This window comes from Carcharodon carcharias, chromosome 24 (assembly GCF_017639515.1).
Source record: "Carcharodon carcharias isolate sCarCar2 chromosome 24, sCarCar2.pri, whole genome shotgun sequence".
Classification (NCBI taxonomy): domain Eukaryota; kingdom Metazoa; phylum Chordata; class Chondrichthyes; order Lamniformes; family Lamnidae; genus Carcharodon; species Carcharodon carcharias.
Window position 1 is genome coordinate 32017451 of NC_054490.1, and position 144179 is coordinate 32161629.

Consider the following 144179-nt stretch of genomic DNA (forward strand, 5'->3'; position numbering starts at 1 on the left):
AACAGATCAAATTCATCTCCGAGTTTGGAGTTTCTGATTTGAGAGGTTTAAAACTAACAATAATAAAAACAGAAAATGCTCAGCAGGCCTGACAGCGTCTGTGGAGAAAGTAACCGAGTTGACGTGTCAAGTCGGCATGACTTCTTCAAACTGCGAAAGGTGGGAATTGAATACGTATCAACTGCGTAGAAGACAGATGTCGTCCCCTGTAGACCACCAACGCTGATTTCAATGCGGAAAAAAAATGGCAAGGCATTTAGCAAGAGCGTTATCATTAAAAATAAAACGGACGGTTGCTATGCAGACATTCACAATCTCATCTGGACCATCCTTTGTTCTATTTTTACCAGGACCATTACAATTCTCTTCAGCTTTTGTACCATGAAACCTCTTCCCTCTTGCATCCCAACACCCCCAATCAAACACTTCACGCACCTCTTTTGTTATACCTGCTCCCTCCAATTGTTTAGAACCTGTTATCTTTCTACCTTTATCTTGATCTGATGAAAAGCCATCGAACTGAACAGTTCATTGCGTTTGTGTACACCGATGCTCTATGGCCTGCCGAACATGTTTGGATTTTTTGTGGTTTTTGTTTTTCACTGTTCCAGTATCAACAGCATTTTCCTTTTCAATTTGAAAGATTTGCGAAAAAGTTGCGAACGACATTTACATTCCTCTCTCTTGCTCCTTGCCGATCTTCCCGTTTTCTTCCTCCAGAACTCTGTCTCTGGAATTCCCATCCAACGCTCCTCAATTCCAAACACTAAACCACAGCCCAGTCCCTATGCTGAAGCCACTGACTGGCCCTGTAATGAAGTCCCCATTCCTCATTTGAGCAATGATTTGACACAAGCTTTCGGGATGTTAAGGGAAACAGATCAGTCAGTCGAAGGGCCTAATTCCATTGGCTGGTAATATTAAAACCAGAGATTCCAGCGTGGAAATTAGGAAATAATTCTACACACAAAATGTGCTAGAACTTCAGGGCTCCCTTCTGTACATGGAATCTACTGCTTGATTGATTGTTGTATTTTCAATCTGAGATTTATCGAGTGTTGTTAAAGGAGGGTATTAAGGAATATGAGGCAAAGGCGAGCAAATGAAGTTAGTCGCCAGCAGACACAACATCACTGAACATATTCCAAGGACTAAATATCCTCAGCAACAGCAAACTTTGAGGGAAACAACTCACCTTAGGGGGCTCTACAGCCTTCTGGACTCAACATTGAGTTCAACAAATTTAGATCACAACACCTGCCTCCATGTTGGTTCTTGCACCTATTTTTTTCTGGTTTGGTTTTGTCACAGTTCTTTATCCTTTATGTTACATTCAGACAGTTGCGGTGCTGTCATTCACAACCTCATCTGGACACATTTTCTAATTCTTTACGATATCCATGGAAATACATAAATGTTACAGCGCAGCAGAAGGTCATTCGGCCCATCATGTCTGCACCAGCTTTCTGAAAGAGACATCCCCTACCTTCTCCCCCTAGCCCAGCACATTCTTCCTTTTGAGATAACAGGCTAACTAACTTTTTTAATGTTTGAATTGAACCTGCCTCCACAAATCTCAGGCAATGCATCCCAGGCCAGAACCACTTTCAGGAAGAAACAATATTTTTCCTCATGTCACTTCAGCTCCTTTTACTAACTAGTTCCAACCTGTGCCCTCTTGATGTCAATCGTTTCACGGGTGGGAACACTTTCTCCCTATGTACACTAGCCAAACCCCTCATGGTTTTCAGTACCTCTATCAAATCAGTTCTCAATCTTCTCTCCTCCAAGGAAAACTGCTAACTTCCCCAATCTATCTTCATAAATGAAGTTGCTCTTCGTGAATCCTCTCTGCCTTCTTTCCAACATCCTCCACATCTTCACATTTTTCCTCAAGTGCAGCATCCAGACCCAGACGGGATACACCGACTGGGACTGAACTCGTGCCTCATCCAAATCTCATTGATCTCATACCCATTACAACACTCTTTGTGCCATGAAAAATGTTGTCTCTTGTCTTCACAGACAATCGCTTTCGAAGTGAACCCACAGACAATGGATCAGATATAAGCTCTGCAGACTTGCCATTTCGAGTCATGAATGGTGGTGGACAATTGTACAACTAAGTGGAAGGGGAAACTGCATGAATAAATGAAGGCTTGTTCGCACAGCATTCTAAATGCTTCCTCCCGAATTGCACATGCCTTACTTGGTTTGGGTGCATCAAAAGTTGGCATTGTACTTGGAATCTTTAAGCTTCATTGATCTACGAAGATCATTTCACACTTATGCCCACCCTTGAGTAGCTCTTTGATGCTATTTGTTTTGGGCTTGTCTAGCAGATCTTGCTAGAATGTTTATTTGCGATTAACAACTGAACAATTCTGTCGGTTTTTCCTGCACCTGAAAAATCATAGGATGGACCAAATTCCCTGCATCTGCTGTTGAAGTTGTCTGTGGATTCTCTCGGCTAATGTGGAAATGACATGACCTGTCGATGATGAGTACTGATTCTAAACCGATCTTTCAATGTAATCCATATCTTTGTGGATCATTTATCTCTTTTGCTGTTAATCCTGACACGTTCAGCCTGCGTAAACCTTCATTCACAATTGCTAGGCCAAATTTCATGGCTTGCTTGTGTGGCTCAGACACACCTGAATCAAGGAATCATAGCTCTGTTTAACCTTTTTGAATTCGGGTGGTAGATCAGCTGCATACGAATTCAATCTGGGGAATTTTGTGCCAATTTTGACAAAGTCCATTTGACCTTCCTTCTACTGTAGTACCAGGAATGAGTGACACTGTGGCTAGCTTTGCTGACTTTTCCGAAGTTTTGCCAATACAATCGCAGCCTTCTCTGGTCTGATTTTTATGCGGTTTATTTTAATTTTTCCTTTATTTGACTCTCCTTCCTTCGCAACCATTCTGGCCCCACATCCTGGTTACTCGACTTTCCTGACTAACCTAGATTGGTGCTGGTCATTTTGACACTCTCCCAATCCTAACTGAACTGACAGGCTATTCACTGTAATATAACCCTGAGAGATCCGTCTACTCCCCTGCTCTTTATTTGAACACGATCTGGGTTTGTCTTACCAGCTTTTCTGGACAGTCAGCACGCTGCCTTCTCAAAGCTCTCCGATCTGCGGCTTTCTTGCGGCCTGATCAAAACGTCAAGAGTGGCCTCATACCGTGTAGCACAACCTGATTTTGTTCACCCATCGTATCTGTAGTTAATCTTACTGCCAGCCTGTCTGACCACCGCTCAACAGCATCTTCTGGTGTTATAATATGGAGGCACCAAACACCATGCAGCTCTTGGCTAAATGCTTTGAGATATTTTGCCCGGTTCAAACCGTTGAAATTAGCAATGGTAGCGTAATGGTGAGCATAGCTGCTTTCCAAGCAGTTGACCTAGGTTCGATTCCTCGCTATCGTAGCTGGTTATTTTAGGTTCCTAAGCTCAGGAACATCAAGCAAGGAGTTGATTTTGATCTTCTGCGATGAGATTTTGCTCCGGAAACACACGGGGATGTAATTCAAGCAAAGCGATTTCCAAGCTACACTTATATAAGGGAGGAGCGACGCCATGGAGGGATTTGAAAGTGAGGATGATGATTTTATAATTGAGGCATTGCCGGGTCAGGAGCTAGTTTGCTAGGTCAACAAACACGGGGTTGATTGTTGCGATTTAATATATTTAGATTGGGGACATGGAAATGTTTATCCAGGGATAGAAAGCTTGAAGGCATCACAGCTGTGCCTTGTTCGGCTCACAGACAAGAGTGAAACTAAGACTAGATTGCACATTTCCCTTCTAGTGAGACATGCTGCTATTCCTTAAAGGCAGATTACAAAACCCATGTACATTTTACCATAGAATAAGCAGGATTTCAGTCTGATTTCTCAGGATATGATCTACATGACTTCAGATAAAACATAAACACGCAAGGAATTGAGCACAGTATCGAAAGTTTCACATGAAACATTGAGGTGGGAAAGAGATGAAATACTGAATGGATTAGTCTCAAAAAAAGGAAAAATGGCGGGAAAACTCCGCGACCTCTGACAGTTTCTTGTTCCCTGGCCTATTATTTAAACCTGAAATATTAATCTACCCTCCCTCTGTCGGAACTGATTGCAGCACCCTCATTTATTATTTCAGATTCCCAGCATGAGCAGTATGTTGCTTTCTGAACAATAAAATAATCTCTGTGCGGGAATCGATATTCAAATAAAGAAATGGGAAGCAGCAGAGCGAAAATGTTCAGATAATTCGTGAATCTTACTGAATCCGTGTAATCCTATCCCGGCTCCACAGTAAAGTTCAAGGAAAATCTTCATGATCAGCAATGAGGAACAAGCCTCATGGAAGATAAGTGGACGTTGTAAATCGTTTTATTTGAATTACACCTGCGTGTGTTTTCCGTGCAAGAGCTAGATTTTAAGGAGCTTCCTAAAGATGAGAGGGAGCTAGAGAAGGGGAGGGGTTTAGGGAGGGAGTCCAGAATTTTGACCAGGTCACTTGAATGCACGGTTGTCAATGCTGTAGAGAGTAAAACCCGGAGAGCACAAAGTGGCACAAGAACAGAAATCTGGAAGTTTTGTTGGGCTGGAGGAGGCTACAGAGAAATGGAGTGGTGAAGTCATGGAGAGATTTGAAAGTAAGGAAGAGGGTTTAAAATTGCCGGGGCAGGTGCCAGTGTCGGAGAAGTTCCAGGCAGCAGAATTTTGGACGAGCATAGGTATATGTAGGGTGGAAGGTGAGAGGCCGGCCAGGGGAACACTGAAATATTCAAGAATAGAGTGAACAGAGAAATGGATGAGGGTTCCAGCAGCAGATGAGTTGAGGCAAGGTCGGGGTTGGCCCATATTTGGAATGTGCAAGTACAGAGTGTGCTTCTGATAACATCCTGTCAGTCTGTCTAATATCATGCAGTTTTGTCAGAGATACTCGGGGTAAAATGGATACAGCGTCAGGCATTACAATTCAATTTTAGGATTGTTACTGTATCTATATCTCTGGAACATTATGTCAGTGCGGGACTTTTCATATTTCACTCTAATCGGAAGATGAACAAAATGTCCCAGACGGTGGCCAAGGACTGGAACCCTTTAAAGCTGAAAATTTCCCCTTTATGTAGCCCAATTGGGATCATTCACTGCAGGATAGTTGATGTCATGAACTATTAATGTCAATATCACGTGGCACTGGGTTCACAGAGAGGGATGAAGAGTCGGTGAACAGAGCGGAGTGTCACAGTTGTGCTGTTCCTGACTTTCAGATCCCGGTATTTTAGTAAGGACTCGGTCTCCCAGAGAGTGTGTTGACCCCAATCCCGCCCGATTCCCGTCTTTTAACACTGAGTGACCTGACACCTGTCAGTAACTCCAGTATCGGAATCCTTAAGAGATCATTGCTGTTCCCTGTTTAATCAGCACAATAACAAACAGGGTTTATAGAAAATATCGTAACTCAGATTCAGGAGTGGCTCAGGACACGGGGCAATGTGCGTTGTCTACCTTCTGATTCAGATTCCTGAACGTTACGGAAAAATATATATCTGTTGTATTTTTTTCTGTTGTGGTCATATGGCCTACTAGATTAGCCGTTTTACTTCCGGGTGTCTTGCAAGGTTATCAGAAGATTGTAGGTTGGAGTCCTGCAATGTGTCTTATGGTTGTTTCACACAGATAGGTTGCCGTGTACAAAAGTTCCAGCACACTTTATGTGTAGAATCCTTTTTCTAATTCCCGCGGTAAAATCTCTGGCTTTAATTCTTCAACGGTGGCATTGGGTCCTAGATTCCCAGTCAGCGGGAATAGTTTTGGCCTGATCTTACTTGTTCAAAGTTACAAAATAATGTATTGAATTCCTCCTGCAATCATGAGGAAGGACCTCGGTAAAGGGGCAGTCAGTGGGTTAAATGTAGGGCCTGAGTTGTGGTATGGTGACGGGAATTGAAGTGTGTTAGAAGGGAGTTCAAGAGCAAAAAAAGTTACAGAGGAAGAAAATTGAAAGATTGGCGAGGAGGAAGAGAGAGGGATATGAATGGCGTTCATCATATTTCAATTTTTATTCAATGAAAGACCAAAAGAGAAAATAATCTCTGGGGCAAGAAGCTGCTGATAATGCAGTGACCAAAAATAGAACTGAAATTAGGAGAATCATCGTGTTCACTGAGGAAGAGGCTGCGGGATAAGAAAAGTTACGAGGGGGGCGGAGATGAAAGGCATGAGCCTGAATAGCTGCTGTCCGAAAGCAAAGGAAATAAAGGGAAACAATACATTTTAAAAATGAACAAAATGATGGCAGAGATTATAATGTAAATTACTCTGTCATGTTACATCCATTGTCTGCGAGATGCACGTTTACTGTCAGATTATTCATGAATTCTGCCTCGTTAGTCATTACTAAATCGAGTATGGCCGGTGCCTCTCAGTTTTAAAATGCCTTCTTTCGGCAAACTGTCCTGGTTGCAAGCTAGCAATTCACTGATTTCACGGAAATTCCGATTTAGCCCAAAGAACAAAGAAAAGTACAGCACAGGAACAGGCCCATCGACCCTCCTAGCCTGCGCTGATCGTATTGCCTGTCAAACTAAAACATTTTGCACTTCCGGGGTCTGTATCCCTGTATCCCATCCTATTCATGTATTTGTCAAGCTGCCTCTTAAACACCACTATCGTACCTGCTTCCACCATGTCCTCTGACAGCGAATTACAGACACTCACTACCCTCTGCGTAAAAAAAAACTTGCCCCGCATATTTCATCCAAAGTTTTCTCCTCTTACTTTAAATCTATGCCCCCTAGTAATTGACTCTTCCATCCTGGGAAAAAGCTTCTGACTATCTACTCTGTCCATGCCACTCATAATTTTGTAAACTTCTATCAAGTCGCCCCTCAACTCCGTCGCTCTAGTGAGAACAATCCGAGTCTCCCAACTTCTCCTCATAGATAATACCCTCCAGACCAGGCAGCATCCTGGTAAACCACTTCTGCACCCTCTCCAACGCCTCCATATCCTTCTAGTAATGTGGCGACCAGAATTGCACGCAATATTCCAAGTGTGGCCTAACCAAGGTTCCTGCAGCTGCAGCATGACTTCCCAGCTTTTATACTCAATACCCCTGCTGATGAAGGCAAGCATGCCATATGCCTTTCTGACTATCTTATCCACCTGCGTTACCACTTTCAGTAACCTGTGGACCTGTACACCCAGATCCCTCTGCCCGTCGATGCACTTAAGGGTTCTGCCATTTACTGTATAATTCCTACCTGTATTAGACCTTCCAAAATGCATTACCTCGCATTTGTCCGGATTATATTCCATCTGCCATTTTTCCGCCAATCGATTTATATCCCGTTGTTTCCTCTGACAATCCTCTTCACTATCTTTGCATCAGCATTGGTGTTCGGACACATACAGAACACTCGCCTGGCTGTTGGTGTGAAGGGCCGTTCCTCTCAAGGAACTCTCATATTCTGGGATCTATAAAATCAGCCGCTTTTCCTGAATCTCCCTATCACTGATTCGAAATGTGTATCTGCACTCCTACATATAAATGTTAAAGTACATTTCCAAAATCGTGCATTCTATTTTAGAGATAATACAATTACGCCGACTCCCCGTCGGGGAATTGAATCCCGGTCTCCCGCGTGACAGGCGGGGATACTAACCACTATACTAACGAGGAGCTGCTGACATGAACGGCAGGATAAAGAGTCCTGGGGCTAACCTTACTCAGTAACAGATGAAAATGATGAGGTGGCACAATGTGGAACGGAGGGACTGACGGCTTCCTTCAGTTCTCTCAGAGACTAGGATGACCGGGTACCTTATCTGATTCAACTCGCTGTTCGTCAATCGCAATCAGGAATTTATGATGCTTAATAGCCCACAAATTCACAAATTTGTTGAATAAAAGAAATTGAATTGTCCTACGATCAGCACAATCATATCGTGAAACATTCCTCGTCAGGAGAGTGTCTCGATTTATCAATGAGAAAATGTGACCGCCAGTGAGATCTGCGGATGTAATACTTACACCAAACTTCCAGGAAAGTTGCTGATATCGGGAATTATCACTGAATACGCGGCACACGCCTATGTACAATAATGCGCACGACCAACGAAAATATGTAAATTCTGCACCTGTAGTCAAAGTCTAGGAGAGCTCGGAGACAATGCAAATGTCATCAATTCAGGTTATCTGTTTTGTGGCAAATCCTGGCAAAATAACACTTCTTCTGACTCCAATTTGGGACTTTTTAAAACGGATAGGGATTTATTTTTCCTCTTGAAATATTTCCCGGCCAGGAACCCAATGAGGAAAAAAATCAAATTTTAAAATGAAACGTGAATATATTTATAACAAAAACAGAATTACCTGGAAAAACTCAGCAGGTTTGGCAGCATCGGCGGAGAAGAAAAGAGTTGACGTTTCGAGTCCTCATGACCCTTCGACAGAACTTGAGTTCGAGTCCAAGAAAGAGCTGAAATATAAGCTGGTTTAAGGTGTGTGTGGGGGGCGGAGAGCTAGAGAGACAGAGAGGTGGGGGGGGGGGGGTGTGGTTGTAGGGACAAACAAGCAGTGATAGAAGCAGATCATCAAAAGATGTCAACGACAATAGTACAATAGAACATATAGGTGTTAAAGTTGGTGATATTATCTAAACGAATGTGCTAATTAAGAATGGATGGTAGGGCACTCAAGGTATAGCTCTAGTGGGGTTTTTTTTATTCTGGAAATAGGTGGGAAAAGGAAAATCTTTATAATTTATTGGAAAAAAAAAAGGGAAGGGGGAAACAGAAAGGGGGTGGGGATGGGGGAGGGAGCTCACGACCTAAAGTTGTTGAATTATAAATTATAAAGATTTTCCTTTTCCCACCTATTTCCATTATAAAAAAAAACCCACTAGAGCTATACCTTGAGTGCCCTACCATCCATTCTTAATTAGCACATTCGTTTAGATAATATCACCAACTTTAACTCTAACACCTATGTGTTCTATTGTACTATTGTCGTTGACATCTTTTGATGATCTGCTTCTATCACTGCTTGTTTGTCCCTACAACCACACCCACCCCCTCCACCTCTCTGTCTCTCTATCTCTCCGCCCCCCACACACACACCTTAAACCAGCTTATATTTCAACTCTTTCTTGGACTCGAACTCAAGTTCTGTCGAAGGGTCATGAGGACTCGAAACGTCAACTCTTTTCTTCTCCGCCGATGCTGCCAGACCTGCAGAGTTTTTCCAGGTAATTCTGTTTTTGTTTTGGATTTCCAGCATCCGCAGTTTTTTTGTTTTTATCTCTGTGAATATATTTATGTTCACCCTGCAGTGACGTGGGAATCCCCACTCTCATTATTGTTGTCCAGCCTCCTGCTGGGCCCGCGTCTTGCATTTGTGCAGCAACTGTTCATTATTAAGCTCTGTCTCTCCCGCCACTGACTCTCCATCCTGTCATTGTTGCTGCCTCTTGAAATCCGAGAAGGTAACCCATACGCTTATTAAAATCACAAGAGAGGGACTGTTTTACTGAAACATTTGGTCACAGACCGAGTGTTTAGTCCACAACCCAGTCGCCCCTGAGAATTATATGCAATACATTTACTTGCTATATAAATGTCTGGTTCCTGTTGATATATGCACTAACCCTTGTCAGCCCCAATGGCCTTCAAGGGTAAAGGCTTCCTCCCGTCTGCTGTAGAAGCAGACCGATTTTAAATTCGATCAGCTGCCATTGTTGGATTTGAAACTGTGTCTCCTGAGCATTAGCCTTTAAGCCTCTCTGGATTACTAATCTAGTGACATGACCAGAGAAAAACGCCAGTCCATTGGAGTAGACCCGGTTCTCTCTGATCCACTTCTTGTGGGTATATTGTCGAGAGAGCAAATCGCGAGGGGGCGTGCACAAATGGATTTAGCCACCCAATCGGCCAGGTTAGCCCACTCAGCTACTTCCTATGCTATGGCCAGAAGATTGATGAATTGATGGGAGATTGTTAGAATGGGTATGACGATAGTCACAGGAATTATGCTCTTATGGGCTATTGGACTCTGCTGCTACCATCGTAAAACCCGGAAAGGGACTCTCCAGGCACAGACAAACTAAAGGTGCACTTCAGTTTCCCGACCAATGCATACGTCAAAGAGGAAGACAGGAAAAGGGAAAGATATGCTATACAACCTGGCGGTTTAGGATTCCTCTGGTGGTCTGGATGACTGGCCAGCCGAAGGAACACAGGAGGGATTCTCAACTTAAGGTGTGGCCATCTTGGGCTTTGCCAAGGGCCAAAAGGGGGGACTGTTAGGGGAAAATTAAAAATGCTAAAAGAGAACACTGTAAGAATTTACTGAAAAACCCTAAAATCTCCAAGCAGACATGGCTGCTGAGCATATTAAGAGTTGAAGAATACCGGATGAACATTGCACAGCCTTGAGAGTCAGCTTGGAAGACACAAGCAGGACATAAATTAGATTAGGTGTAGTCCTCTCTCACATATGGAAGGGGCAGATGGTTTTAGCATAGATATGGGAGGACCTACGATAGACAAAGAGGGGGCTTTGATGAAACACAAATAGTCTTAAGTTGTGAGAACCAAGGTCTTTGTGTATGTTTTTTAATTTTGTTTGGATAATATAATTATGTTTTAAAATGTGTTTTTCTTCTTCCTATCACCTGTTCTTTCCAGGACATATGTAGCAATTATTCATTATGTGATTAATTTGACATTTCTGAGTTGCTATTTTTACACTAAACCATAGAGTCTTATTCTTCTGTCCTTTGATCTATCAGTCTGTGGCCCCAGGTAATATCTAATAACGCGTCATCTTTCTTGTATGAGCTTGTTGTTCTAAGCTGGTCATTGCGGATCACAAGTTATTGATTCCCATTCCTTGGGTTTTGAAGTCTGAGTCTGACGAATACGGTGAAACTTTGACATTTATTATACCAGATTGAGGAGAGAGTAAACAATAATGGAACATACAGCATGTCCATCAGCGTTTGAAAATTGTATCAATACAACAGAGTTACATCATAAAGAACCTGACCCAGAACATCAAACTATCTTCTCTCTGCTTAAATACAGAGGGTCCTGCTTTGAATTTAGACTACAATCCATGCATTAGGCCCACAGTGGTTCAGACTGGTGGGTCCCTACATGGATCCTGTACATTTACTGCAGTGTAGATTCCATTGGGTCACTCAACTTTCACAACTTGTTACTCTTTGAATGGGTGCATGAATTTACCAGGTTACCTTCTTTATTTGATGCACTCCAGTCCCATGTGTCATTCCAGCTGTTCAGAAAATCACCCCTCAGTGTGTAAATTACAGCCATATCAATAGGGCAGAGTCTGCATTCAAGACATTGTTTCAACAACTGTTGTTTTCTTACTTAGGGAAGACAGAAAAGCATTGATACTTTCAGTCCATTCCCCCGGTTACACAATCCAATCCTCCCCAACAGGATACTCTCCCTGGTTCATCCCATGCAGTGGGTGTTTGTCTCTTTTGGTCAGTGGAATCTATCCCAGCTCAACAGACCCTGTCCCCATCCTGAACCCACACAGGTTCACTTCCCAGCAGGGTCAATGGGCATTGATACTGAGCGGAAACCCTGGGTCCTTTAGCCCCAAGCCCAGGAATACTGAATGTAATTGTCAGTGTCCCACTGCAGCCCAGACTGATTCCTGCCCTGAGTCCTTCCTGTCCGTACATTTCCCCAGTGCCCCATTGGGGAGCATTCAGTCCCGGATATCCTGCAGAGGCAGCGCTGTGGGGTCGGGCGACTGAGTTTCGTGACTCCATTGCTGGGCCTCTGACATCACAATGGGAGATGACATTCACTCAGCTCGAGATGGAAACTCGGAAACGGCCAATAGGATTTAAACCTGGAGCACGGCCGATTAAAGGGGAGGGGCAGAAAATCAGATGAAAATGTTCATATAATGAGAGTAATAATGTTTATCAATTGAAATGTTCACACTGTTACACTCAGTCCAGATCTGGATTTTTGCAGTGATTTCAGGTGTCTCTTTCCATTTGGACTGAACCAATTCCCCTCCAGCCTGAAACAGATTAAAGAAAAAACAGGAAATAAACAGATTGAACAACAGTACAAAAAACAGGGAGACCGGAGTTAATTGTTATTGAAATATTACAGACAAATATTAGCTATAAATATGACTGAATACCAATTTATATTTTATTTATTACATTAAAAATGAACATAAACACTCACTCAATCTGCTCCATACACTTGCAGGTCAGTATGAAGTGACAGAGAGTGGGGACAGATTGGTCTGTGAAGGAGTTTGATTTCAGGTTCAGAAACAACAGTGATTTATTTGTACCAAGAGCGGAGGCGAGATCCTTGGTACAAGAATCTGTAAGACTATTTTTTTCAAGGCTGAGGATCAGGGAAAGAAATAACAGGAATCAGTAAATGCAGAGTGTTGATTAATAACTATATTCATACTAATGATAATTACCGTGTCAGACATCCAGGCCTGAATTTCTAAAAAAAACCCGCCAGCAGGGGAGTGAGGTAAGAGGGCGAGCGTGAAATAGAAGGAACGGCCTTCCCTCTGGGTTATGCCAGCCCTGACCTCACAACGATGTTATGCTGGGGCAGGCAAGACCTTGCACTGGGTGCCAGACCTTACCCCAATTCAGGCTGTTAAGTTGCCAATCATTGGCCACTTAAGGGCCCCTGCAGGGCCAACCTCAATTTTTAGGCAGGCAGGATGACTTCCCGGGTGTGGGAGAAGCCTGAAAAAGACCGGGCTTAGGCCTCGGGCAGAGAGGTAGGTGGGGTGGGCGCTTCCATCAGAGACCCCATTCCAACTGTGCCCCCCTCCCCTCCTTAAGGTCAGGTTGCCTCTGGATCTCTCTCCCCACCTCTGGCTTCTCCCACAACACCTCAAATCACCCACTTTTGCCTAGGCTTTCCCGTTCCTCCTGCCCTGGGTCCCCAAAAACCTACCTTTCCATCTTGTCCAGGGACTTGGGCTCTGTCATCTTCATGCTCTCCGTCTTCTGTCCACTGCAGCTCCTAATGCTGCTGGGACTGCAGAGCTACCGGTCAAGCTCTCTAAACCCTGCCATCCAAAATATTCTGGCCCACTTATTAGTAACACAGTCTGCTACTTACTCCAGTTTCTGTATTTTACAGTCCGGGTTTCTCAGAGCTGCAGACAGTATTTTCATTCCTGAATCTCTCAGCTCATTATTTTTCATGATCAAAAACACCAGTGACTGGTTCGTACTGAGAGTGGAGGCAAGATCCTTGGCACAAGAAGCTGTGAGATCATTATTATACAGCCTGAGAGTGTAGATAGAGGAAAATAACAGGAATCAGAGTAAATCCCCCAGTGTTTTAAAGAATATTATTAATGACAATAATAATGTACAGTGTAAGATATTCAAGAAAAACAACATAGAAGGAAAATACTATTAGCATTAGGTTGTGAGCATCGGATGGAGCTTCCAGAAGCTGTGTGCCTATAACTAAAGAATGGAGGAGTCTATCAGGCCATCAGTGCTGCCGTGTCTCTGGAGTGAGCATGCACGGCATCCTCCATCGAGAAAACAGCAACCTTCATGGAGAGCTGCATCCAGTATACCATACACAGGAGTTGTACACAGACCTGAATGTCATCGCAACCTCCATGAGTTCCATGAAGCAATGACTGGGAGAGAGGGGACCTGGAGTCACCGTCAGGTCTTTGGACTCCTCAGGTAAGCAGGGAGGGTTCAATGTGCCCTGAAAGGGATTAGGAGCAGCTGCCCGCAGCATTTGGGGGCGCTTTTCAAGGTGCTCCTGGTGTGGGCAGTGGGTCCTCCTCTGCTCTGACCGTGGCACCAGCACCTCAGGAAACCATGACGCCAGAGCTGAATCTGGCGTCTATGCAGGAGGCCCTCAGTATGCTGGGGTCCTCCAGACCTCAGGGAAGCAGAGGACAACCAACGCGGCCATCAAAATCCTCAGTGAAATGCCAGCATCCTGCCTCCACCTCAGCTGACAGGCAAGGGTTGGGGAGGGAGGGGTGCGGGGGGCACAACATAGTAGCCCCACAAGCACTTTCAAAAGTTCACCTAACTGTACTTGGGTTTCACAGGGTTATACTTTGTTATTACATCACCATGCTGTGTGTGTGTCTTCAATTAATTCTGAGATGGTGCACTACAGAAAAAAACCTTTTTTATATTTCTTTTACACATTACTGGGCCTTTAACAGTTCACTGGCTCCTTCAAAAGATGAGATGGGAAGAACAACACACTGAATGAGCCAATGCATTTCCAAAGTCTTTTCTTCATGTAATGACGGATCCAGAGAAATGTTAAGTACATCACACCACTAGACCTTTGCTGGGTACACTAACTCTAACCAGGCAGTGGAACCTCATCTTTTGAAGCCCTGTGTCCTGCTCAATAGTCGTTCAAAATGTCATGTTGCAGCTGTTGTATCTCTCTCTGCAACCACACTTGGGTTCCACACAGGAGCAAGTAGGCATCCCTTCAGTGGAAAGCACTAAATTGTTTTTATTCCTCATGGGATGTGGATGTCACTGACAAAGCCAACATTTATTGCTCATCCTTAATTGCCTTGCTGCCTTTTTTAACCGCTGCAGTCCGTGGTGTAGGTGCACCCAGTGCTATTAGGGAGGGAGTTCCAGAATTTTGACCCAGCAATAAGTGAAGGAAGAGTGACATATTTCCAAGTCAGGATGCTGAATGGCTTGGAGGGGAATTTGCAGATGGTGGTGTTCCCATCCATCTGCTGCCCTTGTCCTTCAAGATGGTGGAGGTCACGGGTTTAGAAGTTGCTGTCTAAGGAGATTTGCTGAATTGCTGTAGTGCTACTTGTATATAGTGTACAGTACTGTCACTTTGCATTTGGTGGTGGACAGAGTGAATTTTAAGTTGCTGGATTGGTGTTGATCAAGCAGGCTCCTTTGCCCCGGATGGTGTGAGCTTCTGGCATATTCTTGAAGCTGTACTCATCCAGCCAAAAGGAGAGTCTTCCATTCAACGCTCCTTACTTGTGCCTTGTAGATGGTGGACATGCTTTGGGACGTCAGGAGGAGAGTTACTCACCTACGAATTCCCCGTGTTCTAACCTACTCTTGTAGCCACAGTATTTATGTGGCCCATCCAGTTCAGTTTCTGGTTAATGGTAACCTTCAGGACATTGATCGTGGAGGATTCATTGGTGGTAATGCCATTGAATGTCAAGGGAAGGTGGTTAATTCTCTTTCGTTAGAGGTGGTCACTGCCAGGCACTAGTGTAGCACAAATGTGACTTGCCAATTATCAGCTCAAGCATGAATGTTGTTCTAAATCTTACTGCATATTAACACATGCTGCTTCAGTAACTGAGGACATGCAAATAGTGCTAAAAATTGTGCTAATCTGACCTTATGATGAAAGAAAAGATCATTGATGAAGCAGCCGAAGATGGTTGAGCTTATGATACTACCCTGAAGAACTACTGCAGTAGTGTTCCAGGACTCTGATAATTGATCTCCAACAACCAGGACCATTTTCCTTTGTGCTAGGTATGACTGCAACAAGTGGAGAGTTTTCTGCCTAGTTCTCATTGAGTACAATTTTTCCAGGGTTTATTGATGCCACACTCCATCCAATGCTGTCAGGAAGAAAAGGGCAATAACACTCAATTCCGCTCTTGAGTTCAGCTCTTTTGTTCATATTTTGACCAAGGTTCTAATGAGGTCAGGATCTGAATGGCCCGAGCAGAACCCAAACTCAGCAGTCAGGTTATTGCTGTGTAAGTGCCACATGACAACATTGTTGACGACACCTTCCATTACTTTACTGATGATTTAAAGGAGGGTGATGGGACAGTAATTGGAAATATTGGATTTCTCCTGCTTCTTATTGACAAGACTTAAACGGACAATTTTCCACATTGCCGGGTAGATACCAGTTTTATAGCTGTACTGGATCAATTGGCTAAAGGTGCAGCTAGTTCTGGAGCATAAGTCTTCAATGCTATTGTCGGGGATGCTGCCAGGGCGTACAGTCTATGCAGTATCAAGTTCCCTCAGCTGTTTCTTGATATCATGTGGAGTAAATCGAATTGGCTTAAGATTGACATCTGTGATGCTGGGGACCTGGGATCCACTCGGCACTTCTGATTGAAGATGGTTGCAAATGCTTCAGCTTGTCTTTTGCAATGATGTGCTTGGCACCCCCATCATTGAGAATTGGTATGTTGTGAAGCCTCCTTCTCCTTGTTCAATTATCCACCACAGTTCATGACTCCATATGGCAGGACTGCAGAGGCTTGGTCTTACCTAAAGGTTGGAGGAAATCACTTGACTCTGTCCATCACATGCTGCTTTTGCTGTTAGGGATGTAGTCCTGTGTTGTAAACTCACCAGGCTGGTACCTCTTTTTTAGGTACAACCATGTCTATATTGAGGCAAAACTAGCTGTTTCATGCTGTTCCTATGCAGTAGCAACACGGGTGGAATTCACCACGACAGGGTGCTACTGGCAAGTCAGAAAGAAATTCTGCCTGTCATAGAAATGAGCAAAGTGGTGTATGCATTTCAGTGCCTGTGTGATGCTGTATGTGTTGGTTGTACATCCAAAGACTGGCAGATCATTTCAAACAGAATGTCCCTTCCGCCGTTCGCAACGGGCAAAGTAAAGACCAAACCCAACCAGCCCGTGCTTACAAAACCTAAAACACAGTGCCAACATTAGATATGATTCCATGATTGGATAACATTTGTTAAATAATCCTAGGTGTCCTAAGAATTATACTGACAACCAATTTAAGATTGTCAGACAGGCTCGTAGTGTGGTATATTTGCATGCAGTGGAAGCTACATATATTAATACACAGTGCCCTGTTCTTCGCAGACAGAAAGAATGTGTAAACACACATTTCAGTTAAACAAAATAAATGACAGCCATTCGCTGGTTCATTCCTCAGGGGGCAATGTCTTGATCAATCAGAGTCAAGCTGCCTAGTTTAAATTTCAAACAATGCTTGGCAGTTAACTGTCATTCTTCACCATCAACTGGCGCATTCTCAATGGCAATGCCTCTACCAATCAGAGATCCCTTGCCAATCAATCAGCACACTCTTTTCATACAGAAAAAATTGTTGATTTCCCTTACATTGTCTTTCGAATGCCCTGATGAGTGCAAGACAAAACGCTTTGACAAAAAACTCAATACTCAAGTTCTGTATTACCAAGTGCATATTGTTCATATATATCAAGGAAAGTACTGGTACCATACTGAATGCTGGGGAACTGCACTGTTGCATCCATCATCTGAAAAACTACTGTTCACCTCTACTGTCTGTTTCCTGTCATGCAGCCAACTCTGCATCCATGCTGCCAATGTCCCTTTTATTTCATGGCCTTCAACTTTGCTGCCAAGTTAATTTTTTGCCTATTAATAACAGACAGTATTTTTAATAACACTATTGCTGATGCTAACAATAATGTACAGTGTTTATTAAGAATAGTACATACGGTGATGATTGCCTTTAACAGCTGTGCCTTGAGCACAAGGGCCGTAAGCTTGGAAATTCCCTTCCTAATCCTCTCTGCATCTTTACCTCTCTTTTCTCCTTTAAATGCTCCTTAAAACCTACCTCTTTGATTTAGCTTTTAGTCACTTGCCCGAATATTTTCCTTGAGTGCCCAAATCTATTGGATAACACGCCTGTGAAATGGCCTGGGTCATTTCATTATGTTAAGGGTGCTATATAAATGTGAGTTGTTATTAGTAACACTATGATTGATACCAATGTTACGGTACAGTGTTAGACATCACTATCATAAACTCACTCTCACATAGTCTCAGTATTTTATAGATTGGTTCCGCAGAGCCACAGACTCCGACAGCTTATTCACTATGATCATTTTTTAATTGCCGTACCAATATACTTATAGAAGTTTTGTATTTTTAATCAAATTGAGAAGCTTTCAAGTTTAAAGATCTATAATCTGGCTGAATGATTAAATTGACAATGTAATACAAAACCATATATGGTAATTGTGTAACATTTCATTGTTTTGTCTATCTTTTTATTTTGATTCATGTTTTTGAGAATAATTTTAGATGATTATTTAAAGATTTCACTCCTGAATCTGAGTTTATTGTAACTCAGGCTCATAGCCATTAATGGTTGGTTTGTACTGAGAGGGGAGGTGAGAATATGTGAGGATGTTACTATCTGGCCTGGACTTCAGAGAGAGAAGCATTTCAGGAATCAGGGTAATTCAGAGTGGTGTTTATTAATAACACTAATACTGATAGTAATAAGAATGTTCAGTGTTTATTAAGACAATAGTACTGATACTAATGACAATTTACAGTATCAGACATCCAGTTATTATAAACACAATCTCACAGAATCTGTTACTTACCCCAGTTCCTGTATTTTACAGCCTGGATTCCTCAGAGCCACAGACAGTCGTTTTACTCCTGAATCTCCCAGTTTATTATAACCCAGGTCCAGAGTTGTCAGTGAGTGATTTGTCCTGAGAGCAGAAGCAAGATCCTCGGCACAAGAAACTGTGAGATTGTTACGATCCAGCCTGAAGAACAGAGAGAGAGAGAGAGAGAAACAATAGAAACTGGGACAAAATATGGCAGGGGTGAACTTGAACATGGACGGGGTTAAAGAATAGGCATTACTGTATCTATCACCTGTGATGTGGGTATACTTGAATAAACATCAATATCAGGTGTCCCTACAACCATCAGCAAATGCGATTTCTGTTTTACATCCCTGCCCACGTCCATTTTCACCTCCACTGTGAAATGTTAATGCTATTATTGATACTCAAAATAGCGCAGTGTTTTTAGTAATACTATTCCTGACAACAATAAGTGTCAGACATCCAGTTATTATAAATATAAACTCACATACTCTGGTACATACCTCAGTTTCTGTATTCTACAGTCTGGATTCCTCAGAGCCACAGACAGTAGTTTCACTGCTGAATCTTCCAGATTATTATAACTCAGTCTAAACAGAGAGAGTGAGAAACAAATTAAAATGGGCTAAATTTTGATCATGGAGGTGAGAAACAGGAGCTGGATTTATTTTTGGGTCAGAAACCCACCACCATTGGGAAACTGATTAAAGTTATGATTTTCTCATGGGGACGCCATTAGTTGGTATGGAGACGGGTTTCCTGTTCACTTAGAGCCAGTGGCAGTGGAATGGAGGCAGGTCAGATGAAGTGTGGACTCATTTAGACTATCATGCTGCCATCATCGAGGCTGCTGATTGCCCTGAGGGAGAGATGTGCAGTTTGTGTCAGCAAAGGGAAGTGAAATGTCACAGGGAAGCCAGAGGCCTGGCACCCACTGCAGAACATCCCCTTACTTCATCGATGCTGAACTGGTGGCCGTGAGGGAGAGGGGGGAGTTCCTCTTCCCCGTGGGTGGCAGGAGGTCACCTCATCATGCAGCAGGGGCTCCACTTTGTTCAGCGTTATCTCTATTTCCTTTCTTTTGCCCCTCTTCTGTTACAGCCTGCTGTTCCCCTGAAGAGCTGTCTCCTTCCAGTGCCTCATTGTCCTCAAGGTCCACACCTCTCTGGAGAGTGCAGCAGACTTCCACACTGACAGGACACTTGCAAGAGGATATTGAAGGTCACCACCCGACTGGCTGAGACACTGGAATCATATCTTAAGAAGCCCGGTATCCTGTTCAATGGTTCTCCAATGAGCAGGTGGCATTGGTGCCATCAAAGAGGTGCCTCTTTCTGGAACTCCCACAGAGGGCTCAGTAACATCGCTTCAATGGATATCTGTTGTCCTCTAGCACACACTTACTTTCGAGGTTGAAGTGTCATGACAGCTGCCAAGAAAGCAGTTACACACATGGAGGAAGTTTTTGCTGTTGTCACAGAACAACTGGAAGTAGAGCAAGTGGAAGCCCTTGCTGTTGATGAATCTCACTGGGTGCCTTGATGGCCAATGGGTGCAATTGATGATACCCTCCACCTAGGAGAATCCAGCAATGGAGGAGAAACCTAGTGCCCTCTGTCCATGCAAGACTTACCTGTCACTAAATGAATGTGCTGTCTAGCTCTGGTGAAGAAGACATCTGTGACCTACGAGATGGAGTGGTATGCCGCTGCGTGTCGGCCCACAGCTGATCCTTGGAAGGAGCCAGAAGTGAAGAAGCTCAAGGCCACAATGATTGTGACAAGTGCTGCGAATTTTTCAGCAACGAGGGTACAGATGTCTGTGACCATTTGCCTGGAGTCACAATCTCCTACATCACTGGGTCTTGATCATGTCCAGGCAGATCCATCTTCAGTGATAGTTCCTGTGTTGAAGGTTTTGCCTCAGTCTTCTTCTCACTCTCTTTGTTTTCCAGTACCAATCTGATGCCTGGGGTTCTGTTTTTCCAGTGTTGCCCCTCATCCAACATCTAACAGCTGTGCCTTCTTTGCCCGCTAGAGCCTTCTTTCTGGGCAAGGGTCACACAATTATTCTTGTCAGCCTTACTCCCTGCTCTTCTGTTTCAGCAGTACCAGGGAATGCCAAACTGGTTCAACTCGCAGGCATAGTGTCCACTCTGCCACCTGCGCAGCACCAGGGGCAACCCCTAAGTGCCTGGCCCCCCTTTGTTCCACTGATCGTCTTTTGGGAGTAGGGTGATGCACTGAGGCAGACATGACTGGCTTCCCACTTTGTATTCACTTCCAAATTAAACGCAGATCAAAGGAAATTATCTCTGGATTGTTACCTGAGCCACATGCATCGGGTCCAGCAGATTAAAGCACGTGGCTCAAAGAGTTGTGTGGGAAGGAGGGGTTTTGATTTATGGGCACTGGCATCAGTACGCAGGGAAGAGTAGGCCAATCTATTGACATGAGCTTCACATAAACCAGGCAGGGACCAGTGTCCTGGCCAAATTGTATAACTAGGCTCTGGATAGGTCTTTAAACTAACAGGGCCGGGCTGGGCGGGGGGGGGGGGGGGGGGGGGGGGGGGGGGGGTGGTGGTGGTGGTAGGTGGGTGTTGGTGAGGATTCGGGTGAAGGGAGACATGGAAATCCAAAGAGAAAGATTAAGGCATTGGAACAGTTTGGCAATGTGGTTAAAGACAAGCAGAATGGGAAAGGAAAGGCCAGAGGGTTTTACAATAAGTGTACATCAGCGAACAAGGTCATTGAAGGGAATAGATTTAAAGAACCTTTCATTTATTTTTTTATCAGAACGCGTAAAGCATCAGCAATAAGATAGATCAACTAGTGGCACAAATAGAGGTAAATGACTTAGATTTACTCACTATTACCAAGGTTGGGAAATAAAAATTCCAGGGTCCACAATATTTTGGAAAGACAAAGAATGGCAATGGAGATGGTGTAGCCTTGATAGTAAAGGATGACACAAGGACATTCATGAGTCTGGCCTCAGGTGGACATGAAGTAGAATCCATATGGGTGGAAATTAGGAATAGCAAGAGTCAGAAAGCACCGGTGGGAGTAGTTTATAGCCCTCCCTAATCATAGTTATATAATTGGACAGAGCATTAATCAAAAAAGTATGGGTGCTTCTAACAAATGCAATGGAATAATAATAGACTTTAATCTTCATCTGGATTGGGACAATGAAATTGGCAAGAGTGGTCTTGGAGATGAATTTGTGACATGTTTTAATGACAGTTTCTTGGACAAATACTTTGTGGAACCGATGAGGGGTAAAACTATCTTAGATCTCGTATAGTGTAATGAAGCATGTTTAATTAGTAATGCCATAGTAAAAGATCCTCTGGGAAATAGTGATCATATCAATTAATTTCACATTAAATTTGAAAGTGACGTATTCTAATTGCAAACAAAAATCTTAAACTTAAAGCCAATTACATAGGTATGAGGGGAGAACTGGCTACGGTTAATTGGGTAAATAGAATAAAACATATTGCTATAAATTAACAGTGGGAACCATTTAAAGCAACGATTCAAAATATTCAACAAAAATACATTGCTGTGCAAAACAAATCTGCAGCAAGAAAGATCCATCCGTGGCTCAATCAAGGTTGCAAGGAGATTATTAGATTATTAGAAGAGGCTTAGAATGTACCAAAAAAAAATCCTCAACAAGTCTGAGGATTGGAAATGTTTTAGAAAACAGCATAGGGATTGCTCAAAAGGGAGAAATATAGAATGATAGTAAACTAGCCAGAAACATGAAAACATGTTATAAGAACGTTTATAAGTAAATAAAAAGGAAGAGAGTAGCTAAAGTAAATCTGTGTCCCTTAGAAGCAAAGACAGGGGAAATTATCATGGAGAATGAGGAAATAGCAGAGGCATCGAACAAATCTTGTATATTTGCTTTGACACTGGAAGACACAATCTTCGTACCAGAAATAGATGGTAACCTAGGGGTTAAAAAAGTGAGGAAATTAACATCAGCAGAGAAAAAATATTGGAGAAACCTGAGGGATGAATATTCATGAATTCTCCAGGATCTGATGGCTTACATTCTTGAGCTCTAAAAGAGATAGCTGTTTTAACTATGGTTTTCCAAAGTTCCACGGATTATTGAACAGCCCAATCCAAATGGAAGTTGCCAAATGTTACACCGCTTTTCAAGGGAGGAAGGGAGCAAAGAGTTAACTGCAGGCCAATTAGCCTATCATGAATCATTAGGCAAATGCTGGAATCTGCTATTAAGGAAGTCATAACAATGCACTTAGAAAAGCATAGTACGATTAGAAAAACGCAACATGGTTTTACTAAAGGGAAATCATGTTTGACACATTTATTGGAGTTTTTTGAGTATGTAGCTGCTAGGGGAGATAAAGGGGAACCAGGAGATGTAGTATACCTAGATTTCCAAAAGGCATTCAATAAGGTGACTCAGAAAAAGGTTAACAGGCAAGATAATTGCTCATGAAGTTGGGGGTAATATATTACATGGACAGAGGATGGGTTAACAGGCAGGAAGCAGAGAGAGAGTATAAACAGGATATCTTCATGTTAGCAGGCAGTTAATACTGGAGTGCCCAAAAAAATTAGTGATGGGTCCTCAGCTATTTGCAATCTATATTAATAAGGAAGTGGTGACATAGTGGTATTGTCACTGGACTGGTATTCCAGAGACCCAGGACAATGCTCCTGAGATCCAGGTTCAAATCGCACAGCAGATGGTGAAATTTGAATTCAATAAAAATTATGGAATTAAAAGTCTGATGATTGCTGCATAAAAACCCATCTGATTCACTAATGTCCTTTAGGTAAGGAAATCTGCCATCGTTACCTGGTCTGGCCAACATGTGACTCCAGACCCATATCAATGTGGCTAACTCTTAAATGCCCTCTGAACAAGGGCAATTAGGGATGGGCAATAAATGCTGGCCCAGGCTATGAATGAATTTTTAAAAAATGAAAAGGCAGAGAACATATCAAAATTTGCTGCTGATACCAAGCTAGGTAGAAAGGTAAGCTGTGGGAAGGACACAGAGACAGCAAAGAGATATATACAGGTTAAGTGCGTGGATAGCAACATGACAGATAGAGTATAAAGTAGAGAAGTGTGAAGTTATTCACTTAGCTCGTGAGAATAGAAAAGCAGAATTTCTAAAAGGTGTGAAACCGTGTGGATATCCAGAGAGACCTGGGTGTGTTCGTACAAGAAACACAAAGTTAGTATGCAGGTACAGCAAGCAATTACATAGGCAAATAGCATGTTGCAAGGGGATTGGAGTACAAGAATAAAGAGGTTTTGCTACAATTGTACAGGCTTTGGTGAGACCAAATCTGGAGAGCTGTGTGCAGTTTTGGAATTCATATTTAAGAAAGGATGTACTTGCACTGGAGGCAGTACAGCGAAGCTTCACTAAGTCGGTTGCTGGGATGAGGGAATTGTCCAATGATGAGAGGCTGAGTAATTTGGGCCTATATTGTCTGGAATTTAGAAGAATGAGAGGTGATCTCATTGAAACATAAGATTTCAAAGGGGCTTGAGAGGCTAGATGCCGGGAGATTGTATCTGCAGGTCAGGAAATCTAAAACACTGGGGCACAGTTTCAGGATAAGAAAGATGAGGAGAAATTATTTCACTCAACAGGCTATGAATCTTTGGAATTCTTTACCGCAGAGGATTGTGGATGCTCCATCGCTGAATACATTTAAGACAAATTTTTAATCTCTCCAAATTAAGGGATATAGGGAACAGGTGAAAAAATTGCAGTCTCTAAATGTCCCTCAGTTTGATCTCAATGCCTAATGATTAGAATTAGCATCCTGAAGCTTAGTGAATGGCTTTGCCAAGTTTTGAAAAATTTACCTCATTTCTGCTGTTTCTTAAGTCCAGAATTTTATGAGAATGGCATAATATTCAGAGAATGAAATGAAAAAGTGTCGATTTCCGACACTTGCTAACTCTGTACATTATATTAACGTGCAATTCCTCGGGGCATATACTGTGAAATTGTGCTAACTGCAGCTCTAAAATCCACCCCTGGATTTTATACAACAAGGAAGGTTTATTCTTACAAAGTTCAAATGTCTCTGTTCTCCTAGTTAAAAGGGAGGGGTGTGTACCACTTTATTCCCCATTAAACAGGCTCTACATTTACTGCACATTCGGCTATTGTTATGTTTCATGGGAATTTCCAGGAGTTTCTATTCCGCAAATCTGAGGTGGATTATTGGAAAATCCTTTTGTATACCACTGACAATTTAACCGGAAACTGTCTACGTACCTGTGATGTTTATGTTTAATGTTTATGTTTTTTTGTAAAAGGACATTTTAGTTAAAAAGAAATGCTATATAAAAAAGTCTGCCAGTAGGGGTGTGCTAAGTCCTGGGTGTATGTTCTCTGTCCTGGTACAGAGAAAAAATAATGGTACTTTCTGTTTATACACAGGAAGCCAGGCAGATACTTGTGTGCGTGCACTCGTTTGATAAATTGTTAAGAAATGACAAAACACTTCAAATGGTGATGAGGATGGGATTATCATTATTAAAGCCTTTTGATCCAGCTACTATAGATTTGTTGTTTATGTCAAGCAAATGGAACAGTTTTTCATTGTGAATGAGATTGAAGAGGAAAAAGTAGGACTCAGTTTCTTATAGTCATCGTAATGAAAGATTTCACTTTACTGAGAAATCTCATTGCTCCTGACAAGCCAGCAGATAAAAGCTTTAAAGAGCTTGTAGAGGTTTTGAAAAAGCATTTTGATCCCAGGCCAGCAATTATTGCCGAGATTTTCAAGTTTCACCGAAGAGAACAGCATAAGGGTGAGTCAGTTTCCCAGTCCCTGCCTGAGTTGAGAAAATTAGCAGAACATTGCAACTTTAAAGATTACCTGGAAGAAGCTTTGCATGATCGCTTGGTTTGTGGACCAAGAAATGAAAGAATTCAGCATAGATTGTTAGCAGAGCAAGATTTGACAACGAAGAAAGCTTTTGAGATTGCACAAAGCATAGAAATGCCAGAAAAAGGTGGAGATTTGAAAGCGCTATCTATCAATGCCGAAGTTAAAATAGTAAAGTCAGAGGATAGTCGCTTCCAAACATGTTACCGCTGTAATGGAATTGGGCATAATGCTGAAGCTTATAAGCGGAAAACTGGTGATTGTTGTTACTGTGGAAAAAATAGACACATATAGCATGCATGTGGATCAAAGGCTGATCACATTAAGCAGTACCGGCAAGAAAAGGGAGCACACAGACAAGTCATGCTTGAAAATAAACAGGCAATTTAAAAAGAAAACAAAATACAAAAGTAATCAGAGTCCAGACAAGACAAAGAGTAAAACTAACAGCGACAATGCAGAAGAGCAATTGTGTTGTATTCAATCTGATATGAAACTAGATGAAGGACTAAAAGTTGGCATTGCCTTAAATGGTAAAATGATTTAAATAGAGGTTGACACTAAAGCATCTGTTTCTATGGCTTTAGAGAAGACATGGGAGAAAATTTCCATTGCAGAAAACCTTCCTCCAGCTTAGCACCTACAATGGTGAGCCTGTGAATATACTTGGAAAAAAAAATGTCTGTTCAAGCCAAATATAGAGGTATAATAGCAAAGTTTCCACTTATCATTGTGAAAGGGGATCATCCATCGCTTATGGGCAGAAACTGGCTAAAAGAAATTTGGCTGGACTGGAATGAAATAAATAAATAAATAAATAAAGTGCATTACAACCCCATGTTGCAGTCGTTGTTAGACAAGCATACTGATGCTTTCAAAGGTCTTGGAGTTTTAAAGATATTGAAGCCAAACTTGCTGTGAAGACCGAAGCTTCTCCAAGGTTCTTCAAACTACATTCAGTTCCCTACTCAATGCAACAGAAAATCGAGCAGGAACGAGAAAGGCTTGAAAACTTTCAGATAATTGAGAAAGTTGATAATGCAGGGTGGGTATCTCCCAAAGTCCCAGCAGTGAAGGATGATGGGTCTATCAGAATATGTGGTGACTATAATATCACCATAAAGCTTTTCCTGGAAGCTATGCTGAAAACTGAGGATCTGTTTGCTGCTCTGAATGGAGGTGAATTATTCATTAAGCTTGACCTATCACAGGTATTTTTGCAAATGCATCTGAGTGACGATTCCAGAAGTATACAACCATCAGCTCAATTAGAGGTCTATTTCAGCATAAATGACTAACATTCAGAATTGCATAATCACTAGCCTTATTCCAGCAGGCCATGGACAAAACACTGCAGGGCCTCTCTGGTGTAATCTGCTTCCAAGCCAACATGCTCATCACCAGGAAAAACCTACCAATTCATTTAGAGAGCTTAGGCAGGGTCCTGCATAAACTGGAAAAATATGGCATCCGCTGTAAGAAATCTAAATGTTCATCCCTGGAGCCCTCAGTGGAGTGCCTGGGGCATGTGATCACAAAACTGGTCTCTCAACCTCACCCAGAAAGGAGGAAGCAGTGGTAAATGCACATCAGCCCAAAAATGTTAAAGAGCTTCATTTGTTTTTGGGGCTTGTGAATTACTATGGCAAGTTAATTTCCAGTTTGGCTACCATGGCAACATCACTGAATAATCTGAAGAAGAATACAAAATGGCACTGGCTACAAGCCTGTCAGGAACTTTCCAAAGAACTCAAGCAAGAACACACTCCTGCTAAAGTCCTGGCACATTTCAATGAAAAGTTGCCTGTCAGCCTGGCATGTGAAGCATCTGGATACGGTGTTGCAGATGTCATCTCCCACACATTTCCTGATGACAGTGAAAGGCCCATTGCATACACCTCATGAACCTTATCCAATGCAAAACAAAATTATGCCCAAATTGAGAAGGAAACTCTTGGACTAATCTATGGAGTCAAGAAGTTCCACCAATATTTGTATGGTGTAATTCATGTTAATTACCGACCACAAGCCTTTGACATGGTTGCTTAGCCTAAAGTCACAAACTCCAACACTTGCCGCTGTACACCTATAAAGGGAGGCACTGATCTTACCTGCTTGCCAGTACAAAATTACATTTTGCTCTACTGAGAATCATGGAAATGAGGACGCACTTTCCAGACTTCCGTTACACCACAGCTCCACAACCCGAAGTGAAATCGCTTCTTTCAATGTGAACCAGATAGACATGCTACCCGTTAAAGCAGATCAAATTTGACTTGAAATGCAGAGAATGCTGTGCTCTCCAAAGTTTATCTATACAAGAAGGTTGGCGTGCAACCTAAGAAGTGACTTCTGAGCTTAGACCTTGCTACATGCATAGGTTGAGCTGACTCTGCAAGACAATTGCTTATTATGGGGAATCAGAGTTGTTATTCCTCCAAAATTCCAAACAAGAGTGTTAGAAGAACTTCACCTCAGTCACATGGAAATCGTCAAAATGAAAGCATTGCTTCGTCTACAGGTTTGGAGGCCACACCTGGATAAAAACATCAAATGCCTTCTCCTGCACCTGCCCCATTACATCCATGGGCTTAGTCTGACCACCTATGGCAGAGACTTCATGTGGACTTTGCTGGACCACTTCTCGGACATACCTTCCTGATTGTGGTGGATGCCCACACAAAGTGGTCTCACGTTATTCCCCTGAAGTCGACTACTTCAACAAAGACCACTGATGCTCTCCGGAATGTGTACATTACTTTTGGATTGCCAAAGCAGATTGTGTCTGACAATGGCACACAGTTCACATCATGTGAATTTCAAACATTCCTGAAAAACAATGGAATCAAGCAGATTCTCATCTCGCCTTACCATCCATCCTCAAATGATGAAACGGAGCACCTTGTCCAGACATTCAAAGTGGCCATATTGAAGGGGAGGATGCAGGTTGCAAGCTGAAGCTGAAGAACTTATTGATGATGTATTGCAACACTCCACATTCAACAACAAGCATATCTCCTGCTGAGCTGATGCTTGGAAGTTGACTGCATTCCAGAATGGATTTTCTGTGGTCTGGACTTGAAATGAAAGTTTGGTTCAAAACAGCTTGATCAGAATAGGTCACATGACACAAGTAAACCAGCTCGAGAGTTTAATCTGGATCAGTCTGCTTGCAACCAAAATTGCTGTAGAACACCAAAGCGGCTCCTGGGAAGAATCATCAAGCGTCGAGGACCTATGATGTTGAATCTTCCCGGAAGAGACACACTGACCAGATTAGGGAAGACAAATCCAAGGAACCAAATTTCCAGGGATCTCCAGTAACAGTGGAAAATTCCTGGGAAACATCTGCTCCAGTTGGTGAAACCCGATTTGATTCAACTGATAAACCTGTAGCACCCGTAGCTACAATTGTTGAACCTGAACAAAGACAACTGGAACAGCAGAACCTTCCATTTCTAATTAAACAAACGTAAGCCAATAAGCCTCTCTAGACCAAAGCAAATCTGCAAATTACCTGACTGATTTGATCCTGGCTAAAGTGGGAGGAGATGTGATGTTTGTGTTTAACATTTATGCTTTTTTTGTAAAAGGACATTTTAGTTAAAAGGAAGTGCTATATAAGAAACCTGCCAGTAGGGTGTGCTAAGTCCTGGGTGAATTGCCCTCTGGGGTAGAAAAAGAATAAAGGTACCTTCCATTTTGTACACAGGAAGCCCATGTTCAGAAGCAGATACGTGTGCATGGGCGCTTGTTTTCTAAATTGTTAAGAAGTGACAAAACATTTCAGTACCATTGCCTGGTTCTTGCATAGATTCCTGGAAATTCCTCCTGGTTGCCCAGCATGTGTCTGCATCCTAGGTATAAACAGGTCATGGAGGAATTTGAGCCTTAAAACAGCAGGAAGCTTCTTCATTTAATGAACAGAATTGAGAGCAATTTTAAATTTTACATCTGAAGGGAATTCTATGTGTAAATTTCTAAATTTAAGATTTTTGCCCCTGATGATATATAGGACTTATGTTCCCTTGTCATTTTCATGCAGGTTACAATTGATTTGGTAAATTGTTACTGTTTTCATAAATATTTTTACCCACAGTGGTGTTTAATATGATTAACATATCTATATTCTGGTCTCCTTGTAAACTTTTTTTTTCAGCATAATTGTACAGTCAAACTCTTTGAATCACCACAAAGTATGCCAATATACTAACTTGTACATCATTATTTTACACCTTGGAATCATACACTCGTCTTATTTTGTCAAGATTTTCTGACTCTGCCTCTCTTCACTTGAACGGGAAGGTTTTTTTCTCTTTTATAACATAATAAATGTTTTTTCAACAATGAAAATATCAGCTGCACGACCAAACAAGCAGATACCTCAACTCCTGGCATTTGTGCAGAACATGTCCCAGCTGCCGGAGTCCTTCACACGAAATGAAGCAGAAATCCAGATCGAGGCATTTTATGGTATCACAGAATCCAATAATATGAGACAGGACTGTACAGTCAATCAGGGTCAGTTGCAGTTCACGAAATGTAAGTGTTTCCACAGATCCCACTATGGCCTGAGCCAGTGCTTTATTCTGAGACTCAAACAGGTAATGCAATATGTTCAGGAGGTTAATTTTACCAGCTTTGCTCTCTGTGTTTCCAATCTGTCCTTCAACCATTTCCTTCACCCAGTCAATCACTCGGCAGGTAGTTTGATAAAGAAATGGGCCAAGAAACTCCTGCAGGGGCCGAGCTGACTGTGGGGAAGAGAGACCAGCAACAAAACGGAGGAATACCTCAAATCGCCCATCTTCTTTGCTGTGGGCTTCATTTAGGAGCTTATGGATTTCCCCGGGATCTGGAGTCAGGAATTGTGTGAGTGCAGCTACAAACTCTTGGATGGTGAGATGTGTGAATGTGTAAACCACACTCTGGACAGAATCATCACTCTCCAAAAGTTCCATCAGGAACCCAGACAGGAACTGGGAAGGTTGCAGATTGTACTTGATCAAATCTTCATTTCTAAACACAATCTTCCTCTCTGAGACTCCTGTGAAGGCCATCTCACCAAGCTTCAGGAACACATCACGGGGGCTTTCAATCTCTGGGCTATGGTTTTTCAGGATGTTGTAAATATAGTAGGAATATAGTTGGGTGATGGTCTTGGGAACTTGCTGCTGTTTCCTGTCTCTTTGTGTAAAGAAGGGGCCCAGTGACAGACCGAGGATCCAGCAGTAGGTAGGGTTGTAGCACATGGTGTACAGGATCTCATTCTCCTCCAAGTGTTTGAAAACAGCTGCTGCCACCATATGATCTTCAAAAAACTTGTTGAAATATTCCTTCCGTTCATCACCAACAAATCCCAGGATTTCCGCCCAGATACTGATCTCAGCCTTTTCCAATAAATGTAATGCAGTGGGGCGGCTGGTCACTAGCACTGAACATCCTGGGAGCAGCTTGTGCTGTATTAAACTGTACACAATGTCAGACACTTCACACCAGCATTCAGGGTCTGTGCACATGAACTGAGGTTCTGTATTTCTCCGATTGTCAGCAAAGTCGATCCTGTCCTTGAATTCATCCAAACTATCGAATATAAACAGCAATCTCTCTGGGGTCTTCCAAAGCTCTCTCAGAACATTCCCAAAGTAAGGATACTGATCCAATATCAGATTCCTCAGATTTATTCTGCAGTTAATATTGTTCAAATCCCGGAATTTAAAACTGAAAACAAATTGAAAGCGTGGATATATTTTCTCAGTGGCCCAATCATAAATAATCTTTTGTACCATTGTTGTTTTTCCAATCCCCGGGACTCCGCTCACTACTGCTGAACTCCCAGATTTGGATTTTCTCCAGGAAAAACTGCTCTGGAACAACTGATCAGTTCGGATTTTTTCCAGTTCTTTCCGGAGATGTGTCTTTCTCCATTCTTCATGGTCTCGGCCTCTTGCCAGCAGTTCATGTTCTACAAGTGTCCGGTCCCGAACATTAGAAATGATCGTTAGCTCAGCGTATCGATCAATCAGCTGGAAAATCTTAACCTTCTCCTTTATTAGGATAGTGTTCACTCTCAATGTGTCAGTTTGTTTCCAAAGTGTTTCCTTGTGTTTCTTCTGAACATCTTCAATTAGGACAGAAAGTGGTTCTCAATGTTAGTTGTATTAACATAATAATAACTTCTCAAAACTATTTTTGCTGAATAGATGGATTTATTTCAATAAAAAAAATAATTAATAGAAAGTTCACTTGAGAGTGAACAAAAGCCGAGAAAAGGTCAAATTCTGACTTGATTTTAAATTTACTGAATGCAGATTTTTATTCAGGCGATATTTTCCCTCTGGTGGGGAACCCTATCCAGCCTACCCTATACTTTAGACAATACAAATCCACATGTGAACCTGGTCACACAACAATAGAGAATCTAGTCGTTCAATTGTTGAATCATTCAGTGTTGTTTATCTTCTACAGCAATGGAAAACAATACTGGATATCGGCACATTGATTGCGCAGGAGCCCCACTGCTATCTCAATAGACCTTTGGCAGGTTTGGCTGAGGTGTTGTGTGCACAGGGAGAGGGACCTAGACTGAATGGACAGAAGGTGTCCAATTTGACATTGTGCTAGGCTTCAACATGGTCACCTACTTCCATATTAGCAACCCAGCTACCCCCCCAAGCTCATCTACTGCTGAAACCCTATTCTATTACCACCAGGCTCGGCTATTTCTCTACTTGCCCAGTCTTTTCATTTAATGCTTCATATTTTTGGATCTCATTCCCTCCAATTTATAAAGGAAAAGATTTCTGGGGGCAAAGGTAACTCCTAACATCTGCTTCAGGCACTGCTCTTTGCTTGTGAGCCCAAAGCATCTTTGTGCCACATAGGAGGATTGTATTGAGATCAACGTGCAAATTGTAATCCAAAATTGGTTTCTCGGTGTATCAGGATCCTGCCAGGTGTGTACAGAGTTTCACTGTGTATCAAGATCTTGCCAGGTGTATACAGGGTTTCTCAGTGTATCACAATCCTGTCAGGTGTGTACAGGGTTTCACACTATATCAGGATCCTATCAGGCGTGTACGGGGTTTCCCAGTGTATTGGGATCCTGCCAGGTGTGTGTGGGATTTCCCAGTGTATCAGAATCCTGCCAGGTGTGTATGGGATTTCACAGTGTATCGGGATCCTGCCAGGAGCGTACGGGGTTTCACAGTGTGTCGGGATCCTGCCAGGAGCGTACGGGGTTTCACACTATATCGGGATCCTGCCAAGCGTCCTTTAAGTCTTCACATGTAATAGTAATCAGCGGTTTGATTAAGTGGAATAATGCATTGTCTGGATATTTACAGAATGTGTCAGAAATCCTATGAATTTTAACTTGAAGCTACAGAAAATATCTGAGAATTGATGGTGTACCCAAAGAACCTACAATACTGATTCCACAGCATTTGAGCATCTGACTCCAGATTCTGACCATCTCTAAGCAAATGGCTATAGTCAACATTTCTGATTTTCTGGTGTTTTAGCAGATATGAACTTCCAACCAGACTGCTTGCTTCCACTCCTGCCTCAGCTTATCTGTTGATGAAACTGTCATCCATTCCTTTGTTATCTTGAGACTTGAGTATTTCCAGGCACTCACTCCTGGCTGACCTCCTACCTTACACCCTCCATAAACTTCAACTCATCTAAAATTGCCCTCAGTCCCGTTCACCCATTACCATCCATACTCGCTGACCTACAATGGCTCACAGATCAGCAATGCCTCAATTTTAAAATTCTCAGCCTAGTTTTCAGATCTCTCTACAGCCTTGCCCCTCCATAACTGTAACGTCTTCCAGCCCTACAACCCTCAGCAAGTTCTCTGCCCTTTAATTTTGGCCACTTTTGCAACACCACTTTTAATTAATTCATCATGGTGGCCGTGTCTTCTTCAGCTGCCGAGACCTAAGATCCGGAATTTTCTTCCTAAACCCCTTCAACTCTCTACTTCTCTTCCAACCTTAAAGACGCTCCTTAAAGTTTACACCTTCGACAAAGTAGGCATTTACTGCCTTCTGCGGCTTGTGTCACATTTTATTTGTTAAAGCTGCTGTGAGGACTTGGGGTGCTTCACTATGCTAAATAAATGCAAATTATTATTTGAAATCTCATTTCATTTCTTACCTTTCAGGTGACTGGGTACTTCTGATAAACCTTGTGCGACGTTCATATAATCAAATCGATCAGAACCTGTTTAAATCATTTAGATTTTACAATGTAATAATCAAATTGCAGTGTTTGAATGTGAAATTGAGTTCAGTGTGTGATTTTATCATACCAAGTTCCTGTATTTCTTTCAGTATTTTTTCCAACTTTGGGATCCCATGGCACATTTTCACAAAGGATTCCCACATTGCCTTTTGGGCCCGAGAGCCTTTCTCCATCACCAGATTTAGGAGAAGTTTGGACCTGTCAATCCTGTTTCCCTTCTCCATGAACTCAGTGACTTTCTGCAAAGAATAATAATGAACATATTGAGAAGTAGAGTGGAAGATAAGCACTTAGAATGAAAAGGAAAGGGTCTGCTCAGTGATGGCATTTTCCAGTTGTTTTGAGCACAGAAAACAGTTCCAGGGCTGGGTCCTGATCCATGGTATAGATGGATGGATATTCTGTAAATATTGTGATTCAATCATTAACGGGAAATAAATCTGATGACACAAAAATAGAAATCAGAAATATATTTTAAGTGAGAAATCACTATAATCTGCAGTAATTTAATAGGATTAGTTTTCTCTGTCCTTCAGTGTCCAACATGACATCAGATTACTGATTGACAATATGATCCATTTGTTTCTCACACTTACTCCCTGCTGTCACACCTCGTGAATTACTCAGAAATAAAACAGCAGCAAATCAGAAGTCAAGTGACAGGGAAAGGACAATTCTAGAAGTGAGAGAAGCAGCGAGAAACTCTGACAGAAGACAATCCCTGTCGATTTCTCCATGATGATCCAACCAATTCAATCACTGTTCTCCTCAGTATTTGAAACATGTTAAACCGTTAATTTGCACATCCACAGCTGGTGTGAAACCTCAGTAGCCAGGAACATAATGTCGAGAAATGTTTCATCATTTGGAATTTCATCAGCAGTTTACAATAATGGAGCTTTTACTGTTGTTCGTGCAGTTATGGTATTACCGATTTTTAGAAAACTGTTTTCAAGATTACATTTTATTGAAATGGACTCTAAGTCGATATGGACTCCGAGGAGATCACATGATTTCTCTTGTGGATTTGACTACTATCAGCCAGACATGGGTCAGTCTGTACTTACCTCAATAAGATTCACAAAAGACATCTGAAATTCAATAAACTCTTAAAAAGACAAAAGGTTAAAATAAGCACCATATACGGGCTCACAAATTTTCTTATCTGGAAGCATAATTTGACAATTTTGAGACAGTGGCAATCTTGGCTTGCCTGCTAAAGGTATTGGAAAAGGCAGAAAGCTGCTCAGAGAAACAGATCCATCTTTAAACAGCTTCAGAGCAGCAGAGGAGAAACTGCTTGCATCAGGGAAAGAGAGAAGATAAACAAGCTCAGCCATCAGACGGCTGTAATCAACCAGGTTAAGAAGGACCATCCCTGTAGCACAATAAAAGCGAAACAAACAACCAATGTCTCCCCTTTTCCTGTTCCATCTCCAATGCTCACCTGTGAAAATAACATCTGGAAAATCAATTGTGGAAGCCATTGCAGCTGCAGAGACAACCCTATAATCTCAAAACGTTCACTTCAGACAATGCAACACCTTGATTCCAGGCCTGTACTGAACAATGGAAGCTGAACTGATTCAATTGTTTATAAGTTTTTTGTATCTTCTTCTGTAACTAATCCTTGTGTGTACCATATGTTACTGACTATCTTCTCTTGGGTAACTCCCAGATTATTAGTATGAATTAAACTAGCCTTTTATTTTTAAGTAAAATGGCTTTTCTACTGGGTTATTTCACATGGTACAAGCTCCTTCTTTCACGTGATCCAACACACTCAGTCTTTTGTACACCTTATTCCACTTTTCTCCTTCTATACGCTGGTCCTTGCCAGTTTATTTTAAACCCTCCCCAACCACACTATGCTATCTCACTGCAAGGACATTGGTCCCAGCTCTATTGAGGTGCAACTCGTCTTTTTTGAATAGGTGCTTCTTGCCCCAGAACTGGCCCCAATGCCCCAAGAATCTGAAGCCCTCCCTCCTGCAGCATGCCTCAAAGCATAAATCCATCCTCCCTATCTTCCCGTTTCAACTCCCGCTTGTGCAAGTTACTGGGAGTAATCCAGAGATTACTACCTCTGGAGTCCTCCTTTTAAACTTTCTCCCTAACTCCTGAAAGTCTGACTTGCCCTCTCTATGTCATTGCTAGCGACATGCACTGCAGCTTCTGGCCCACTCCCTTCTTCCTGTAGCATACTCTGCCTCCTTATTCATGATGTTCTTAACCATGGCACCATGGAGACATCAAAACATTCAAGACGCACGATGAAGTCACAGATTCGCCTGTCTGTCCCCCTAACTATGGAATATCTTTTTAACAACTGCATGCCTACTCTTTGCTTCTCTCCCTTGCACAGTTGTTTGCCCACTGGCACCACTGCACTCCTCCAAGGTGTCGTCTCTCCTAGCAGTCTCCAATGCTGTGTACTTGTTTGTGAATGACACATATCCCAGAGACTGGTACACATTCTGACTCCTACTCCTCTTCTGGATGGCCACCCACGAACTCTCACTTTCTGTGAGGTGATCATCTCCTGGAATATACAATCCAGGAAACTCCCACCATCTCTGAAGCTCTACAGTGACTCCAGCTGCCCCTCATTGTCCATTTTGGCAGGAAGAATAAAAAATAAACATATTATCCAAATAGTGAGAGGCTGCAGAACTCAGATTCAGAGGGATCTGGGTGTCCTACACCATGAATCACAAGAGGCTTGTATGCAGATATGGCAAGTAATTTAGGAAGCTGATAGAATGTTATCATTTATTGTGAGGGAAATCAATTACAAAAATAGGGAGATTATGCTTCAGTTATACAGAATATTGGTGATACCACATCTGGAGTATCGTGTACAGTATTGATCTCCTTATTTAAGGAAAGATGCAAATGTGTTAGAAACAGTTCAAAGGTTTACTGGGCTAATATCAGGAATGAGTGGATTGTCTCATGAGGAAAGGGTAGGCAGGCTAGATTTGTATCCACTTGAGTTTTGAAGATTAAGAGATGGCTTGACTGAAACTTTTAAGATCCTGAGGGGTCTTGACAGGGTGGATGTGGAGAGGATGTTTCCTCCTGTGGGAGAATCTAGAACTAGGGCTCATGGCTTAAAAATAAGGGGTCGCTCATTTAAGTCAGAGGTGAGGGGAATCTCTTTGGAAATCTCTTCCTCAAAAGGCAGTGGAAGCAGAGTCTTTGAATAATCTTAAGGCAGAGCTAGACAGATTCTTGATTAGCGAGGTGAAAGGTTATCGGGTGTAGCCAGGAATGTGGAGTGGAGGTTATAAACGGATGAGCCATGATCTTATAGAGTGGCGCAGCAGGCTTGAGGGGCTGAGTGGCCTACTCCTGCTCCTAATTCATATGTATTAATGTATGTTCAAACTCAGAAATCCTGAGGTCAACCTTAAGCATCTGAACACATGTAGTCCTCCAAGACACTTGAAACATCCTGAAGTTCCCATATAGTGCAGGAATTGCAAGAAATAAGTCTCAACTGTTCATTAAGATCTAAAAACAAATTTCTGTCATTTAGAATTTAGTTGCAAGCTTGTATTTAGAAATAGTTTAGGTAATGCCTCAAGGCCTGCTCTTTTTTATCTTTTCATGAGATGAGGGTGCTCCTGGCAAGGCCAGCATTTGTTGAGAAGGTGACGGTGAGCCGCCTGCTTAAACCACTGCATACATCTGGTGCAGGTATACCCGCTGTTAGGACAGGAGTTCCAGAGTGTTAACCCAGTGACAGTGAAGAAACGGCAATATAGTTCCAAGTCAGGATGGTGTGTGACTTGGAGGGGAATTTGTAGATGGTGGTATTCCCAAGCATCTTCTGCCCTTGTCTTTCTAGGTTGTAGAGGTCGTGGGTTTGGAATGTGCTGTCAAAGGAGCCTTGATGAGTTGTTGCAGTGCATCTTGTAGATGGTAACACTGCTGCCACTGTGCATTAGTGGTGGAAGGTGTGAATGTTCTATGTTGTGGGTAGGTGCTGATCAAGCGAGTTGCTTGTCTGGGATGATGTTGAACTTCATTGTCATGAAAGTATAATAATTTTCACAACATTTTTCTGGTTTATTGTAAAGTAGGTTTATGGGGTAAATAGTTAGGCCTGTCTGTGGGATTTAATTATATTTTGTAGCCAAGCAGACTGCAAGTTGAAGCTATCAAAAGTCGTAAGATGTCAAAGTGTCTTTAATATGCTAATGAGTAAACAAAGTTGAAGTCTTAGCATATAAATTGTGAAGGGAATTTGCATTTTTAGATAAATGAAGAGAGATTAGGGTTTCAAAGGGGTCTCAATCTGTTTACAAGTAGCCAGAGTAGCAAGCTAAGGAATGTGTTTATTTTTCACAAGGGTTACTGCCAACATATAATGGCAACATGAATAGATTTATATTATGAGAAAGGTAAAGTTCCAAAGATATATGGAAACAATGGAATTTACATACTAAAAGTGGAGAAACATATATAAAGGAGGATGAAGCTGTGTGTCAGGGGAAGGCCCTGTGAGATGTAATAAAAGTGTGTGAAATAAGCCTTAAGGAAGCCTCCAGTATTTGTGCATAAGTCCACTGTCTACAGAAACCAGAGCTGGAAAAAAGTCATTTGGAATTCCAGGTGTCTAGGGTATTGTGTTAATTTGCTGGGTCTGTTTAAAATCTAAAATTTACTTTTGGACTATTGCCTTAAAGGGGGTGTAACTGGGGGCCAGATTAATTAAGGATTTTAGGAGTTATTGTAGTAGTGATTTCTAGTGCTCTGTCTGTGCTTTAAATCTTCTCTTTTGTTAATAAATATTTTAATTTTAGTTTTTTTTAAATCTCTAAAGTCTTGGTGGGCTTATTACTTCTGAATTCAGTGCACGCATCTCAAAATAAATACAAATTACAAAACCATTGTGATAGCACAATCAAGTTTTCCTCATGGGTTGGATCTGCCTGGCACACATCATTTGCCTTGACATAACATCATGTTGAATTGCTTAAATCTATCAAGCATGTGCTGCTTCTGCCATTTGGCATGCAAACAGAGCTGTGTTACAACTTTACCACAGGGGTGGGGGGGTGGAAGGGGTACCTTTATCTTATCTAGGGCCACCTACACATAGATAAAATCAGTCAAAGGCCATGAACATAAAAAACTTTTTTTTTAAGACAGAATACAGAAATGTTCAACTCACCCACTGCTTTAATGTGATGGCTGAGTTTGCTTTTCCTTAATGAGCCTGGAGTCTGCTGGCACCAATGATGTTGCTCCTCGCAGCTAGCTTTTCTCTCTCTCTGTCTCTCTTTCCCTCTCCTTTCCCACTGTCTCTCTCCCTCTCCAATTCCCACTCTGTCTGTTTGTCTGTCTCTCTCTCTCTCTCTCCTTTCCCATTTTGTCTGAGTGTGTCTCTCGGTCTCTCCTTTCCCACTCTGTCTCCCTCTCTTCCCCACCTGTCTCACCCCCCAAACCAGCCCTGGGCTATGATTCAACAACCCAAGGCTCTGACTAACCAAGGCTTAGAGCCTGGGCCTCTTTCTCAGTTTGCAGGGGATGAGCCCCTTTCTTGGGACACAAATGGAGATGGGTGGGGAAAGGGGGGTGGTGGCGGGGGGTGAGGCACCACCGATGGAGCAGGCTATCCTGCTCCCTTTCTCCCCTGCCCCAGGTTACTCACACTTCACCACCACATCGGCAGCCAGCAGCTTCCCGTCCATGCCCTGCGCTCCTGCATCTCAGGCCTCCGTCTCTCGTTGCAACCTGCGGCTGAGGCTCAGGCATCAGTCCATAGCGGTGGCTGGTCCAGAGTGCAGCACGTAGCAGAAAGGGACGGGCTGTGGGGAGGGGGGGGGGCAACGGGCAGGGGACGGGAGGGGTGGGGGGGGCAGATTTTGAAATCTCACCGCAGGCCAGATGAAAAATTTGCACTGGGCCAGCTGCGATCCCTGGGCCGGTGGGTGGGGGCTTCTCCATTCCTTGCTTTACCAGGATGACATCTCATATTTAGGTGTGCCAGGTGTTGCTCCTGTATTAGGACTCTTTAATACCAAATCACTTTCTATAGCTGTTATACTTACCCTGATTCAAGTGGTGTTATTTTATTCAGCTAAGCCAGAAACTTATAGTTTCCCCATCCTAATTTAAATTTAAATAACTGCCCCAGCTCAGAAAAAAAATCTTATGGATCCCCAACCAACCAATAACCTACCTGCTGTCCTGTGACTTGCTTTTTTAGTGGTACACCAGTCAGGTCCATGCTGTTGCCCCACTCTCTCTCTCTCTAGAAGAGAGAGATAGAAACAAGGAACACAGGCAGAGGGTAAAGGGGATAAATTCAAAACAAATCTTTGGAAAAATAAGAGATTTTATCTTACTTAAAACCCACTCACTTCCACACATTTAAAATTGAGCCTATTAATATTTCAGTAAGCAATTGGTCAATCTGTGGAACCGCTCCCTAGAGAGATGGTGGTCACTGTTAGTGCTGATTTTATCAAATGTAAATTAGATTTGTTTTAGAAAGTAACATTTTGGAATGCAGCATATAATTAATTTGGGTTATGACATGTTTCATGTGTAGCAGGATTGGGAGGAACAGGTGACTTTGTATCTGTGGTTCTGAAAGCTCTGCACAGCTGGGGTTTTCCTCACTTCATGTCTGGGTCTGCTCTGGATGAATTGATTCCTATGATTAATTAAAAACTCCAATATTACTCCAGCATGAGGCTGCCAGGATGTTAGGAGATGACTAAGAAATATTTTTGTCTTTTTCGACTTCTATTAATTAATTAGTTATTGTTCTGTCAGTTTTATGATATTTAAACAATGCAAACTTGCTCGATGTTCCTTCCACTCACCCGATGTTCTTGCTCACTGAAAATCCTCTCATATGTCAACAATGAGCTGACTCCATCCACAACTTCTTCAATCGCCTGTTCTAGTCTGTCCCAGTAGAATTTTGTCAATTGGAACAGCTGGTAGTCCTCACATTTTGTTAAGAACTCAGTGATTGTAGAGTTTGGATCTGTGAACACAAAAGAAGATGAGGCACATTATCATCTTTTGACCCAAAAGGCGATATGTCCTCTTACAGTGAACAACTGAATCCCGCTATGAACCACATAATCAAGAACCATCCTAACACTGATACAAACCACATCTCTCTTCTTAAAAAATGGACAAATTTGTCAAACACAACTCACTTTCAGCTTATATGTTCCAGCCTCCCCTGAATACAGGAACATAGGACTTGGGAGCAGGAGTAGGCCAATTGGCCCTTTGAGCATGCTCCGCCATTCATAAGCTCATGGCTGATCTTGTTGTGGTCTCAGTTGCACTTTCCTGTCTGCCATCTATAACCCTTGATTCCCTTGCTATCAAAAACCTAACTCTACCGTGAATAAATTCAAAGACCCACCTCTACTATTTTCTGGGGAAGAGAATTTCACAGACTAAAAACCGTCTGCAAGAAAAAAATATTCTCATCTGTCTTAAAAGGTAGACCTCTTGTTCTTAAACTATGTCCCCTAGTTTTAGTCTCTCCCACAAGAGACAACATCCTCCCGGTATCCACCCTATCAAGTCCCCTCAAGATCTTATATGTTTCAATAAGATCACATCCTATTTTTCTAAACTCCAATGGGTATATGCATCATCCCCTGTAACTCTAAATGTTGAATAATTTGACCTCAAAATATAAAAATCACAAGTTTGTTTACAACATTCTTCTCCATCTAACTCATCTCCACTGCTAAATGACCTTCAAAACCCACCAAGAAATGTGCTCCTTCCCTTCCTAATACTTAAACAATATACATATAGATTCTATCTTATCATAATTTCTAGGAACATCTTTGTGTTCTTGAACTCTCATAGAACACTTATTAATACTGGAAACCACAATTTTTTTTGCGTTCTCTTTAAAATGTTCTCAGCCCCAATATCATCCGAGTACTGTCAAAACCTTAGCACTGTTTATAGTTTCTCTTTATTCATTCACGGGATGTGGGCTTCGCTGGCTGGGCCAACATTTATTGCCCATCCCTAGTTGCCCTTGAGAAGGTGGTGGTCAGCTGCCTTCTTGAACTGCTGCAATCCATTTGGTGTAGGTGCATCCACAGTGCTGTTAGGAAGGTAGTTCCGGGATTTTGAGCCAGTGACAATGAAGGAATGGCAAGGTATTTCCAAGTCAGGATGGTGAGTGACTTGGAGCAGAACTTCCAGGTGATGGTGTTTCAACTATCTGCTGCCCTTGTCCTTCCAGATGATAGTGGTCGTGGGTTTGGAAGGTGCTGCCTAGGGAGCCTTGGTAAACTCCTGCAGTGCATCTTGTAGATGGTACATATTGCTGCTACTGTGCATCGGTTGTGAAGGGAGTGAATGTTTGTGGATATGGTGTCAATCAAGCGGGTTGCTTTGCCCCAGTTGGTGTCAAGCTTATTGAGTGTTGTGGGAGCTCCCTCATCCAGGTAAGTTAGCTTAGTTGTAGGAGGCAGAGGGTGATGACAGAAGGATGCTTTAGTGACTGGAAGCCAGTGTCCAGTGGCGTACCACAGGGATCTATGCTCGGTCCCCTATTATTTGTCATTTATATAAATGACATACATGACTATGTGGGGGGTAAGATTAGTAAGTTTGCAGATGACACAAAGATTGGCCGAGTGGTTAACAGTGAGGTTGAGTGTCTTGGGCTACAGGAAAATATAGATGGGATGGTCAAATGGGCAGATAAGTGGAAGATGGAATTTAACCTTGAAAAGTGTGAGATGATACACTTTGGAAGGAGTAATTTGACAAGGAAGTATTCAATGAATGGCATGACATGAGGAAGTTCTGAGGAACAAAGGGACCTTGGCGTGTGTGTCCATAGATCACTGAAGGCAGAGGGGCATGTTAGTGGGGTGGTGAAAAGGCATATGGGACAATAGCCTTTATCAATCGAGGCATAGGTTACAAAAGTAGGGAGGTCATGTTGGAGTTGTATAGAACCTTGGTGAGGCCACAGCTGGAGTACTGTGTGCAGTTCTGGTTGCCATATTATAGGAAGGATGTGATTGCACTAGAGGGGGTGCAGAGGAGATTCACCAGGATGTTGCCTGGGATGAAACATTTAAGTTATGAAGAGAGGTTGGATAGACTTGGGTTGTTGTTGTTGGAGCAGAGAAGACTGAGGGGCGACATGATCGAGGTGTACAAGATTATGAGGAGCATGGACAGGGTGGATAGGGGGCAGTTGTTCCCCTTAGTTGAAGGGTCAGTCACAAGGGGGCATAAGTTCAAGGTGAGGGGCAGGAGGTTTAGGAGGAATGTGAGGAAAAACGTTTTTACCCAGAGGGTGGTGACGGTCTGGAATGCACAGCCTGGAAGGGTGGTGGAGGTGGGTTGCCTCACATCCTTTAAAAAGTACCTGGATGAGCACTTGGCACCTCATAACATTCAAGGCTATGGGCCAAGTGCTGGTAAATGGGATTAGGTAGGTAGGTCAGGCGTTTCTCACTTGTCGGTGCAGACTTGATGGGCCAAAGGGCCTCTTCTGCACTGTGATTCTGAGTATTCTATCACACTCCTGACTGTGCCTTGTAGATGGTGGACAGGCTTTGCGGAGTAAGGAGGTGAGGCACTCCCCACAGGACTCTTAGCCTCTTACAGAGGAGGTGGTGGCATAGTGGTAATGCCACTTGACTAGTAATGCTCTGGGGATGCAGGTCATGGCAGCTGGTAGAATTTAATTCAATTAATTAATTAATTAATTTGGAACAAAAAGCTGGCCGTGAAACTATCACTGATTGTCGTAAAACCCATCTGGTTCACTAACGTTCTTTAGATCTTAGGGGTTTTCTAGCCTAGATGTGACCCCAGGTCCACAGCAATGTGGTTGACTCTTAAATTGCCTCTGAAATGACTTAGCAAGCCACTCACTTGTACCAGACCACTACAAATGAAACTGGATGGACCTGCCTAGCATCGACCTAAGCAATAGAAATGACAACAGCACACCCAGCTCTGGTCCAAAGTTCTCCTTACTAACATCTAGGGGCATGTGCCAGAATTGGGAGATCTGACCCAGAGACTAACCAAGCAACAGCCTGACATAATCATACACCCCAAATCATACCTAATAGACAATGATTCAGGCACCACCATGATCATTACTGTATATGTCCTGTCTCGCCAACAGGACAGACCCACGAGAGTTGGTAGCACAGTGGTATACAGTCAGGATGGAGCTGTCCTGGGAATCCTCAGCACTGACCCCAGACCCAATGAAGTCTCATCAGGTCAAACAGGGGCAAAGAACCCTGTTGATTAGCATCTAATGTGCTCCCTCAACTGGTGAACAACCACAATCTGTAACCTCATGGTCCGGCAATTCCCCCACTCTACCACTACCGTCAAGCTGGGGGATCAACCCTGGTTCAATGAAGAGTGCAGGAGAGCATGCCAGGAGCATGCTGGGGAGAGACAGGGTAATGTGCTGGGGATCGAGGTTCAAATCCCACCACAGCAGATGGTGAAATTTAAATTCAATAAAAATCTGGAATTAAAAGTCTGATGTTGACCACAAAGCCATTGCCGATTGTCATAAAAACCCATCAGGTTCACTGATGTCCTTTAGGTAAGGAAATCTGCCGTCCTTACCTGGTCTTGCCTAAATGTGACTCCAGACCGATAACGATGGCTGACTCTTAAATGGCCTCTGAACTTGGGCAATTAGGGATGGGCAATAAATGCTGGTCTAGCCAATGACGCCATGAACGACTAAAAAGCAGCACCCAGCATAACTAAAAATGAGGGGTCAATTTGTGAATTTCGACACAGGGCTGCTTGCATGCCAAACAGTGGAAGCAGCATGCAATAGACAGATCTAAGCCGTCCCGCAACCAATGGATCAGATCTCAGCTCTGCAGTCCTGCCACATCCAGTCAGAATGGGGATAGACAATTAAACAAATAACTGGAGTTGGAGGCTCCACATATATCCCCATCCTCAATGACGGAGAGACCAGCACATCAGTGCAAAAGATAAGGCTGAAGTAATTGTAATAATCTTTAGGCAGAAGTGCGGAGTGAATGATCCAACTTGGCTGCCTTCTGTAGTCCTAACATCATAGATATGAGTCTTTAGCCAATTTGATTCACTCCATGTGATTTCAAAAAACTGCTGAAGGAACTGAATACTACAAAGACTGTGGGCCCTGACAACATCTCAGAAGTTGTACTGAAGACTAGTGTGTCAGAACTAGCTGCACATATATCCTGTCCACAAAAAGCAGGACAAATCCAACCTGGCCAATTACTGTCCCAGTTATCTCAATCATTAGCAAGGTGACAGTACATGTTGTCAACAGTACTATCAAGCAGCATGTACACAGCAATAACCTGCTCACTGGCACTCAGTTTGGGTTCTGCCAGGGCCACTCAACTCCTGACCCAATTACAACTTTGGTCCAAAATGCGCAAAAGAGCTGAACTCAAGGGGTAAGCTGAGAGAGACTGGCCTTCGAAATTAAGTCAGCATTTGACCGAGTGCGGAATCAAAGAACCATGACAAAACTGGAGTAAACGGGAATCTGGGGTAAAACCCTCCGTTAGTTGGGGTCATACCTAGCACAAAGGAAGATGGTTCTGGCTGTTGGAGGTCATCCATCTCAGTCACAGGACATCACTGCTGGAGTTCTTCTGGATAGTATCCTATGCCTATCCTTGTTCAGCTGCTTCATCGATGACCTTCCTTGCATCATAAGGTCAGAAGTGGGGATGCCCGCTAATGACTGTACAATATTCAGTACCATTTGTGACTCTTCAGATGCTGAAGCAGTCCATGCCCATATGTAGCAATACCTGGGCAACATTCCAGCTTGGGCTGATTAAGTGGAAAGTTACATTCACTCCACACAAGTGCCAGGCAATGACCATCTCCAATAAGAGAGAATCTAACCATTTCCCCATGACATTCAATGGCATTACAATCGATGAATCTCCAACTATCAGCATCCTGAGGATCACCATTGACCAGGAACCAAACTGGGCTAGCCATATAAATACTGTGGCTAGAACAGCTGGTCAGTTGCTGGGAATTCTGAGATGGGGAATTCACCCCCTGACTCCCCAAAGCCTGTCCACCATCTACAAGGCACAAGTCAAGAGTGTGATGGAATATTCTCCACTTGCTTGGATAGCTGCAGCTTCAATAACATTCAAGAAGCTCAACAACATCCAGGACAAAGCAGCACACTTGATTGGCACCCCATCTATCATCTTGAACATTCACTCTGTCCACCACTGATGCATAGCAGTTGCAGCATGCACCATATACAAGATGCAATGGAGCAACTCCCCTCGGCTCCTTTGACAGCACTTTACAAATCCATAACCTCTACTGCCTAGAAGGGCAAAGGCAACAATTGCATGGGTACACCACCACCATTAAGTTCCCCTCCAAGCCACAAACCATCCTGACTTGGAACTATGCCGCTGTTCTTTCACTGTTGCTGGGTCAAAATCTTGGAATCGACTCCCTAACATCACAGTGGATGTACCTACACCAGATGGACTGCAATGTTCAAGAAGGCAGCTCACAAAGGCCTTTCTAAGGGGAAAAAATGGGTAACAAATACTGGCCTAGCCAGTAGCACCCACATCTTGTGAAAAATAAAAAATGCTCATGCTGCCCAGAAGGCCAAGTGCAGAATGTGCATGGGGACGTCCTCGCCTACAGTTTCCCCTCCAAGTCACACAACTTGCTGACTTAGACATATATTGTCCTTCCTTTACCATCACAGGATCAAAATCATGCACCTTCCTTCCCAACAGTTTCAGCTCAATAGTTTTATAACTTCCATTCTCTATTCTCAAATCCAGATATTTCCAGACCTCCAGTCAGATCACCTAATGTTCTTCCCACTGTTTCCTTCACCTACTCTGTAAATTCATTATTGTTGGTGGATTCAGATCGCAGTCATCTCTTCACCACCCAAAACTCACTCTAGTGTCCCAAGCATTTGAATCTTCTCTCCTGCTCCAGCCCTATAGCTGCATACTGACCTGCTTCATGTATCGCTCCTCAAGCAGTCCACCCAGACATCACCACCTTGAAGCCTTGGTTATTAATTTGGTGCTTAAGTCATACAATTCTCTCTAGTTTTAGACTCTTCCATTTAGCATGAGAGGAGTAACTTACCATTCTCCTATTCATGTCGCCCACCTGCTTCTTCTCCCCATTCCACTCAGGGTGGTTTCCTGCTCCAATGTGTCACATCGTTGTTCAGGAAGACCCTGCTTGGAGTCACTTTCTCTGTCCACCTTACAGTCCCCAATACCAGCTATCTAAAGGACAATTCCAGTGCTCAGGGGCTCCCTTTGCCTGTGAGTTTGATGTCCCTCTAGATGGTCACTCACTTCCCACTGAGACTGTCCTGTTCCATGTTCCTTGTGTGAGCTGTGAACCTACCTGTGCTCATCCTTATTCTTGTTAAAGATGTTGGGTCTTCTTCCTTCTTTGCACCTTCAGCCGTAGTGGTTAAATTTGTTTCCATATTCTGATCCTTTGTGAAAAGTACAATGTTAACAGAGGGTTAGGCAGAAATGTTTAAATGTTTCCTTGTTAAACATGATTTCTGTCCCTCTCTCCCGTCAATACAACAGCTGTAAGCTCTGGGATTAGGCATTTCCTGAGTGTTATGGTCAACTCTCCACATCAGGTGTGACAGACAGCTGCCCAGTGAAATCCAGTGAGTCCAACTGATCTCCACAACCCAGTTCCAAATGGGGTCCCATTGACTGAGCCTCTGCACTGGGATTGTCCAATGATGAGGTTTAGACACAGGGTGCAGATGAAACCTGACTTATTCCCGGGGTGGAGAGCATTTTGCACAGAATTTTAGAGCAGGATTATCATTATCAGCACCCTGTTTATAGTCTGGTAGCATTATATCATTTTTATTTATAAATTTATGCTTAATGTTTTTGATTTGTTGATTATTGGATATTAAATTCTGGTGCTTTATGAATATATCTATCCACATAAATTATATGAAACTGGATGTGATTCCTCTGGCCTCTCTAACAGTAACATTGTTCGCTTGTCTATGGAGATATGTCCTGGTTGGTGTTTTTATTTGAGCATATTTATCATAATTGTCATGGTGGCAGCACTCGGTTATTGGGCACTGTAGGAGATGAGGATATTTACCTCTGCTTTACATAGTGTTATAAATCATATAACATTACACAGAAGTTGATGTGGACTATTTTCTGGCATCTTACAATCACAGAAAACACCATAAATATGTAAGTGGTGGGTTTGCTTGCTATATGACAATTAAAATCTAAGTTTGTGCGTCTAGCGGTGTGCTTCACATGCCTGCGTGCCCAAAAGATCAGCCAGCGTCCTTCCCTTTACGTGCTTTGGAAATATAAAAGGTTTAGTCTCCAGTCAGTCACTTCTGTAAACTGTAATTGAAGTTATTCTCCAGCATTAATTCATAACCTAGTTTGAGACAATGTAGACTTCAATTATCTGCTGTTTTACTCACATGGGAACAGGAATAATAAACAAACAAGAGCAACAACAACTTATATTTCTGCAACACTTTAACATTGAAAAACATCCCAGGGTGTACACAGCAGGCAAATCGGACAAGAGATGAGTGAATAAAAGAGATAAAAGGGGGATCACGAAAAGTTTGGATGCACCCCACTGGCCCCGCTCCCGCGCCATCTGTACTAAGAATAGAAACTGTAGGATCCCTTCAGCAGGTGAAGCAATGACTGTGAGAAGAGCATGTCGGGGGTACTGTTTCAGTACACTGACAGTTCCAGAGAACAGGATCAGAATCTGAAACATTAACCTCACCCTCCACTTCCCACAGACACTGCCTGAGCCACTGAGTGTTTCCAGCATTTTCTGCTTTTATTAATAATATTCTTACACATTAAAAATGTTGCCTCTATTTTGTGTTTTACTTTTTTGGGGTTCTTACCATTACAGAACACACTGGGAAGCTGATGCTAGCTTTGCATCTGACGTCGATTTTGGAAAGATTGCCTGCTTGCTTTGACCAGTGTTGTTCTATTTCTCCTGTGACCAGTGAAACAGAAAGTAAACACTCACCGGATGTTTAATGCATTGCACATTCACCAGTATTGAAACTAGGGGTGTCGAAAGGTAATGAAGCTGTGTTCAGCATTCACTATCTAACAATAATCCATTGCTGCTGCTTAGAGGCCATGCTGATCTTTGAGGTTTGTCCCTGCATCGTGTTTGGTGAATTGAGAGGAATAACTTCTCAGTTCAATCGCCCATTTAATTTGTCACCGGATCAGAGACATTTTAACACTGATATCTGATGGAGTCAGAGTTCAGACTCACCTAATAAATAGATACGTGTCAGTCTGCTGGACTCTGCATCAGACTGGAGTCATCTTTCACATCAAATCCCTTTACTCTAAAATATACACAAGATTCATTTGAGTGTTTTGAAACAGAATCTGATCTCACTTCACATTCCATTACACGGTCTCACGCTGGATAATTGTTCTCGCTGGTCAGACTTTCCCAGTCTCATTCTCACCTTTTGCTGCCTTACCTTGTAACCTTTGTGTACTGTCTATAGGACCAGCATTTATCGGATGAAATGGGAATTTCTTTTACCTTTCTCCCCAGTCGATCTAGGGAAGCTCTTTGAATCCAAAAGGTTCTCTCTGGTTGGTGCTGTAACAATCCTGTGCTCGCTCATCTGCCGTTGATTCTCAGTCTATAATCCCTGTTTACTTGCAGCTGTGGGCCTTTCTCAATCACTCTACTATTCACTATTCACTACTATCAGATTGGAAAGTAGCAAATATTACCCTTCTATTCAAGAAAGGAAGGCGGCGAAAAACAGGAAACAATAGGCCAGTTAGCATGACATCGGTTGTGGGGAAGTTATTAGAATCAATCATTAAGGAGATTATAGCTGGGCATTTGGAAGAGCTCAAGGCAATCGGGAAGAGTCAGCATGGTTTTGTGAAAGGAAAGTCTTGTTTAATCAATTATTGGAGTTTTTTGAAGGAGTAACATGCGCAGTGGATAAAGGGGAGCCTGTAGACATACTGTACTTGGATTTCCAGAAGGCATTTGATAAGGTGCCACTTCAAAGATTATTATGGAAAATAAAAGCATGCATATGGCATGGACGGAAGGTTGGCAGAAAGCAGAGAGTATGCATAACTGGTTATTTTTCAGACTGGCACGATGTGATGAGAGGAGTCCCACAGGGGTCTGTACTGGGGCCTCAACTTTTTAAAGATTTACATCAATGATTTAGATGAGGGGAGTGAAGGCATGGTAGCTAAATTTGCAGATGACACAAGGATAGGTAGGAAAGTAAGTTGTGAAGAGGACATGAGGAGGTTTCAGATGGATATAGATAGGTTTGGTGAGTGGGCAAAGATCTGGCAAATGGAGTTGAATTTGCGAAAACGTGAAGTTGTTCATTTTGGCAGGGAGAACAAAGAAGCAGAGTATTACTTAAATGAAGAATGGCTGCATAATTCTGAGGTTCAGAGGGATCTAAGTGTTCTGGTTACATGAGTCACAAAGTTAGTATGCAGGTACAGCAAGTACCTTGACCTCACTGTCAAGGTCAAGGCTGATGGAATGCTATCCTTTAGTACGAGAGGGATTTAACATAAAAGTAATGATGTTATGCTTCAATTAGACAGAGCATTGGTGAGAATGCACCTCAAATAATGTGTGCAGGTTTGGTCTCCTTATTTAAGGAAGGATATAAATGCATTGGAGGTAGTTCAGAGGAGATTTACGAGATTGATACCTGGAATGGGTAGATTGCCTTCTGAGGAAAGGTTGGACAGACTGGGTTTGTTCCCTATGGAATTTTAAAGAGTGAGGGGTGATGTCTCAGAGGGTTGTGCGACTTTGGAACTATCTGCCTCAGAAGGTGATGGAGGAGGGGGGTCATTGAATATTTTTAAGGCAGAGGTAGATAGATTCTTGTTAGGCAAGAGAATCAAAGGTTACCAGGATTATATGGGAATGTGGAATTCAGAACATAAGATGATCAGCCATGATCTTATTAAATAGCAGGGCAGGCTCAAGGGGCCAAATGGTCTACTCCTGTTCCTTTTTCTTATGTTCTGATGTTCTAAATCTGTTTGTCACAATATCGAGAGTTCTCCTTTCCTGGGTTACTAACACCATTCAACTCTGCTCTGAGAGAGATGGTTCAAGGTGTAAATGGGTGACAATGGGTCACACCTGGAGGCAACATATAACTGGGCTACACCAGGGGTCTGTCTTAGCTCCAATCATGTTCATGTTGTGCACCAACTGCCTAACCCCAACCTGGTCCTGGACATTTATCTACGCAGATGCCATCTGCTGTGACACAGGCTTCCCCAGAGCTGAAAGTTTCATTTAGTGATGGTATTGCAAAGCTGGCTGACAACCGCAAGGCATGGTGCCGATAACCAAGCACCAGTAGAACAGTCTCTTGCATATTCCACCTTCACAATGCCAGTGCTAAGAGGAAACCGCACATCACCCTGGATGGCCAGAGACTGAAGCAGGATCCCCACCTTGTTTATCTGGGCATCATCTTTGACAGAACTCTCACATACAGGCAGCATCTCATCAATACGGCAAAAAAAATTAAAACCTGCAAGAACCTCCTCAGTAAACTCGCAATTTCCCCATGGGGATCACAGGCCAACATCTTAAGGACCTTTACCCTTGTCATCATGTACTCAACTACAGAATACTGCAGCCCAATAAGATACTAATCTGCCCACACCAAACTTATCAATGTGCAACTCAACTGAACAATATACATCACACAGGACTCCTTGACCAAGTCACCTCCCTAGTTCCCAGCCCTGAGCAGCATTGCCATCCACCACCACCAACCCTCCCCACCCACCGATCCACTACATCAGAAGGGCCATTGCAATAAGCAAGCTACTGGTGAAGGTCTAGTCTAATCCAGCCTGCTCTTGTTAAACAATTTCCTCAACCCTCTCTCACGCCACCCCATATGGTGAAACCACCCGCAGTGAGGAGTAATAGCTGAGGACCCTTGCAGGAGGATTAGCAGGAGTAAACATCCACCAGAAACCATTCTGTCGTCGAGGACCCCACTGCTCATCCACCCAGGTTTGAGCACCCAAAGTGAACCCTTTAAACAGTTTCTAGACTGGTCACTACAGCTGCCCAACATCAGTGAGGTCACTTAGACCATCCAGCCTGCAGCTGTGGTGTGACCCAAACAATGACTTGTATTTTTGAGGAGTGTCCATTGACTAAACTTGAAGGAAGGCTTAAAGAATTCTGTTTAGTCACTAACAAAGTCATTGCTTGCGTCTGCAAATACTAAATAAATAAATAAATTTTAAATTTTAGATGATCTCATTGAAACATAGAAGAGTCTGAGGATCTTGACAATGTAGACAGTGAAAAGCTGGTTCCCATGGCTGGGAATCTAGAAGACGGGGCTGAGCCTCACAATAAGGGGATGATTATTTAGGACTGAGATAAGGGGGATCTGATTCACTCAGAGAGTTGTGAATCTTTGGAGTTCTCTACCCCAGAGATGGTGGGTGCTCCATCATTGAGTATATTCAAGACTAAGATTGGAATTTTTGATCTCTCTCACACTGCAGTGGTTCAAGAAGGCACCTCACCACCACCTTCTCAATGGAAATTGGGGATGGACAATAAAAATGCTGCCTAGCCAGCGACGCCCACATCCCATGAAAGAATAAAAAGGGGTATGAGGAGTGGGCAGGAAAGAGGAGTTGTGGCAGAAGAGCCATTATGATCAGACATCAGTGCAACAGGCTCAAGAGGCCATACAGTCTGCACTTGCTCCTACTTCCTTTGTTCTTTTGTTAAAATCAAGGCATTGCCAGATCAGGACCCAATGCGGGAAAGCATTAACAGACACTTACAGTTCACTGCCCGGCAGACAGGAAGAGAAGACATTGAAACAAAAACAAAAATAGCTGTGAAAACTCAGCAGGTCTGACAGCATCTGCAGAGAGGAATACAGTTAACGTTTTGAGTCCGAGAGAAGACATTGATATCTGTAGAGGAGCAGTCAGGCTCACAGCAGCAGTCGACCTCACAGACGCTGTCAATCAGGTCACAGATACAAATGGGAACAGCTGGAAAAAGAGACAGAGAGAAAGATCTTACCTCAGAGCACAGACAGTATCAAAAACCATCTCCCTCCCATGTCTGAATCCACAATAACTACCTTCTCCATTTCCCCAAATCAATCTGCACAAGTCACTCTCCATCATGTCCCCTCTCCAACTACCTGCTCCAATTGAGGATTTTAGGAATTTGAAAGGAATTGGTCAGATCTCCCCGTTTCCTATTTATTCAATTACTGATCCTAGTTATGCTCTCAACCCTTTCAATTAAAATTAATAAGGTGAATTTATGGTACAATTTTAATCGTGATGCAGGAACGAGATATTGGAGAAAACATACACAGATTTTGAGACAATTTTTTCAGTATTATAAATAAAGGTATAGACTACAAATTGAGGAAGTTATGTTCAATCTTTATCAATCACAGCTTGGGCCTGAGGAAGAGCTTCCTAGCCCCACACTTAAAGAGCTGGAAAGGATGCAGAACGGTAGCAGGGATGAGGAACTTTACAAAACAGACTGCAGCATATCAAGAAGGTGGCTCACCACCACCTTGTCAAGGGTGTTTAGGAACATGCAACAAATGCTGGCCTTGTCAGTGACACTCAAATTCCATGAAAGAATAAAAAAAAAGACTTCAGTTATGTAAAGGCCCTGGGAAAACCGGTGCTGTTCCCCTTAGAACAGAGAAGGCTAAAGGAAAGTTGAACAGAGGAGTTCAAAATGAGGAAGGTTTTGATAAATAAGGGAGGAGTGCTTCCACTGGCAGGAGGGTCAGAAGCAGAGGAGGACAGATTTATGGTCTCCTGTAATTGGTAAATGAACCAGGAGGGAGATGAGTCTTTATTTTTAACAGTGAGTTATGATGATCTGGAAGGAACTATCTGAAACAGTGAGGGCACAAATAACTCCCCATCATGTCCCCTCTCCAACTACCTACAGCGATTGAGGATTTTAGGAATTTGAAATGAATTAGTCAATAGACAGAAAATTTACTTACTAGGGGGCAGCCGCTTAATATCAGGGACAGGATATTCAGGAAAGTTAGGAAACACTGCCTCATACAAAGAGTGGTGGAAGTGGAGAACTCTGTTGTACATAAAGTTGTAGATACTAAGCACTATATGTGTACCTACACCACATTGACTACAGCGGTTCAATGCAATGGCTCACCACCACCTTCTCAAGGACAGTGAGGGATCAGCAATAAATGCTGTGCTAGCCAGTATGCCCACTTACTATGAACGAATTTTAAAAAGCCTAACTCAGTGAATAATTTTCAATCTGAGATGGGGACATTTTTGCTGCCCAAGGGTGTTAATGGATGTGAAGCCAAGGCGGGTGGATGAAGTTTGGCTCCCAAATCAGCCACAGTTGGAGTAAATGGGTGGGTCAGGCTGGAGGGGCTGAATGGCTCCTCCTGTTCCTCCTGCCAGAGCTCACCGCAGGTTGGTAAGAGACATTGATCTATAAGTTTTTCCAGGTATTTTTGTTTTTGTCCTAGATTTCCAGCATCCGCAGTATTTTGCTTTTATCTTAGCATTGATCTATCTTCCTTCATTTAAATTAGTTTCTGTTGTTTTGATTCTCTGGGTAATGAATGATCATAAGTGCCATTGTAATTGAACACAAACAAAAAAAACTATATCGTTAAAAGCAAAAAACTGCGGATGCTGGAAATCCAAAACAAAAATAAAAATACCTGGAAAAACTCAGCACGTCTGACAGCATCTGCGTAGAGGAACACAGTTAACGTTTCGAGTCCGTATGATTCTTCAACAGAACTAAAGAAAAATAGAAGAGGTGAAATATAAGCTGGTTTAAGGTGGGGGTATGGGGGTTGGGACAAGTAGAGCTGGATAGAGGGCCAGTGATCGGTGGAGGTAGCCTAAAGATGTCATAGACAAAAGGACAAAGAGGTGTTGAAGGTAGTGATATTATCTAAGGAATGTGCTAATAGGTGACATTAAGGATATAAAGCAGGACGTGCAAGGTATAGATAGCCCTAGTGGGGGTGGGGTGGGGGGAAGGGATCGAAATAGGCTAAAAGGTAGAGATAAAACAATGGGTGGAAATACATTTAAAAATAATGGAAATAGGTGGGAAAAGAAAAATTTATATAAATTATTGAAAAAAAGGGGGATGGGAAAGGGGGTGGGGATGGAGGAGAGAGTTCATAATCTAAAATTGTTCAACTGACTATTCAGTCCGGAAGGCTGTAAAGTGCCTAGTCCGAAGATGAGGTGCTGTTCCTCCAGTTTGTGTTGAGCTTCATTGGAACAATGCAACAGGCCAAGGATGGACATGTGGGCTTGAGAGCAGGGTGGAGTGTTGAAACGGCAAGCAACAGGGAGGTCTGGGTCATGCTTGCGGACAGACCGAAGGTGTTCCGCAAAGCGGTCACTCAGTCTGCATTTGGTCTCTCCAATATAGAGGAAACCGCATTAGGAGCAGCAAATGCAGTAGACTAAATTGAGGGAAGTGCAAGTGAAATGCTGCTTCACTTGAAAGAAGTGTTTGGGCCCTTGGACGGTGAGAAGAGGGGAAGTAAAGGGGCAGGTGTTGCATCTTCTGCGGTTGCATGGGAGGGTGCCATGGGAGAGGGTTGAGGTGTAGGGGGTGATGGAGGAGTGCACCAGGGTGTCCCGGAGGGAACGATCTCTGCGGAATGCCACCGGGGGGGTGAAGGGAAGATGTGTTTGGTGGAGGCATCATGCTGGAGTTGGCAGAAATGGCGGAGGATGATCCTTTGAATGCGGAGGCTAGTGGGGTGAAAAGTGAGGACAAGGAGGACCCTATCATGGTTCTGGGAGGGAGAGGAAGTTGTGAGGGCGAATGTGCAGGAGAGGGCCCTGTCAACCACCGTGGGTGGAAAACCTCGGTTAAGGATGAAGGAAGACATGTCAGAGGAACTGTTTTGGAAAGTGGCATCATCAGAACAGATGTGACCAAGGCGAAGGAACTGAGAGAGTGGGATGGAGTCCTTACAGGAAGCGGGGTGTGAGGAACTGTAGTCGAGTTAGCTGTGGGAGTTGGTAAGCTTGTAATGAATATTGGTGGACAGTCTATCACCAGAAATAGAGACAGAGAGGTCAAGGAAGGGAAGGGAAGTGTCAGAGATGGACCATGTGAAAATGATGGAGGGATGGAAATTGGAAGCAAAATTAATAAATTTTTCCAGGTCCAGACGAGAGCATGAATCAGCACCGAAGCAATCATTGATGTACCGGAGAAAGAGTTGTGGGAGGGGGCCAGAGTAGGACTGGAACAAGGAATGTTCCACATATCCCATATAGAGACAGGCATAGCTGGGGCCCATGTGGGTACCCATAGCCACGCCTTTTATTCGAAGGAAGTGAGAGAAGTTTAAGAAGTAATTATTCAGTGAGAGAACAAGTTCAGCCAGACGGAGGAGAGTAGTGGTGGATGGGGATTGTTCGGGCCTCTGTTCGAGGAAGAAGCGAAGAGCCATCAGACCATCCCGGTGGGGGATGGAGGGGTAGAGGGATTGGACGTCCATGATGGAGAAGAGGCAGTTGGGGCCAGGGAACTGGAAACTGTTGATATGATGTAGGGTGCCAGAGGAATCACGGATGTATGTGGGAAGGGACTGGACAAGGGAGAGAGAATGGAGTCAAGATAGCAAGAAATGAGTTCCGTGGGGCAAGAACAGGTTGACACGATCGATCTGCCGGGACAGTCCTGTTTGTGCATTTTGGGTAGGAGGTAGAAGCGGGCCATCCGAGGTTGGGAGACTATGAGGTTGGAAGCTGTGGAAGGAAGATCTCCAGAGGAGATGAGGTCAGTAACAGTCCTGGAAACAATGGCTTGATGTTCAGTGGTAGGGTCATGGTCCAGAGGGAGGTACTATATTGATTTTGATCGAAGAGATGAAAAGAAAATTTAAAACATTAGCTCTTATCTCTCCCGTCTGCCGGAAGAGGCTGGGAGAATTTTATGCTTGTTGGCATAGAGTTAAGTACAATCTTTTTTCCTGTCATCGAGAGTTAAATTTTGCTGGATTGTATTTTAATGTTGGCCTGGATTTCACAGTCAGCAGAAAAGCGAGTGCATTTGCTGCTGACATTGAAGAAAACTGCTCAAAAAGATCTAGAGAACGCTGTGGCATGGATTTCACCTTTCCTCGTCTCAGTGTGAATGTGGCACCAAGTCAAGTGACTCTCCAGGCGGTGGTTCAGGATAAAGCAGCTGTAAACACGCCCACCACTGGTGGAGACCTTAGAATCAAAGGTAGACATGAGGTCAGAATTGGAGGAGTACAACAACCACGAAGGCTCATAAATGCTGCAGGACACATCACAGAAAGGGAGAAATTTAAAAACAAAATGAGGATTAAAAAAAAATGGTGTGTTGTTGGTGCAAGTACAGGTCAGCAAGCACAGGGGCGATGTACTCATGCCAGGTGGAATCCGATTACACAGGATTGCCCTGGGAAAGCCTGTTCAAAATCAGCTGGAAACAAGTAGAGGGTGGAAGATGTTACCTACATGTGCACCAACACATGCAGCTGGCATTTTTATTTTGCAGATTATCAAATTAAATTCCCCAAAGACCTTTAGGTTATAAACATCCTGTTAGAGATATAAATTATTCATGTAGGTCCCAATGTAGGGAAATTGATGTTTAATGATTAGTTTTAGTTTAGATCACACAATCAAAGTCTATCAGTTAGCCTTATGGCATACTATCCTTTTAAACTGTAACCAGTAGGGGACTCCAGAATTTAACATCATGTGACTCTGCTTAGCTTCATTTCAAATAGAAATGCACCATGGAATTTTAGACACAATGAGGTAACTTACTAGTGAGTTAATTGCAGAACAACTGCTGAAGAGGCTCTATTGCACTTCACTCCATGTCACAGAGCCACATTGACTTGCCACCTTCGAGCTTGAATGGGCAAACTTACATGACCTTACATCATAAAACCTTATCAGAACTTGGTGCTATCAGAAAAGGAAGGTTAGAAGGAAAAGAATAACAACAGATGTGTTCTACATTAAGCTAGTTTTAATTTGCAGTGTTTTCAATAAATCAATTACATTGGCTCAATGTATTTTTTTTGTATTAAGAGCTAACTTTTGTAAGTGTGTGACTAGTTTTATAATAGTATAATTTTTTTAGATTTTTATCACTCAAGATTCTGAATAATTGAATGTATAAGGAGACTAAATACTGATTACTGCTATGCACTTATATTTTATACACACTCTGTATAACTTTTAAGTATAATCTATTCTGTAATCATTTGAATTAGTACTCTGCAATCTTTTGTATCAGGCCTACATGTTTTTAAGACTATAAACAACTTTTCCAAATCATCCTTTTGGTTTAAAATGAAAGTAACTAATTCCAATTACCAACAACCACAGAGAGAAAACCATCACCTCGCAGATGGCCTGTAAAGACAGTCACTGATAAAGGTTCTGATTTAATGAGGAACCTGCACCAATTAAGCAGAGTCTGAGACTATGAACTCAAGGTATCATTCATGAGGACAAAACAGCATGTCTCCCCTATCCTAAAGAAATGGCCAAAGGAAGATACCATAAAACATCCTTTTATCTTAGCAAGAGGTTATTCAAATAACAGGAATAAATTTTAATGAGAAGATGGTCCTACAGGTAATTGACATTTTAAAAAACCAATCAGAGAATAGTGAGAAGTGATATCAATTGATGACCATCACAGACTCATCACGCGCCCCTTAAGCCATTTAGAAAATAGCCTAGCCTCATTTTGGCCAATCAGAATACAATAACATCTTTGATCACACTTTGGGTTGTGGCTTGGAAAGAGTTAATAAGCTGCAGTTTTCACTACTAACGTGCGCTGAATTTGAAACTGAAGATTGCTTGTCAGCTAAAAGCAGAAGATAAAGAAGACTCTACGGAAAGAAAGAGAGAGAAGACCCAGTGTCGACCTGTGCCCAAAGCTGAAGCAGGAAGCAAGAACACCTATAAAAGTTGCTGCCCTGCTGTGATAAATATCAACTTATAACTTATTAAAGTTTCCTGAGTTACTTCACTAAATTGTCTCTTGTTGCCTGAATGGTTAAAGCCTCAAAAGAACAAAATTGGAATTTAAGTTCAAAGCACTTACAACTATTATACTATAATAATACTATAACATTCTATATTAATACGATAAAATTACATTAATAGTATATCACCCTATATTAATACTATATAACTCTACATTAATATTTAACACTATATTAATGCTATAACACTATTCATACCATAACACTATTAATATTGTCTCATTATATTAACACATTATACTATTATACTATAATACCATAACACCCTATATTAATGCTATAAAATTATTAACACTATATCACTCTATATTAATACAATATCACCCTACATTAATACTATAACACTTTTTATTAATACTATATAACTCTAATGTTATAACACGATATTAATGCTAAAACGCTGTTCATACCACAATACTCTTGATTAATATTATATCGCTCCATATTAATACTATAACACTATATCACTCTATATTAATACTATAACAGTATATTAATTTATATCACTATATTAATGCTATAACACTATATTAATAAAATATCACCATATTAATACTATAACACCCTATATTAATACTATAACACTCAATATTAATACTATGTCACTCTATATTAATACTGTATAACACTATATTAATGCTATAATACTATTCATACCAAAACACTCTTTATTAATATTATATCACTCCACATTAACAGAGTTACACCACATTAATGCTATAATACTATTCATACTATAACATTCTATATTAATATTATAACACTATATTATTGGCACTGTGACTTACCATTATTCACAGAACAGTGAGCGCTGCTCTCACTGGGAATCTCGCCCTTTATGCTGAGTGGGTGCGCGGGGCTCTGACATCACTATCCGACCTGCGCCCACTAACTTCATTTAAAAGGAGGAAGAGAAAAGGCAGACTCAGAGCCTCAGTGCTCATCATTAATAATAACGAAGTGGCTGATTCCTTCAGGAGACATTTTCAAATCACCATCCCACCATTTATTTTTGTAAATCAGACTTAGTGGGAGAGGGTGACAGCTGGTAATCTTTTCTCCAGAGACTGGGAGCTGGGCAGTGACAACAAACAACCCCCAGATCCTATGTCTCTTCCGCCATCTCTCTGCTTCCTTCTGTCCCTGTTTCCCTCCGGCTCTCCCAGCTCTCTCTCTCTCTCTCTCTCTCCCATATTCACTCTGTTTTCGAGTTTTTTTCCAGGTTTCACGCCCCTCAGTGTACTATGGTGGGAGGAACATAGACAATGGTCTTTCCTCATTGAGCGTTTGTAGTGGCTGCCCCAACCTGTCATGCATCCCTCAGCATGTAGTCCTGCATTCTGGTGCCAGTCTGCAATATGCGGTCATCAACAACACTTTGCAATGGAAGACCAAATTTCGGGCAGCCCAAAGAGTCTGTTTCACCACATTAATAGTACAGAAGCTGTAGTTGATGTTTATCTCAGCGTGCATCCCTGGGAACAGCTCGGAGAGTACAGAACCCTGTGTCACAGAGCTGCTTAGGATGAATTTTGATAAAGGCTTCTTTTCAGACATTCTTACAAAGGCACATTTCAGAAGGAGGTGGGTGACAGTCTCTTCCCCACCACAGCCACCTCGAGAGCAACATGCAGAGGTGGTGAGAGTCTGGATGCGCAGGAAGGATCTGACAGGGACGAGCTATCTCATCAACAGCCAAACTACATCCTGGTGCTAGGTTGGAAGTTCTGGTAATGAGGCATTCTGCCAGATGACTTTGACAACCTGCTCAGGGAACCATCCAACAGGATCTACCATCTCCTTTTCTGCAGGGCCTCGATACCATGTGTGGAACTCTGCCTGATGGACTTTTGCTCAAAGGTGTTTTTCTGTATAAACTTCTCCATGAAGGACAGGTGGTACTGCATGGTCCAACCTGAATGGAACATACCATGGCAACATGAGAGATCCATTCTTTGCAACAACGGGGACAGATAAAACCTCAACACACAGTGACACTTGATGTTTGTGTACTGAGGCTCCATGCATAGCTTGATGCAGGCCAAAACAAAGGTAGCCATCAGGAGGAGGGCGATATTGGGTATGATTTTCCTCCTTTAGAGGTTTGTACACAGTCTCCCTGTGAACGGTCTTTTTTTGATCTAGACAAAGTGGACAATAGCTCGTGTGATCGCAATGCCGCAGGACTGGAGTCCGGGCCCAAACCTGCACCTTGAAGCAACACCGAGAGTACCTCACACTTGATGACCTGGTTCTTACCCACAATTTGACCACAATGGACAGGAAATGTCACTACCACATTCCCAGTTTTTGTTTTACCATGGCTACATGCACCTTCCTGTTTTTAGCATTCGCTCCAGCCTCTCCAAACCATACCTCAAGCACCTTCAGGTAGTCTAACCTGATGGTGAAAAGGGCAAATGATTGCTCAGTCCAGTTTCCAAAGAACATCACCTTGCTCTTGTCCCAGTTGACTTTGGGTTGTGATGCTAGTTCGAACCGGCCACAGATGCTCACCAGTCTGTGCACTGTTTGTGGATCCGAACAGAAGATGGTGATGTTGTCCATGTACAGGGAGGTTTTGACCTGCGCACCTCCAGAACCTGGGATCAGAAGCCCTCTTATGCTCACATCCTTCCTGATGGGTTCGACAAAACATTCAATACAACACACACACAAGACTAGGGGAAGAGGACAGCCCTGCTAGACCCCAGATTTGAACAGAAAGTTTTCTAATTTCCACCCACTGAGTAAAACTGTGCTACTGACAAGGGAGCCAATGGATATAAGGGCTAGAGAAGAAAATAGAGGTCATAATGAGATCACACAAAATCTTATCAAATGGCGGAGCAGGATCGAAGGGCCAAATGGCCTCCTACTGCTCCGAATTTCTATGTTTGTATGAATAATGAAGGAATGATTTAAAGTCGGAGGGTCAGGACTGAGAGAGCACTGTTGTGACCAGCAGTCAGTAAAGGGATGCTGCACTATTGGGGGCTCATTACTGAGGGACCGCTACACTGTCAGAGGGTTAGTACTGTGAGAGCGCTGCACTCTCAGAGGGACAGTACTGAGGGAATGCTGCACTGTCAGAGGGTCAGTACAGAGGGACTGCTAGGCTGTTGCAGCATTAGTACTGAGGAGGGACTGCACTGTTAGAGTGTCAGTGCTGAGGGAGCACTGCCTTGTCAGAGGGTTAGTACTGAGGGAGAACTGCACTCTCAGAAGTTCAGAATTAATGGAGCATTGCACAGTCAGAGGGTCATGACTGAGGGAGCGTATCACTGTCGGAGTGTCAGTACCGAGGGAACGCTGTACTGTCTGAGAGTCAGTATTGAGGGGGTGGTGCACGATTGGAACCTCAGTGCTAAGCCATATGTCATGGGGCTCAATGCTCTATAGTGGGATCATGAGCCAACAATTTCAAATTCAGAGATAAGAGAGATGGCTTTGTCAGCATGGTTTTGTCAGTGGGAGATCATGTCTAACAAATTTGATTGAATTTTTCAACGAGGTGACTAGGAGTGTAGATGAGGGTAATGCAATTGATGTAGTCTACATGGGCTTCAGTAAGGCTTTTGACAAGGTCCCGGATGGGAGACTGGCCAAGAAGGTAAGAGCCCATGGGATCCAAGGCATTTTGGCAAATTGGATCCAAAATTGGCTTAGTGACAGGAGGCAGAGGGTGATGGTCGAAGATTATTTTTGTGACTGAATACCTGTGTTCAGTTGTGTACCACAGGGTTTGTTGCTGGGTGCCTTGCTGATTCCTTGACCTAGCCATGAATGTAGGAGGTATGATCAGTAAGTTCACAGATGATACAAAAATTGGTGGTGTAGCAAATAGTGAGGAGGAAAGCCTTGGATTGCAGGACAATGTAGACAGGCTGGTCAGATGAGCAGAACTGTGACAAATGGAATTTAATCCTGATAAGTGTGAGGTGATGTGTTTTGGGAGAACTAACAAGGCAAGGGAGTACACGATGAATGGTAGGACCCTAGGAAGTACAGAGGATCAGAGAGACCTTGGTGTGCATTTCCAAAGGTCCTTGAAGACAGCAGCACAGGTAGATAAGGTGGTTAAGAAGGCATATGGGATACTTGCCTTTATTACACACCATAGGAAGGATGTGGTTGCACTGGAGATGGTGTAGAGGAGATTTACTAGAATGTTGCCTAGCCTGGAGGGTTTCAGCTATAAAGAAAGACTAGATAGGCTGGGTTTGTTTTCCTTGGAGCAGAGAAGCCTAAGGGGGGACCTGATGGAGGTATACAAAATTATGAGGGGCATAGATAGGGTAAATAGGAAAAAACCTTTCCCCTTATTGGAGGGGTCAATTACCAGGGGGCATAGATTTAAGGAAAGGGGCAGGAGGCTTAGAGGGGATTTGAGGAAAAAAATTTCACCCAGAGAGTGGTTGGTATCTGGAACACACTGCTTACACAATGCTTGAGGGGGAAGTAGAGGCAGGAACCCTCACAGCATTTAAGAAGTATTTAGATGAATATTTGAAACACCATAGCGTACAAGGCTATGGGTCAAGTGCTGGAAAATGGGATTAGAGTAGATAGGGGCTTGATGAGTGGTCTTGACACAATGGGCCAAAGGGCCTCTCTCCATGCTGTAAAACTCTATTGAGACCCACCGAAACACAACCAAAAGCTCGAGGGGGGTGTGATCTTTTCCATCGAATGCAGACGGTGCATTTGGCTTAATATTTCCTCACTATGCTAACCTGATCGTGAATGGATATTATGAGGCATCCAAAACTTCTGAATTCAAAATTAGGCAGGGGACATATTTACAAAGAGTTATTTTTTCTAAGAAGCAGATTGTTTCCATGGACACACCCCTCCCAGTATCAGCTGATAAGCAGCACCCAATCAAATGGAGTGAGTTCACTATCAGAATGCTGCAGGAGTTGGTGTAAGGATATCAGTAACTTACTCAACAAACAGTTCCAAGAAAAGAAGGTGGGAAACATAGAATGATGAAACATAGAAGGCTGCCATTCTGCCCATCATGTGCATGTATGGCTCTTTAAAAGATCAATCCATTTAGTCCGACTTTGCTCCTGTTGCCCTATATCCCTATAAGTGGCTGAGGCCCAAAAACTGATGGGAATGGTACCCCAAAGCTTGCTAAATGGAAATGTTCCAGTTATTCTCATCTCTGTTTACTGTCAATGTAGCTACCTTCAAACCATGCTAACACTCTTTATTATTTCATGGGATGTGTCATCGCTGGCAGGGCCAGCATTTGTTGCCCATCCCTAATTGGCCCTTGAACTGAGTAGCTTGCTGGGCCATTTCAGAGGGCAGTTAAGAGTCAACCACGTTGCTGTGGGTCTGGAGTCACATGTAGGCCAGGCCAGGTAAGGGTGACTGATTTCCTTCCCTTAAGGACATCAATGAACCAGATGGGTTTTCACGTCATTCGATGACAGTTCTCATGGTCACCATTACTGAGACTAACAATGGGGTAGCGGTGTCATGGTATTATCACTGGACTACTAATACAGAGAACCAGGGTAACGCTCTGGGGACCAGAGTTCAAATCCCACCATGGCAGATGGTGGAATTTTAATCAAATAAAAACCTGGAATTAAAAGTCTAATGATGACCCTGAAGCTATTGTCGTAAAAAAACATCTAGTTCACTAATGCGCTTTAGGGAAGGAAATCACCTGGTCTGCCAGTCAGTTGTATCCAACCACTAAAAATGAAAGAAACTGGATGGACCACCTGGCATTGACCTGGGCACTGGAAATGACAACAGCAAATTCAGCTCATCACCACGTACCGCTCCCCAACCCCCCTTATCAGCTGATGAATCAGTACTCCTTCATGTTGAACACTATTTGGAGGAAGCACTGAGAGTGGCGAGGGTGCAGAATAGACTCTGGGTGGGGGACTTCAATGTCCATTACCAAAAGTGGCTAGGTAGCATCACCACAGACCGAGCTGGTCGAGTCCTAAAGGATATAGCTGCTAGGCTGGGTTATGAGGGAACCAACAAGAGGGACAAATATACTTGATCTCATACTTACCAATCTGCCTGCCACTGACACATCTGTCCATGACAGTATCTGTATGAGTGACCACCGCACAGTGGAGGCCAAGTCCCGTTGTTACATTGAGAATACCCTCCATCGTGTTGTCTGGCACTACCATCGTACTAAATGGGATAGATTTCAAACAGATCTAGCAACTCAAGACATGAGGCGCTGAGGGCCATCAGCAGCAGCAGAATTGTACTCGATCACAATCTGTAACCTTATAGCCAGGCATATACCCCACTCTACCATTACCACCAAGCCAGGGGATCAATCCTGGTTTAATGAAGACTGCAGGACAGCATGCCAAGAGCAGCAACAGGCATATGTAAAAATGAGGTGTCAACCTGGTGACGCAACAATACAGGACTACTGGGGAGCCAAACACTAGAAGCAGTAAGTGATGGTCAGAGCCAAGCAATTCCACAACCAATGGATCATTTCCAAGCTCTGCAGTCCTGCCACACCCAGTTGGTGGTGGACAATTAAACAATTACAGGAGGAGGCTCCATAAATATCCCTATCCCCAGCATATCAGAGCAAATGATAAGGCTGAAGCGTTTGCTACAATATTCAGCCATGAGTGCAGAGTGGATGATCCATTTCGGCCTCCTCCAGAGGAGCCCAGCATCACAGATGCCAGCCTTCAGCCAATTCAATTCACTCCACATGATATCAAGAAACGGCTGAAGGCACTGGATAGTGCAAACACTATGGGCCCTGACAATGTTCCGGCAATAGCACTGAGGACTTGTGCTCCAGAACTTGCCATGGCCCTAGCCAAGCTGTTCCAGCACAGCTACAACATTGGCATCTACCCAGCTATGTGGAAAATTGCCCAGGTATGTCCTATACATAAAAAGCAGGATAAATCCAACCCGCACCATCAGTGTACTCTTGATCATCAGTAAAGTAATGAAAGGGGTAATCAACTGTGCTCTCACGTTTCAATTGCTTAGCAATAACCTATTCACTGGCGTTCAGTTTAGGTTCCAACAGGGTCACTCAGCAACTGACCTCAATACAGCTTTGGTTCAAACATGGACAAAAGAGCTGAACTCCCGAGGTGAGGTGAGAGTGACTGCCCTTGAAATCAAGGCAGCATTTGACCGAGTGTGGCAACAAGGAGCCTGAGCAAAACTGGAATCGATGGAAATCAGGGGGGAAACTCTCTACTAGTTAGAATCATACCTAGCATAAAGGATGATGGTTGTTGTGGTCGGAGGTCAATCATCTCAGCTCCAGAACGTCACTGCAGGACTTCCTCATGGTAGTGTCCTCAGCCCAACCATCTTTAGCTGCTTCATCAGTGACCTTCCTTCCATCATGAGGTCAGAAGTGGGGATCTTCACTGATGATTGCACAATGTTCACGACTCCTTAGGTACTGAAGCAATCCATGTGCAATTGCAGCAAGAGCTGGACAATATCCAGGCTTGGGCTAGCAAGTGGCAATTAACATTTGCACCACACAAGCGCCAGGCAGTGACTATCTCCAGCAACAGAGTATGCAATCATTGCCCGTTGAAATTCAATGGTATTACCATCGCTGAACAGCTACAATCAACATGCTGGGGGATTACCATTGACCAGAACTTGAACTGAACTAGCCATATAAATACTGTCGCTACAAGAGCAGGTCAGAGACTAGGAATCCTGCAGCAAGTAACTTACCTCCTGACTCCCCAAACCATGTCCATCTATAAGGTGCAAGTCAAGAGTTTGATGGAATAGTCCCCACTTGTCTGGATGAGTGCAGCTCCCACAACACTCAAGAAATTTGACACCACCTGGGGCAAAGCAGCCCGCTTGATTGGCACCCCTTCCAAAAACATTCACCCCTTGCACCACCAACGAGCAGTGGCATCGGTGTGTACCATCTACAAGATGTACAGCAGGAACTCATCAAGGCTCCTTAGGCAGTGCCTTCCTAACCCACGACGGCTCCTATTTAGAAGGACAAGGGCGGCAGACACATGGGAAGACCGCCACCTGGAAGTTCCTCTCTAAACCACTCACCATCCTGGCTGGGAAATATATTGCCGTTCCTTCATTGTCACAGGGTCAAAATCCTGGAACTCCCTTCCTAACAGCACTGTGGCTGTACCTACACCACATGGATGGCAGCAGTGCAAGAAGGCAGCTGACCACCACCTTCTCAAGTGCAATTAAGGATGGACAATAAATGCTGGCCTAACCAGCAATGCCCACATCCCGTAATTGAGTTCAAAAAACCTTTATATTTGAGAATTATTAAATGAGTTTAAATTGCACCAGCTGCCATGATGGGAATTGAATTCACATCCCCAAAGCATTAGCCAAAAACGTCTGGATGACGATCAAGTGACATTGCCACTGCATCACTGCCTCCCCATAATATATTACCCTCAATCTTGCATGTCAGTAACAATGTTTAATGAGGCTGTCCTAAATTGTAAAGACTCATTGAGCAGTTCCCAGCCCTTTGCCCTGGGTCTGTGTTTGCTGTCGAGCCAGTGACTGGCCGGCTAGGTCCTGGGATCTTCACTCCCTTGGCCGAAGTATGTTTCTCTGTTACCCTGTATTAATCCCAAACTCATTCCACAATCCCACTCTGTCTTTAGCCCTACATTAATACCAAATTCATTCCACAGTCGCACTCTCTTACCACAGTCCTGTATCAATCCCAAACTAATCCCACTGTTTCACTCTCTCATCATGGCTCCACATCAATCCCAAACTCTTTCCACAGTCCCACTCTCTCACCTTAATCCAGTATTAATCCCAAACTAATCCCACTGTTCCACTCGCTCACCATAGTCCTGCAACAATCCCACAATAATTCCATGACCCCATTCTTTGTCCCTGTTTTGATCTCCTAGATCTATCCCACTTAGCACAATGGTAGTGCCCCACAATACCATGTGTTCTCCATTTTAATTTCCCGTACCTAGGTTGATGACCTAAAGTCTCCCAATTTTATTCTAATGTTTCTATAGCCAATTTGGTACAACTGAGTGTCTTACAAGGTCACTTCAGAGGACAGTCATAAGTCAAGAACATTGCTATGGATCTGGAGTCAGGGATAGATGAGACCCGGTAAGGACGTTAGATTTTCTTCCCTAAAGGATATGAGTGAACCAGCTGGATTTTTACTAGAATATGGTGATTTCAAGGCTGTCATGACTGATACCAGCTTTTCACTATAGAATATCTTAATTACTTCAATTTCAATTTGCAAACATGCTGCTCTGCTGCTGCAGTGCAATAATATGCTGCATTGTCAAAGTGTCCTCACTGCAGGAGTGCAGCACAGTCATAGGGGTTGTACCATCTCCTCATGATATGTTACCCCCAATCTCATTTTCAGAGACCATGTTTAATGAGGCTGCCTTAAACTGTAAAGTTTCACACAAAACATTTAAAAAAGGAATTCTGACACCCTTACCAGGTGTGGCCTATCTGTGACTCCAGACCCAGGCATTTGATTTGGTGCCACATCAAAGGTTATTACGGAAAATAAAAGCTCATGGTGTAGGCAGTAACATGTTACCATGGATAGAAGACAATCTAGTTAATAGGAAACAGAGGGTAGGCATAACTGGATCTTTTTCTGGCTGGTAGGATGTGATGAGTGCATGCCTCAACCTTTTACAATTTATATAAATTACTTGGATGAAGGGACTAAAGGTTGTTGCTAAATTTGCTGATCAAACAAAGATAGATAGGAAAGTAAGTTGCGAAGTGGGAATAAGGAGGCTACAAAGGTACATACATAGGTTAAGTGAGTGAATAGAGATCTGGCAAGTGGAGTATAATGTGGGCAAATGTGAAATTGTCCATTTTGGCAGGAAGAATAAAAATGAAGCTTGTGATCTAAATGATGAGAGATTGCAGAGCTCTGAGATTCAGAGGGATCTGGGTGTCCTAGTGCATGAGTCACTAAAGGCATTACAGGCATAGCCAGTAATTAGGAAAGCTAATATTATTAAAAAAAAAACTGCGGATGCTGGAAATCCAAAACAAAAACAGAATTACCTGGAAGAGCTCAGCAGGTCTGGCAGCATCGGCGGAGAAGAAAAGAGTTGACGTTTCGAGTCCTCATGACCCTTCGACAGAACTAGGCAAATCCCAGGAAGGGGTGAAATATAAGCTGGTTTAAGGTGGTGGGGGGGTGGGGTTGGGTGGGGGGAGAGAAGTGGAGAGGGTTGGTGTGGTTGTAGGCAAAAGCAGTGATAGAAGCAGATCATCAAAAGATGTCACAGACAGCAAAACAAAAGAACACATAGGTGTCGAAGTTGGTGATATTATCTAAACAAATGTGCTAATTAAGAATGGATGGTAGGGCACTCAAGGTATAGCTCTAGTGGGGGTGGGGGGAGCATAAAAGATTTAAAAATATTTTAAAATAATGGAAATAGGTGGGAAAAAAAAAAATCTTCTTCCTTAACCGAGGTTTTCCACCCACGGTCGTTGACAGGGCCCTCAACCGTGTCCGGCCCATCTCCCGCGCATCCACCCTCACGCCTTCTCCTCCCTCCCAGAAACATGATAGGGTCCCCCTTGTCCTCACTTATCACCCCACCAGCCTCCGCATTCAAAGGATCATCCTCTGCCATTTCCGCCAACTCCAGCATGATGCCACTACCAAACACATCTTCCCTTCACCCCCACTGTCGGCATTCCGTAGGGATCATTCCCTCCGGGACACCCTGGTCCACTCCTCCATCACCCCCTACTCCCCAACCCCCACCTATAGCACCACTCCATGCCCACGCAAAAGATGCAACACCTGCCCCTTCACTTCCTCTCTCCTCACCGTCCAAGGGCCCAAACACTCCTTTCAAGTGAAGCAACATTTCACTTGCATTTCTCCCAACTTAGTCTACTGCATTCGTTGCTCCCAATGCGGTCTCCTCTACATTGGAGAGACCAAACGTAAACTAGGCGACCGCTTTGCAGAACACCTGCGGTCTGTCCGCAAGAATGACCCAAACCTCCATGTCGCTTGCCATTTCAACACTCCACCCTGCTCTCTTGCCCACATGGCTGTCCTTGGCTTGCTGCATTGTTCCAGTGAAGCCCAACGCAAACTGGAGGAACAACACCTCATCTTCCGACTAGGCACTTTACAGCCTTCCGGACTGAATATTGAATTCAATAACTTTAGGTCATGACCTCCCCCCTCCATCCCCACCCCCTTTCTGTTTCTTCCCCCTTCCTTTTGTTTTTTTCCAATAAATTATATAGATTTTTTTTTCCCACCTATTTCCATTATTTTAACATATTTTTAAATCTTTTATGCTCCCCCCACCCCCACTAGAGCTATACCTTGAGTGCCCTACCATCCATTCTTAATTAGCACATTCGTTTAGATAATATCACCAACTTCGACACCTATGTGTTCTTTTGTTTTGCTGTATGTGACATCTTTTGATGATCTGCTTCTATCACTGCTTTTGCCTACAACCACACCACCCCCCTCCACTTTTCTCCCCCCACCCAACCCCATCCCCCCACCACCTTAAACCAGCTTATATTTCACCCCTTCCTGGGATTCGCCTAGTCCTGTCAAAGGGTCATGAGGACTCGAAACGTCAACTCTTTTCTTCTCCGCCAATATATTATTGTTTATTACGAGGGGAATTGAATATAAAATTAGGGAGGGTATGCTTCAGTTGTACGGAAGACTGGTGAGACCACATCTGGAGTACTGTATACAGTATTGGTCTCCTTATTTAAGGAAGAATGTAAATGTATTAGAAGCAGTTCAGAGAGAGTTTACTACTCTAATACCAAGAATGGGCGGATTATCTTATGAGGAAAGGCTGGACAGGCTAGGCTTGTATTTATTGGTTTAGAATCGTAAAAGGCGACTTGATTGAAATATGCAAGATCCTGAGGGGTCTTGACAGGGTGGATATGTGAATGATGCTTCCTGTTGTGGAAGAATCTAGAACTAGAGGTCACTGTTTAAAAATAAAGGGTCACCCATTTAAGACAAAGATTTTTTTTCTTTCAATGGGCACTGATTCTTTTGAACTCCCTTCCTCAAAAGGCAGTGGAAGCAGAGTCTTTGAATATTTTTAAGGTAGAGGTAGATAGATTCTTGTTTAACAAGGGGGTGAAATGTTTTCCAGGGTAGGCAGGAGGCTACAACCAGATTAGCCATGATCTTATTAAATGGTGGAGCAGGTTCGAGGGGTTGAGTGGCCTACTGCTGCTCCTAATTTGTATGTCAATATGAGGCAGTGCAGCCATGCCCTGGGATCAGTACTTTGGAAGTGCTGCACTGTCGGAGGATCAGTACTGAGGTACAGCTACACTGTCAGTGGGTCAGTACTGAGGGTGTGCTGCACTCTCTGAGGGGCAGTACCGAAAGTGTGCTTGACTGTTGTGGGGTCACAACAGACCTCCGTGCTGTCCTAAGATCAATACTGAGGGAGCACTGCAATGTCAGAGGGACAGTATTGATGGAGTGCTGCACTGCTGAAATGGCAGTACTGGAAAAGCATTCCACTGTCAGAGGGTCAATGCTGAGGGCCCTCTGCAGTGTTGGTAGAATAGTATTGAGTGAGTGCTGCACCACTGGAGTGTCGGTACTGACGGAGTCCAACAGTATTGTATGTATTGTTTGGAGGTGGTTTGGCACTGTCGGAGGGTCAGTGCTGATGGAGTGCTGTAAAGTGTGGGAATAATGAGGGAGTGATGCACTGTCGGAGGGTCACTATTGAGGAAATGCTGCTCTATTGGAGGGTTAGTACTGAGGGAATGCTGCATTGTCAGACAGTACTGAGGAAATCTTGCACTGATGGAGGGTTATTACTGAGGGAGTGCTGAATTGTCTCAGGAGCCATACTGAGGGAATGCTGCACTGTGAGGGGCATTAATGAGTGAGACTTGTGCTGTTGAAGGGGAATTACTAAGGGAGCAGTGCACTGTCAGAGGGGGAGTACTGACAGAGGACAGCATTGTTGGAGGTGCAGTCATGAGGGAGTCTTGCACTGTTGAAGAACTAATACTGAGGAAGTGCTGCACAATTGAAGGGGCAGTACTGAGGGAGTGAAAGAGGTAAAGGTAGAGCTCAGTGTCCTCAGTGTACTTGTGAAAGCTAATGCATTGTCTTTAGATGATGTCACCAAGGGGCAGCATTTAGATGAGAAATAGGGAAGGGTCAAGGATACCAGGAGTAATGGTGCAGGTGCAGGAAGGGAAGCCATTGCAAGTGATTCTCTGGCTGTGATGAGCTAAATAAGAATGGAACCATGTGAGGGTATGCAGCCCCACCCAGCTGGATGGCAGTGGAAAGGCATTGGAGGAGGATGGTGCAGTTAATCATGTCAAAGCTGCTGACAGGTAGAGAAGGATGAGAACGGAAAGTTTGTCTTTGTTGCTGCCATATAGAATGTCGTTTTTAACTTTAATAAGAGCTTGTTTTGGTAGCGTGGCAGGGTGGAAACCTGATTGGAGGGTTTCAGAGATGACGTTCCTGGAAAGATGGGATTTGAGAAGCAACAGCACATTAAATCACTTTAGAGAGGAAAAGGAAGCTTGGAGATTGGTTAATAGTTTGCAAGGACTTTAGGGTCGAGGGTAACTGTTTTGAGGAGAGGTGATAATGGAAGATTTAAAGGAGAGAGGGACAACACCTGAAGAGAGCGAGAGTGATTTACACTACTAGCAAACATGAGGACTAAGAAGAGAAGTTGAGTGATTAGCAGTTTAATGGAAATAGGATCGAGTGAACAGGAAGTGGGTCTCATGGATGAGCTGATCCCAGAGAGTACATGAGGTGAGATCGGAGAGAAATCAGGGAAAGATGAAAGTTCAGGACTAGGATAGGAAGGCACATTAAAGAAAGTTTAGCCTGGTGGGCTAGTGGAAGGTGGTGATTCAGTAGGGACAGCTGATCAGATTGTCACAACCTTAGTGACAAAGAGGTCCATGAGCTTCTAGCACTTGTTGTTAGAGGTGAGGGTGGAGGACCCTTGGAAAAGGGGCTTGCAGTGGAGAAAATAAGCTGGGGTTCACCCTCAGCAGTGTCCTGATCACTCGTGGCTATCACAGCACTGACTGGGATACTGACCACTCCCTGGTATGTAGCATCGTCAGGCTTCAGCCAAGAAAACTATACCACTCTGAAAAGGAGATTGTTCTTGGATGAACACCGGCCGTGCCAATGGTCCCAAAAAGACCCAGGAGTTCCTCAACAACCTCGATCAGGCTCTTTCAGACAACAGTGCCCAAGGCCAGAGTGCAGTGTCATAGTGGGATCATCTGTGCAACACCATCTATAACTGCACCCACTGCATATTGGAAAAGAGATCAGAAGAATGCTGACTGGTGTGAGTTTTATTGGATTGAAATAGAGCCAGTTACTGCAACGAAGAGGCGAGCTCTGAAGAACGACAAGCAAGTCACTCGCAAACAAAATCTCGATGCTCTCAGAGATGCCAGAACCAAATCTCCACAGATGCTCGTCACTGCACCAATCAGTACTTGAAACTCAACAACAGCATAAAATCTGCGGCTGAATCTGGGGATGCTCGAGGGATGTATGAAGGAATCAAGAAAGCAACTGGCCCAGCAGCAACAAAATCAGCTAACTTAAAGACAAAGACAGCGATGATCATCACCTAACCGAGCAAGCAGGTGGCATGTTGATGGAGTATCATCTTGAACTCTACGCAATGGAGAATGTTGTCACTGAAGAAGCGCTCAACACCGTTCCAGACTTTTCTGTCATGGAGGAGCTGGACAGCGATCCATCCATTGTAGAGCTCAACAAGGCTATGAGCGTCTTGCCAGTGGTACAGCTCAAGGAAACGATACCTGAAATCATCAAAAAGTGGAAAACCAGCACTGCTGCAGCATCTCCATGAACTTCTGAGTCTCTGCTGGAAGGAAAGATCTGTGCCCCAAGAAATGCGTGTTGCAAATGTAGTACAAACACAAAGAGGATTCCATGGCGTCTGCTTGTTAAGTATCACAGGGAAGGTCTTTGCTTGTGTTGCTCTGACTGGATTGAAGACCCTGGCATCGCGGATCTGCCCTGAGTATCAGTGTGATTTCAGAGCTGGCAGATCAACAGTCCACATGATTTTCTCACCTCAGCAGTTCTAGAAGTGTCGTGAACAGTGCACACCACTCCATATTGCCCAAATAATCTTCACCAAGGCCTTTAATCTCATCAGCAGACAGATTCATTAAACTGCTGCAGAAAATAATCTGCCCTCCTGAACTTCCAGCATCATTTCTTCTTTCCACCAGAACATGTACAGTTCTATCAGTTACAATGGAGCAACATTAGATACTTTCAAGATCAGCAGTAGCATAAAGCAGGGCTGTGTCCCGGTGCCAACTTTCTTTGGCATGTTCTTCTCCATGCTGCTATTGTACACTTTAGGCAACTTAAATAAAGATGTTCGCCTGCATACCAGAACTGATGGCAAGCTGTTCAACTTGGTAAGATTGCGCGATAAGATCAAAGTGTGTGATGTCCTCGTCTATGAGCTGTTGAATGCTGATAATGCCACACTAGTATCCTACATTGACATTCACTTGCAGCAGCTTATAGATTGGTTCTCCCAGGCCTGCAAGGAATTTAGACTGAAACTAAGCCTCAGGAAGACTAAAGTTATGGGCCAGGGCTCCACCTTCCATCAACATTATCCAGAGTGAGGTTTTCACTGTCAAAGCTTCACATGCCTTGGATCAACAATTACCAACAACCTGTCCCCCAATGCCAAAATCAGCACCAGGGTTGCCAAGGTTACAGTTGTCATGTCAAAGTTGAGAAGGTGAGTGTGGACCAACAGCAAACTAACTGAAAATACAAAGCTGTGTGTACCAGGCTTGTATTCTCAGCACCCTCCTTTACAGTAGCGAAGCATGGACAACTTATTCAAATCAAGAAAAGCGGCTGAACAGCTTTCGCCTCCGCTGGCTGAGATGAATATTAGGCATCTTCTGGCAGTACAGAGGGTCAAATCTGAAAGTACACCAGCGTGCAGGGAATCTCAAGGGATATTTCAGAATATATACATTCCAATGGGAAAGGAAAATTCCAAGGGGATGGCCCACCATCTGTGGTTAACTAAAAAAAGTTAAAGACAGTTTCAAACTTAAAGAAAAAGCATATAATAATGCAAAGATGGGTGGTAGGTCAGAAGATTGGAAAAAATATAAAGAACAGCAAATAATGACAAAAAGGTTAATAAGTAGAGAAATATTAGAGTATGAGAGAAAGCTATCTAGTAATATAAAGACGGATAGTAAGAGTTTCTATAGATACTTAAAAAGGAAAAGAGTGAGCTTTGGCCCTATACAAGGTGCATCTAGGGAATTGATAGTGGAAAGGAAGGAGATGGCAGACGAAGTAAACAGGTATTTTGCTTCCGTCTTCACTATAAAGGACACAAGTAACATCCTGGAAATAGCTGTAAATCAGGAAGTGGAAGGGAGGGAGGAACTCTGGAAAATTATAATCACAAAGTAAGTGGTATTGAGCGAATTGTTGGGGCTGTGGGCTGACAAATCCCAGGTCTAAATGGACTTCACCCTAAGGTCTTGAAAGAAGTGGCTAGTGAGATAGTTGATGCACTAGTTTTAATTTTCCAAAATTCCCGGTTTGGGGAAGGTTCCATTGGATTAGAAAATAGCAAATATATCTCCTTTATTCAATAAGGCAGGGAGACAGAAAGCAGGAAACTATAAGCCTGTCAGCCTAACGTGTGACATAGGAAAAATGTTAGACGCCATTATTAAAGATGTTATAGCAGGGCACTTAGAAAAAATCAAGGCAATCAGACAGAGTCAACATGGTTTTGTAAAATGCAAATCATGTTTAACCAACTTATTGGCATTCTTTGAAGGAGTCACATGTGCTGTGGATAAAGGGAACAGGTGGATGTCCTGTACTTAGATTTCGAGAAGATATTTAATAAGGTGCCACATCAAAGGTTATTGCAGAAAATAAAAGCTCATGGTATAGGGGGTAACATATTGGCATAGATAGAAGATTGATTACCTGACAGGAAGAAGGTGTTTTTCTGGTCAGCAGGGTGTGATGAGTGGTGTGCCCTCAACATTTTACAGTTTATATAAATGCCTTGGATGAAAGGAACAAAGGAATGATGGCTAAATTTTCTGACAACACAAAGATATGTAGGGAAAGTAAATGGTGAAGAGGATGTAAGGAAGCTACAAATTTAAGTGAGTGGGCAAAGATCTGGCAAATGGAGTATAATGTGGACAAATGTGAAATTGTTCATTTTGGCAGGAAGAATAACAAAGGAGCTTATTATCCAAATTGTGAGAGATTGCAGAACTCTGAGATTCAGAGAGATCTGGGTGTCCTAATGACAGGAGACCGGGAGCTCAGGGTCATGCCCACCGACTGAATTGGAGGAGTCTGCAAAGTGGGCATCCAATCTCCATTTTCTCTCCACAAATGTAAAGGAGACAGTGCTGAAAGTAGAAAATACAGTTGCTAAACTGAAAGAAGTATAAGTACGTCACTTTATCACCTGGGAGGAGCGTTTAGGGTCCCGGACAGTGAGAAATAAGGAGGTAAAAGGGCAGGTGTGGCATCTCCCGTTTACCTTTCATTTACTCTATCTTTCCTGTAGACCTTAAAACTGGGTATATTTAATTCCCAGTCCTGACCATCTTGCGGCCATGTCTCCATAATGGGTAGCGTGCCATACCCTCCAAGTTAAATATGCACCTGCAATTAATTTAATTCGTACTTTATACTCTGTGATTTCTACACACCAACCGGCACTTCTGTTCTTACATATTTCTTATTTTTTTGGTCCTCATTTAATTGTTTTACATCTTCTGTTTTCCTTTCATCTGTCCAGTTTTGAATGCCTACCCCCATTTACACTGTTTCTACTGGAACTTCCGAACTTCAATACCATCACCTACAAGGCTAATTCATCTCTGCAAGCCTGGCTCATTGTAGAAGTCAATTCTACTGGAAACATGAATTATCCAGCATCAGTTCAGCCTGACGGCCTCTGTGAAGGAATTCATCATTGAGCTTTTGATGGACTCTAGGCTCATGTGAAACAATAATTCCTTGCTCTGTGGTCTTTGCCCTGTAAATCAATCTTTCGCTATCCCTCATTTATTGTATGAATGCACAAGGAGCTACACAGCGATACCCCCTCCCCTGTTTTGAGTGTGTGCAAATAAACTAATACTCTGAGTTCACCCTTGCTTTGGGGTTATTAATAGAAACTGGATCACACAAAAGCTGAGGGGTTGGGAAATACACCATTGCTTTTAAAGGAGAAAATCAAAATCAAAAAACCTTTCTGTTTATGGATGGGTGGTGAGAGGAGAAATCAGGGCTGTTTAACTTAAACCCCTTCCTGTCAGTAACACTACAATTCTGAGAACCACATTTCAGGAACAATATCAAGGCCTTGGATTGGATTCAGAGGAAATTTACCAGGATAATACCAGGAATGGGGGTCATCTTTTACATGGAGAGATTGGAGAAACTTGGATTCTTCTCTTTAGAACAGGGAAGGTGAAGAGCAGGCAGGGCAGAGAGATTCAAAGTGGAAGGGTTTTGATTGAAGATGCAGAAGAATCAAGCGAATGGCAAGTGCAGGCAACGATTTAAAGTAATTGGCAAAAGAACGGGAGGGGAAGTGAAAAAAATTTAGCGGGTTGTTAAAATCTGGGTGCACATCATGAAGGAGTAATGGAAGCACTTTTCAGAGAAATTTCAAGTGGCCAGGTCAGTGGGGCACAGGTGTGAGCTGGGTCAGTGGGGTGTGGGCCTGGGTCAGTGCAGTCTAAAATACACACAAGATTCACTTGTGACAGAAAATGATCTCAGGTCAGATTCTATTGTATGGCCTCAAGCTGGATAATTGTGCTGGGTGGTCAGACTCTCTCAGTCTCATTCTCGCCAATTCCTGCCTTACCTTGTAATCTTTGTGTTCTGCCTACAGGACCAATGTTTATCAGAGTAAATAGGGCATTCTCTCATCTTTCTCCCCAAGTCAGTCTATGACAACTCTTTGAATTGGAAAGGTTCTCTCTCCAGTTGGTTCTCTCTCAATCCTGTGCTGGTTCACCTGTTGCTCCTCAGTCTACAATCCCTGTTTACTTCCGGTTGTGTCCTTCACTCCATCATTAATTGGAAGATCTAATTATTACAGGACATAAAATGTGATGACAATTGACAATGTGAAGTAGAATGTCACTTGCCCCAGATCCCTGGCCTGTCCTCCTGGGCTTACAGCAAATAGCTAGAATTTGGACGGACATCTTTTGATTACTGTCCTGCCACCGGCCTCCCACCATCTCCTCACGTCTGTCAACCTCTGACCTTTTTTTTATATTTGTTCACAGGATGTGGGCATTGCTGGCTAGGCCAGCATTTATTGCCCATCCCTAATTGCCCTTGAGAATGTGGTGGTGAGCTGCTTTCTTGAATCACTGCAGTCCATGTGGTATAGGTCTGTGGTGATCTGTCTTACTCTCTGTCTCCAACCTGTGCATGTGGTGCTGTCTCCTCGTCAGCCTCCTCCATATTTTGCATCTCTCTCTCTCTTCCTGTATCTCACCTCACATTATCCTCACTTGCAGCTCATACCCTGTACCACCCAATCTGTCAACCCCTTTGTGTCCACGATCTGATTTACTATCTTACTTTGTCCCATCTTTCCCACTCTATCAGTTTGAGCCATTAACCACTTTCTCCAGCTGTCCACGTCTGCCTCTCTCTCCCTTTCTCTGTCTCCCCTGCCTGTCACTTTCCCTCAGTCCCCTCATCTCTCTCCTCACATCTGTATCTCTACATCTACCTTTTTATTCTATTGCTGTCTTTCTTCCACCTGGTGCCCCATCTCTCTGTCTCTCCCTAAACTTGCCCCTTTTTCTGTCTCCCCAATTCGCCTCTCTGTCTGTCTACCTCATCTGTCTTTCTCACTGTGTCCCACATCCATGTCTGTCTTACCACAGCCATGTCTATCTCCCCCGCCTGGCTCTATCACTGGCTCATCCTGTCTATCTCCCATGTCTGTGCCTTACCCTCCTCAAATCTGCCTCCCTGTCTCTCTCCCTCTCGCTTCCTGTAGCTCTGCACCTCTCTCTGCCCTTTGCTCATCCGTATAATCCCTCTTTCACTCCCATGCACCTCTCTCTCTATCCTTTCCTTGTCTGTCTCTCCATCTTTCAACCATCTTCCCTGGCTCCGTCTATCCTCCATCTGTCTCCCCATCATATGCCCCCCTAATACTTATCTTTCCACTCATGCTTCTCTCTCCCTTTGACTCCACCCATCCCTCTCACTCACTCTGCCCCCACACCCCCAGTATATCTCACATCTCTCTCTCCATGTCCCCCCATCCAGCTCTTCCAGTCTGCCCCTCCACAGTTGACTCCCAATCTGCTTCTCTCTTTTCCCCCATCTATACTCCCACCATCTGTATCCAAAGGTCTCTCTTTCTATCCTCCCTCTGGCTGTTTCCTATGTATGTCTAACCAGTTTGTCTTCACATTTCTGCCTCTCTTTCCCACCTGTCTGATTCATCCAATATGTCTGCCTCCCATCTCTCTCTCTCCCTCCCATACCTCCACCCCACCCTGGATGCTTCACCCCATTGGTCTCTTTCTCTTTCCCCTTGCCTGACTCCCTCACTGTCTCTCTCTCTATTTCCTCTTCTCTGCTTCACCCCATCAGTTTTCCCCTGATCTGTCACTTTCTGCCTCCCACAGCTATCTGCCACTGTCTGTCTTCACAAGTCTGCCTGCTCTCTTCCCTCAGAATTTCCCTCCACCAGTTGATCTCCCCACCATCTGCGTCTTGTACTGAGATCTGTCAGGTTGTTACCCTAGCAATAGAGGAAATCACTCAGCAAAAATAACTGAAAAGGGAAATAACAAAACAACCATCACGTGTGCAAAGATCAGTAAGAGGAAGATTAACCCTGTACATTCAGCCAGTTTTTTTTTTATTTAACAATGAAGATGTGATTCCAGTAATTGGTGTTTTACACCAAGACCTGACACAGTAGACTGACTGAACGTACCATCAGTACCTGCTGTATAGGACAATAAGCAGTATAACATCTACAGAAATACATCACTAAAACAGTCAAATAGTTAGAAACTGACCTTGTCACCTCTGAAAATCTAACTGCCTTAAGTTATCTAAACTTGTAACTGTTAAGGTGCTGTTATATAGCATCTTAAATGTAGAAAAAGATCCTAAGATTCTTCACAGAAGCATTAGCGAACACAATTTGCTACGTGAGAAAATAGTAACAGTAGTGAACAGAAACTTGTTTAAAAGGACAGTGAGGAGTATCAAAGAGGCAGAGAGTTTTAGAGAGGGAATTTCATATAATCGGGCCTAGGCTCCTGAAGAAAGGGCCACCAATGGGAATTTTGTCATTACATTTTCTTTTAGATCAAATCTTTTTACTCTAAAATACTCACAAGATTCACTTGTGACTCTGAGCTTGAGACAGAAACTGATCTCACTTCATATTGCATTGCACAGCCTCATGCTGAATAATCCTTCTCAGTAGTCAAACAATCCCAGTCTCATTCTCATCATATCCTTACTTTGTAACTTTTGTTTACTGTCTACAGGACCATTGTTTATCAGAGTAAATGGGACTTTCTCTTACCATTTTCTCCAGTCAATCTGCATAAACCCTTTGAATCTGAAGGGTTCTCTCTGGTTGGTGATCTCACAATTCTGTGAATGTTCATCTGTTGTTGTTCCTCAATCTGCAATCTGTTTACTTCCTGCTGTGGATTATTCTCAATCGCTGCATAATTCACTGGGACACCTGATTACGACAGGACAGAATATAGGGTAACAATCTACAGTGTGAAGTAGAGTTACACTTTTTTCAGATCCCCAACCCAATTGATTGGTTTCGAGGAAGTACCCGGAGTTTCAGCAGAGATGCTATGACTATTCTCTGCCCATCAGCGCCTGGATTACACACTCTCTGATCTCACTGACTCCATCATCCCTGTGTTACACACTGTCTGATCTCACTGGCTCCAACCTCCCCGAATAATAGACAGTCCGATCTCACTGACTCCATCCTTCCTGGGTTACACACTTTCCGATCTCACTGGCTCCGTCCACCCCAGTTACATACTGTCTGATCTCACTGGCTCCGTCCACCCCGGGTTACACACTGGCTGATCTCACTGGCTCCATCCTTGCCCAGCTACACACTGTCTGATTTCACTAACTCCATCCTCGCCCAGTTACACACCGTCTGATTGCACTGGCTCCGTCCACCCCGGGTTACACACTGTCTGATCTCACGGGCTCCATCCACCCCGGGTTACACAGTGTATGATCTCACTGGCTCCCTCCTTCCCAGATTACACACTGTCCGATTTCACTGGCTCCATCCTCCCCGGGTTACACACTGATCTCACTGGCTCCATCCCTTCCCGGGTTACGCACTGTATGATCTCACTGGCTCCCTCCTTCCCAGATTACACACTGTCCGATCTCACTGGCTCCAACCTCCCCGGGTTACACACTGTCTGATCTCAATGGCTCCATTCTCCTTGGGTTACACGCCGTTCAATCTCTCTGGCTCTATCGTTCCTGGGTTACACACTGTCTGATCTCACCGGGTCCATCCACCCCGGTTACACACTGTCTGATCTCACTGGCTCCATCCTCACCCAGTTACACACTGTCTGATCTCACTGGCTTTATCCACCCCGGGTTACACACTGTGCGATCTCACTGGTTCCATCCTCGCCAGGTTACACACTGTCCAATCTCACTGGCTCCATCCTCCCCAGGTTACACACTGATCTCACTGGCTCAATCCTTCCTAGGTTACACACTGTATAATCTCACTGGCTCCCTCCTCCCCAGATTACACACTGTCCAATCTCACTGGCTCCATCCTCCCCGGGTTACACACTAATCTCACTGGCTCCATCCTTCCCGGGTTACGCACTGTATGATCTCACTGGCTCCCTCCTCCCCAGATTACACACTGTCTGAGCTCACTGGCTCCATCCTCCCCAGGTTACAGACTGTCTGATCTCGCTGGCTCCATTCTCCCCGGGTTACATGCCGTCCAATCTCACAGGCTCCATCGTTCCTGGTTACACACTGTCTGATCTCACTGGCTCCGTCCACCCTGGTTACACACTGTCTGATCTCACTGGCTCCATCCACCCCAGGTTACAAACTGACTGATCTCACTGGTCTCATCCTCCCCAGCTTACACACTGTCCGAGCTCACTGGCTCCATCCTCCCTGGGTTACACACTGTCTGATCTCACTGGCTCCGTCCACCCCGGGTTACACAGTGTCTGATCTCACTGGCTCCATCCTCCCCGGCTTACACACTGTCCGATCTCACTGGCTCCATCGTTCCTGGTTACACACTGTCTGATCTCACTGGCTCCATCCTTGCCCAGGTACACACTGCGTGATTTCACTGGCTCCATTCTCGCCCAGGTACACACTGCCTGATTTCACTGGCTCTGTCCACCCTGGGTTACACAATGTCCGATCTCACTGGCTCCATCCTCCCCGGGTTACACACTGTCTGATCTCAATGGCTCCATGGTTCCTGATTACACACTGCCTGATTTCACTGGCTCCATTCTCGCCCAGGTACACACTGCCTGATTTCACTGGCTCTGTCCACCCTGGGTTACACAATGTCCGATCTCACTGGCTCCATCCTCCCCGGGTTACACAGTGTCCGATCTCACTGGCTCCATCCTCCCCGGTTTACACAGTGTCCGATCTCACTGGCTCCATCCTCCCCGGGTTACACACTGTCTGATCTCAATGGCTCCATGGTTCCTGATTACACACTGCCTGATTTCACTGGCTCCATTCTCGCCCAGGTACACACTGCCTGATTTCACTGGCTCCGTCCACCCTGGGTTACACAATGTCCGATCTCACTGGCTCCATGGTTCCTGGTTACACACTGCCTGATTTCACTGGCTCTATCCTCCCAGGGATTATTCCTCCTTTTTCATTGGTGAAGGCGTAAATTCGCCATTTTCTCTTCAAACTGCAAATAATCCCCCTTGATCAGCCGCAGTATTAATGCTGTAACAATAGTGTAACTCTCCTTATCATTAATGAATCTCTCAATGTTAAAACTCAGCGATGTTGGAGATCTGCCTGTTTCTCACCGTCACAAACAAACCCCACTCTTCAGAAGATATTAGTCTGGAAACGTTAACTGTCTGTTTTTCCCTCTACAGACACAGCTGGACAAGCTTTGCTTATTATAAACAAACCGCTCGCTGGAAATCCCCGAATTCATAGCGGAGAGCAGCAACACGCATGAGCGGGGAAAAGAGGTTTGAAACACTGCGCTTGCGCATCGATGTTTCGGCCCCGCTGTGGTGTGGTTGTTTGACTGCTTGTTTGTCCCTACAACCACACCAACCCCCTCCACTTCTCTCTCTCTCTCTCTCCCCGCCGGCGCCCCCCCCCCCCCCACCCCCACCCACACACCCACCTTACACCAGCTTATATTTCAACTCTTTCTTGGACTCGAACTCAAGTTCTGTCGAAGGATCATGAGGACTCGAAACGTCAACTCTTTTCTTCTCCTCCGATGCTGCCAGACCTGCTGAGTTTTTCCAGGTAATTCTGTTTTTGTTTTGGATTTCCAGCATCCGCAGTTTTTTTCTTTTTATCTCTGATTCTGTTGCTCCTGTTCGTCAGCTGCACGTTGAACATCGGAGTCACCAAAATAGCAGAGGGAGAAACAGAGTGAATCCTGTTTTGACACAGATTAGAGAGTCTAACAGTAAGAGATGGGCAGACATTGAAATGTTCCAGCTCACAGGCAGTACCAGATACTGAAAGATTCAGTAATATAAAAGCAAAATATTATGAGTGCTGGAAATGTGAAATTGAAACAGAAAATACTGAGACTCAGCAGGTCTGACAGCATCTGTGGAGAGAGAAACAGTTAACGTTTCGAGTCTGTATGACTCAGAAAATGCAGAATGAATTTCACACTGGAACATAGTGCAGAGATTGACAATTCACACTAAATGGTAATCATGTACCATATACTAGTCAATCTTTACAAATATCATTCCACGACCATTGAAATATAAATGTCTGAGTCAGTTTTTGTTGTACAAAACTGGTAAAATATGAGGAAAATACTGTAAAGTAGATAGAAAAGTTTAAATAATATTAAAATTGTTTGATCTAACAAAATGCACTTAGATCTCGTCTCCATACCCATAATTCCCATTTTTCCCAGTCCAATTAAATGTGAACAATTATTGTATCTTGCGTCCATCTTGGATTAGTTTTTCAGCCACAGTTTGTAGGTTGCTTTTTTTCAAGCTGTGCAGATACACTAAGCAGAAAAATACCCCATATTAAATGAATTGTGAATAGCGATGTCTCTGCATAATGTTTGGGACTTCAAAATTAACAGTTATTGATATGGAGTATATGGATGTTACTTCCCAGCTACCAGCTGCTGTTTAACAGTCAATAAACCAGCAGTCATCAAATCAGAATTGTTTATCTTTCACTAAGAGTGCCGATATCCAAAATGACACCATTCCCAGAAATCTAACCTGTAAACTTCATTGTTCCGAAGTGTGGGGGCCTGTACTGGCAGGAACTGAGGTGTGAGGGTAGGGGTGGAAAGGATTTTTAAAAAGCGGGTTAAAAAAGTTTAAAAGAATTAATGAATGAAAATGAAAATAAGTAAATAAAAAATATATTTTTTTAAAAAGGGATTTAAAAAGGGTTGAAGATAGAGGAGCAAGTTCATGGTCTGAAGTTGTGGAAGTCAGTATTAAGTCCAGAGGATGTAAAGTGCCTGATCAGAAGATCAGATGCTGTTCCTCCAGTTTGCGTTGGGCTTCAGTGGAACATTGCAGCAGGCTAAGAATGGAGATGTGAGCATGAGAACAGGATGGCATGTTGAAATGGCAAGTGACAGCAAAGTCAGGATTGTGCTTGTGGACAGACCGAAGGTGTTCCGCAAAGCAGTCACCCAGTCTGCATTTGGTTTCCCCACTGTAGAGGAAACTGCATTGGGAGCATCAAATACAGTAGGACAAATTGAAGAAGGTGCAAGTGAAGCATTGCTTCACCTGAAAGGAGTATTTAGGCCTTTGGACAGTGAGGAAGGAGGAGGTAACGGGGCAGGTGTTGCGCCTTCTGCAATTGCATGGAAAGGTGTTGTGAAGGAGATGACGTGTCAGGGGTGATGGAAGAGTGGACCAGGGCCTTATGGAGGGTACCCTCCCTACAGAATGCTGACATGGTGGGTGAGGGGAAGATGTTTTTGGTGTTGCCATCATGCTGCAATTGGCGGAAATGGTGGAGGATGATTGTTTGAATGCAGAAGCTGTGCGGAGAAAAGCTAGGACAAGGGGTTCTGGGAGAGAGGGGAAGGTGTGAAGGCAGGGGCGCAGGAGATGGGTTGGACATGGTTGAGGGCCCTGTCAACACAGTGAAGGGTAAACCTCAGTTAAGCAAGAAGGATGACATGTCAGGAGCCTCGTTTTGGGAGGTGACATCATCAGAACAGATGCGACGGAGGTGAAGGAACTGAGAGAATGGGATGGAATCCTTACAGGAAGTAGGGCGTGAAGAGCTGTAGTCGATGTAACTGTGGCAGTCAGTAGGCTTGTAATGAATATTGATGGACAGTCTATCACCACAACAGCTTTCAGCTTCCTTGGAGCTGAAAGCTTCATCCGAACTTCCTCTCCAGTACATATCTGCATTTTCCCCTTCATTTTTTGTAAATTTCTCATCTGATTTCAGAGTTGCAGATTTTGTGTTGAAAACATACTGGGTGCCCACGGAAGCTCCTTTGATTGACAGCTCTCTCTACCGCCCTCTCTCACGCACGTGACCCGCCATAGCGTCACACCCCCTTTACGAGCTAAGGCGCCGCGCCTGCGCTGTGCCTCTAATGAGCCACGTTCCCTTAGCAACCGACCGGCCCCGGCTGATGAGCCGCCTTGATTTCAGTGTCCGGTGATGGGAGCTTGTTACTGAGAGTGTCCGCGTTTGGGGGGAACGGCAGCTGATGAGGGGAAATCGTCAACATTTATGAACCAGCAACACGGTCCGGGGCAGAGTCTCTGTGAATCTGGGCATTGTTCGTGACCCTAAAATAAAAAAAAAGACATAAAGGTAACCGATATCAGATAAAGGGTTAAAGTATCTGAAAGGTGGGTTGTCCCGGATCAAAGCGGCCGAATGGCCATCCCCAGCTCCAAGACCCAGCAGTGTCACCCCCGCCCGCTCGGCCGGCAGGGAGGTAAAGCCAGCTCTGGCAGCAGGAACAGAAGGAGGCATTCAGCCCCTCCAGCCTGAGCCGCCCATTCACTCGGATCATGACTGATCTGGGAGACATACTCCATCCGCCCGCCTGGGCTTCATATCCACAGCCTCGGGCAGCAAAAATATCCCCATCTCAGGCTGAAAATTATTCACTGAGCTAATATCTGCTGCTTTATGTGGGAGAGAGTTCCCCACTTCCACCACCCTTTGTGTGAGGATGTGTTTCCTACTTTCTCTCCTGAATATCCTGGCTCTGGTATTAAGATATTTATGTCCTTGTCCTGGGCTCCCCCAGCAATGAGTAAAGTTTCTGTCCACTGATCAATCCCTTTCAAAGCCCTAAAATCCTCTGTCCGAGCAGGCAGCTGGAAGGGGGACAGGATGGGGAGTAACTTATGGCCTCACTATTTCAGATATGATCTGGAAGGAACTAACTCAATGTTTAAGAAAACCCTCCTCTCTGTTCTGGTTCCTTTATCAATAACAGATACCATAAAACTGCCCTCCCCTGCTTCTGATCCTTCTGCCACAGGAAACACTTTCTCCCTCATTATCAAAACCTTCCTTATTTTGAATTCCTCTGCTCAGTCTCCCTTTAGCCTTTTCTGTTGTGAGGAGAACAGTGCCAGTTTCCCTTGGGTCTTCACCTAACTGAAGTTTTTTCTCTTTCTTGGGATGTGGGTGTCACTGACAAGGCCAGCCTTTGTTGTCCATCCCTAATTGCCCTTGAGAAGGTGTGGCTGATCTGCCTTCTTGAACCTCTGCAATCCATTTGGAAAAGTTCCTGATTTCTGGTACTGTTCTGCTGATGCTGCCGTGCGTCCCCTTTCCAAGGACCCAGAATTGAACACAGTGCTCTAGCTGAGGCTGAGCTGGTGATTGATAAAGGTTTAACATAACTTCCTAGTTTTTGTAATTTATACCTTTGCTTATAATGCCGAAGATTCAGTTTTTAAAAACAATTATCCCAACTTAAGATAAAAGCAAAATACTGCAGATGCTGGAAATCGCAATAAAAACAGAAAATGATGGAAAAAAACTCAGCAGGGCCAGCAGCACCTGTGGAGAGAGAAACAGAGTTAATGTTCTGGGCCCGTGTGACTCTTCAGAGTTAATAAGAAGTGGAAATGTGATGGATTTTATATTATTTAAGAGGTGGTGGAGCGAGGGAGAAGGCCAGAGATAGGTGACAGCTGAGGAGAGATTGACAAAGATGCCATGAACACGAGACAAAGGGAGTGTTAATGATAGTGGTAAAGAGTAAAGAAGATGCTGATAGTGGCGTAAAGGTAAGATAGCAGAATGTGTTCATAGCAGAACAAAGGTCAGTGCTCTGTGAAACCAAAACATAGAAACAAGTGACAGATGGCTCTGTTGGGGGAGGGGTCGTTGGAGAAATTATCTCAACTTGTCGTGTTATCTTTAAAAATCTGTATATGTTATTCTCAAGGTCTCTCTGTTCTTGCACCACTGTTAAAATTGTACCACAGATTAACATTATTATTTTTAATTGGAAGTTACATATCTAGAATCACTAACTGACTAAGTAGAAAGCAGTGGGAGGAGAAGTTTACAGATTGAATTTGGGAAATGGAGAAGGTGGTGATTGTGGATTCAGACAAGGGTGGGAGATTATTTCAGAGAATCTCCATGATCTGTTGTAAGGTCTTTCTCTCTCTGCCTTGTTCCAGCTGTTCTCGTTTGTACTTGTGACTTGATTGGTCCAATCTATGAACTCGACTGCTGCTGTGACCCTGACTGCTGCTCCACAGACATCAATGTCTTCTCTTCCTGTCTACCGGCAGTGAACTGTAAGTGTCTGGTAGTATGTTACTGCATTGGCTCCCAACTTGGCAATGTCTTGGCTTTAACTTAAGAACGTAAGGAATACGATCAGGAGTAGATCGTATGGCCCCTTGACCTTGCTTCACCACTCAATCCGATCATAACTGCTCTTCAGCCTCAACTTTACTTTCCCACCTACTCCTCATATCCTGTGACTCCACGAGAGTTCAAAAATCTCAATCTCAGTCTTGAATATCCTCATTGATGGGGTATCCATCATCTCTGGGATAGAGAATTCCAAAGATTCACAACCTCTTAAATGAAGAAAGTTCTCCTCATATCAGACCTAAATGATTGACTCCTTATCCTGAGTCTGTGCCTACGTACTCTACAGTCCCAAACCAAGACACCGTCTAGCCCCTTCAGACTCTTGTATTTTTCCATGAGATCACCTCAATTTACTCAGCCTGCCATCATAGGACAACCCTCTTATCCTCCTGCTCACATCCCTCTAAGCCTTGCTTCTTCTTATCTCTGTAAATTCCTCCAGTCCTACAATTCTCATCCTTTTATTCACACAACTCCATGGCATCTTCCTTCTATCTCTTCATAATATCCTGCAGCCATACAACACTCTATGTTCACTGCATTCCTCCATGTTAGGCCTCTTATATTTTTGCACTCCCTTTGATCCCAGAATTCATGGCTGCGCCTTCAGCTTCAGCCAAGACCCTCAGTTATGGAATTCCCTCTAAACCGCTCTGCCTCTCTACCTTTATTTCCCTCTTTATACGGACACCCAAATCACACACCACCCACTGTTCTTCCTAACTTCCCGCTGAAAAAAAAATACTCTGATCCATCTTTCTCGAACCAAAGCAGATGGCCTCATACTTGCTCACATTAATTTTACCAACTCACCTAACCTCTTGTATTCCTGATTTCTAGGGATTGAATAGGATTAAATTATGCTTCTATTACAAGCTGATCGGTAAGAAAACTTCATCTTTTGTTGGGTGATGTTACAACAGATATTGAGGCAAGGTGGGTACATCGAGGTGAGGTACAGGTCAACCAGGATTTATCGAATGGTGGAATAGGCTCAAGGGCATGAATGGTCATCTTGTGTTCCTGTCCAACAGGTTGTGGGGCTCTATAGGATCCTAATGTTCCTTTCAGACACACTCAAGTTGGCAGAGTGGCCACTTTTATTTCCGTGTAACAGGACCTATGGGCTGAATGGCCTCTTCCTGGTCCTATGTAACAGGATTGAGGGACTGAATAGCCTCCTATGTTGTCTATGTAATAGAATCAAGGGGCTGAATGGCCTCCTCCTGTTCCTAGATCCAGGGACTGTTATTCCCTGGTGTTTTAAAGGTAAGATGATAGAGAAACAGTGGCAGATATTTAGTGAAATAATTCATAACTCTCAGCCACGGCACCTTCCATTGGAAAAGAAAGACTCTGAGGAAGATGTACTATCCATGGTTAACTGAAGAAGTTAAGGATAACATTAAGTTTAAAGAAAAGGCATACAAAGCTACAAAGATTCGTGGTAGGCCAGAAAATTGGCGAAATTTTAGAAGCTAGCAAAGGATGACTAAAAAATAATAAAGAGGGAGAGATAGTAAAAGTTCCTACAAGTATATAAAGATAGTAACAAGTGATCATTGGTCCCTTAGAGTGTAAGACTAGGGAATTAATCATGGGAAACAAGGAAATAGCAGAGACTTTGAGCAAGTATTTTATATCTGTCTTCACAGAGGGAGACACAAGAAGCAAAGGACCATAGAACCAGAGAAAAGTTACAATGCAGAAAGAGGCCATTCATCCCATCGTATCTGTGCCGGCTAAAAAAAGAAAAAAAAATAGCTGCTCATTTTAATCCCACTTTCCGGCGCCTGGTCCATAGCCTTGCAGGTTTCAGCACATCAGATGCATAAGTTTGTACACCTCAATTCACTCACCCCTTAGCCTCCTCTGTTCTAAGGAAAACAACCCTAGCCTATCCAATCTCTCCTCCTCACTGTGATTTTCAAGCCCTGGCAACATTCTTGTAAATCTCCTCTGCATTCTCTCCCGAGCAATTATGTCCATCCTGTAATGTGATGACCAGAACTGTACACAAAATTCCAGCTGTGGCCTAACCAGTGTTTAATCCAGTTCCATTGTTACATTCCTGCTTTTGTATTCAGTACCTGGCCCAATAATGGAAAGCATTCCATATGCTTTCTTAACCACCTTGTCCACTTGTCCCCCTGTCCCGCCAACTTCAAGGACCGGTGGACATTCCAAGGCCTCGCACTTCCTTAGCCCCTTTCAATAACTTTCCGTGCTTTTTTTGCCCTCCCCAAATGCATTACCTCACATTTTTCTGGTTTGAATTCTATTTGTCACTTCTCCAATCACTCAGCCAAACCATTGACATCATTCTGAAGTGTACAGCTATGTTCTTTGCAATCAACTACACGGCCAAGTTTTACATCATCTGCAAGTTTCCCAATCATGCCTCCCACATTTAAGTCTAAATCATTAATATATGCAACAAATAGCAAGGGCCCAACACTGAGCCCTGTGGAACATCACTGGAAACCATTTTGCATTCGCAAAAACATCCATTGACCATTACCCTTTGTTTCCTGTCACTGAACCAATTTTGGATCTAAACTGTCACCTTCCCCTGTAACCTATGAGATCTCACTTTCCTGACCAGTCTGCCATGTAGGACCTTGTCAAATGTGTTACTGAAAGCCATGTAGACAACATCCACTGCACTATCCTCATCAACTCTCCTTGTTACTTCCTCAGAAATTCTATTAAGTTAGTAAGACATGATCTTCCCCTAACAAAACCGTGCTGACTATCCTTGATCAATCTGTGCTTATCTGAGTGACAGTTTATCCTGTCTTTCAGAATTGTTTCTAATAATTTGCCCACTACCGAAGTTAAACTGATCGGCCTATACTTTTCTGGCCTATCCCTCTCACCCTTTTTAGATAATGGTACAATGTTCCCAGGCATCCAATCCTCTGGGACCTTGCACATATATAGTGAGGATTGAAAAATGACCCTCAGAGTATCTGCTGTTTCCTCCCTGGCTTGCTTCAACAGCCTGGGATACAATCCATCCCGCCCTGGTGATTTATCCACCTTCAAAGGATGGCAGTCCCTCCAGTACTTCCTCTCTCACTATGCTTACTTTATCTAATATTTCACACTCTTCTTCTTTAATAAGAATGTCTGCATCATCCCTCTCCTTAGTGAAGACAGAGACAAAGTACTCATCGAGAACCCTGCCCAATCTTCTGCATCAACCCACAAGTTACCAAGCACATCTCTGATAGGTCCTACTTTTTCCTTAGTTATTCTCTTGCTCTTAATGTACTGGTATCTTAGAATTTTCTTTGATTTTGCATGCCAATATTTTTTCGTATCCTCTCTTTGCTTTCCTAATTTCCATTTTTACAGCACCCATGTACTTGCTATACTCCTCTAGGTTTTCTACAGTATTGTGTCTTTTGTGATTGTTATAAGCTTCCTTTTTCTGCTTTATTTTGGTTTGTATGCTTTTGCATAACCGGGGGCTCTAGATTTGGCAGGACCATCCTTTTGCTTTGTGAGAGCATGACTACACAGTGCCCATAGAATCTTACCTTTGAATGCCTCTCACTGATTTGACACAGTTTTTCTTTCTAATAGCTGTATCCAGTCCACTCTCGCTAGCTCATCTCCCAGCTTTGTAAAATTCACCTTCTCCTAATTTAGAACTTTTACTCCTGTTCTATCTTTGTCCTTTTCCATAATGATGCTAAATCTAACTATATTATGGTCACTAATTCCAAAATGGTCCCCCACTGCTACTTCATCCGCTTGTTCAGTTTCATTTCCTAAGACTAAATCTAGAATTGCATGCCCTCTCATTGGGCTTGTTACGTGCTGGCTAAAAAGGTTCTCTTAAATGCTGTTTACGCCCAGTCAGAGGCTGGTTGCTCAGAAGTGAGTAAATGACCCCCTGACTCCCCTGAGTCTTTCCACCATCTACAAAGTACAAGTCAGGAGTGTGGTGAAATATCTCCACTTGCCTGGATGAGTGGAGTCTCAAAAGCACTCAGGAAGCTCAGTGCCATCCAGGGCAGTACAAGTCACTTGATCTGCACCAAATCCATCAACTTAGATATTGACAGTCTCCACCACCAGAGCAACATGGCAGCAGTGTGCGTCACCTACAACATGAAGTGCAGCAACCCGCCAAACCGCCTCCAACAGCACCTTCCAAACCTGTGACCTCTTCCACCTAAAAGAACAAAGGCAGGAGAATGCATGAGAACAGCACCACCTGAAATTTCTCCGCTTTTCACATATGACCCTGTCTTGGAAATATATTGGTTATCCTTCACTGTCATTGGGTCAAATGTCTGGAACCCCCTCTCGAACAGCACTCTGTCGGGTGCATCGACAGTACAAGGGCTGTAGATGTTCAAGAATGCGGCTCACCATCACCTACTCAAGGGTAATTAAGGATGGGCAACAAATGGAAGACCTACTTCCTCTGACATCCCTTTCACGATGAATATCCCACAGAGTTCAGGTCCAATCTTCTGTTCATTCCCCATTCTTTAGTTTTCCTTTTTATCCACACAATAGTAGAATAATATTTTATGGAGGATTGTCCATTTGTTCCCAGAGCAGTCATTGGGAGTGAATTATACTTTCTAACTACCTCATGTATGAAGAAATCTATCCAAATTCACCCAAATGCTTCAAATTAGCCTAAATTTTGCACTCTGGTTACTTAGTTGAAATAATTGATAAAGCTTTATTTGATCAGAATATGAAAGCTTGCAGCAACTCCTCACTTAATCTGTTCACTTCTGCTGGAATGAGCCCCAAGTTCTCAAACCCCTTTCTAATAGTAGTAACTCCACATCACTGGTAATAGCCGAAAGAATCTGCTAACAGTATTTCCATTGCTTTTACTTCCTTCTGATAATGGAGTGCGTAAACTTCACACAATGGACAAATGTTCTGCTCCTGTGCACTTTGTGTGGAACGTGACTACCCCGGGGGACCATCAGCAAATTGAACTCATTCAGTCTCTACTTGACCATCCGTTAACTTTATTGGATGGATTTCTGATCCATTTTGGTTACAGTCTGACAGTTTTTAATTTGAATTTTCCATTACTTAAACATTGGGAAGTCTGGAATCATTGTCTTCTATTCCCATCACAATCTCCGCCTCATTGCCACTTCATTTCATCTTCATCCTTGGCCACTATCTGTGACTGACCCTGACTATTCACAACTGATCCCCTTCTATTTACTCTCAAATTGAGCTTTCGGGTCCTTGTCATTTCCATTACATATAAAACAAGCTTCTACTTAAATAAAATGTCTGCTCTCCTGACTGATGAATCTGTGCCTTTGTCATCTTTTAGACTCAGTTATTTAAATGATTATCTGGATGGTCTCCTTTGCTGTTCCCGACTTAAATTTTAGCGCATCCAAAACTCTGATCTGTGTATCCAGTCCCAGTTGCCCAGGTCCTACTGAGCTTTTACCCAGTGCCTCCTGGTCCTTCAATGCCTACAATTTAAAATTCCCATCTTTCTATTTAAATCCTTTCATGACCTGGCAACCACTCCCCATCACCCACCCCACCCCCCCACCACACTCCCCAAACCAACTTTTCTGCAGCCCTATAACAGTTCTTTGACTTTGTGCCCTTGTACTCCCCTCACTGCAGCAGTGGTATCAGAGCATTCAGTTGCTGAAGGCCACACAGTCTTGGATTCACTAGTTAGACACATCTGCCCTCTTCTCCTCCTTAAAGTTTAGCACTTTCCTTCAGTTTCCGCTCACCTGAGTAATATCTGTTGATAACTGCTCTAACTACATAAATGCTGTGATTACGAGAGCAGGCCAGAGGCTGGATATTCTGTAACTAGTGGCTAATCTCCTGACTTCCCAAAGCCTCTCCACGGTATTGCCCAGTGAGTGATGTAATATTCTGTAGTTGTCTAGAAGCTTGCAGCAGCAACACTGAAGAAAATCTACATCATTCAGGAGAAAGCAAGTCCACTTCATCAGCAGCTTATCCACCAGTTTAAACATCCACACTCTCCAGCACAGGTACACTATGATCTACAGAATACACTACTGCAATATATCACAGATTCTTTGACTGATTTCTCACGCTTTCTCTTTTGTTTTTCGTTCCCGGGACAATGGCACCACAAGACCAACATCTATTGCCTATTTGTCCAAATCTAGTTTCTCTTGAGAAGGTGATGCTGAAATATCTCTTATGCTGCTGGATTTTGTACAACAAAAGTACTCCCAGAGTGCTGATAGTCACTTCTAGGATTTTGACAAGGCAATGGTAAAGGAATGGCAATCCATTACCAAGTCCGGATGGTTTGTGACTTTGATATGTTGATGTACCTGTGCATCTGCTACCATTATCCTTTGTGGGTTTGGGTGATGCTGTCAAAGAACCTGTGGCATATTGCTGCAGTGCATTATGTAGATAGTACATACTGCAGCCAGTGTGCACCTGTGGTGGAGGGAGTGGATAATTAATCTAGTAAATAGGGTGCTGATGAAATTGATTGTTTTACCAGCCCAAGATGCTGCCTGGGCTGAGGGTCTGAGCTATGAGGAAAGATTGGATAGGCTGGGGTTGTTTTCCTTGGAGCAGCAAAGGTTGTGAGGGGACCTAATAGAGGTATATAAGATTATGAGGGGCGCAGATAGGGTGAATAGGAAGGCACTTTTTTCATTAGTAGAGGGATCAATAACCAGGGAACATAAATTTAAGCAGGGGAGTTGAGGAGAAAATTTTTCACCCAGAGGGTGGTGAGAGTTTGAAACTCACTGCCTGAAAGGGTAGTTGAGTCTGAAACTATTAACATTTAAGAAGTATTTAGATCTTCACTTGTGTTGCCATGGCCTCCAGGACTATGGGCCAAGTGCTGGAAAATGGGATTAGTGTAGTCAGATCTTTGTTGACTGGTGTGGACATGATGGGCCAAATGACTTCCTTCTGTGCTGTAAATGCCTATGAGTCCTGAATGATGTAGCTTTTCTTCAGTGTCACTGTTTCAAGCTTCCAGGCAATTGGGGAATATTCCATCTGACACAGGGCAGTTTGTTGAACAGATTTTGGGGAGTCAGAAGATGAGCCGTGAACTACAGAATACCCAGCCTCTGGCCTGCTCTCGTAATCACATACTTTATGTAGTTAGAGCATTTTTGACGCAGAAGAAATCAGTTAGGGTAATTCCACTGAATTATGAAGGGAGCTGTAAATGCTCTTATGGGAGGAGGCAATTGGCTGGCACTTGTGTGGTACGAGTATCAGTAAACTGTTGTCTGGGTCTTGCTGCATGCCGGCATTTATTACTTCATTTTCTGAAGTTTTGTGAATGGAACTGAACACAGTGCAACCATCAGCAAACATCACCACTTCTGACTTTATGATGAAGGATCTGAAGACGGTTAGGCAACTGCCATTGAGGAATTACTGTAGCGATATCCTGGGGCTGAGATGACATGCCATGTAAAAACATACACACCTGGTAGGATCCTGATACACTGTGAAACCTTGTACACACCTGGCAGGATCCTGATACAGTGAAACCCTGTGCACACCTGACAGGATCCTGATATACCATGACAGCTACACACAACTGCAGAATCCTGATGCACTGTGAAACCTCAAGCACACCTGGCAAGATCCTGATAGACTGAAACCCTATACACACCTGCCAGAATGCTGATATACCATGACAGCTATACACACCTGAAGACTCCTGATACACTGTGAAACCCCATACACAGCTGACAGGATCCAGATATACTGTGAAACCCCATATGCTGACAGGATCCAGATACACTGTGAAAACCCCGTACACACCTGGCAGGATTCTGATACACTGTGAAACCCCGTACACACCTGACAGGATCCTGATACACTGTGAAACCCCGTACACAGCTGGCAGGACCCTGATGCACTATGAAACCACATACACACCTGACAGGATCCTGCAAACATTGTATATATCTGGCAGAACTGTATTAAATATCCTGGTGAAATCTTTGACAGATCTCTTAGGAGTTTTCAACTAACATTTTATTTGGAGCATATTTATAGTGCTTCTATTACTGACAGCAACTGTGTTTGCTTATAAAGGTACTAAAGTGTAATGACAATATGAGGCCTGAAATGAAAGTACGGGAAATTCAAGATTGAACAACACATGTCATGAAACTGTCCCACTGGATCGAAACAATGCCTAAAAGCTATCAGATCACAGGTCGGAACAGTTGGGTCCTTAACACTGCACAAATAATATGGTAGGCAGGCTATATTTGCTAATTGAAGTGGTTGAATTGGATGAGTTAGAAAGACTGCAGGTGCCTGTCTCTCTCTCTCACACAACAACATTCTGAGCAAGTATCCACTATTCAACCAGGTGGACGGAGGAGATTTGCTGGATCGCACCAGAAACTCTGAAATGATGCCGGATAGCTCATTGCTTTGAATTGTCTTTATGTTTATCTATAAGAAAAATTATCATTTTAACTCATGGAAGGAGATTTAGATTGCAATCCAGAATCCTGGATGCATCAGATCAGCTGCTGGGCAGGTCATACAAAAACAATTTTTGAATATTTAATTTAAAATCTCTCAGTACACAATCTCTTGTTCAGAGTTTTTGATTGACCCTGAAGGACCCTGATTGGCCAGATGGGATCTACCCCAGAGTACCGAGGCAGGCAAGGGAGGAGATCGCTGGGGCCTTGACAGAAATCTTTGTATCCTCACTGGCTACGGGTGAGGTCCCAGAGGACTGGAGAATGGCCAGTGTTGTTCCATTGTTTAAGAAGGGTAGCAGGGATAATCCAGGAAATTACAGGCCGGTGAGCCTTACGTCAGTCGTAGGGAAATTATTGGAGAAGATTCTTCATGAAGGATTTACTACCATTTGGAAGCAAATGGGCGTATTAGTGAGAGGCAGCATGGTTTTGTGAAGGGGAGGTCGTGTCTCACTAACTTGATCGAGGTTTTCGAGCAAGTGACAAAGATGATCGATGATGGAAGGGCAGTGGATGTTATCTACACGGATTTCATATCATATTTGACAAGGTCCCTCATGGCATACTGGTACAGAAGGTAAAGTCGCACGGGATCAGAGGTGAGCTGGCAAGATGGATACAAAATTGCCTTGGTCATAGAAGACAGAGGGTAGCAGTGGAACGGTGCTTTTCTGAATGGAGAACTGTGACTAGTGGTGTTCCACAGGGATCAGTGCTGGGACCTTTGCTGTTTGTAGTATATGTAAGTGATTTGGAGGAAAATGTAACTGGGCTAATTAAGTTTGCGGACGACACTAAGGTTGGAGGAGTCGCAGATAGTGAAGAGGATTGTCAAAGGATACAATGGGATATAGATCGGTTGGAGACTTGGGCAGAGAAATGGCAGAGGGAGTTTAATCCGGACAAATGCGAGCTAATGCATTTTGGAAGGTCTAATACAGGCAGGAATTATACAGTAAATGGCAGAACCCTCAAGTGCATTGACGGGAAGATGGATTTGGTGTACAGGTCCACAGGTCACTGAAAGTGGCAACGCAGGTGGATAAAGTAGTCAGGAAGGCATTTGGTATGCTTGCTTTCAACAGCAGCGGTATTGACTATAAAAGCTGGGAAGTCATGCTGCAGCTGTATAGAACCTTGGTTAGGCCACATTTGGAATATTGCTTGCAATTCTGGTCGCCACATTACCAGAAGGATATGGAGGCACTGGAGAGGGTGCAGAGGAGGTTTACCATGATGCTGCCTGGCCTGGAGGTTATTAGCTATGAGGAGAGGTTGGAGAAACTCGGATTGTTCTCACTACAGTGATGGAGATTGAGGGGTGACTTGATAGAAGTTTACAAAATTATGAGTGGCATGGACAGAGTAGATAGTCAGAAGCTTTTTCCCAGGATGGAAGAGTCAATTACTGGGGGACGTAGATTTAAAGTGAGAGGAGAAAACTTTAGAGGCGATGTGCGGGGCAAGCTTTTTACACAGAGGGTAGTGAGTGTCTGGAATTCGCTGCCAGAGGAGGTGGTGGAAGCAGATACGATAGTGGTGTTTAAGAGGCAGCTTGACAAATACATGAATAGGATGGGAATAGAGGGATACAGACCTTGGAAGTGCAAAATGTTTTAGTTTGACAGGCAATATGATTGGCTCAGGCTTGGAGGGCTGATGGGCCTATTCCTGTGCTCTACTTTTCTTTGTTCCTTGTTCTTTGAATGAAGCCACGATTGCATATCGGAGCTTCACTGATTTAGTTCACGGAACACAAGTCTGAGCCTTTGCTTTGCTTTCACTGAACTATCTTTTAAAGATTTGGCCCTCTAATTAATTATCTGATCTTCACAATCCTGAGATTCTGTGAAGTTCAAAAGTTACCACTCAACCTTACATAAAAAGTTCATTAACATCCAGTTAAAGGGGATGTTCAAAACTCCTGGTGCTGAAATGATTGTCCAGAATCTTTGCTTAAACTTTAGACTTTCCAGATCCTGGAATTCATTATTTAACCCATGTTTAAAGGAGGATCTTCCGAACAGGAGGTGGGGGTTTGGAGCGGTGGAGGAGGGGTGGTTGTTGGTGGGTGGATGGCATTCAAACCCCCTGGAGCCCATCTTCCATCTAATTTAATTTTGGTTGATCTGTAGCTTAGCTCTATTTGCCATCTACCTGACATAGAAAGGACACATTGAGGTTGAGGTCCTACAATCAGAGTTCAGGAGTTCTGAGGTAAATTAAAAAGCAAGAACTCAAAGGTAGTTATCTCTGAGTTACTTCTAGTCCTGAGTGCTAATGAGTATTGCAAGAGTAGAATAAAACAGGCTAATGCAGCACTGGAGAAATGGTGATGGGGGAGAAATTCAAATTCATGTGACATTGGGACCAGTTCAGGGGCAGAAGAGTCCTGTTCAAGTTGACAGAGTTGCAGCTCAATAGAAGTGAGACTGATGTCCTCCCAAAAAGGTTAACTAACCTGTGGAGGAGGCTCTAAACTAATTTGGCAGTATGAAAGTTTAGAGAGAGAAACACAGAGGGCTGGGAGGGGAAACTATCGCTAAAAATAAGAACATTTTATAAAAAGGAAGGATCAAAGCAAAGGCAAATCAGTCTAAAATGGGTTTGAAGTTCCTAATGACAAATAAGGTTGGTGAGCTGCATGCAAAGGTCGCCAAATGGGGCTATGATATAATGGCAATAATAGAGACCTAACTGAAAGGGATGGAGTATTGGAAACTTAATATATCTGGCAGAAAGGATGGTTGAAGAGAAAAAAATTAGCCTTGAGAGTATAGATTAAAGATCCATTTGCAGCATCAGATTTGGCTGACTAGTTGAGGGTAAAATACAATGACTACTTGGTTAGAATTAAGGAACAATATGGGAGCTGCTGCATCAGCAGTGGATACTCTACACTGCCAAATACTGGGAAGCAGTAAGATTGAGTAAGTACAAACAGATGCATTAACTGTAGAGTAGTGATAATGGTGGATTTTAATTATCCTACTACAGACTGGAATAGTAACAGTGTGAAGCCAAAGTGGGATATGAATTCCTGATAAATGAGGAAGAAAACGTTATTGATCAGTGTCGTTTCCATCCCACTGATGAAGAAAATATTTCAGGGGGTTGAAATGTGTGGCATGTTTCCATAGGAGAATATTTGGCAAATGTGATCAGAATGTCATTTGGTTTTGAATAGTTATGGAATAACAAGGTACAATCTGGTGTAAAAATGCATAACTGGAGGAGGGCTAACTTCTGTGAATTGAAAAGACACCTGGCCCAGATGGATTAGAACCAAGAAAACTTTCAGTCACGTTTAAATCTCTTTGTGGTCCCTAATCTCCCTGTCTCAGTTACTTCCTCTAGACTGACAACTCCGCACTACCAAACTATCTCTGTTCCTCCAATGTTCCTGTATGTTGTGCATTTCACCCTCTCCTCATACAATCATCGGTGACTATTCCTTCAGCTGTCTCTACTCCCTGCTCTGCAATTCCCCAACTAACCTACCACGCCTGCCCCCTCCTTTCAGATACTCCAAAGACTCAGTTACTTGACCTACTTTTTGACCGCATCTCCTTCTTCCTCCTTTATTCAGCAACATCCTTTGTTTGATTCAGCTTCTGTGTAGCTCCTTGGGATGTTATTTTTTGATAAAGTGCTGTGGAAATTCAAGTTATTGTTGTGTGTTTATTACAGCCCTGTCACCATTAGTGAAACAGCAGATAATTGAATTTTAAAATGTCTCAGACTTGGTTATAAATTAACGCTGGAGAATAACTTCAATTATAGTTTGGAGAAATTACTGATCCATGACTGTATCACTTATACATTTCCACCGTAGGGAAAGGAAAGGACACTGAAAGTTTGATGGGACACACAGGCACAGTGAGACACACGTGCAAGTGAAGGCCCATTATTGTGAAACAGTGGTTATATCTACCACTTAAACATTTACGGAGTTTTCTGAATTTGTAAGACTCGCAAAGACATTCCACAAATCAATGCTCTGCATCATCTTCTAAAATTGTACATTTGTCAAGTGCTGACACCATTAGAGATATGGTGAATATATTCAAATACACACATCAACCAGGCATATCTCTATGAACACAATGACACTATTACTGCCTATATCAAACAGAGGAATTACACTCAGATACATAGATTCAACTGCATACAGGATCCTTAAAGTCATCAGTGGTCATCCTGCTTCTTACAGCCATATGGTCCAGCTTGCTTACTTCGTCTTTCAGTAAGTTTGTGGCTTCCCTCATTTTTTCCACTTTCCGGCCCTATCCACCCGTCTTTTGATTTCCTTAATATCCAAACTCTACTCATCTCAATCTTGACGCGCTGATCTTTTGTCCTGTAAAACCAGAGATATTCAGGTTATGATGAGAAACCTGAGAGGCTTTTAGCATGTACACGGGAAGCAAATCAGCAGAGGCATTAGTGGAGTGCAGAAAGTGCAGGGTGGAGCTTAAGAAAGCAATTTGGAGAGCAACGAGGGGATACGAGAAAGCATTGGCTAGTAAAAGTAGGGAAAATCCCAAGATATACTGTAAGTATATCAATGGGAAGAGGATAACCAGGGGAAGTGTAGGGCCCATCAGATACGAAGGGGGCAATCTATGGATGGAGCCAGAGGACATCACTAGAATGTTGAATAAATACTTCACATCTGTCTTCACCCAAGAGAATAAGGATGAAGGTATCGAACCTGCGGAGAGAGACTGCAAGGTTCTTAAGCAAATTGATATAGGAAGTGACAAGTTATTGGAGGTGTTGGCAGGCTTCAAAGTGGACAAGCCTCCAGGTCCAGATGATTTGTGTCCCAGACTGCTGAGGGAGGCAAGGGAGGAGATCGCAGGGGATCTGACCCCAATTTTAATTCTTCTCTGGCCATGGGGGAGGTGCCAGAGGACTGGAGAACAGCTAATGTGGTCCTGCTATTTAAGAAGGGTGTAGACATAAGCCAGGGAACGACAGGCCAGTGAGTCTCACGTCAGTGGTAGGGAAACTATTGGAGCAAGTTCTGAAGGAGAGTATATATCTCCACATGGAGAGGCAAGGTTTGATCAGGGATAGTTAGCATGGCTTTGTCAGAGGGAGGTCATGCCAAACAAATTTGATTGAATTTTTTGAGGAGGTGACCCGGTGTGTAGATGAGGGTAGTGCAGTTGATGTAGTTTATATGGATTTCAGCAAAGCCTTTGACAGGGTCCCACAAGGGAGACTTATAAAGAAAGCAAATGCACAAGGGATACAGGGTAATTTGATAACGTGGATTCAAAATTGTCTTAGTTGTAGGAGGCACAGCGTGATGACAGAAGGATGCTTTAGTGACTGGAAGCCAGTGTCCAGTGGCATACCACAGGGATCTGTGCTCGGTCCTCTATTATTTGTCATTTATATAAATGACATGGATGACTATGTGGGGGATAGGATTAGTAAGTTTGCAGATGACACAAATATTGGCCGGGTGGTTAACAGTGAGGTTGAGTGTCTTGGGCTACAGGAAGATGTAGATGGGATGGTCAAATGGGCAGATCAGTGGCAGTTGGAATTTAACCCTGAAGAGTGTGAGGTGATACAATTTGGAAGGAGTAATTTGACAAGGAAGTATTCAATGAACAGCATGACACTAGGAAGTTCTGTGGAACAAAGAGACCTTGGCATATGTGTCCACAGATCTCTGAAGGCAGAGGGGCATGTTAGTGAGGTTGTGAAAAAGGCATATGGGTCTTTATCAATCAAGGCATCGATTACAAAAGTAGGGAGGTCATGTTGGAGTTGTATAGAACCTTGGTGAGGCCACAGCTGGAGTACAGTGTGCAGTTCTGGTCACCACATTATAGGAAGGATGTGATTGCACTGGAGGGGGTGCAGAGGAGATTCACCAGGATGTTGCCTGGGATGAAGCCTTTAAGTTATGAAGAGAGTTTGGATAGACTTGGGTTGTTTTTGTTGGAGCAGAGAAGACTGAGGGGCGACCTGATCGAGGTGTACAAGATTATGAGGGGCATGAACAGGCTGGATAGGGAGTAGCCTTTCCCCTTAGTTGAAGGGTCAGTCACAAGGGGGCGTAAGTTGAAGGTGAGGGGCAGGAGATTTAGGGGTTGTGAGGAAAAACCTTTTTATACAGAGCGTGGTGACGGTCTGGAATGCACTGCCTGGGAGGGTGGTGGAGGCGGGTTGCCTCACATCCTTTAAAAAGTACCTGGATGAGCATTTGGCACCTCATAACATTCAAGGCTCTGGGCCAAGTGCTGTTAAATGGGATTAGGTAGGTAGGTCAGGTGTTTCTTACTTGTCGATGCAGACTCGATGGGCCGAAGGGCCTCTTCTGCCCTGTGATTCTGTGTGATTCTGTGAAAACGTGCTAGCAGAATTGACGATAAGATGTTCTTCACTGTTCCAGATATATTACAATTCTTGTGTAATGACAGTGATCCAGATCTCTATGGACTTTTCTCACAAGAATAAACATAAAAATGAAGATAATTCTGCACTATTTCTCAATATTAAGGGATTGATCAACAATTCAAAGATGATGAAGGATCCAGACACTGATCCTAATCAAAAACAAGTAAATGTTTCTTCGGCTTTGGAATGTCTGTTAAACAAGGTTCATCCAAATCCATCCGCTTTGGATTTAGATTTATTACCAATGAATAGACAAATAAATATGAAGGATGAAACTATTCAGCTCCTCTCAATCATTTTATTTAGAACTTCCATTTTACTGAGCAGGCTTTAGACCAATGCACATCTAACAACCTGCTCTGAAATTACAGCTCACAATCTGACAGCTGTGACAAATTGCATCATAGCAGCTGAGATAATCCACAATGTTGTAAAACAATCCAATACCATTCTAAATCAAACAACCCACACTATTCTTTAAAAAAGGACAATTTGGCTCAATGGGTTCCTCTAAAAATCAGGATTGAGATCTGGATCTTTATCTTCTCCGAAGGCTAAGCAGTTATCAATTCTCAGTGGGCAATAGCTTATCTGTGTATCAAATGTTGACGAAACCCAATTATTAGTTTCTGGGATATATTATTTACAGAAAACCAGAAAAAGAATCGAGGGCAGAAACTTTAAGGCCTCCGAACTTCAATGGCAGAGGTAAAAAACATCAAATGAGTTTCCACAGCCTGCTACATGGAGACATCCAGAAACTCTCACCCCTTTGAGTGGGAAAAAAAGAGACCTCATCTTAGTTCTAGATGGTCAAAAATTAAAATGCGTATTGGCCCTTTGTTCGAGAGTCTCAAGGCATGGAAAAGGTCGTCTCAGAATCGAGCCTGTTCCCTCAGAATTTTATGCCTTCAATGAGATTTTTTTCTCATTCTCCCAGGACTCCAAAGAATGCTGCTCAATCTCTCCCCGAGGGAAGCCTTTATTCCCAAGAATCAAACTAGTAAACCATGCCTGCGTCCCCCTCTGCGACAGCTCCTTTCTGAATACTCTCTATTTCAGGGCTAAGGTTGTATTTTTCCTGTACCGTGTGAGTAGATATTACCAATGAAGCGCTTTGTGAAACCCCAAACACATCTGAAACATCGATACGCACTGTGGAACTTCATAAACAATAGCAGGATCCTGACACAGCGTGAAACCCCATACACACCTGTCAGTATCCAGAGAGACTGTGAAACCCCGTACACGCCTGGCAGGATCCTGATACATTGTGAAACCCTGTAGAAACCTGGCGGTATCTTGAGACACTGAAACCCTGTACATACATGGCAGGATCCTGATACACTGTTAAACCCCGAATAAACCTGACAGGATTTTGATACAGTATGAAACCCCATACACACTGGCTATGGTGAGGTCCCAGAGGACTGGAGAATGGCCAATGTTGTTCCATTGTTTAAGAAGGGTAGCAGGGATAATCCAGGAAATTACAGGCCGGTGAGCCTTACGTCATTGGGAGGGAAATTATTGGAGAAGATTCTTCGTGACAGGATTTACTACCATTTGAAAGCAAATGGGCGTATTAGTGAGAGGCAGCATGGTTTTGTGAAGGGGAGGTTGTGTCTCACTAACTTGATCGAGTTTTTCGAGGAAGTGACAAAGATGATCGATGATGGAAGGACAGTGGATGTTATATATATGGATTTCAGTAAGGCCTTTGACAAGGTCCCTCATGGCATACTGGTACAGAAGGTAAGGTCGCACAGGATCAGAGGTGAGCTGGCAAGATGGATACAGAATTGGCTTGGTCATAGAAGACAGAGAGTAGCAGTGGAAGGGTGCTTTTCTGAATGGAGACCTGTGACTAGTGGAGTTCTGCAGGGATCAGTGCTGGGGCCTTTGCTGTTTGTGGTATACATAAATGATTTGGATGAAAATGTAACTGGGCTAATTAGTAAGTTTGCATATGACATTAAGGTTGGAGGAGTTGCAGATAGTGAAGAGGATTGTCAAAGGATACAATGGGATATAGATCGGTTGGAGGCTTGGGCGGAGAAATGGCAGAGGGAGTTTAATCCGGACAAATGCGAGCTAATGCATTTTGGAAGGTCTAATGCAGGCAGGAATTATACAGTAAATGGCAGAACCCTCAAGTGCATTGACGGGCAGAGGGATCTGGGTGTACAGGTCCACAGGTCACTGAAAGTGGCAACGCAGGTGGATAAGGTAGTCAGGAAGGCATATGGCATGCTTGCCTTCGTTGGCAGGGGTATTGAGTATAAAAGCTGGGAAGTCATGTTGCAGCTGTATAGAACCTTGGTTAGGCCACACTTGGAATGTCGCCACATTACCAGAAGGATATGGAGGCATTGGAGAGGGTGCAGAGGAAGTTTGCCAGGATTCTGCCTGGTCTGGAGTTTATTAGCTATGAGGAGCGGTTGGAGAAACTCGGATTGTTCTTACTAGAGCCACAGAGATTGAGGGGCGACTTGATAGAAGTTTACAAAATTATGAGTGGCATGGACAGAGTAGATAGAAGCTTTTTCCCAGGGTGGAAGAGTCAATTACTGGGGGACATAGATTTAAGGTGAGAGGAGAAAACTGTAGAGATGTGCGGGGCAAACTTTTTACACAGAGGGTAGTGAATGTCTGGAATTCGCTGCCAGAGGAGGTAGTGGAAGCAGTTATATTAGTGGTATTTAAGAGGCAGCTTGACAAATATATGAATAGGATGGGAATAGAGGGATATGGACACTGTAAAATGTTTTAGTTGATGGGCAGTATGATTGGCGCAGGCTTGGAGGGCCCATGGGCCTGTTCCTGTGCTGTACTTTTCTTTGTTCTTTGTTCACACCTGGCATGATCCTAATACCCTGAAACCCTGTACACACCTGGCAGGATCATGATACAATGTGAAACCCCATAATTAAGAGCGTGAGGAGAGTGGCAGAGACACAGGATAAAAGAGTGCGAGATAAGCGGAGACACAGGACAAAAGAGCGCGAGGAGAGTGGCAGAGACGCAGGGCAAAAGAGCGTGAGGAGAGCGGAGACACAGGATAAAAGAGCGCGAGGAGAGCAGCGGAGACACAGGATAAAAGAGCGCGAGGAGAGTTCCAGGGAGCAGAGTCGGAGGGCGGAGTTCTAGAGAGGTGAGTATAAAAACCTGACCTCTGGGATTCACGGACCTCGGGTGTTAAAAAAAATTAAACGTAGCGTCACGGTAAATCTGTGACCTGATTGGCTGGTAGAGAATTTACACTGAATTTGAAACTAAAACATTGTTAAACTAATTAAACCAAATAAATTAATCACTAATTAATAAGTAGAGGGTATCTAGACCAGAATCAGGGGATTACTGTTCTTAGAATTTAGCATTTATGGTAGAAATCTGGCCCTAGGGAACGTATAGTTAATAAGGAGTCAATAAGCATTTATTAGATTTAAATTAATTTATTAAATTGTTATAGAAATGACAGTTGCTGGGGTGAAGTGCTTCACCTGTGTGATGTGGGAAATCTGTGACGCTTCAAGTGTCCCAGACAACTACATCTGCAGGAAGTGTACCCAATTGCAGCTTTTCACGGACCACATGGATCGGTTGGAGCAGCAGTTCGATGCACTTAGGACCATTCAGGTGGCAGAAAGCATCATTGACAGGAGTTTTGGAGACGTGGTTACACCCAAGGTACAGACAGATAGATGGGTGACCGCTAGAAGGGGCACACAGTCAGTGCAGAAATCCCATGTGGCTGTCCTGCGCTCTAACAGGTATACCGTTTTGGATACTGTTGGGGGGGTTGGCCTATCAGGGGAAAACAACAGCGGTTGCCAGAGCAGTGGCACCACGGCTGTCTCTGTTGTTCAGCAGTGGGGGTCAAAGCACAGAAGAGCAATTGTCATACGGGACTCTATAGTCAGGGGCTCGGATGGGCGCTTCAGTGGTCGTGAAAGAGACACCAGGATGGTATGCTGCCTCCCTGGTGCCAGGGTCCAGGATGTCTCTGATCGGGTATGGGACATTCTGAAGGGGGAGGGAGAGCAGCCAGAGGTCGTGGTACACATTGGTACTAACGACATAGGCAGGAAGAGTGACGAGGTCCGGCAGCGGGAGTTCAGGGAGTTAGGCAGAAAGTTTAAAAAAAACAGGACCTCTAGGGTTGTACTCTCAGGATTACTCCCTGTGCCACGTGCCAGTGAGGCTAGAAATAGGAAGATAGTGCAACTGAACACGTGGCTGAACAGATGCTGTAGGAGGGAGGGTTTCCGATATCTGGATCAGTGGGATCTCTTCTGGGGCAGATGGGACCTGTACAAGAAGGATGGGTTGCATCTAAACTGGAGGGGCACCAATATCCTGGCTGCAAGGTTTGCTAGTATCACTCGGGAGGGTTTAAATTAGTATGGCGGGGGCTGGGAACCAGAGCAATAGGTCGGCAGGTGAAATAAATGACTGGGAACCAGTGAATATGGCCAGTAGGACTAAAAGGAAGGGGAGGGAGGGAGAAATTACTGAACACAGTGGGACTGGGGTTCTGAAATTCATTTGCTTCATTGCAAGAAGTATTAAAGGCAAGGCAGATGAGCTTAGAGCTTGGATTAGTACTTGGGACTATGATGTTATTGCTATTACAGAGACTTGGTTGAAGGATGGACAGGATTGGCAGATAAACATTCCAGGATTTAGATATTTCAGACAGGATAGAGAGGGCTGTAGAAGAGGTGGAGGAGTTGCACTGCTGGTTAAGGGGAATATCACAGCTGTACGACAGGAGGACACCTCGGTGGGCTCATGCAGCGAGGCAATATGGGTAGAGTTCCGGAATAGGAAGGGTGCAGTCACAATGTTGGTGGTTTGCTATAGGCCTCCCAATTGCCGGTGGGAGATTGAGGAACACTTATGTAGGCAGATTTTGAAAAGATGTAAAAGCAATAGGGTTATTGTGGTGGGTGATTTTAACTTTCCTTGACAGAAATCTTTGTATCCTCACTGGCTACTGGTGAGGTCCCAGAGGACTGGAGAATAGCCAATGTTGTTCCATTGTTTAAGAAGGGTAGCAGGGATAATCCAGGAAATTACAGGCCGGTGAGCCTTACGTCAGTGGGAGGGAAATTATTGGAGAAGATTCTTCGTGACAGGATTTACTACCATTTGGAAGCAAATAGGTGTATTAGTGAGAGGCAGCATGGTTTTGTGAAGGGGAGGTTGTGTCTCACTAACTTGATCGAGTTTTTCAAGCAAGTGACAAAGATGATCGACGATGGAAGGGCAGTGGATGTTATAAATATGGATTTCAGTAAGGCCTTTGGCAAGGTCCCTCATGGCAGACTGGTACAGAAGGTAAAGTTGCACGGGATCAGAGGTGAGCTGGCAAGATGGATACAGAATTGCCTTGGTCATAGAAAACAGAGGGCAGCAGTGGAAGGGTGCTTTTCTGAATGGAGAACTGTGACTAGTGGAGTTCTGCAGGGATCAGTACTGGGACCTTTGCTGTTTGTAGTGTACATAAATGATTTGGATGAAAATGTAACTGGGCTAATTAGTAAGTTTGCGGACGACACTAAGGTTGGAGGAGTTGCAGATAGTGAAGAGGATTGTCAAAGGATACAATGGGATATATATCGGTTGGAGACTTGGGTGGAGAAATGGTAGAGGGAGTTTAATCTGGACAAATGTGAGGTAATGCATTTTGGAAGGTCTAATACAGGCGGGAATTATACAGTAAATGGCAGAACCCTTAAGTGCATTGACAGGCAGAGGGATTGGGGTGTACAGGTCCACAGGTCACTGAAACACAAATCCTCTTCCTGAAGAATCCTCCACCTGTAAGGACCCGTTCTCCCTCGAGCTCTTCCACCATCACCACCCTGGTTCCACCGCCATTGAGCATGGAACACTTAATTCGGCCTGGGAATAATTGCACTCCCACTCCCTGAGTTCTCAAGTGATCCTGCTGCCCTGAATTAAATGTAGGAGGCATGACTAAGAAGTTTGAATATGAAATGCAAATTGGCCGAATGAGGAAGTGAGGAAGAAAGTTGTAGAATGCAGGGAGATGCCAATCGGCTGATCAACGGGACAGAAAAATGGCAAATGGAAATGAGGGTGACCAACTCTGGCCAAAAAAATAAGGGACACTTCACCCTGGGGGTTGCTGACAAGAACTTGGGAACTGGGGGTGGCAGGGTGGTGGAGTGGCAGGGAGGTTGCCGCCAATACATTAGGTGGAGGTGGGGGTGCTAATGAGAACAGGGGTGGGAGGGGTTGCTCACAATGCCTTGAGATCAGGGAGGGGGTGTGAAATGATTCTTGAGTCATGCATCAGACTTCTGCTGTGTGACTCCCCAAAGGATGCTGGCACAGAAACCATCACCTGAACATCCTCAGAACATGAAACTACCGACCTGACGAGGCCGAGGCGTGCACAGACAGAAAGCATGCAGAGACAGAAGAAATCCTGGAGAAATCGCATCCCAAGAAGGCCTGATCCAGGGTATGGAGTGAAAAGCCAAATTCCAAGACAAATTTACAGAGAATCCAGGACAGTTGTTCACCCTGATGGAAGTCAATCCAAAGAAGCGTGAGGTGACAAATTTAGCAAGGACAAACAAACCAAGGAAATACACAACAAATGGACTAGGATTAGAAAAAGAGGGAACACAGAAGGGCAGAGGGATGTTAGGATCCAGGACAGGTGGTTAAGATGACATATGGGAAACTAGCCGAGGCATAAACTGTTAGATGCTACATTCATAAATTACCAGAGCTTAATATCAAAATTCATCAAATCAAAAATATTAAACACAAATGTGATCATAATACAATACCGCCATACTGCTTAACACCAAGTGAAGAATCATTTAGTTCACCATTGATCACCAAGATCCACATTCCCCTTCAGAATATTCTCCACCTCAGGAATGTTTAGTTTTGGCTTGCACTGTGTGAGTAAATCTTACCAATCGGCTTTCCCAGATGGGATCCCGTCTGAAACTGAGTTGTGGAGATCAGTGGGACTCATTGGATTTCACTGGACAGCAGTCTGTGTCACACCTGATGTGGAGAGGTGAATATAATACTTGGAAAATGCTCCTTCCCCCAGCTAACAGCTGTTGTACTGATGGGGGAGGATGGACTGATATGTTTAACAATGTTATCCTTATCAATTTAATATTTCTGTTTCTTACCAATTAATATATTCATTACAGAGCATCAGAATCTGGGAATCCCTGTCACCAACATGGCTGAAGGTTCAAAGAGAGGACTATGATCAACATCTTCAGCAAGAGTGAGAATGGACATTCAGAATGCAAGTTCAGAAAAACATATTTAACATATTATTTATGCCCTGATGAAGGGTCCAGCAAGAACCTGCAGCTCACACAGGAAGAGGGAGCAAGATAGAAAAAGGAAAGTGCATGACCATCCAAAGGGGCATCACAGTCACATGTTCAGGGAGCCCTTGAGTACTGGAACTGTCCAGTAAATAGAATGGGATTGTAAGGTGGATAAGGACAGTGACTCGGAATAGGATCTTCCTGAGCAACAATGCAACATTTTTTTCTCTTTACATTTTTTCATGGGATGTTGCTGGCCACGCCAGCATTTGTTGCCCATTCCTAATTGCCCCTGAACTGAATGACTTGCTGGACCATGACAGAGAGCATTTAAAAGCCTGGAGTCACATGTAGGTCAAAGTAGGTAAGGATAGAGGATTTCCTTCCATGAAGGGCAATAGTGAACTGGATACATTTTTATGACCATTGATGACAGTTTCATGGTCACCATTACTGGAATTAACTTTATATTTCAGATTTATTAAAGGAATTCAAATTCCACCTATCCCGAATGAGAGGCCGGTGGGACTTAGGAATAGGAGAATGATAGTTGTGGGAGATTCTATAGACAGGGGAAACGAGAGACTCTTCTACAGCCCTGAGCAGGTCACGAATGGTAAGTTACCTCACTGGTACCACAGGGAAGGACATCCTGGAACAGGTGGGACCATCTCTGGGAAACAAAGTACAGCAGAAAATATCTATGGTCAGAACCAATAATATAGATAGAAAGAAATCTATAAAGGGAATATAGAGACAGAGGCACTGGAGTAACTGAACCAGGCCTCAAGGTGATGAATCTCCAGGTTGTTTTGCATGGGTCCATTTAAGGAGGTAAATATGAGGCAGGTCAATGAGCTGTTACAGGACTGGAGCAGGAGGGAAGTTATTGGGGCAGTAGAGTGAGTTCAGGGTGAAGGGAAGGGACAGCCTTGATCTGAACCCAGCGACAACAATGGATTTCCAGAAATGGTGAATGGAGCAGTGGGAAGCGTATCTGCTGATGTTAATGGAGGGTGGGAAATATCCAGATCTGAGACTAAAGAGTGAATAAACTGTGGAGCAGAAACAGAAATTAATGAAAGGTTATTAGAAATAAGGAAGGAGGTTTTGAAACAGAGAGAGATAAAGTCAATTGGTAATGAAAAAAATCATCAGAATCATCATGTGTGCTCTGCCTGAAAGCAGGTCCTTCACTCATGGTAGTCTTTCCATGTCTCTATCCTATGCCTTTTCATTAGCCAATAATTTCCTTCAACTTTCAAGCCATTCAACATTGATATTCTTTTCCTTCCTTTTCCTCTCTTTGCATGAAGTCTTCCCTCCATACAAATGGAAGGAATCCATTCCCTCCTAAAATGTGCTCTACCCAGACTCTCTGTCTGTTCCTAATTATGTTCAGCAAATTTTTTAGTTTATTCACTCTCTTATTCACTTCATTATTTGCCAACTTTTTTGTCCAACTGATCCTTTCCTCCTAATTTTCCTCCTAATCCACATTTCAAAGCTTTTTAGGAAGTTAGCCTCCTCTTTCTGTAAGGTCCAAGTCTCACATCCAAACAAAACAACATTCCAAATCAAGCACTTTACAAGCTACTTCTAGAGTTTTTTTTTCCTTCAGTTTTCTGGTTAGCTCTCCTCTTACCAAATACAGCCTTTCCCATTGCTATTCTTATTCTTATTTCTTTGTTACACCTCCTATATGCAGATATTATGCTTCCTAAACACTTGAATTCCTTCTTCTCCCTTCTATGAATATACAAATTTTTTTTGGTGATTTTAAGATATGTATCACTTTGGTTTTGCCAAAGTTCACTTACACTTCGAAGTTCCTGTCTGCTATCCTGACTGGTTCTTGTATCCCTTCTTCTATGCTAGCTACAACTGCTTTATCATCTGCAAATCCGACTGATGTTATCATCTGGCCCCCAGCTTTCCCCCACCTCAATCTACCAATATAAACCACAGATTCTGTGTCTTCAAATGCTTCTTTGATCATTGCTTCGGCATGGACATTGAAGGGGACTGGTGATAAACAATACCCTTATCAAACTCCTCATTCAATTAGACATGGTTCCGACTCCTTGATGGCTACTTTTACTGTTACTCTTTGTTCCATGATTTCTTATGAGTCGTGTTGGGTTCCATATGACAGGAAAAGAAATTTAGAACTTTATTCTTTTGCCATTAAAAAAAAAAGACTTTCTGCTGAACCAAAAAATGGCTGCTATAAGCCACATTACCACAGGATTGGACCTTTGTTCTGGGATCTACCACCAGGAGTTACAAGATCAAAATAAGACTTTACCCAGCTCATGGAATCCCACACTTCATTGTACAGATCCCTTGTGATCAACAAAAGCAGAGGAAGTGCAGATGAACTGGCTCTCCAACTGGAACTATCACAAAAGAGAGAAAATGAAATTCATTATATTGGGAGAGATACTGATAACCACTTCAATTCCCTCCTAAGGAGGAACAATGGAATTCTGACCAGAAGCACAGAAACTAATTGTTAATGTGCAACCATTAATGCAACATGTCACATGACCTAAGCCTCTGGCCTTTTTGTACAGTTTTAACGTTACATCTTTAGCCTCGCAAGCAGCCTACTGTTTAACATCTAATTGGTGAACCACCAAGAAGCTTACCTCTAGGCAGAACAACAGGGTGCTTTTCAAGCCTGTTTCTGCTGGAAGATTTCCTGCCATTGTCTGCAAAACCGACACCAACTGTAAAGCAAATTCCTCAACTTTGGTTTTCAGCCAGTTGAATTTGAACTCCTACATAAAAGAATTCCTCAGTCGACTCTGACTCTGGACTCTGGAAATCATGTGAACTGATAATCATTTCTGTGGTTCTTGTACTGTTGCTATCTGTAATCTAAAATTCCTCTTTCTTTCCCCCCTTTACTGTGTGTGTGTGCACATGTGTGTACATGGGCTGGATTGGGAAGTTGCAAACTCTCCTCCCCTGGTTTTGAATGTGAAATGAACTAAGCTTCATAGTTAAACATAACGCGAGTTTGCTGCGGATTATTAGTAAATTGGATCACACAAACTGAGGGTTGGGAGAAAGCCTCACTGCATACTTTAAAATAATTCAAAACGCCTTCTGCTTACAGACAGGTGGTGAGAGGAAATAAGTACAGTTTCCTGTCCCTCTCCTGTCTGTAACAGTCATCTGTCTCTCCGGTCTACTCAGTGTCTTTCAGCACTATCAAAAGCTTAATCCAGTCAACCAAGTTAAATGCTATTTCAAAATCTACAAAACAAACATGTAATTTCAGCCCAAATTCTAAACTTCGTTCACGTATTAATTTTATAATGTCGATTGTTTCTCCTCTCTCTCTTCGTCCCTGGAATTCAATCTGGTCATCTCCAATGTAGTTCCACACCTTCTTCTCCACTCTGTTACAACTCTCAACACAGCCTTTGATGCATGGGCAATTAGACTAATTTTACAAAAGTCAGGACATCAGCATGCTTTGGCTTCTTTCTTATGGTGCTAATTATTATCTGCATGAAGTCCTCTGGCCATTCCTCATTACTGACAAGTAAATATCTTTGCACAGTTTCGTAAACTTTAATGTTATGCTTTTCCCCAGGTGTTTAATCAATTCTACAGGTATTTTGTCTATTACAGCCACTTTTCCAATTTTTATATCATTTCATGCTGCTCTTATCTCACTTTCTCATATCTATATTTTAATAAAATTGATGTCAACATTAATCTCTCTTTCTCTGGGCTTGTTACTCCTCCCATGTGCATTGGCCTTCTTTATAAGTCTCCCTTGTGGACCCTGTCAAAGCCTTTGCTGCAATCCATTTAAACTACATCAACTGCACTACCCTCATCTACACACCTGGTCACTCTCAAAAAATTCAATCAAATTTCTTAGGCATGACCTCTCTCTGACACAGCCATGCTGACTATCTCTGATGAAACCTTGCCTCTCCAAGTGGAGATAGATACTCTCCTTCAAAACTTTCTCCAATAGTTTCCCTACCGCTGATGTGAGGCTCACCGGCCTGTCGTTCCTTGGCTTATCTCTACAACCCTTCTTAAATAGCGGAACCACATTAGCTGTTCTCCAGTCCTCTGGCACCTCCCCCATGGCCAGAGAGGAATTAAAAATTTGGGTCAGAGCCCCTGCAATCTCGTCCCTTGTCTCCCTCAGCAGTCTGGGACACAAATCATCTGGACCTGGAGATTTGTCCACTTTTAAGCCTGCCAACACCTTCAATAACTTTTCACTCCCTATACCAATTTGCTTAAGAACCTCACAGTCTCTCTCCCCGAGTTCGATACCTCCATCCGCGTTCTCTTGGGTGAAGACAGATGTGAAGTATTCATTCAACGCTCTAGCGATGTCCTCTGGCTCCACCCATAGATTGCCCCCTCGGTCTCTTATGGGCCCTGCTCCTTCCCTGGTTATCCTCTTCCCATTGATATACTTATAGAATATCTTGGGATTTTCCCTACTTTTACCAGCCAGAGCTTTCTCATATCCACTCTTTGCTCTCCTAATTGCTTTCTTATCTTCACCCTGCTCTTCCTGTACTCCAGGGATGCCTCTGCTGATTTTATTCCCTTGTACCTGCTAAAAGCCTCTTTTCCTTCTCATCGTAACCTGAATATCTCTGGTCATCCATCTCGGGACAGAATAGAGTCAAATTCTTATTATATTAAACGATAGATAAGAAAATTTAAATCCTTTTATTGGCTTTAAGGAAAATGAAGTTGAGGTACAGACCAGCCAGGATCTAATTGATGGTGGAATTTGCTCATATTTTTATGGTAAAATTGCCTGACCAGGTGCCAATGCAGTAACACATTAATATACAGTTACAGTTCACTGCACAGCAGTCAGGAACAGAAGACATCAATGTCCATGGAGAAGCAGTCAGGATGACAGCACCAGTTGAGCTTGCAGACTCTGGCAGTCAGCTCACAGGTACAGAAGGGAACAGGTGAAAAACACAGGGAGCGATCTTACAACAAAGCATGGACAGTGTCAAAAACCACATCATGCCCTTGTCTGAATCCACAATAACTGCCTTCTCCATTTCCAAAAATCAATCTGCGAACTTATCCACCCACCACTGTCATGGGGGCAGCTGGAGGCCACAATAATTTCCCCATCCACTCCCTATTCCAACCGCCTGCCTTGAGACTTTTAGGGTTTTGAAAGGGATACATTGGTGGGCAGAAACTTTACTCATTGGTGTGGCAGCCAAGGACAAGTGGACAAATAGCTTAATATCAGAGTAAGGATTTCATGAGAGAGGTTAAGAAACAATTATTCACACAAAAAAGTCATGGAAGTGGAAACCCTCTCCCACATCAAGCAGCAGATACTAGCTCAGTGAATAATTTTCAATCTGAGATGAAAATATTATTGCTACCCAAGGAAGTGGGCATGGAGCCAAGACATGTGGATGGAGGTGGCCCTCACAGTCATGGTCTGATTGAATGGATGGAGCAAGTTGGAGGGGCTGAATGGGTCTGCCCTTTCCTGTTTCTGTTACACACTGGTGGCAGCTTTCAAACCACTGGGAGGGAGGAACATCGACTGGGTTTTGGCTCCCTACCTCATTCCCACTTTATTGGCAGGGGTATTGCTTCTGGCGCTAGATCCTGGAGCTGGGATGCCCAGTCACCTGGTTTTATAAGGGACAGTCGATTTTCAAATGCTCTGTATCTTGTCCAATACTGGATGCCTCTGTGTCTTGTATTATTATTTTGGGGTTCATTTGCAATGACCATGGAAACCCAGTGCTGGACAGCAATGGTGACTCACAAATGTTGGTGACTGTAACTGACAGACTGTTACTGCCTATAATTTGGATTTGCAGCATTAATTTGTCAGCCTTTGGCGCTGTGTGCTAGTGTGGAATTCATTCTGCATCTGTCAGTCTCTGTGAATGTACATGAGTGTGAGATTCATTCTGCACCTAGTCCTCTGCTATTATTTGTGTGCATGATTGATTTTTAAAATATTTATTTGATTTGTATCTCCCTTTACAAGATGGCGTTTGCAGCTGTATTTTTAATATTGTGATATACAAGGATATTTCAATCTGATATATAAACTTGAACACTTGAGACTGTAAAATTTAATCAGGTAACGTGGGGATTCTTTTGAAGAGATAAATTAAATATGAAAGGAAATATGTACCCCAACAGCGCTGTTATTTGAATTTGGGACAACCTTGAGATGTAAATTGCAGTGTTATATAGAAGGTTACTTTCAAATAACTAGGATGCTATCCAAGATAAAGAATATGTTGATAAACATATGGGACTTTTAATCTGGGTACAATTCAATACACGTGAGAAAGAGGTAGTTGTAATTTTGATAGTGTCAATTACAGTTCTTACAAAGTTAAAAATAAAATGCAGATTGGTTTCCGACTAAGTTCTCAAAAGGGAATTTTTATTTCAAAAGGTTTGATAACAACTGCCACTAATTCAAATGCTGCAAGCTTTTGTATTTGTAAGGCTGTTCCCAAAATATTAAGTTAAGCTCAAGACCTTGACAAAGTTTGGCAGAAATCCAATTTTTCTCCAAATCAGTGAATATTGGATAATTCTAAAAGAAAAAGTTCAGACACAATTTAGTAGGTTAATTTTAAGGCAATAAAATGTTGTTTGGGAAGGAGATAAGGAAGAAAGTGTCTATGCATGATTTCTGTTTTATAACTGTTATGAGAATACTTTATTGGACCGTTAAGTCTCTCCAGACAACCTGAACAAGGTAAGATGGCAGCTGTTGCATCTGTAACATGATATGAGCAAAGTAGGAGAAAGGATTAGGGAAAGAGGACACAATATTCAACCTGTTTAAGGGAACTGAATTTGATAATCTGGCCTTCAACTGAGACATTGGAACTGCATAGGGTGAGATAAGCAAGCAAAGGTCTAGAGACAGAGATTCCCATTAACATGGAATAGTTAATATGGCCTAAAGAGTGAGGAAACATTTCCAATAATCAAGGCAATAAAGAAACTGACCCCAAGAGAATCTTAGGATGATCATGATCAGGGGGGAAAAAACCTTAGAGGTAAAACTATGTGGAATACGTAGTTGAGGCAATTGAATGGTAAGAAGAAATAAAACAGAACCACAATTTACCACAAGATTGATACAGGTAAAGGGAAAGCTCGACTAGAAAAAGGCTAAATAGATGTATTACTGACGATATTAATGCACCTGCGAGCTACAAAAAGTAAGACCAAGGGATTAACACTTTGATGACAGGCAGAGTCAAGCGGCCGCCAGAGAGAACTGCCACTAGAAGTGAAGATGCTGAGACATTGGAAGATAGGACAAGAGGGTGCATTATAGAGTTGTGTAGACAGCTTAAGGAATTAAGGTCCAACTGGGACAGCAGCAGGAGATAGTAGACTGTAAGGAGTGTGGGGTGCCTATTCAGCTGGATTCAGATCAGGGAACTCATTTCACAGGAAGAGTCATTGAAGAAATGTATATATTTATGGGGATTAAACAGAAATTGCACATTCCCTACCACCTTCAGAGCTCGGGGATGGTGGAAAGAATGAACCGAATTACAAAAAAAAGCAGCAAAAGCAATTCAAGTGACAGGGAAGAACTGGGCAACATTTTTGCCCAATATTCTGATGTGCCTTAGGGCTACCCACAACAGGACCACCAGGTTCACCCCATTTGAAATAATGACAAGGAGAGCAATGCAGTTACCCAAGGGAATCATAGTAGGAGGGGGAGATGTAGGACCACTAAAGGGGTGAAACTATGTGAGGGAAATGATTAAGCAATTGCGTGAGTTAAGGAAGGAGGTCAGGGACCGGCAGATGGTTAAGGACATGGAAACAGATAAATCTGAAAGACAACAACAGACCCCCCAGGTGGAGACCAAGGTAATGGTTAAGGTAAATCCAGAACGAACAGAGTTTGCACCCAAGTGGGTGGGACTGTATGAAGTAATGATGACCAGCAATGCATGCACATGCATTGACTTTAGGGGAAAGGGGCGATGGAACTATTGATCACAACTGAAGAGTTTTATTAACTGATTCCATCCACAGAACTGTTGTGGTCACTTTGACAAACGGACCACAGGAGTCTCAGGTACAGGTCACGATCGTTTATTCGAGCAATTGCAAGGAGAGTACCATCTCATTACAGCTTGAGATAGCACTCTGCTAAATTACAAATTCTCAACATAGTTATACAATATTGGTCACGTACAAGAACAGTTTCCAGATTTCGATCTTGTCAACATATAGGTTTACATTAAACAGACAAGTACATGCACCGTATGTCCCTATTTGTTTTTCACCCAGGCAGAGACATTCCCTCCTACCTAAACTAGGACAATCGGTTCTTTTCCTAGCTGCACTAAACAGGTTCAATCGTTGTTGTTTTTCAACCTAAGGCTCCAGTATAATTCCCAAAACACCCAATCTATCATATTTGCATTCATCTTCGTCCAGTATGGCCTTGCTGATACTCAAGCCCTGAGAATGTGCAAGGTTCAGATTTTTCTCTGTCCAGCTTGGCCTTTAACTGTTAACTGCTTACGCAGACGGGTTTTGCATTTGCATGCTTGGATATTTTAAGTATTGATTCCCTTCAATAAGTTCTTACTGTATCCCTATACTGCATCCCTTTATTTCCTCCTAACAGTACTGACCTCAACAACCGACCGGTGACGAATGGGATGGTTATCTGCTTAAGTTCACTGAATGTTAATTGCAATGTCGACGCTCATGGGCATGGCGATATTGGCAGCAAGGTCGGGGTTTATTACGGCTCGTCCCGCACTGCAGGAGGGACTTTGGTACAGCACGAAAAGTGCCTAATGCAACACACAACGGGGAATGCTAAATATAACAGTAGAAGAACAAGTGATTTTTAATTGTAGCAAGGGTTTGCTTCAGGTCGAGCGCGGACGTGTCAGGGATATGACACGTACAGGTACATCAATGGTTAATTCTATTGATCTGGCAACTGTTGACCAGAAGGTCTGGACCGTGAACTCCATGCTTAAGGACATTTTATTACGGGGACAGGGATTTCACAACACCCAATTAAATACAGACCACGGCAGTTAATTCAAAACCTGGCTACCGTGGGTGAATTTTAACAGGAGATAACAGGATAGGAGGTTTAGCACGTCAGAGGCCTAAATTGAAGTGCCAGATGATACAGATGGTCTGAACTAGTACATTTACAGTGCAAAGCTGGATACCTGGCCAGTATCAATGGATGGCGGTAAGTAAAGGGACGGACAGTAACACTATAGTTGGCTACATTGGGGTAGGCCAAGATCCAAAAGGGAGACGGTTAGGGGGAATACAGTAAGAATTTATTGAAAGGGAATTAGTTAGAATCTCCAGGCAGCCAGTGCCATCAAGTACACTAACAGTTTAAGGTTAGCAGGAACTTTGCACACCCTTAGGGCCTGTAATCACCAGAAAGACCCTGGGAGCTAGACTGGATACGGACGATGGAAACAAGATAGATTCAGTGTGCTCGTCAACAGATAAGGAAAGGGCAGTTGGTCCCAGCTTAGATAGGGGGAGAAGGCTGAACAATGTTCTTGTCAGCGAAGTATAAATGAGCTGTATACTTGTAGTTTGGTAGAGTGCTACCTCAAGCTATTTGAGGTGGATCCCTGCATGCAGTTGCTCGAACAAACGATCGTAACCTGAGCAAATATTTGTTTGTCAAAGATAGCAAAGCAGTACAAAACATAAGGTAATTGTCTGGACTCATTCATTTATCACCTTCAGGTCTTTAGCCGTTTTTTACCCTCCTAGCCGATGTTGAAATTAAACTCATAGAATCATATAACCCTACCGTTCAGAAGGAGGCCTGTCGTCCGCTCGAGTCTCTGCTGGATCGTGGAAAGAGCTGTCATTTTATTCCACAATTCAACTTTCCCCCATCAACCTGTCTTTGGTTCTCTTTAAGACCGTATTGTGTCTGATTCCACCATTCTGTCAGAAAGGAAAAGAGCATGGAAGACAGAAACCTGAAAACAAAACAGAAAATGCAGGAATATATCACAATGTCAGCGGACATCAGCGAAGACAAACAAAGCGTACATTTTCCGTCACATCTTCTATCTGTCTACTCTCTCCCCACCACACCCCTCCCCCCCATCCCCGCCACACCCCGCCCGCTCCTTTCAGCTGCTAACTGATTTTCCAATATTCGGAGCTGGAATTTTTCTCTCACTTTCTCTCTCCCTCTTTCTCTCTCATGAGCTTTCCTTTCCTTCTCCTGAAACTCTAGCTGCATTTTGAGGTTTTTCCGCTGGAATTTGGCTAGGGGAAGGGATTCATTGTCAGGGTTTAACTCATTGTCTATCTTTTCTGATTGAAGAGTGGGGTCCGAATGTTAGACCAGCAATTGTAGTGGCTCAATTCTTTTTAGGTAATGGATCTTCTAGGAAATGACCATGCACCTCCATAGCTACAGCTTCCAGTTGTCCTGTGCTTCGGGATGCTAATGCTTTGCTGTTTAAGTCTCCATGCTTTATCCACATCTGTGGAGCGAAATTTGCTGCTTTTTAGGGTTGGGGAAGGAAATTTACTGCGGTAGTTTAATTGTGATTTAAATCTCATTTCAGCCACTGAACTTTGCCTCTTAGCACCACTTGATTCCTTTTGTATTAGGTTCAGCTCGTGTCTTAAATTTGAAGCTTGGCTAAATCTTTGGTAAGATTTTGGCTCCCTTCTAATGTCTCGATCCAGAACGAGCCCTCAATTTCAGTTATGGACTGGACAGAGATCCACACTGAGCTTAATTACCCTCTGAGCATCTCTCCAGTGTTTTTAATTGTTTTAACAGTAGGCTGTGGTGTGTCCGCCCGAAACCCTCAGTTTCTGTGATCCAAATTTAAAAATAATTTGCAGCAAGCTCTTGTTATGAATAACTCATAGGTTAGTTTATTCGCACATTCAAACCCGGAAAATCCTCGTGAATTTACACATACACATTTATGCACATACACTGTGATGGAAGTATGATAATTTTCAGAATATTTTTTCTGGTTTATTTGGAAGTAGATATATGCAGGTAAGTATAATGAGCTTGTGTGTGATTTAATAACATTTAGAGTCAAGTAGACTGCAAGTTTGAAATCATCAAAAGAAGCTAGGTGCTTGACATTCTAGTGAGTAAACATAGATGCTGGCATAGCATGTAAGGTGGCAAGTGATTTGTATTTGTAGATAAATAATGGGATGTTTGGATTTCAATGGGATCTTAGTCTGTTTGCAATTGTCAGATAAGTAAGGCTAAGGAATGTGTTTATTTTTCACAAAGGTTACTGACAATATATTGGCAACATGAACGTTTTTATATTATGAGGAAAATACAGTTTCCAAGACATATGGAACAATGGAACTTACATATTAAAAAGAGAGAAACATGTATATTTTGTACTTTGCAGCCTTCCAGACTTAACATTGAGTTCAACAGCTTCAGCTCATGAACTCTCTCCTCCATCCCCATCCCCTTTCTGATCCCCTTTTTCCGATAATTCATATATATTATATATACATGATAGATATTTTTCTTTTCCCACCTATTTCTATTATTTTAAAATTTATTTCCATTCATTGTTTTAGCTCCACCTTTTAGCCCATTTCAATCCCTTCCCACTACTCCACTCCCACTATGGCTATCTGTCCTGCTTTCTACCCTTAATGTCACCATTATGACATTCCATATTTAATATCACCACCGTTAACACTTCTTTGCCCTTTTGTCTATGACATCTTTGGCAATCTCTTATTTGCCTCCACCTATCACTGGCCCTCTATCCAGCTCTACCTGTCCCACCCCCTCAACCAGCTTATATTTTATCTCATTTCTATTGTTTGTTAGTTCTGATGAAGAGTCATACAGACTTGAACCGTTAAATGTATTCCTCTCTGCAGATGCTGTCAGACCTGCTGAGTTTTTCTAGCTACTTTTGTTTTTGTTTCAGATTTCCAGCATCTGCAGTATTTTGCTTTTATCTTACTTTTTTGACCTTCTTCAGAGCACATTTAAGAGTCAACCACATTGCTGTGGGTCTGGAGTCACGTGTAAACCAGGTAAGCTGAGCAGATTTCCTTCCCTAAAGGACATTAGTGAACCAGATGGGTTTTGATGACAATCAACAATGGTTTCACAGTCATCAATGGACTTTTAATTCGAAATTTTTTAGTGATTCCAAGTTCTGCCAAGTGATGTGGTGGGATTTGAATGCAGGTCCCTGGAACTTTGTGCTGGACTCTCTGAATTACTAGCCCAGTGAAAACACGATTATGCCACCACCTCCCGTATTAGTCAAGTAGGTGCTGTGTTCACCTGTTGATTCTGTTTTAAGTCTAAAATCTATTTTGGACGTTACCTTAAAGGGGCTGTAACTGGACGTCAGGTTAGTTAGGAATTTTAGGGGCTTCTACAGTAGAAAGTAATTGTAGTCTGATGCATGTGCTTGAAATCTTTTATATTTTGCTAATAAATAGTGATCTTAAAAAAATAATTAAACTAACGGTCTTGGTGGACTTATTATTTCTGAATTCAGCGCACATCTCATAATAAATACAAATTGCAAACCATTATGATAACGTGACCAAGATTCCTTTGTGGATTTAGTCCGTCTGTCACTTATCACTTGCCCTGTCATACTACACAAACAGTAGGGAGGATAGATAAAAAAGACGGAGTTTTACCACTGTAGAAATCAACATTATAGGAACCATGAAAGTCAAAATTAGTTAATACGATTCTCATAGAGTATAGGAAGCCAAGGTCCAAAGGGAGTTTCCTTTGAGCAGAAGTTCAGCTTCGAAGTGGTTGGAGAAAACTTCAGGAATGTCCTTTAAAGCGAAAAACGATGCAGCATGATGAGGTTTCTGTAGATAAGCAGTTTTGCAATCAATGGTCAGAGGTTTCTAAAATTGAACAATCTTTTAAGTGCTGAATGATGGTGGCCTCTCGCTTGGTCAGCGAGGAGTTCTGCTGGTGTTCTTTCTGGTTGCTATTAAATCAGCAGGTTGCTTGTTTCTCAGATCTCGACTGAATATAGAGAATTCAAAATTTTCACTGCAGTCATGTGACCTCCTTCCACCACAATTATTTCAAATACGATTTTTATCTTGACTCCGGGTATAGCTTTTGTTTTATGGCTTTTAATGCTCTAGTCATTGGCCTCTAAAAGCCTCACCATTCATGTTGGGGATCTTGTATCGGGAACCATATTTTGGGCAGGCCCTATGAATCGGCTACAGAGATGAGTTTATTAAGATACAATTGACGTCCATTTTCCCCTCAATGGTCCCCTTTTGTACTAGACCTGGACAGCCCATGGTGTGAGATGGTCTATTATCTCCTCTGCTGCAATAAGGAGCTTGGAACTCTGGGTGTCCCCTAGTTTAATGATTACAATGCCCTTACAAGGTGGTGTGAGATTCCACACAATGTAAGACGGACTCTTTGTTTTGGAACTCCTGTTTAAAGCTTCTAGAACAGATGACCAATCCTTTGAGTCATGCGATCTGTAGCGGCCTTCTTGTTGTTTAGCAAGTCCTTTGTAAAAATAGCCCAAAGAACAAAGTTTGGAGTGCATAGTTCTTTTTCGTTTCTTTCGTTATTTACATGTCATTACGGCGTATTATAATTAATGTAGTTATCCTTTATCACGTTTTATTTCATTCCTTAACTGTTAATTTGTACTTTCCTTTCCCCCTTAACATCGACTAAACTCACCGACGACGCCATTTGCCAACTCTAGCTCCTACCCACGGTAACTGCAACTGATGAATGGTAACTAGGGGCGTTTCTCCAGGCGACCTCATAAAACAGTCTGGAGCCAATCACATAGCAATCTTTACAAACCCCACAGCGATCCAAACTCAGCTGACCAGTCCCTTCCGCTGTGAATCTCATTTGCCTGGAGTACAGTTTGCTGAACCACCTCAATCATGTTCTGCCCCTTTCTCCGATCGTAGCGCCAGTCTACACACGTCTCAGTCAATCAGCACAGTCTTGAAATATTACACGTTATTAAAACTGTCCCACATCTTACGAATTTGAGCTCCCGCTATTAATTGCCTGCCAATCCACTCTTTGTCCCTCGCATACACTCCAGCCCATTCCATCGCTCCCAGCATCCACCCGGAGAAATTTGACATTGGTTTTGGAGTATACGCTTACTCCTTGGCTCACGCTGTTTCCCCATTTTACAGTTATGTTAAAGGTGCTGTCAGGAAATGCAGAATACGAGGAACTGAAGATGAAAGATATCTTAGGTTTGATATCAGGCAACTGCTATATTCCAATTAGAATAACGAAAACACTATGGTCAGGATTATCCGAGCAGCAGCAATGATTGTTAGAATCCTGCTGCGCCCTTAAATCCCCCCTACCGGACCCCGATGCACAATTCTACAGGGGTCATCAGAGCCAGCTGTCATAGAAATATGCGGCGTGAAATTCGTCGGGGATCTAATTGGAGCAGAGTAGAGTCGGGCTGAAGACAGTACGTGACCCCTTTTACAGCACCAGCTGTCCTATGCTAAGTTCGAAGTTTGAAAGTTAATGAAGGGGTGCAAAAATAATTTGTGTTAATTAATTAAAAATAATTGTGTTAAATAATTAATTAAAAATAATTGGAATCGATTCAATTCACTGGTAATTCATTTTAACTCTTAGGTTTCAAACAAGACTTCACACTCGCAATTCACAGCGAGGACATTCAGATAGTGAATTCAAAGTAGTTTTATTTAAAGAGAAATATAAATGAGCACAGAGGTGTGATATAAAACTCTGAAGTTAAAATACAGAGTTAGTTAGATCAACATATATAAGGATCTTAAGTCCATGCAACTAAACCTTCACATTTTAATACAGAGTATGTGTCTGTAATTAAAATAATTCTCTGTCTTCTTTCTACATTAAATTCATTTCTAGTACATACCCAGAACGTGGAGTATACTTATATCATCCATAAGACCACCACGACTTCCGATGGGTGATCAAATCCATGGAAGTGTCTATCTCCTTCCTTCATTTGAGCAAGTATCATTCAGTCAGAATATGGCTAACTAACGATTTCTCTGGAGATGCCACTTTGAACCAGGTTCAAGAACTTCACTCTCCACGTGAAAATGGGATCTTGTTACCAATTGATTGGCTGATGTATACTTTAATTTAGCTTTCTTGGGCTTGTTGTGAATGTAACTTTGACCAAAGAATAATCAACTTTTCAATGTATTCTTATAATCTTAATTCAAACACACAGCTTTAGGTTTTAGACAATCTTTAGCTCTACGTTTACCTCAAATCTGATTTAAATACCTTATCTTGCATCCAGTTTGTGTCTTTCGCTTACCTTATGGTTTGTAAGAAGGATTTATGTCAGGCATAATCTCTTTAGGATCAGGCCTAATATTTGCACGTGTAAATTTGAAGACCAATCTTGTGAAAAAAAATTATAAATTCATTAATGCTTATTTAATTATAAGAGAGGCTCAATTTTAATTTCCTTGTGGGGGGTGGGGGGTGGGGGGGAATTCCAATAATGCATAACAGTTCTGAGCTGTGACTCCGTCCCTAGGACCAACCATCTTCAGCTTCTTCGTAAGTAACGTTTTCTCCATTATAAGTTCAGAAGTTGGGATTTTAACTGATGATTGCACAAAGTTCAACACCATATGTGACTCCTCATACACTGAAACAGTCTGTGTCCATATGGGCAACGTCCAACCTTGGGGCAATAAGTGGCATCCAACAATTACTCCACAAAAATTCCAATCAATGGCATCTACAACATGAGAGAGCCTCACCATCTCCTCTTTACATTCAATGGCATTACAATCACTGAAGCTCTCACTATCAACAACCTGAGAGTTACTATTGGCCAGAAACTGAACTGGACTAGCTATATAACTATTGTGGTTACAAGAGCAGTTCAGATGCTAGCAATTTTGTGATAAGTAACTCACTTCCTGACTCCTCAAAGACTGTCTATCATCTACGAGGCACACATCAGGGGTATGAAGGAATACTCCCCACTTGCCTGAATGAGTGCAGCTCAATAAAACTCAAGAAGATCAACATCATACAGGACAAAGGAAGTGGCTTGATCAGCACCTCATCCAGCAGCTACAACATCCATTCCTCCAAAACACCAACGCATATGGTGGCAGTGTGTGCCATCTAGAAGATGCACTACAGCATCTCACCAACGCTCCTTCGAGGTACCTTGCAAACCCACGACATATATCACCTAGAAGGACAGGGCAGCTGACACTTGGGCACTCCACTACCTGCAAATTCCCCTTCAAGCCACCAACCATCCTGACTTAGAACTATATTCCCATTCCTTCACTGTCACTGGTCAATATCCTGGAAATCCCTCCCTAACATCACAGTGGGTGCAACTACACCACATGTACCGCAGTGGTTCAAGAAGACATCTCCAAACCAGGTCTTCATGGACAAATGAATGCAGGCCTAACCAGCTAAGCACTCATCCCATAACCTATGAAAACAAAAGATTATCTTAACCCGTCCCCCCCGCCCCCAATTGTGTTGTGTTCGTCAGCCTCTCTTTCTCTTACACTCTCCCTTCAGTCTCTCCCTCCTCCCAGTCTCTTTCTCTACCAGTCTCTCTCTCTCCTCAAGTCTTTCTCTCTCTTCAAAAACCGTTCACCTTCACCCCCAGTCTCCCCTCTCTCCTACTCTCTGTCAAGTCTCTCCCTCTCACCAAGTCTCCCTCTCTCTCCCACAGGCTTCCTCAATCTTCACTGACGTTTCGTTTCTCTGCCAGTCTCTCTCCCAGTTCTCTCTCTATCTTTATCACGCCAGTCTTTAGGTCTCTCGCCTCCACTTTCTCTCCATCTTTCTCTTCTACAGTCTTTCATCATCCCTCTCTCACCCAGTTCCTATATATCTCTTTGCTCATCCAGTCTCATTCTCTCCCCCTCAGTCTCTCTCTTTCTCTCTGCCACAGCTTCTTTTCCCAGCCTCTCTCTCTCTTTCGCTCCCTCTCACACAGTCTCTCTCTCTCCCAAACTTTCAATATCTCTCAGTCTCAGTATCTCTTCCTCTCTGTCGGATGCTTACTCTCTCCCCCAGTCTTCATAGTCTCTCCCTCGCTTCAGTTATGCTGCGTGTATCAATCAGCATAGTCACATTACAATAGTCTCTCATTCTCTCTCTCTCTGCCTCTCTCTCCCAGTCTCTCCCTCTTCCTTGCCCTTCCCAGACCCTCTCCCTGCTCTCTCTTTCTCTGTGCCAGACTCTCACTCCCTCGCAAGCTCAATATCCACCAGTCTCAATCTCTATCCCAGTCTTTCTCTCTCTACCCTCAGATTTTCTCTCTCCTCCAGCCTCTCCTTCTGACGTTTCGGGGTTACCTCTCCCATTCTGTCTCAACCTCTTTCTCTCTCAGTATCTCTCTCCCTCAATCTCTCCTAGTGTCCTCCTTCTCCTGCAGACACTCATTCTCTCCTCCAGTCTTCCCTGTCTCTGTCTCCCCGACCCCCTCTCTCCTCTCCCTCCTTCCTAGTATCTCTCATTCTCCATGCCTCTCTCTCTCTCCCAATCTCTCTCTCCACAAATTGGTCTCTTTCCCTTAAGCTCGCTCTCGTCCTCGTCTCTCCCGCTATTACCAGGCTCTATCTTCGTCTCACTCACCCAAGCTATCTCTCCCTCACTCTCCAAGTTTCTCCCTCATCGGAAATCCCCAATCTGTCTCTCTCTCCCTCTATCACCCCAGTCCATCTTTCTTTTCGCCATTCCATCTCTCTCCTCAGTCTCTTTCTCTCTCCCTCACTCACACAATGTCTCTCTCTCTCTCTCCCCTCCAATCTCTTTCTCCCTAATTAGTCTCTCCCTCTCTTTCTCTCTCTCCCCTTGTTCCAGTTCGTGTCGATCACTTTCATTCTGTCTCCCCTCAGTCTCACTTGCCTCAATGACGCTGCGTGTGTCAATCAGCATAAGAATAGTTAGATGGGATGCAATGATGCGCACCGATTGGTTAAGGGTGCTGGTAATCAGAATATGGGCGAGAATTGGGAGCTGTCAATTAGAGACGACAAAGCCCCAATTGGACACTGGAGATATCACCACACTTTAGAAACATCAGATGTCGGTCAAGGAGACAACGTCACGTTTGTGTCGATGGTGTACACCTCATGAAAGAGGCAGGTGTTGTCGCAGAAAGATTGGCTAAGATCAAGCCAGAAACCGCTTGAAGATCGCTGATTGGTGGAGGCGTGTGCCCCCTCATTAGTTCAGGGGGCTGACTGTCAAAGTTGGGGGGCCATGATTGAATAAGGTGGTTCTTCCTCACCTAGTGGATTTACTTGATTAGCTAAGGATGAATTCAGTTTTAGTGTTATGCTCTGACAAACAGTCATTGAGATTACAAACTTTAACTCTGTTTCCCTATACATAGATGCTGTCAGACCAGCTAAGTTTCTTCCCCCAGCATGTACTGCTTATCGTTCAGACACAGCTTCGTGATTGGTTTGGCGGATAGCTCCGATTAGCTGGAGCGCCCGTGAGTCAGCTGGCGGAGTACCCTGATTTGCTAAACTAAAGCTGTCAGTCAACGTCAGAGCTCCCCGATTGACTTAGAAGGCATGGAATGAAGCTTTCTGATTGTTTGAGGCAGCTATCTTTCCTCAGTCTTATCCACTAAGGATTCTGTCGATCTGGGTACAGTGACTCACCAGCTAAATCTCCCTGAATGGCTGAGGCAGCTGCCAGCCCTAGAGTGCTCTCTGCGATTGGAGCAGGTCTCTGTCAGTAATTAGGTGGACGTCGATAATTGGCTAAGAATCAAAACACGGGAGGTAGGGGTTGAGGTCCGCTCCTCCAGCTGTCACTCTTCTCCGATGTTGCCCTCCTCTATGTCGTGGGTCTATTGAGAGTTTGTGGATAAGCATTCCATTCATGGACTGGAAACACTGGGAGCCACCTGTGGAATCTTCTCAGTTTTTTAGCTTATTCAGTAATTTAATAATTGCTGTAAATGGATATTTTGCCGCCTTCTTGACATGCTCTCTGAACTTGGACTGATTCACCGCAAAAATAAACGTGTTTGTGCAGCAACAGGAATTTTGCAACATAAATCCGACTTGCTGGAATGTAAATTCAGATTCAGTGTAGGAAACAAATCCTCTAATCGTATAATATAAGAAATTTATAACATATATGAACCAAAGGAGTATGAAGCTTCCGGATATGGTGAAGAGTAAAATCATGGATTTCTTCTGCTCTCCATCTCTGGGTCACTTCGATTCTCTCCCTTGCTCTGACCCCTCAGTCCCTTACGTACTCGACTGGTCACTAATAAGCGTCTGACTGTCAGAGTGTTCAGCAACAGAATTAAACCAAATGGGAGCAATGGGGTTCAAATCTTATTAAATGTGTTAAATACCACCCATCCGGGATCAGTTATAGAATTTCGCTTTTGATTACAGAACCATGGTACATTGTCCATTATCAATTTGGGTTCAAAAAGAAAGTAGATGGGGATGTTTTTTAAACATAGCAGAATGCCGGTTGTTACTAGAACCACAGCCGCGGTTTTTCCGGTGCAATATTTTGTTTTCAGCTTCTGGCAACTAATGGCGACAAATTGATCAAAAGAGAAAGCAACGGTGAACCAGACAGAACAGTCCGTGGCTGCAACAACGAGGACAGCGCGAAAACTACACAGAGGGGTGATATCTAGAAAATTCACTGGGAAATAATAAGGATTGATGTAATTCAGTACAACGTCAGTGATAATAACCAGTAGATCCGCCGTTGCCATGGCCACCAGATAGCGAGTTGAGCAGGTAGAAAGGCCACAATTTCCCCAGGACAGGATCACAATTCCCAGTAAATTAACTGAAAGAGAGACAGGGGAGAAGCGACGGGAAATTATTGATCCAACATTCTCCGTGCCTAACCCAGACAATAAGCATAGAATTTTAGCAGCAGAAAGGTGTGGATTGGCTACGGGTTAGAGATTAGCATTTAAAAGAATCTCCTACCCGACCCAAATCCAGCTCCAACCCTCCCACTTCCAGGTTTAACATATTGCCGCAGGAATTAGACAGATAACCACGCTGATAGTTTAGGTACATGTCCCATATCCATTTGTCAGAAAGGTTTGGATAGATGATTGTCACTGGGTAAGCTACTAGCTTCCAGAAAAAGGTCTGAGGCACAAGGGCCAGGTCCTGGTGAGGTCCTGGTCGGGGCCTGGTGAGGTGGCAGTGCTCGTCAGCAGCCTTATTTTCAGTTGGACAACGAGGAAGTGGAAGATGGAGGGAAGAGTTCCATAAGACTTACACTGTAAAGAAGAATGCTGTTATCACGAACCCCTGAGGTTAACACACTCTTTGTCAACCCTCTGTTCGTCCTCCGGATCAGTAAGTGATTCTTAAATGCCACAGGTTGTATACGTTGTAGGTGCCTGATTCCTTAATGCACCTTGTCTAAACTCTTTCATCTTAATAAACCTAATAAGCTATCCGAAAACAGTCAACTGCCTGCCTTGGGTAGATGTGACCCCAGAATATCAGGATCTTACATCACTCACCGATCGCTGGAGCCCCCAGGGTCAGTAGCACCATCTTGAGTCAGATCCTTCCCAAGGGTTGGAAAGAACAACTTGTTCGGACCCTCCCCAGATCAAATTATTCCAAGGAATAGACCATCTCCAGGTTGGAATCCTCCCAGGAGAGGGAAGAGGGTAAGTCTGTGGGGAGAAGGTAGTGTAGTGGTAACGCCACTGGGCAAATAATCCTGTATTCCCAAGCTACTCCTCTAGTGGGAGGTCTTCGAATCTCAATATGGCAGCAGGTGGAATTTCAAATCAATTGCTAAGCTTGGAATTGAAATGCTTAGTCTCTGTAATGGTGACTGCGAAACTGTCACTAATTGCCTTTATAGAAGGCCATCTGCACCCGGTTTGACCTATATGTAACTCCAGCCCAACAGCACTGTGGCTGATGCTGAAATACCCACTGAAAAGCCATGGAAGTCATTCAGGCCAAGGACAATTGGGGGTGGACGATATTTCAAGGATGCCCACATGCCCCTTCCACAAAAAAGCGCTGGGATCGGGCTCATTGCAGTTTCGGACATTCCATGTGAATGTCGGACCTGACAGGATTGGACTGGACAATACCCAGGATTCGACACGAGCCATGCATTGACCCTCTCCAAGAAATATCATCAGTTTAATAATAAACATTAAATTGTGAAAAGGGAACGGTATCATAAACCTGACCGCCAGCTAACGTATTTTTGTCTTTAAATATGATAAAACAAGTCCAAAGACCAGTATAGGCTAGCTAACATGGAATAATGGAATTCTTATTCAAACATATAATGAGAAAGCATCTAAAACAAAAAACATAATAGTCTGTACGTAGTCCAAAAGCAAGGTCATAGCTGACGAACTTTATTGAATTATTACATAACTATCAGAAATTGTAGATTAGATTAGCAAGATAAATGGAAAATACATTTATTTTCTAAAAGTCTTCAGTAAGTTACAACATAGCCTCCTGAATAATCTCTGAGCAAGTGGAGTTAGGGGACAAGCAACAGATTAGACAGCAAGCTGGTTTAAAAAAAAACAGAAAACAGGGAGCAGAGCTTAAAGAGATTTACACAGATCAGTGGTAATTGGCAATTGATGTTCCAGAAGGACCAGCATTGCTGTCACTCTCCTTCATCATTTACTAAACAATATGAGCTCGCAAAGCAGAAAGACAGTTTCAAAATTTACCTGTTAGGCGAAATTGATAATATAGTTAACAATGAGGATAAAGGCATCAACTTACCTGAACACATTAACTTTAATAATTGCTAAACTTCTCTGGTGGAGATTTCAACAATTTAATTTCAAAAAACAACTCAGCTTCAGTCACTGCACTTTTGGATGAATGCTAAGTTTCCTGAATACTCCACGGAAAATAAACATCTGAATTGGGTCGAGTGGTAAAGAGGTTCCAGTCTACAAATTCGCAAATGGCTTTATGTAGCAATACAGGTTAACAGGGTAACAAAAATGCAGACAAAACACTGTAATTTATTCCTAGAAGAATGAAAATGAAAGCAGCAAAGAGCTGAAATTAAACTAATGTTAGAACATAGGATACTTACTGCACTGGATACAGTTTAGTCTCTAATTTGCAAAAACAAATACTGATTCAATGGAGTAGGGGCAATTATTTAATCAGAATGTTACAAGAAATGAACGATGTGAACTATTTATTTCAGAATTGACAGTTTATATATGATTTTAATTGTTGTACTCCAGTATGTCGTCTGAACTACAAAAACCTGTTATGTCTGTTCCTCATTTATAGGTGTCTCTCGTCACAGGGACACAACTCACGGAGCCAATGTACGAAGTGATGTGCGAGCATCCTCAAAACACAGCTAAAAAACTGACCGATCAAACCTTAAACATTGAAAATGTAAGGCGATTCATTTTAGATAAAACAATACATTTCCAAATTATCCTCAGAAAATAAGTTTCTGAATGGGGTTGAGGTGTTTAGGGGCTCAGTGGATCTGATTTGCAAGTCATTTAAAGTAGCAACACATGGGTTAACTAGAGCATAAAATCATAGCGAAACATTGGGAGTCATCTCTTCCAGAGGAAATAAATTGAATAAGCAAAGAACTGAGATTAATTTAATCTAGAACATTGGTTATAAAACACGTAGTGTATTGTGTGCTGTTCTGGTCTTCATATACAAAAAAAGGTGCTGATTCAAGGTAGAAAGTAGAATTATATTAACCAGACTGATATCACCGAGTTCACCCCTTATTTCATCATTAACAGTTTATCATGTTATTTATTAATGTCATCAGCCTGTTCTCTGTGACAGACAAATATACCTGTTCCTCAGCTAGAGGACACGTCTGCTCAGGAACACTTCTCACCGAGCTCAGACAGAGGTACAGGTCACATATGTTAAGATTTTGAACAATATTTAAGAACTGAATATTCAAAACTGAAATCAGTATAACAGTGGACGATTACGTAACCAGAGTCGAATATTAATTCTAAGCAATAAACAGCAAATTCAATTCATCACTCATGGCTCACAGGTTATCAAGATCGAGTTTGGGGACGGGGCGGGAGAGGGTGGGGGCGGGCAGTGTGTGACGGGGCTGCAAGGGGCGTCCTGGAGAGTGGTGGAGGGATTTTTCACCACAAAAACAAACAGCCTGTTTACAATAACTGTGCACTTCGTAAGAATAACTTATCGTACTGTCAATATGATCCCGTAACAGTGATGCCCTGCTGCTGAACCCTCAGTAATTCATTAATAGCAGTTTCTGTCAGCACAGTTGAATTGGACATGGGTAGGTGTTGATACATTTCAGTTTACACTATTGTAACGCAAAATCAACAAACGCCTTTCCTGCAACTTATTAATATCAGCGGAACAAGAGACAGCTCAATGGGATAGTGTGATCAGTTATGATTGAACTGAAATGGGTGATCGACATAAATAATATGGCTACAAGAGCAGGTCAAAGGCTAGGAATCCTGTGGCAACTAACTCAGCTCCTGACTCCTCAAAGCCTGGATGAGTGCAGCTCCTACAACACTCAAGAAACTTGACACCATCCAGGATAAAGCATCCCGTTTGCTTGGCACCCCTCCCACAAACATTCACTCCCTCCACCACAAACGAACTGTGGCAGCAGTGTGCACCATCTACAAGGTGCGTTGCAGGCACTTACCAAGGGTGATTAGGCAGCATCTTCCAAACCCATAACCGCTACCATTTAGAAGGAGAAGGGCAGCAGGTCCTATTTCTATTTAGTTCTGTTGAAGGGTCATGAGCACTCAAAATGTCAACTTTGCTCGTCTCCGCCGATGCTGCCAGACTTGCTGAGTTTTCCCAGGTATTTTTGTTTGTGCTCAGTGCAATTCTACACTGAAAGATGCTCCTTGTACAGCTGTTCAAATATTCATGACAGTTTCCAGCACTAATACTGGGATGAGATGCTACGATGCTGTAATAAATGTCATAATTTAATTTGACCATGAAACTTAATCACAAATATCTATTTAAATCAGCAAATTTTGTAGCAGTGGCTCATTTTGGATCTCCTATTTAATGAAATGATGTAACTGATTGGGCGTATGTATAATGGTGACAACTACATCAGCATGTAACACTAACAGTGAAAGAGTAAAACCAGAGAACAGTTGAAACAGATTTTCGCAATGAATACCTGGAAGGCCAGTAACAGCAAGAATCATGTAGAATATTTTCTCAGACATATCAATTAAGAAAAACATTTTCAGTGTGAAGTGATGTGTCCCTTTGCGCTGCAGGGAATCTCTCTGTATAACATTCTGAGGTGATTCATTCCCAAAGCCGTTCATTTATACTCTGTTGAATCACCTCAGGGGTATTGAGATTGCAACATCATTCAGCTTTTAAAAAAAAAATTAGATTCCTGCTGCGAAAATATCCAGTGTTGAGATTGATTGGGAAAGCTTCAAAGACTGGACAATTCTGTTCACTTTAATTACCTGATAAAAATAGAAGCCTCAATCTCTCAACAATTGTGCTGTCCATTCAAACACCATCAGACCCATTTCTAGATCTCATCTTGTTTCAGTGATGTCCTTCATTCGACTGCGACGGTTCAGTAATTAAATTCCAGATGTTAAAGATTATGTTTCAGGGCTGTTCCACTGCACTGTCAGATGTACATTCCCTTTTCAAATTTGGAAATTTAGTTTAGCGATTAAAGTGGTTCCATTATCACAATCATTTGTAGCCGTCAGTTAATGAAGTGTCTGAAACAAATAAAAAGTTACAAACTGATTCCACATGTCAATCTAAATAAACATATTAAACTAATACAATGCTTCCAATAAATACATCCATTCAAACCAAGTTCATCTACTGTCTAACCAACATAATCATTCCAATCAAAGTAGCTCCTGCAACTCACGTAGATCCTCCAAATCATGCAGACCCTCAAACAGATAATGACTCTTTAAACAATACAGGCAGTCCAACCAATATAACCGCATTAACAAAAATAGACACTCAAACCGATACAGTGCTTCCACCCAGTATGGATCCTCCAGTTGATACAGGCCATCCAACTGATACAAACCCTCCAAACAATGGATACCGATCCTCCAATGAATAGAGATAATCGAATTGATACAGACACTCCAACTGATACCAAACCTACAAACAATGCAACCCCTTCAGACTATACTGACCCTAGAATTCACACAGACAGTCTAATGCATGCATGCCCTTCGATGGATAAAGACCCTACAATAGATACAGACCTTCCAACTGATACAAAACCTCCAACCAGTACAAACTCTTCAACAGATAGCACCTTCAACAGATCCTTCAATTCACATACACCCTCCAAAGGGAAAAAAACCTGCACCTGAAAGGCATATTCAAACAGAGACTTTAAGACACACATAGACCCTGAGAGGGATCCAGCGCCTTCGAGGGAAATGCCAACTTAAACTATTTCAGGTCAAAATAATAGGTCACCTGAAATGAATGCAGACCTTCACACGATGAAACTGACCTACAGAGATGATGAGATGAGTTAAGGTTTTGCGATCAATTGTGGTCTATTGACTCCTGAAGTTGAGTTTCTTCATTTCTTCCATTTTGGGCTTTGTAAGAGTTAGTGGCATGAGGAGATTATTTGGCCACTTGAGCCCCATCTGCCATTGAATATGATTAGGGCTGCCCTTCTGCCTCAAAGCCATTTTCCCGCCCCATTTTTATTTCCCATAATACCATCAGTACCCAAACATCTATTGATCTCAGTCTTGAGATTGTTCAAAGGCTGAGCATTCCTAGCTCTATGGGATAGAGAAATCTGAGTGAAGACATTCCCACTCATCAGCCTGCAATTCCATCCTCTTATACTGAGACTGTGACCTTGGGTTCTGTGCTCTCCAGCCCAGGGGAAACAGCCTCTCTACTCCTCCAAGAATGTTATGCTTTTCAATGATATCACCTTTCTTTTCTAATCTACTGGGTATATCGGCACTTGTTACTCAAGCTCTCCTCTTGGATAACATTCTCGTTCACGGATTCAATGTATTGAACCTTCGTTGCATCCTCTCAAAGGGATGAATCCTTCCTTTAGGTGTGGAAATTGAAACTATTCACAGTTGAACCAGAGCCTCTTGGGGCCAAGTGTTGGAGAGCAGCAGTGTGACTGATACACACATGACACCACCACGCCCATCACTTACACCCTCCTCCCGCCCCCCCCATCAACTCCTTCACTGGCTCTACAACAAGAAGACATTGGAAGGGGGAATGAGGAGTCAGGTGGGCAAGGAGGAGAGGCAGGAGAGATCGTCATGGAAACTGTCAATTACGTCAGAAATGGAGCTCCCCGATAACATAGTCCCTCCCCATGTTCCTCTAGGTGAGGGGCATCTCAGCCAATGTCGATACAGTGGAAGTCATTTGCCCCGAAGGCAGTGTTACCCTCGGCGCACCTGTGCCATATTAGTGCCTTGTCACACTCGAAACTGAAGATGTGGGAACTTTTGGTCAGCACAGTGTCCTTGTCCTTGTTGCAGCAAGAAAAAAGCCTGAGGCTAGGAGAGGGGAGGGAGAGAAGGGCAGGGTGATATTTTCCAGGTAGCTTTTCATCTCCTTGATACAACATCATCCCCAGAAATATGTCCCATCCAATCTGAAAACCTTTGAAAATGGAACAATTCAACCGCAATCTACAATTTGTATCTAATCCCGGGCTGTACCTTCTCTGAAAGTATTTAATTTGGACAGAGGAGAGGGAAAATAACTCTGTATCCAGCCCTGTACCATTACTTCCATGGCAGTGTTTGATTCAGACATTTGATTCGGACACTGTAGAAGGGGTTTACTCTTTATCTAACCCCGTGCAGTATCTGTCCCGGAAGTGTTGATGGAACCATGAAGAGGGAACTTTAACTTGTATCTAATCCCGTGCTGCCCTGCATCTGGAACTATTTGGTGGGGACAGCGTAGAGGAAGATTTACTCTGTATCTAGCCTGTTGGTGTACCTCTCTCATGATTGTTTGATCCAGAATGGGGAGAGGGAGTTTTACTGTGTATCTAACTCGTGCTACATTTGTTCTGGTGCTGTACAATGAGAGTAGTGTCGAGGGAGTTTTATGTTTTATCTCACCCCGCGCTGTACCTGCCATGGTACAGTTTGATGAAACAGTGCAGAGGCAGATTTTCTCTTGGGTATTGCTGAACAGCAAGATGTGTCTGAGCTTTTAGTCTTGCAGTCATCAAGTAACTTGGAAGAGTACCAAGATAACGGGGGAAACAACAATTTATACTACATGTGAAGAGGGTTGCAATCGGTTGGCAAGTGGTGTTGCAATGGGGAACGCACCACTAATGGTGATTGACAGTTATCTGCCAAGCATTGTTTGAAATTTAACGCAGGCAGCTTGACCCTGATTGGCCAAGGCATTGCTATGAGGAATAAGTCAGTGAATGGCTGTCAATAATTTTGTTCAGCTAAAACAGGTGCAATGTGTGTTCAATGTTCTTCTGTCTGCAAAGAGCAGAGTCCTGTATATAAATAGATGTAGCTTCAGCACACGAAGACACTGTGAACCCAGGATGTTGCCTAGGGTGAAACATTTAAGTTATGAAAAGAGGTTGGTTGTTGTCGTTGGAGCAGAGAAGACTGAGGGGCGACCTGATCGAGGTGTACAAGATTATGAGGGGCATGGACAGGGTGGATAGGGAGCAGCTGTTCCTCTTAGTGGAGGGGTCATTCACAAGCGGGCATAAGTTCAAGATGAGGGGCAGGAGGGTAAGGGGAGATGTGAGTAAAAACTTTTTTTTTACCCAGAGGGTGATGACGGTCTGGAATGCCCTGCCTGGGAGGGTGTTGGAGGTGGATTGCCTCACATCCTTTTAAAAGTACCTGGATGAGCACTTGGCACGTTTTGCCAGCACGGGCTGGTTGTGTATCATTGCGACAATGGCTGGGCATATGCTGTTTGAGATGATCCTCCAGTCTGTGGGGTGTTCAGCCTAGTTACCTACCATCACACTCGCACTGAATTTTGTAAACTATATTGCTCATTTGCCAGATAGGCAGAACGTATTGTTGACTTGAAGGCAGCATCCTGTTAGTGGCGAATACCACTCATGTTGCTCCTGCATAGTAGCAACGTGAAACAGACAGCTTCACCTCTTGTTCAAACCTCTGAGATACCTTGGCCTTCCAGTGTAATCTGAGGTAGACTGGGCACTTTTCAGGGCTGAAGGTGACACCCTAAGGTCCATTCATGAGTTTGCATGATGTTCAGCGGAATTGATCTGATCAGGGGATTCATTATTCTACAGGGTGCCTTTGATGTGTCCTATTTTAGCATCAAGTCTGCATGGTGAGCAAATGGCTCAATTTCTATTTACAAGGTTGCTGATCAGACCAATCTTATAACGTGTGGAACTGTAAGAATCCCAACATCTCTATGGACCAGTGAAGAGAGGCTTGCGGTAGACTGTGGTAGAGAACACCTGGCAGACTTGTCAACTAGCACCTCAAGGAAGGGGAAGTTCATTTGACTGCTCCATTTCAAAGGTGAATCTGACCACAGGATGGAGCTCTTAAGACAGTAAAGGAAATTATTACATGCAGCTTCAGATTTAAACATAGCAGAAGTATTATCCTCATATTGGAAATATACAAGGGGCCATTAGTTAACATTTGTTGGGAATCCATTGAAGACACATTTCTCATGGAACCCAACAAAGGTGTTTGCAAGAGCTGGGCCAGGATGGAATCTCCTGACAATACCAACTATTTAAGCATGCATGGTGTCATCAAAGCTAAACTCATATGCTAGATTTGCCGAGTTCTTGAGTTCAATGAATGCTGGTTCACACAATGATGGCAGGTCCAGATAACCATGATATAGTTCTTTCTTTTTATTCATTCACAGGATGTGGGCTTCGCTGGCTGGGCCAGCATTTATTGTCCATCCCTAGATGCCCTTGAGAAGGTGGTGGTGAGCTGCCACCTTGAACCACTGCAGTCCATGTGGTATAAATACACCCACAGTGCTGTAAGAAAGGGAGTTCCAGAATTTTGACCTAGCGAGAGTCAAGGAACAGCGATATATTTCCCATTCAGAATTGTTAGTGACTTGGAGGGGGCTTCCAGGTGCTGATGTTCCCATCTATCTTCTGCCCTTGTCCTTCAAGCCAGTCGCAGGTCTGGAAGGTGCTGTCTAAGGAGCCTTGGTTAATTCCTGCACTGCATCTTGTAGATGGTACACATTGCCGCATTTGTGCATCGATGGTGGAGGTTGTAAATGTTTGTGGATGTGACGGCAATCAAGCGGATTGCTTTATCCTGGATGGTGTCCAGCTTCTTCAGCATTGTATGAGCTGCACTCATCCAGACAATATTCCAATACACTCCTGACTTGTGCCTTGTAGACTGTGGACAGGCTTTGGGAAGCTAGGAAGAGGGTTACTCGTCGCATGATTCCGAGTGTCTGACCTGCTCTTGTAGCCACAGTATTTATATGGCTAGTCCAGTTCAGTTTTTGGTTAATGGTCACCCCCAGGAGTTGATAGTGGGGGATTCAGTGATGGTAATGCCATTGAACATTAAGGGGCAATGGTTGGATTATCTCTTGTTGGAGATAGTCATTGCCTGATACATGTGTGTGGTGTGAATGTTACTTGCCCCTTGTCCAGGTTTTGCTGTATTTGGACCGGGACTGCTTCGGCATTCGAGAAGTCACGAATGGTGTTGAACATTGTGCAATCATCAGCGGACATCCCCACGTCTGACCTTTTGATGTAAGGAAGGTCATTGATGAAGCAGCTGAAGATGGTTGGGCTTAGGAAACTATCCTAACGAACTCCTGCAGTGATGTCCTGGAGCTGAGATGACTGACCTCCATAAATCACTACCATCTTCCTATGTGATAGATATGAATCCAACCAGCGGAGAGTTTTCCCTCTGATTCCCATTAACTCCAGTTTTGCTCGGGCTCCTTGATGACACACTCTGTCAAATGCTGCTTTGATGTCAAGGGCAGTCACTCTTCCTCACCTCGGGAGTTCAGCTCTTTTGTCCAAGTTTGAACCAAGGCTGTAACAAGGACAGGATTTGAATGGCCCTGGCGGAACCCGAACTGGGCATCAGTGAGCAGGTCATTGCTAAGCAAGTGCCGCTTATTAGCACTGTTGATGACCCCTTCCATTACTTTCCTGATGATGAAGAGTAGACTGATGGGGCGGTAATTAGCCGGGTTTGGTTTGTCCTGCTTTTTGTGTACAGGACATAGCTGAGCAATTTTCCATGAAGTCAGGTAGATGTTGTAGCAGCTTGGCTAGGGGTGCAGCAAGTTCTGGAGCACAAGTCTTCAGTACTATTGCCGGAATGTTGTCAAGGCCCACAGCCATTGCAGTACCAGTGCCTTCAGCCGTTTCTTGATATCACGTGGAGTGAATCGAATTGGCTGAAGACTGGCACCTGTGATGATGGGAACCTCCGGAGAGGACCAGCTAGATCATCTACTCCGCACTTCTGGCTGCAGATTGTTGCGAATGCTTCAGGCTTATATTTTGCACTGCGTGCGGGGCTCCTCCATCATTGAGGATGGTGATATTTGTGGAGCCACCTCCTCAGTGTGTTGCTTAATTGCCCACTTCCATTTATGACTGGATGTGGAAGGACTGTGAAGCTTTCATCTGATCCGTTGGTTGTGGGGCTGCTTTGCTCTGCCTATCACTTGTTGCTTATCGTGTTCGACACGCAATTGGCCTGTTTTATAGCTTCACCAGGTTGACACCTCATTTTAGGTATGTCTGGTTCTGCTCCTGTCATGCCCTCCTGCACTCTTCATTGAAACGGGGTTGACCCCCTGGCTTGATGTTAATGGTAGAGTGGGGGATTAGCAGGGCCTTGAGGCATAGTTGCAAACCACAGAGTTGTAACAAACGGCTACAAAGACACAAAAAGGGAATTAAACTGGATGGACCATCTGGCACTGACTTAGGCACCGGAAATGTCAAAGGCAATCTCAGCCCTGTCGACCCTGCAAAGTCTTCGTTGGTAACATCTGGGGGCTAGTGCCAAAATTGGGAGAGCTGTACAATTGAGTACAATTCCGCTGTTGCTGATGGCCCACAGCACCTCTTGGATGCTCAGCCTTGCTTGCTAGATCTGTTCGAAATCTATCCCATTTAGCACGGTGATAGTGCCACACAACACGAAGGAGGATATCTTCAATTTGAATGTGGGACTTTGTCTGCACAATGACTATGTGCTGGTCACTGTTACAGATGCTATCATGGACAGATTCATCTGCGGCATGCAGGCTTGTGAGGATGAAGTCAAGCATGTTTTCCCTGTTGTTGGTTCCCTTACCACCTGCCGCAGACCCAGGCTAGCAGGTATGTGCTTTAGGCCTCGGCCAGCTCGGTCAGTATTGGTGCTACCGAGCCACTCTTGGTGATGGACATTGAAGCCCCCCACCCAGAGAACATTCTGTGGCCTTGCTACCCTTAATGCTTCCTGTAAGTGGTGTTCAACATGGAGGAGCACTGATTCGTCAGCTGAGGGAGGGCAGAACGTGGTAATCAGTGGGAGGTTTCCATACCAATGGTTTACCTGATGCCATGAGGCTTCATGGAATCCTGAGTCGAAGTTGAGGATTCCCAGGGCAATGCGCCTCGACTGTATACCACTGTGCTGCCACGCTGCTGGGTCTGTCTTGCCTATGGGATGGTGATGGTGGTGTCTGGGACATTATGTTTAAGATATGATTGCAGAGAACGACTATCTCAAGCTATTGCTTGATTAGTCTGTGAGACAGCGCTCTCAATTTTGGCACTAGCCCCCAGATGTTACTAAGGAAGACTTTGCAGGGTCGACAGGGCTGAGATTGCCTTTGTCGTTTCGGTGCCTAGGTCGGTGCCGGGTGGTTCGTCCGGTTTAATTCCTTTTTTGTGCTTTTGTAGCAGTTTGTTACAACTGTGTGGTTTGCAAGACCACGCGCAAATATCTATGGGTTTCTTAAGTGGAACATTGGTGAATAGGCTAGCAATAGCAAATGAAAAAAAATGCTGACACGCGGAAAGCCTATCCTGGGATCTTTCCCCGGCCCTTCTAAGGGTCGGAGAGGGACTGCAAACTCGTAACCTGCACACTGCCAGACGCAACAAGGACGCCCCCGCTGCTTCGGCGAGATTAGGGTCAAGATCAGTTTCTAGGTGGAATGCAAAAGGAGAACTAAATTCATTGAAATAAACTGTGGCTGATTGAGGTGCATTTAATGCCTTGATCATCTGAACTGAATCGCTTCCAAAATCCACCGAGACTTTCGTGGATTGATCTGTAATATCATTGTCTTTGAACGGATGTGCGGCAGGTCAAGATGAACGACGAAGATGAGTGGTATCTCGTTCATCACCACTTCCACAACAACCCCTCAGTGATTGTCTTTCCCGTAAACCGCCAAACCTGGTGATTCGTTGGGATGGATTCAAGAGATGTCGCTACGTTCGCTTCAAAGCTAATTTGGACCGGATCTTGCTCCTTCATAGTTGCACAAGATTATTATTACTTCACCCCGAGCGAACCCCTGGGTAATTTATAATGCACCTCAGACAGGTGACACGCTGGGATTCGAACTCAGGATCGCCTGTTTACTAGTAAGTCGTCTTCATCAACTAAGCCAGTGCACAATGCTACAAGGTGGTAATTGCATTGCAGTGTTTTGCATTGTAACGCACTATTTCATCACAAACTCGTTAGGAATTCTCAATTTGTCATGGGGCTGTTTGACAGTGCTAATTGAGAATTTTCAGGAAGGGTCAATTGAGACAGAAGACCAATCATGAAGTTTTTGAATGTCTGAGAAGCCGTGAAATACATGAAACACCTGTTCCTATTTCCCATATTCTGACAGACACCGCTCTGAGGAAACAGCGGGATTATATTGCGTTGGAGTGGAAGCAGTGCTGATTCTGGAGTGGGATCCCGGAATTTAGTGGGTTACATTCGGGGTTCAGGTTTCATAATCCTAGCATCATATAGCCATAGAATACAACACATAATGAAGCCATTTGGATCGCCTTGTCTGTGCTGGCTCTCTGAAAATGCAATTCACCAGAAGTCATTCCCCAGTCTTCTCCCTAGGCCACTGTACATTTTTCTTTTCAGGGCTTCTTCCGATTTCTAATCTCTGGAATGTCGAAGAATGGAAGTGATCTGATCGAGGTTTCTGTCGTGTTAAAATGAATTGTTAGCTTCTCAGCGTTTAACCTGTTCCCCCCGGCTGTAGAATGAGGTTGAATCTGAACATGTTTTTGCCACTGATCCACAGCGATGATGTCCAGGCCAACCAAGATAAAAGTCGGGTCGCACTTTTCAAACCTAGGCTCCCGCACTAGAGGGGAAATTGAGTTTTTTTTCCGCAAATTGAAGAAAAGTCTTCGTCACTTCTGCTCCCCTTGAGGAATTCAGCACACGTTTATCATTTTTCTCGTTTTTTAGTTTTAATTTGACGTTTCACTGTGGGCGAAACCAAAACAAAACATCGTCTAGAAAGGAAATTCTGGAAAAGCTCAGCAGGTTGGACAGCATCTGTGCAGAGAAAGACAGAGTTAACGTTCCGAGTCCGTAGGACCCTTCTTCAGAGCGAGTCGTACCAACTCGAAGCATTAACTCTGTCTTTCTCTCCACAGGTGCTGTCAGACCTGCTGAGATTTTCCAGCACTTTTTAAATCTTATTTCAGATTTCCAGCATCCGCAGTATTTTATCTTTATCGTCTAAACAGGATCTGG

At 43.3% G+C, this 144179-nt stretch overlaps 1 protein-coding gene, 1 long non-coding RNA gene and 1 other non-coding gene across 33 annotated transcripts; 1 reads left to right on the forward strand and 2 right to left on the reverse strand.

The window, feature by feature from the left end:
* Window positions 1–7630: 7630 nt before the first annotated feature.
* trnad-guc lies at window positions 7631–7702 on the reverse strand. The gene has a single exon. It is a non-coding gene; the product is annotated as a tRNA-Asp (tRNA).
* Window positions 7703–10940: 3238 nt separating this feature from the next.
* On the reverse strand, window positions 10941–83431 carry LOC121269361 (NACHT, LRR and PYD domains-containing protein 3-like). 24 transcript variants are annotated; one of them, XM_041173917.1, is made up of 16 exons: window positions 80506–80660; window positions 77791–78014; window positions 61268–61451; window positions 56888–56987; window positions 48578–48675; window positions 47959–48000; window positions 47047–47140; window positions 40455–40621; window positions 33680–33851; window positions 33526–33591; window positions 29746–31483; window positions 18956–19042; window positions 18438–18608; window positions 13174–13344; window positions 12262–12429; window positions 10941–12088 (listed from the first exon to the last, which is right to left on the reverse strand). In XM_041173917.1, exons 2-16 carry the CDS (start codon window positions 77853–77855, stop codon window positions 12001–12003), a joined length of 3411 nt encoding a protein of 1136 aa, XP_041029851.1. In that variant the 5' UTR covers window positions 77856–78014; window positions 80506–80660; the 3' UTR covers window positions 10941–12000. The 24 variants fall into 24 exon arrangements, 23 of the variants coding, with proteins under 23 accessions (XP_041029851.1, XP_041029849.1, XP_041029864.1 ...); XM_041173915.1 differs by lacking the exon at window positions 77791–78014 and adding an exon at window positions 64863–64990 and having other exon boundaries at window positions 80506–80648; XM_041173930.1 differs by lacking the exons at window positions 12262–12429; window positions 13174–13344; window positions 77791–78014 and adding exons at window positions 64863–64990; window positions 82337–82675 and having other exon boundaries at window positions 80506–80670.
* Window positions 83416–114268, forward strand: LOC121269367. 8 transcript variants are annotated; one of them, XR_005941349.1, is made up of 5 exons: window positions 83424–83483; window positions 85647–86021; window positions 87863–87982; window positions 105878–106130; window positions 110188–114268. It is a non-coding gene; the product is annotated as an uncharacterized LOC121269367 (long non-coding RNA). The 8 variants fall into 8 exon arrangements; XR_005941348.1 differs by lacking the exon at window positions 83424–83483 and adding an exon at window positions 83497–83902; XR_005941350.1 differs by lacking the exon at window positions 83424–83483 and adding an exon at window positions 83997–84494.
* The last annotated feature ends 29911 nt before the right edge of the window (window positions 114269–144179 follow it).

Bases quoted from the DNA above. Each gene is read 5' to 3' on its own strand.
- LOC121269361 (XM_041173915.1), bottom strand. The intron at 19,043-29,745 runs GTATCTGCTTGT...CTCTCTGTTTAG, and splicing joins CACAAATGCCAGGAGTTGAG to ACTGAGTTATAATAATCTGG. The intron at 18,609-18,955 runs GTATGTACCAGA...TCTGTTCTTCAG, and splicing joins TGTAGAATACAGAAACTGAG to GCTGGATCGTAACAATCTCA.